Below are 130533 nucleotides of genomic sequence, written 5' to 3'. Positions count from 1 at the left end.
CTAGTCTTTGGACAATTCAATATCGGCCACAAATGAGTTTCCGCACGTGATTTTTTTGTCTTATTAGATTTTTTCTTTTTTGCAGAATAATAATAATTCGTTTGAATATAGAAATTATTTTATCTTATTATTATAATTTTTTTAAATTTTAAAATAATAATAATATTAAAAAATAATATTATAATAATATTCTATTTAAATCATCTAAAATCATCTCATCTCACTATTCAAACGACCAATAAATAATTTAAAAATTAATTTGTCATAACTTAGCATAGAGAAATCTTTCTATATTCCTTTGACGTTTCTTATTTCATTTTTCCTTTTCCACATATGACATTAATTATCTTATAAGAACCTCATTTACAATATAATTGCCCAAGTTAAATACCTTGAAAAAACAGCAAAAAGTGCTATACATGTTTCATATTTTTTTTTTTTTGAATTAGTCCTAACCCCCATCCTCGTTATATAAGTAATTCAAGATTTGTAAATAATTTCAAAGGTGACTGACTTGGATATATGAGAAGGTAACAAAGAAGGAAAATGCTAAATTTACTCATAAAAAACTTACTTATCCGCGTGAATTTTCACATTTTTTTCTTTTCTTATGATTTATTTATTTTTTAATAAAACTTAAACTTGTTGTGAGTACGGTCAGCATTGCCCAACAAAGAACAGAGTGGTGTGTGCATGTATGGTTATTAATATATAGATATATATATATATATATATCACTTTAATATCTAAGCACTCCTAGCCGATTGATTAGTTGGGATTTTATTATCGAATACATGATGTCAATAAAATAAATAAATCTCACTTTAAAGCATACCAAATAAAATCTATAAGCTTATTTCCACCTTCCAAAAGTGGAAGCATAGGTTTCATAGATTCAAATTAATGTTTTCATGCATCTCAAACTTAAAATTAAGAACCCTACACTGTTTGAGCTTTCAATGCCAATTGCCATGTTGATAATTAAAAAGCTAGCTAGACAACTCCAAACTGGCCATGATCTACGTGAAAGAGAGCAAGAATGGTACTGACCATTGTCATGACTTTGTGAGGTCTCTCTCCTCTCCGATATAGTCCTGTAATATTTAACGTGTGTCATTGTGTCAGCATAAGCCAAGCTGCTGCAAAAGCAACGTACCACTGAGATCAAGTGGGCCCCATGTTCAAGAGAATTCTCTTGGGACCTTTTTTTTCTTATATCATCATCGTCCTCCTCGTCTCATCACTGCCCAAAAAAAACAAAAAATTCGATCCCAACAGTACAATGGCTGATCTATTTCAATTTTGCTAGCTAGTTGGCTGTGTACAATATGTAAATTAGAAAAAAAAAAAAAAAAAGAAGCTCATGCATGGTGATGGCATGCATGCACATGACACCATATATCATCAGTCTCAGATCAGTATCCAATTGCATGCCAAGTCATGCCAACCTATAGTACTTCCTATGGACACGCCCCTGCAATATGCATATATCGAAGTCTGAATAAATGATCCAAACAGACCCCCATGCACCTCATCAGCGCGTATGATAGTATATGATCATGTGAAACGACTTTCTCGATTCCAAGCAATTAGTTTTAAGATTAACCCATGTTTAGATTAGAAGGTCACTTCAATTTATTTTAATTTAATTTATTATAAATATTAAAATAATAATATTTTATTCAATTTATCTAAAATTATTTCAATTCATCTCTACATCTCGTCAATGGATCACTTTTTAGTTATATTGACAAGCTAATCTAAATTAATGTGACAGTCAAATTTTTGTAAGTGTTTTAAGCATAAAGTCACGATCTTGTTGGGTCTAGCTAGCGCTCCATATATATAATTAATGTACGTAATAAGTGAGAAGCAGCTACGAAAAGGCGTGTACAGCACACAAGTTTTTGGAGAGTGTGTGGGGGTGGGTATGTAGAGTGGGGTTGATAACTTGATACGATCAGGATGTGCATGCAAAGGGAAATGAAATGAATCTATCAAAGGAGGAGAAGCAGAGAGATGGAGGTTCTTCAATAAAACCATGCAATCTGCCTCTCGGTCCTCTGTCTCTCTGCAAAATGGGTCAGTAGGACTGATCGGTGGCACAGCGAAGATAGAGACAGAAAAAAAAAAAAAGGATGACGTAAGTAATACCTCAGCGCATGCATGCTTGGGGAAGCGTGTGATGAGGATTTCGAATTCAATGTCTCAGAAGAAACCTATTAAGCTCTCTCTCTCTCTCACGCACACACAGTACTAGACCCTTCCCCCACTCTCTCCCAGGCCAATTCTACGTAAACAGACAGCACTCCTCCTCCTCCTCCTCCTCCTCCTCAATACTGTTAATATGTCCACCCCACCGGCCCACACCCTTTGTCTTATGGCGGCACACGCACGGCCAGAAATTTATATATAGACATTATTTTTGAGAGGCCAGAGAAGAGAGAAGCAGCTTGCTGCATCAGCAGCTAGGTAGCAGAGCAGGGGCCGTGGAGAAGGTGTAAGAGTGAAACGGAGATGTCAATCCGTTTCTGAGACTTTCGTACAATCGTCTGATCTGTATGGAAGGACGGAGTCAGAGCCCCATCATTGTCTCAATTATCAGAGAGAGAGAGAGAGAGAGAGGGAGAGAGAGAAATTGCTACAAATTAAGACGTTGACATGCACTGTGCGTCATGCTCACGGATTGATGTAAAACCGGGAAGTATTCTTAAGCAACTTTACAGAGGCATAAAGGCGGGTTAGATCGATCCATGCATGGCGTCGCTTGCCCACGAAGGACACATGCCTTTCCATTTCCAGACATGGACAAAAAGGCAGATCAGCGTAAACATGGAGGAACAAACCACAGAAAATGGCCTTTTAGCTTACCTAGTATCATTCATTGAAGTTCAACTTTGATCGTTTTCTATTGCGCTATATAAAAAGCAAGCGATCTTCAAACTAAACTACATTAATATTATCGAGTACTCTGGTTTTTCTCGTGCTCCCGGAAACCTTTTTCTGGCACACTTTTGTTTTTGACGATGAGGTCTTGGGATCAAGCTGCGCACAGTCAAAAAGAAAGACAATTCTCATATATAATCTTACAAATTAGTCCAGAAAAGGCAGTACGTACATGACCAAGTAGCTAGTAGTAGTAGTAGTACTCCTCCACCGACTCTCATCAATAAAACCGCGATATGTCGTATGCATGCATTCAGAAACCCTACTTGGAAAGACTGTATCATAGGGGAGTCAGAATTAATGCTCTTTCAAATTACATCACGCGATTATTGTGATTCTTTAATTTTCACCGTAAATTTTGACTTTCTAATCTCTGTCATTAATATTCGTTCGTCACTTGTTGTCGAAAAATCAACCATTTTGTCGCGTACAGCTGATTGACCTGCAGCCAGACTTTATTAAATAATATATCTTTTGCATCAATAAATGTTTTAAATTAATAATTTATTGTTAAATGGTAAAATTAATCGAAGGGATTTAATGTATGTACGTACGTACATTAGTTCGTATTCGATCCAAGACGTACAGCTAGCTAGCTAGCTGATTAATGGAAAGGAAAAGGTCATCTCATCATGTATTATTATAATTCTTTTAAATTTTTATATAAAATATAATAATTAATTAATTTTTTTAAAATTTTTAAATAATAATAAAATTTTATTTAATTTTTAATATTTATTTAAAATTATTTTATCTTATCCAACCATTCAAACCGCACAGAAGCATTTAAAAGAGTTCACAACCCACAACCACCCCCAATTAGAGAAGACTCGTACGTACGTACTATGTCCACAGTTCCACACACACTCCGTTGAGAGACCGCTTATGACTACTGTTTCCTATTTTTGAATTGTACTCAATCTCCATTATTGGGCAGTCAGTACAATATATTTATATATATATATATATATATGTCTAACGGGCAATAATAAATATTTTCAGACTCGTATAACATATTAATATATTATCAACAAAAAAAAATATATATCTATCACTTTTATACTATATACCAGATTTTTTCTTTCTTTCTTTCTTAATAAATATGTGATCATATAAGAATGATAAGTAAAAAAATTCAATTAATTTAATAAAAATAAAATAAAAATAAATGTGATTATAATACACTGATACAAATGTCAAATACATAAATTTTATATAAATTTTTTATAAAATTACCAATGCTCACTAAAAAATATATTTTTTAGCGAAATGAGATTTATAATTATAAGTGTGCAAGCGCCGTACAGTCGCTTTGAAAAAAATGAATAAATATAAAATTTATATAAAAAGAAATTAATTTTTTAATAATAAATCTTACTATTTTTTAAAATCATTATATAATATTTATACATTTCACAGTTATACATAATATTACTATATTTTTTATACGCTTTCACGATAATATGCACTTTTTTTACATTACAAATAGAGTTCTTCTGGGCATCAGCCCATAGCCGTAGCACACCCGTGCTGTGGTTTTTTTTTTTTTCATCTAATGGATAATTCTATGCATCAGCCTACATACTTCACACACCATGCATTCAATTTTTTTTTTTTTTTTTTAAATCTCAATACACTAAGTGTGTTAAGTGTGTAATGAATAGTAGGCTGATGCAAATATTTTTCCAACGAGTATTGAGGTATGGGAGTTTGAGTTTCCTTTGGGAGACCTGATTCGATGACTGATGTGCTGCTTTGCTGGAAAGCTGCAGCGGCACCTAAGAGATAATTTCAAATGTTTTTCAAAGAACGAACTGTAAAGGTACGTTGATCCAAATTTCTGAAAGAAGGTTATAATCTCAAAAAATACCATGGAATTACACTCTGTTCGCAATCCAAAATATACTTTTTTTTTTAATATTTTTTTTTTAAGTAATTTCTTTTGAAATATCAATCCCTATCAAATAGTTTGAACAAATACATGAAATAAAACAAAATGATTATAAATTATTTAAATAAAATATTTAAATAAAATATTATTATTAATATTATTATTTTAAAATTTTAAAAAATTAAATTATTTATTATATTTTATGTAAAAAAAATTATAATAATAAGATAAAATATATTAAAAGTGTTTGTATATTCAAACGGAACCTAAATTACATGATTTTGTGAGATTATTTTAGAGCCAAACATTTATCATTTCTAAATACCCAAACTATATTTTGAACATATATGGAACGAGTCAATTGAAAACTGAACGTTAATTTGTGGAACTAAAAGGCATTCTATTCTATTGATAAAAGTGCATTTGTACAAACAAACCAAGAAACATATGGTGAAAGGAGAAGGAGATATACAGCCGGCGCCGGCCCAGCAAAATTGACACATTTACAGGTCCTTGTGAATAGAAGAAAAAGTATCCCATTTGAAAACCTTTTTATCCCCCGGAAATAACCCAATTTCTCACTTTCCTTTTTTTTTTTTTTTTTTACAGTTTATTTTTTGGTACAATTTCTAACAAGGACAATATTAGAGTAAGTTCTACAGTCTTGATTTGTCTTCCACTGGTCAGCAATGTCTTTTGCAAGTTTGACGGCGTCAGAGGCCGTTCCAAGGAGACCCCTTCTCGTGAACCCAACTGTATACAGCCCGTCCTCTCCCTTCCAACCGTTAGGAAAGGGCGTTTTGGGCATCCCATCTTTTGTGAAGAAATCAGAGCCCTGAGTTTCAAAATGAAATTAAATACATCATTATATATGAAGAGAGATCAGAGAGGAACTTGAATAGAATATAGTAGACTTTTGTAGTAGGGTGGTGTAGGACGTGGGTGGAAGGGTGAATAGTGACTTGAATAGTTTTTCCTTGAAGTAACCCCAAAGCTAAAGCCAGTGCAGTATCTATGCACAACCATATTTACATTATTTTCTCAGAACTACAACCAATGAATGGTGAAAATTCTTAAAAAGAACAAGGAATCCTTCCTCTAAACTATGAAGAGGAAGGAAGAAAACCATAGAATAAAAAGATGGCATGCATATAACAAAGGGTACTACTGCTGAAAGGACCCAGCAAGCAGAACCAAGGTTGTGATTTTATTCCTTTTTGCATGGAGAAAAGAAGAGATTTGTAGTCATTTTGCCCTCTGTGCATGAGAGTCCACTGAAAGCGATAGGTGATTCATAACACGATAGAAGTAAAACTAAAAATAAATAAAGCTGAACAGGTCATGGCTTTACCTTGAGCCAAGTAGGCACATTGCTTTTGTAGCCAGTTGCCAAGATTATAGAATCGAACTGCTTTTCTTGTCCATTCATAAACTTGGCTCCATTTCTGGTTATCTCCTTCACACCTTCCATCACCTGAAACCATTCCCCACCCCCAAAAAAAAAAAAAAAATCAGCTAAAAGGTCTATAGAAACCAAATGCATATATATATGCAGAGAAAACTGCAAGTTTATGGGTATTTACCTTTATTTTACCGGATTTAATCTGCGATAGTGCTCCAACATCAAGGACTGGGGTCTTCCCGGTGACATTTTTGAGCTCGATCGGACCTGTTTTCGGCCGATGGATGCCTAATTGGCCTGTGTTTCCAATAGTTAAGTTGGCGACAAGCAGGAGGAGTTTGTCTACAAGCCTCAAAGGAAACCATTTGAGAAGTGCCATCACCATGCCAAATGTAGAGAAGCCAAACATTTCTCGAGGTAGAACATGCACCTGTTTCATCAACATCATTGAACAAAATAAGCAAAAAATCTATATGCTTTTTTTTTTTAATATATTGTATATTAAGTAGCAGAACTCCTATATCAAAACTCAAATTATATCTATGAAATAGGATCTTATAGAAAATAACTCACCGTATTTCTGACAACCATATGAGGAACAGCACCATGCCTGCAAAGGTCCAAGCTAACTTCCATGCCGGAATTGCCACAACCTACGACCAGAACCCTCTGGCTTGCGAAATCGGAGCCGGACTTATACGCACTAGTATGAACAATGGGCCCGTGGAACCGCCCAATACCGACAATTTCCGGTATCACCGGCTCGGCATTCTCGCCGGTGGCGACGATGAACCACCGGGAAATGTACTCCAAGTCCTGGGTCCGAACCTTCCAAAACCCACTACTGGAATCGAACTCTGCGCTCTGGACGGACTGATTGAACCTGGGTTGGATTGAAAAGTGAGCAGCATAGGACTCCAAGTATGAGATAAACTGATCCTTTGTTGGGTACTTGGGAAAATGTTCTGGGAAACCTAGTAATGGGAGGACGCAAAACTGCTTGGGAAGGTGTAGTTTGAGACGGTCATAGGTTTTTTGTTGCCAAAGAGAAGCAATACAGTTGCTTCGCTCGAGAATCACAGAAGGAACTCCGTGTTCGGAGAGGCAAGCAGAGGCTGCTAGACCGGATGGTCCAGCGCCGACGATGATAGGGCCATGAACCCACACACACTTTGCTGGTTTTTCTTCTTTATCTGTGCAAGAACCCATGAAGGAAAATCCCAAGAAAAGTGAAAGAAGAAAGCAAAGAACGGGAAAGAAAATAAGAGAATCCTGTGTTTTTTCCTCCTCTTCTTTCTACTTGCCCTGTTTTCTTGACTGTGACACGCCTGATGAAGCAAACGAGAGGGGAGGCGTGGAGTGAAGCAGAGGAAGGAAGTACTGAGTACTTCGAAGGAAGAGTACTCGAGGAGGAGAAGCAAATCAGGGGTGTGGTCTGGGGACTTCAGTGTTTTAAATGCATCAGATGAAACAGATAGAGAACAGAGTTTTTATGAGAGGTGAGAGGTGGAGAGAGAAAATCTGAGGGGGAGAGTTGTGCTGTAATGGACGTGTGAAGGTTATTAAGAAAGAAAAGAATTTGGTTCTCAAGGCCTTCTCTTCACAGCTTCTCTAATCTCTGCAGGGTGCTCTTGATGCCTGGTGGCTGGGGGGATTCAGGAGGAACGGGCATTGAAAACAATGAAAGGAAAACATTAATACTTATAGGAAAAAAAAAAAAAAAAGCAAAACAATTAAATGAAAACAAAAACTTAAAAGAAAATAATTTACACATAATATTTTTTACAACACTTTATACAACTATATTTTAAATGAAAAATATTTTTATAAAATAAACTATAAGAGTAACATTATTTTACAAAAATATCCTTATTTTATAATAAAAAAATCTTCTTTGCAGCCTACTGTTGGGAGAAGCCCCAGCACACTCAACATGCTGGGTTGAAAAAAAAAAAAAAATTTATGTGAGGTGTGTGGAGAGTGCAATGTACAGTAGGCTGATGAGTAGCATTTCTCTTTTATAATATTATTGTACAATATATTATATAATGTATTGTGTATATCATTACTCAAAACTTAATACATCTGCATCATGTGCTGGAATTAGTCCATTATGAATAAATAAAAAATTGTCATTACTCTTGCCGTTTATATTATTAAAATTTATTATTTATATAAATAATTTTAATAAAATTTGTTATACATTAGTTATTATTCACTTTTATGTCTCACAAGATATTCTTAAAAAAATTGTCATATGAGAGTTGTGAAGATAAATAATGATCGATGAGAAAAATTATTCTATAATATTTCAAAACTACCTAATAACTAGCATTATAATATCAGACTCGTGCAAATTAAGTAAGCTTTCGAGTAAAGCTTCACGAGGACAAATATTCCAATGGCAATTCAATAAATATATGTCGCGAATGGTCTCCTGGTATATATGTCGCGCAAAAATATATATTGACATGATAATTTAAGACCTCTAATATTATTTAAAGACCATTTATGTACAGATAGAAATAAAGTTTGAAAACATTCATTATATATATATATATATATATATATATATAATCATGTAAAACTAATGTGGCAACATTTACGCGAGCTTTTGCAAGTACTTTTGTCTCTCTGTTATCTAAAGTCCTGTTAATTGAATGATGTCGTCATGGTTTTTAAATAGAAAAAAAAAATCCATTCATCATCTATTTTTTTATCATTTTATGATGTGATATTAAATGATAATAAATAGTCTCTAATTATCTAATATTACATTATGAAATGATGGGATCAAGTTGATGAGTAGCATTACTCTTTTAAATATGAATTTTTAAATAGAATAAATATAGATAGAAATCATTATTGAGAGTATCTATTTTGCACACATAATGTGGCATTATATAGACCACATATTTTTCAAGTGAGTGTTGAAAATAATAAACTAGAAGCAGCTACGAAGTGAGTATAAAATATGTACTGCTATAGTAACTTTTTTCTTGCATTACTCTTTTAAAAATGAGTAACGATTTGTATAAGATTGTGCACGACTTTTGAAAAAAAAAAAAGAATCTTATTGTGAAAATGTGTAACAAAAATTTATTTTCTATTAATATGGTTCATTTTTTTTTACAAAATATACGTATATAACTTACCTATTTAAAATTTATATATAGTATTATTCTTTTATTATATGCAGAGTATTTCTACCTAAAAAAAAAAAAAAACACCCTAAAATTATCGTCTGTCCAGTTGTAAACCAAAAGAGTTGTTTGGGGTTTAGAAAGATGGGAAACACAAATCAAGCTTTTATCTCTAAATTAGGTTGGAAAATTCTCAGACACAAAACGACCAAAATGGTTAATTAATAATCCATAAGCACACGGAGGGATCCACTGTTAATTCCCAAATCAAATTCTCAATCCTGCTAGCCCTATGGTAGATTTTATTCATCCTGATCTTGAGACTACTGGAATAGATTTGCATGACAGCATGCAGCAACGTATCTGATCGATGATCTGTCAATAAATAGATATTTTTCTAAGTCCAACAAGCTCCTTTAACCTTCAAAACCCTATAGCGTGAAAGCATGCACTCATGAAAGGTATCTATCTTGCATATATACCATGATCTAGCTATATACAGGAAACAACGAACCCGACAAGGCTAACTGGACCTGATCAATTTAAGTATCTCAGGGCAATTTCAGAGTCAAATGCACGCGTCTATTGACTCACACGACAAGACAAAAATTACATGACCGCCTCATTGAGATTTAACGTTATCTAGATGGCCACATAATTAAAACCAGCTTCTACTGATCTACATGTACATGCATGAAGGGTCGACTCGGCCTACTGATTACTGCTCTGCATTAATATTAGAGTTCTGCAGTCACTTTTGTAGAATTATTGCATATTTCACTAATATAATTGATCAAAATAATTATTTAATATTAGAAAAATGATGTAGTTAATCATATTAATAGAATGCATAAAAAATACATAAAAATGACTGTATATAAAATTTTTATTAATACTCTCTCTCTCTCTCTCTCTCTCCAAGTATTTTGGACAAGTACTCATATTCAAACCAAAGTTTAATTTCGTCTCTTATGAAGAAATGAGCATTGGGGCTACGTGTAAGATTGCATATCACTCGATCGTAATGCGCGCAGAGAGGCCGGCATGAAGCGAAGACGTTTTGAAGCCGATCAGAAACACAAGGAAGCGAATTCAGAGTACGTACGTACCATATAGATTTGTATGCATTTATTCTAACAAAAAAACATGGGGTCGTGACCTTTGATCGATATGGTTGGTAGCTAGACACACGAAAATACATACATATATATATATATATATAATATTGTTTTAATTGTTTTTTAAATCCTCAGCCACCTATAATATCTATGGAAATATATCGGGGATCATGTGTAGTACTTCGATCTCCATAGATCACGGGACATAGAAACGACAAGAAGAACAAAGTTAGGGCGGGTCAACCTATAAATTGATTAATAGAAGATCCAACGACCTCCATTATTGATCTGATATGCGGATCTAAGGGTCCTTAATTAATGCTCCGTGCATGCTTATATATATATATATAGTTAAACCTGATATAAAATATAGAAACAAGATCTAGGGTTAGGATTTCATGCATGGAATATGTTCTTAAAGGATCATTCTCCATTCTTAATTAATTAGCTGGAGATAATTCCAGCTGTTATATATATATGATGCCTCCTAGTGATCTATCGATCATATATATGTTTTTGGTATATATTTTATACATTTCGATTTCGCATTGTTATTATTATTATTATTTAATATATATCGCTTCTAACTAAATCAATGTCCGGTGAAGTTTGTATTTTGTTTAATTAGGAGGCATTTTTTTTAAATTGACTTCAAAGCTGAATTAGAGATATGTATCTACATGTATATATGTCGTTAAACGAAACGCGTATCTATCATCAAAGTCAATATTTTATATAACATAGGCACTTTTCTTCTTAAAAAAAAAAAAAAAAAATAGTTTGTATAGTCGTAGGATGTACAAATCCTGCATACTCTCTTTAAAAATAGTAGATAAATCTAATACTCATATAAAAAATAATGAAATACTAATTATTCTCTATTTTTTTTAAAAATAATCACATGCAATTAATACAAAATAGTGAAAAAGTATTTTCAGCTATTACGTGAATAATAGTAAAAATAAGATAAAAATTAATAATAAAATAATAAATAATAGTGAGATATCTCAAAAATAACTGAAATATTTTCAATACCCAAACCAGGAAGAGCCCTAACTGCGGGAAATATTTCGAAAGGAGTAATACTATATGCAATAGTGAAATAGGCAAGTATTGTGTAGTCGCTTTAAAAAAGAGTGAAGTCTACTATTAAAAAATTAAATTCTTTTCATGTGGATCTTATATTTATTCATTTTTTTTAAAATGATTGTATGATACTTACATAACTGTAAATATAATTTCTCCTCCAAAAAGCCCCGTGTCATGCACTCCTGGAAGGACAAAATTTTGAAGCCGGGCGCGCATGATATTATTGTCTGGCAAATGATAACAATATAATATTCTTGTCTGGCAAATGATAACAATATAATTTGCAAGACAACGTGCGATCGATGCATTTTTTTTTTTTTTTTGTAATTTTCCCTTTATAGTTGAAACATTGCCAACCCAACATCAAATCCTCCGGAATATGTCGTCCCATCTACACATCCCACCAAATCATGTTCGACACTGATATATATAAAATAGAAACAATTCGATCGAAAATGGTATGTAAATTCCAGGACAAATATGGATGTCCAACTTTTGGAAATCCCACCGAACATATACACTTTCACAAGCTGCATAACGCGGCATTGCATGATCTCTCTCTCTCTCTCTCTCTCTCTCTCTATATATATATATATGTGTGTAATTAGATTTGCATGCAGTTAAAATGCCAATTTCCTCCGTACGTAGGACCATTGGGGCCAAGATGGAAAATACCCTTTGGGACCCAATCATCGAGCCCACATCTCATTCCTCTCACTTTCAGCAACAATCACTAGCTAGCTATATATACAAAAACAATAATATATAATAAACAACAACAATTACTAGCTCAATTTTGTTACGAGGTATATATTATTATATATTCATGCTGTCCATCTATACATGATTCTTAACTTGAATTAATTAACCAATTAAAAAGTACTAATTAATCAAGATTATTGATGTCACGGATTTCTATTTTTTTCATGTTCCATTAAAATCAGCCTAATTCATGGTGCGTTGATGGTTTATTGGGTGTGTTTAATTTGTTGATCATTGAACAAAATTTCATAAATTTTTTTTTTTTTTTTTTTGGAAGTGAAAATTTAAGTTTAAGAAGGATTTGATCTTCGAGAGGTAAAGGGCAATTTAAACATCAGAAGCCCAGTACCGTTACTCCTCCCTGCCTGCCACGTGGTACTTCATTGGTACTTTACTTGATGAGATATAAAATGATCTCATCTCATCATTACATATTTTTTAAATTCACATATAAAATATAATAAATAATTTAATTTTTTTAAATCTTAATTTATTTTTTTCAAATTTTTAAATAATAATAATATTAAAATATAATATTTTAAACTCTTAAAAAAATATAAAATTCTCATCAAATTCCAAACCTGCTAATTTGTTTCATTTTTTAGAGAAATTTTGATTGAAGTTTAAGCTTGATTTCGAGGTTGGCTCGTTCTAGGTCCAAGAGGCCTGCTATAAATAAATATATATATATATATATATACACACGAGAAATGCTACACAACTTTTTATCCTCTACACATCATAATTTTTAAAATTTTTAAAATTTTTTAATATTTTTTTAAAATTTTTTTTTGAATTTATTTATTTTTAAACTAATTTAATTTTTTATTCATTATTCATATATTAAATATTTGATAAAAAAATAAAAATTAAAAAAAGTATAGTGTGTGAAAGTTATATGAATAGTATTAGTGGGATGTTGTGTAGCTTTTTTGTATATATATATATATATATATATATATATAAATCTCACACATTATATATATGAAAAAGTGTTTGACTCTGGGGCGTCAGATTCTCCTCAAAAGGTGTATGTAGCCGATCCAACGGCTTCAAGGCTTTCTATGGATTCCTCCATGCATGCGTTCCGACATGCTTTTGATTGGCTTAGTTAATTAATAATTATATGGATTTCGTACGTATATGTTCACTCCCTCTAGGTGATGTCATCACTGGCATGGGGTTTTGACTTCTGTCTTCAATAACAATCACCAATTTTTAGTTAAAGATTCCTATGGAATCTTTAAAATAGGGTGTGGAGTGTCCTAAATTAATATTAATAGACAATAACCTATGATTGATATTTTAAGAAAGAAAAATTAATATTGCCATTTCCCTAACCGTTGGTCGTTAAATCTTCCCACTTGTACTCAAATGTAACTCAATAAGCCTTTTTCACTTTTCAGTTACGTACGTCAGTTTGAGATTATGGTAATTGCACCTTATCTATAAAGATAAATATTTTAATTATAAAGAAACGTCATAAAAATATAAATTAAAGTAATTTAATGTAGTATATTAGATTATAAAATTATTTATATTATAAATTAGATATTTTAACGTATCATATAAATTTATTTTTGTAAAATTTCTGAATAGTTGTAACACTACTTTTCATCCAAAAAATATCCTAGATATTATCACAGCATATATAAATTTGAAGGAAAAAAAAACATTTAGGACTCGTTTATTTTTGCAAATAAGATGAGATGGGATGAGTTGAAATTAAAGTTAAAAAGTTGAATAAAATATTATTAGAATATATTTTTTAATATTATTTTTATTTTGAGATTTGAAAAAGTTGAATTATTTATTTTATTTTGTATTGAAAGTTAGAAAAGTTGTTATAATAAAATGAGATGAAATGAGATATTTTTGAAAACAAACGAGATCTTAGGATTAAAGCCCAAGCAAGAGTTGTCTGTGGCTCAAGATGAGTTCCATGATGCAATAATATTATTATTAAGTAATAATAATAAAAAGCCAAGCGACAAGAAAAATGGAAATCTGTTGGATCCTTATATTGATTATTGTATGTGTTCCAAAACTAGTCTAGCTCGGGATATTCTCAAGGAAAATCATTCGGAGAAGAGAAAGTAGGATATAGGTTGGACTTGAGAAAAGGGTTGTATGTAATAATGTAAGTACTAGTCCTGAAGGTGATCATGTCGGCGTGATTGCCATATGCGACTCTACAACAATCAGACCCCACAATCTGATACAGAAGAATATTTTGGATGTAAATGGGGAGACTGATTGTCAGCTTAGCATATGGGAAACAGGCCAATGCCTTACTTTCTCAAGCGGGACGCACTACTCTTAGAACAACGGTTGTTAGTTTAATGCCTTCCTATATCATATCCTCTATCTTGATTCTAAAAAGTGTTGCTAATAATATTTGATCAAATTTTGATGGGAATTCCCGAAAAAAAAATCTCACAATCTAACACTCAAATCTTAAAATTCCATTTGCAAACCAAAGTCTATAGGTGGATTGGGTGTTAGACTAGTCTTTGATTTTAATCAAGCTTTCATTTCAAAAATTGGATGGCAGGTGATCATCAATATTAATGCCATTCGGAATAGAGTTCTTGCAGGGAAGTACTTGAAAGGAACTTCCTTTTTGAATACCAATAAAAAATCCACTAATTCATGGATATGGAAATGTATTCTTAAGCAAAAAGACTTTCTGAATAAGGGATTATGCATTCAGATCAATAATGGAGTGAACACTCAAGTATGAAATGATACTTGGATTTCTAACAATCCAAACTTTATTCCAATTCAAAAAGACATAAATACTCCAAAAGACCCATTTCTTAGAGTTACATAATTAATGATGGAAGAACCTAGGAGATGGAATACCATCCTTCTTCAAGCACTCTTCAATGAAAGTTCAGTGAATGAGATAGAAAAATCCCTCTTGCTCCGCAAAGCTTCCATACTCTCATTGATAAACCTGTCTGGACTTATCACAATTCTAGTTTGTTTAATGTAAAGTCAGCCTATGCTGCCATTAGTTTATCTCATGACTACAGTAGGATGGATAATAGCATCACTCAAGCTGACATGTGGAAACATATTTGGAAGCTTAAGATTCAGGATAGGCTTAAATTCCTCTGTTGGAAAATTCTTAATAATATCAATCCAACTCTATATATATCGCATAAAGAATTTTGTGAATCTGGAAAGTATAGACTGTCCTGTTTGTAATACTGATGAAGAAACACAATCTCATCTTTTCTTAGATTACAACTTCACTAGAATTTTGTGGCTTCACTCCCCATGGCCATTAAGTATTTCCTCTTGTGCTCAAAATGACACTAGCTTGTGGATTAATTATATTCTTGACCCATCTAGAACTTTAGGAATTCCTATAGAGGAAGAGCATCATTTTCAAATTTTTGCAATTGTGGCTATGGATAGTATGTGGTTCCTTAGAAATAAAGTCCTTCATGAAGATTTCAAACCTGACTTATTTGATTTTATATCTTCCACTAAAAAGATTTTCAAAGATCATTGTAATGCATGAGGCAATTTACATATCAATTCTAGCAAACAATGGGGGATTTTGCCAAAGGATCACTATCTAGTCACCTTTGATGTTGCGGTCAGACAAAATGGAAGCACTACGGCAACTGTATGCTGGACAACATCAGGATCCATTATCTTTGTTATTACAAAGCATCTCAGCAGTCAAAATTCAAATCATGAGGAAGCAGAAGCAATGCTTATGGGAGTGAAAGAAGCCAAAGAAAGTAAGTTTAGGAAAATTGTGATTGCAGGAGATTCTCTCAATACTCTCCAAGCAGTGAAAAATTATAATTATATTCCTGATTGGAAAGTGCAACCAGTAATACATGACATCAAGCTCGTTTTAAAGGGGTTTGAGAAATGGAAACTCATGAAAATATATCGAGATGAAAATCGATGCGTGCACTCAATTGCATAATGGGCTGCCTCCAACAACATGTTTAAAAATATTCCAATTATTGCAATTCTACTTTCTTTATGAAGTTTTCATAGTGGAAAAGATTCACCTTTTATGTTGCTTAATGCAGCAAACTTTCTTTTTATATATACTAGATGCTGTTTCCAAAAATAAAAAGCGGGGGGCGGGGGGGGATATTTATTATTCAAAGCTCATGCTACCCAGCTCGATCTAGTCTCTGCATGCTCGTTCTTAGCCCATGATCGATACAAGCTAGCAGCTTCCCTGGTTAGTGGGGATATGCACCCACACTCCAATTCCACATTAATTTTGTCGTCAAATGACTCCACAATTGTCTAATTTCTACAAGCTAAATCTCATGACTGCTGGCTTTCTTTCATGGTGTTTGGGGGGCCGGCCACTTGTCAGAGAAAGAGAATCTCGATCTCCCTAGATCTTTCCTTCTGTTCATCATCAGTACTATATCATTGTTGCGTGCGACGATCATTATAAATTGCTTTAAGAGCTAGGATGCACGCACTCTGCATAATATATATATATATATATATATATAGCATTATTATCATGATTCCTTTTATGGATGTTTTTGGTGAAGACAAGTAACATGAAGTTACAGGAGAAAACGAAAAAGAAATGAAGACTTAGTACGATCATAAGAAACTCAGATACATGACATGATTGGCATATATATATATATATATAATCGATTTCTATATATACTTTCATCACTGTGCTAGGCTTAATTGCATGCTCATTGCTCAGAGAAAAACCTGCACACACACAGATATATATATATATATATATACGTATTCTAGCAGTCGTCTAAAGCAAAATACCTAGACACAGGTGGCCAACATATATATGATCTATACGATATACCACTAGCTAGTAGCTTCTGCCGACACATGATTCAAACTGCATATATGCAAGAGAAGAGCAATTAATATTGTTCGAGACGTCCTATAAAAGACAGAACAACAAATTCGATCATTGCCAACTTTGAGAATGGTTTAATATTTGTTAAGCTTCGTTTATGTGAAAGTATAGTAATGGAACAAAGCCCTCTATAAACTCGATAATCTCGATATATAATCTTTACCCCCATGCACTGCCTCCTTCATAATCAATATCCTAGCTTGAATCATTCAATCGGGGAGGAGCGGCGCTTCCCGGCCTACCCCTTATCGATCTCCAACCAAGGCATGATCTTTGTAATTTTTCTTTCTTTTTCATTCTGTATTTAATTATACATTTTTCAAGTAGTTTGAGGCAAATAAGATATTTATGCCACATCATCTATTTTAGGCTTCGTTTGGAATCACAACTCATCTCAACTCATCTCAACTCATCTCAACTCATCATTACAACTTTTTCAAATTTCAACACAAAATATAATAAACAATTCAACTTTTTCAAATCCAAAAATAATAATAATAATAATAAATAATATTCTAACAATATTTTATTATCTCAACTCAACTTAACTCAACTCACTTCAACATCCAAACGCAACCTTAATCATCTTATATACGTTTTCTCATCATAATAGTTAGATTAAAAATTAGGATACTTTTCTTAGTTCGTAATATATATATATATATATATATATATATGTATTTTGAATGTTAGGGAACCTCTTCAAGGTAGGATCCTTCGAACCCACACCTGCAAAGTAAATCTCGATCTCGTACACCGCACTTTCGAAAGTTTTATTACGCGAAACTGATTAAAGCGCTGATTTTTCATTAGAAGTTGTAGTCCCAAATGATTATTTTCATATGAGGTGTTGAATCTTGAACCTTGAAAAGATCGATAATATTCCAAGATTAAGACCTCCACCACTCCTACTAGTTGGAGAGTATAACGTGTTAGTTTTACTAGTATTGAGTCTCACGCAATAATGAAATCGAACCGGCTGGTTCGACTTCTCCATTCAATTATTGAAAGTTGAATTCTTGACAACTTTCTCACGACAAGTTGCAACAATGCATATTCTTCTAATCATGTGGGACCTAATTATTCATGTGTTACTCAAATGCAAATAATCCATAACAGTTCATTAATTCATCTTCTTCACAAAAATCTCTTTCTTATTCTTAACCCATAAAAAATGCAAAAATCATAACAATTAGTTAGTTGATTCTATTTCAAAAAATATATATTTTATATTTTTTTAGGTTTTAGCAATTGTAACGAAGTATTTGTACATTCGTGATTTGGAAGTGTGACATGATTATATTCATATATATATATATATAAGAAATGTTATTATGTCGTCTCAGTTATATCTCATTTTGTCTTATTAGTATGGTGGTGTTACGTAGTTTATTAAAAAAAAATTAAAAATATAAACATAAAAAAAAAATAGAGATAATTTAAAGTTTTTGTATTTCTTTTTTTTTGTGTGCTTTTAGACTTAATTTTGTTTTAAATATATTTTTTTAATAAATCACATGATAACAAGTTGTGGTAGCTCATTAATAAAATAAAATGAGCAAGAATAAATATAGATAGAAGTCATTATTAGAATTATATATTTTACATACATGATGTGACATCATATAGATTACATATCTCTTTAAATGAGTATTGAGAATAATCAATTAAAAATAACCATACAATAAATATAAAATATATATTATTATAATGATTTCTTTTTAATATTATTCATATAATAAAGACAGCATAATAGCTCTTTTATAGATATATATATATTATATAATTATATAAATTAATTGAAAACTGAGAGGTTGGTGCAAAGAAAAAGGACAATGGCATGCTGTCTATATAGGTAGATATAATGATATGATGCTTAGGTGGAATTTGTCTAAAGTGGGGCATTCAGGTCCATAATACTAAACTGGACAGACAGATTCATGTAGAAAAAGCCACTAGAGGAGAGAGGAGCGTGGATGGATATAAAGGAAACAGAAGGCCGGCCTAAAAATAAGAGCAATGATAATATCACCTAGTTTGTGCCAATTGTAGAATAGATCAATAGCTGCAATGTCTACTACAATTGGTGCTTCTTTGAAAGAAACATTGATCAGTCGCCACTTGTTCAAAAAGTGTCAAAATGTCCCAATAGAAACAGAAACATTGGGTTCCCCTCTCTCTCTTTCCCTTTTGCTTTTTATGCATTTACTGTTGAATATCATACTTTTTCATATTCCCTTGCATCATTTCCTACCTACCTACCTATTCTTTCTCAACCTCTCGTACCAATTAGGATCTGATCTCCCACGTGAAAACAAAAATCTAGATCTTTTAAGATACTCCCTCCCGCATCTACAAAATTCCTACTTCCCAATTAATTTACGACAAATTGTAAAGGAATTACATAAAAATAATATCACGTATTTTAATGTAATTTGACAGATTATAAAATTAATTTTATTATAAAATAGATATAATAAATTAGATAAAATCACATCAATTTATAAGATTACTTTTATATAATTCGTTTGTACATGTAATAGTATTCATTAAATTTTTAATGATAAGTTTCACTCTTTTTTTTAAAAATAAATACATGATACTTGCACAATCTATATCAGTATCTAACTTTACTTGGAATTAACCATCTTCAAGAGTATCTCTCTCCTTCCTTTTCAACCGTTTACGACATTTTGTTATTATCATCTTCACGCACTACACATAACATTTAATTTTATTTTTATGGACTTTTATTACTAGTGATTTTATTGTTGCCAAAATATTATTATGGGCCGGCCAGCCCAACTTCGAAAATCCACAGCTCAGGAAAATCCTGGACAGCATAGAAAGAAACCCCGCTTCTGTAATGCAGGCTCATCGTTGCATGCCCAATATTGGCCCATTTTCAACACAAAAGCCACGTCGCCACCGGGCTTCCATTTGAAACCTCCAACGTTGTACTCCGCCAACTTTTGACTACTTCAAATCTCTGTTTTTATTGAAAAGTCGATCGAGTCTATGGCTATTGAAAATTCTAAAGACTAGACTGTGATAAATAAAATAAAAAGGGCAAAAGTGACTATGATCTTCAAGAAATATATCTAAATTTTTACAGATCATTACTCATATTGATCATAACGTACAAATTAATATATAGTATATCGTGGGAAACGTTGTAATTAATTTTTATTACAGAGAAAAGCAATAGTTGCTTCTAGTAGTAGTTTTGATGATCACTTTAACCGGCGGGGCAGTCTTCGAATCATACCCAACAGCCTCCCATCTCCTGCGAACTGACGGCCTGGGGAGGTTCTCCGGCATGATGGTCTCCAGGGAATTCTCTCGCCAAGCGGGGCAACTTCGTTTATCGCTCCATCTCGTGACTTGCTGACCGTTCGAGTCTACTGCGAGCTGCAAGGTCGACGTGTTTTCTTTGGCAATATTATTGGCAAAATGGGTTTCGTCAATGATCGTTAAGTTGCTGCTTATTTCCAATCCAATTATCATGGAAGCCATGCCTATAATGCATCGATTTCTCCATGATTCTTCATTCTTCTTCCTGCGTAATACATGCAGATATTAAACAACTAAATTAAAGTTAGTAAAAGTAAAGACCAAAATGCATTGGCGGGTCATTAGGTGTACTACTACTACTCCTAGTTTGAGTTACCTGCATGCAACTTGATGATTTGCTTTTGGAGTGAGAGAAGGTTTTGAAGGAGGGGTTGCTGCTGCAGGAGGGAGATGGAGGCAGCAACTGGTTGCAAAGGCCATGATCTCTCTCTCTCTCTCTCTCTCTTTTCTTCCCCCTTTTGCTTTCAAGGTTTTGGGAGCGCTAGGGAGAGAAGTTTATAAACTAGTAGGCGGTGTTTTGCGCAAGTTAAGGAGGAAAAATTGGGGGGGGGGGGGGGTTGTTTCGTGGTTGGTCAGATCACGGCAGTCGGCAGGAGACGAGAAACACGTGGGGTTTGGAGGTTGGACTCTGGAGTCTGGACCCCTCATGCCTCGTTCAAAGACGCTTCGTTGCTTGCCGTCTTGCTCTAACCTCGCACCCCAACTCCCAAGTTATGGGAAAAGGAAGATGCGAGGGATGTTATTATTTTTTTTGTAACTGATTTTAATGGGTTTTAATTGCAGTTTAAAGAAATTAAGGTCTTGTTTATTTTCACAAATTTTTTTATCTTATTACATCTAATTATTATAATTTTATCAAATTTTTATATAAAATAAAATAAATAATTCAATTTTTTCAAATCTCAAAATATAAATAATATTTAAAAAAATTATTTAATTATTTAATTTTTATCTCTATTCATCTCATCTGTAAAAGTAAACAAAAAAGTGTCAAACTTATTCGTGAGGCATATATATTGCATTTGAGTGCATGACTTAGAGCACTCTCATTGGATTAACTAAAAATTAAATCCAATGAGTATTTAGCTATTAAAGAATAAAATATACTCATATTGGATTAGTTAAATTCTAAATATTTAGAATTTAGTTACAGTGACTTTCAAAATTTTTTTCAAATTTGAAGGTTACTGTACATACATCAAATACATATTTGATTAATTATTTATCTCTCACTTTCTTTTTATCACATATTTTATTACAATTAATATATTAATTTGACTTAGTGATATATTAATTTAATAAGAATATGATTATTAATTAACATATAATAAGTAGAAATAGTAAAATATGATAAAATTAAATAAACTAATAATTAAAAAAAGTAAATATTTTCTGAAATTATTATTTATTCATTATCATATAATGAATAAATGTATAATCTAATGTGAAGATTTAATGTGAATAACCAAAATCAAATTTATCTTATATTATTTTATTATTATATAATGAAAAAATAGCTATTCCAATGTAGAGATTTATGTGAATGGAATAGTTAAAAGTTAAATTTTTCTTATATTCATCAAAATTATCTTTTAATTTTGAATAATCCAATGAAAGTGCTCTTAACGGGCAATATAACACATTAAAATTTTGTATTTTATTATGGGTGATGGAGCCGACCGAATACAACGACCTCTCCTACTAATATTTTTGCAATTTTGCCATGCATAAATTATAACAATCTATATACAGGTAAGGGCCTCAAAAGACAAACCAAGGGATATTGGTTAAGCTAAAAAAAAAAAAAAAATATTGGTTAGGAGTAAATTTATTTATTATTTATTTTCTTATTATTTTATGATGAAGTATTAGATAATTAAAAATCATTTATTATATTTTATTTATAAATTTATTATTTAATATCATATTATAAAATGATAAAAAGATAATAAAAAAATAAATAAAAAATAGATTTATTTATTAATTAATATATCATATCTCGCAATCATGATGTTGATTGCGAGAGAGAAAAAAAGAAAAGAAGAGAAGGTGGAAGTAGTAACCAAAAAGGCACGATTTTAGTTTCCGTGGAAGATATTCCCATTTATATTTTGTCGCATCGCAAATATGTGGAAATTTTCCAAAATGAGAAGCTGACGTTTCCCATATTTGGCCACAAAAAAAGACAGGACGTACTTCGTTAAAACGTCGTCGTTTGTTAGCTTTAATGCCACCGGTTGGAAGTCAAAATGAACAACAAAACATTCAGCAGTTAGCACAACCGGTGTCCCTTGCTCCCTCTCCGTCTCTGCCTGCAGTGAATCGCCCCAGACGTCTTTCAAGTTTCAAGGAGTCTGTAGTGTACCGTACACCTCTGATTCTCTCTTTCCCCCTCTAACTTTACCCACCCTTTTATCCAAGTTCTTGCAAATCCTGATGACCCAAACCACACATTTTCTTTCTTCTATCAGTGAAAGTTTTAGTCATTTCCATCAAATCCCACTGAGTTGGCTCATTGTCGACTCACCCAGTCCTTCGACTTCTTCTATCATATTTTTGTTAGCAGAAAAGAATCTTTCTGGAGTTAAGTTTTTCATCTCATTGAGGCATTCAATTTCAGAGTTCTCCTAGAAACCCTAATTTCGTCGTTTTCACCCCCAAAGTTCAAATCCCATGTGCTCGAACTTTCTTCAAGCTCTTATTTTGTTCCAATTTTTCTAGTCGAGCTAACTAACTAACTAACTAACCCCCATTGGCTAATTGGGTTGTGTGTCAGAGGATGTGATGGTTGTCGTTTGATGACAATGGCGGCAGAAAGTAAAGGGTGTTTCGGCGGAGAGAATGGAAGCGCGAGTGACTGTCAGGGTCGGCCTCCGAACCCTCCCTCCGCGGCGTATCGGCCTTGCTTTAGTAACGAGCGCGTCGCAGTACCGTGCAACAAATCACTCATTCGCCACCCGTCTCTCGTGAGCTTTCTTCTCAAAGCAAGCCTCAGTTTAAATTTTCAAGATTCCTTTTTTCCTTTTTAAATCTTCCGTATTTTATGTTATTTTTATACGATACCATTTTAGTATCAATTAACTTGTCAAAGCTGAGGTCTGGCATTTGAATTGTTGTAGACTGTAGTTGATGTAGACGTTGAATTTTGATTTTATGCTTCTCTATTTTTGGCCTCTAGCTCTAAAAGGGTTCGATAATGCTTTTTTTCCCCTTCTTTTTGGGTTTTAAGTGTAGCACTGTATTCCTTTCAAATTACGGTGATGAATCGATGATTGGAATTTTTTCTTTCAGATGAAGACGAAGACCGCAGACGTCTCTGTTGAACCGGGGCTTGGCGTAGAGAATCCTGAGTCTGAGTTCATTCCAATTGTGCGCTCTGGAGCGTGGGCCGACGTTGGGTTTCGTTCAAACATGGAAGATGTATATGTTTGTGTTGACAACTTTACGAGGGATATCACTGATGGGCCCAGTGCCTTCTATGGGGTAATTCTCTTCTCTTTTTGTTCTTAAGGACTGATCAACGCTTACTGCGTGCCATACTTGTGCGGCTGATATACTTTTCAATTTAACGTGTACTTCCGGGGTGATTGTTTTATGCCTTATTTCTAAAGTTTAGATAATCGAATTATCCATGACAAAAATAATAATAATAATAATAATCGAATTATATCCGTATTTTTTATTTTGCTTTTGGATCATTTGTAGTGATGGAGGTATGTATATAAGTCAGTTTTCATGCACATGCCAATATTTGTAAAATCCATTTATTGAACTGAAAAAGCTATTGCCAGTTTTTCTATCCATTTCATTTTATTTTGGTCTCCATCATCTTTCACGTTTTCCCTTCTCTCTGAGAACTTGTATTCTCCTCTACTCCAAATGGTGGGTCATGGAGAATAGGTGTAATTGATGTGATTGCGCGGTGAACATTGTGGTGCTGGTGTTGGTTTGTGGCACTATTTTTAGGAAAAACTAATTTATTGTTTTCTCTTCGCTCATGATAGCTGGATAGATTTACTGGAGATGCTTGCATATTAGTTCTATTTATGGGTTAGGTTCTGTGGCATTCTTCTTACACAGCTTTCACAAAATTGTTTTAAGATCGGAACAGTCATCTGTCTGTCTTGATTTTGCTTTCTAATATAATAATTGCTATTCAAATACAGTATATTATTTGCTGTTCAGGTGTTTGATGGGCATGGAGGAAAGCATGCTGCTGACTTTGTCTGCTATCATTTGCCAAAGTTCATTGTCGAGGATGAAAACTTTCCAAGGGATATTGAGAAGGTTGTTGCTTCAGCATTTTTGCAAACTGACACTGCCTTTGCAGATGCTTGCTCTTTGGATGCAACCCTTGCATCTGGCACTACTGCTTTAACAGCTCTTGTGGTTGGAAGGTTAGGGGCTTTCTACCCACCAAATGTACATACACATTTCGTCCATTATATATATGTGTTTTGTTTTGTAATTTATTCTTTCAGGTGTTTGCCCTTTTTTTTTATAAGTAATTACTCCGAGATATAAGTTACTCTTACATTTTAGCATAAATTTGATGGTAGTTTCTGATGGCAGGTTGTTTGGCCCTTTTGTTATGAATTGATGTTATCTTTTAATTTATTCGATCATTGGTTGTATAATACACTACATCTTGTACTCCCTGAACTCCACAGTTTGTTTTTAGAGTTATTCTGAGATATAAGTTACTCTTACATTGTAGCATAAATTTGATGGTAGTTTCTGATGGCAGGTTGTTGGTGGTGGCGAATGCTGGAGATTGTCGAGCTGTGCTCTGCCGCCGTGGCAAAGCGATTGAAATGTCAAGGGATCACAAACCAATCTGTAGCAAAGAGAAGAAGCGAATTGAGGCATCTGGAGGTTATGTTTATGATGGTTACCTTAACGGACAACTGAATGTTGCTCGTGCTCTGGGAGATTGGCACGTGGAAGGAATGAAAGGTCAGGATGGTGGTCCACTCAGTGCAGAGCCTGAGCTTATGTCTACAAAACTGACGAAGGAGGATGAATTCCTCATCATAGGCTGTGATGGGATATGGGATGTATTTATGAGCCAAAATGCTGTTGATTTTGCTCGGCGCAGGCTTCAAGAGCACAATGACCCGGCCTTGTGTAGTAAGGATATGGTGGATGAGGCTTTGAAGAGGAAAAGTGGGGATAATTTAGCCGTTGTCGTGGTCTGCTTTCAAAGCCAGCCTCCCCCTAACTTGGTTGCCCCACGCCCCAGAGTGCACAGGAGCTTTTCTGCTGAAGGTTTGAGAGAGGTGCAAAGCTTCTTAGATAGCTTGGCAAATTAATGGTGACGAACGCCCTTTTCATTTGTTTTTAAATCTTTTCAATTTAAAAATTTTGTTGTAGTTTTAGATTGATTGAGAGAGAATTTTGAGTTCAAACTGTAACATATGCGGCAACAAGTCAATTAACATGATTTGTTGTTTTCATCGAAGTTGATTTATCTTCCATGTTTTCTTGCCTCTCTCTCTCTCGCTCTCTGCTATTTGCGCTATAAAACAAGAGACCAATCACATGTCCATGACGTTTTCGATCGACTTTCATAGCTTTCGCAGCTCAACATGAGTGTCTACAACATGCTTATATCATAAAGAAAAAACAGATGCAACATTGACGACAGTACTTGTCTAGGTCGTGTGGTTGCCACGGACGAACGACACTGGATTAGTACTAGATCCATTCACAAATACATTGCAGGCTCGGGCATGTCCTTTTCCTACCTCATACCATAAATATATTTTGTTTCATTATATCATAAAATGGTATTACTATTTCATCAAGAACCACCCATATAGAAAGAAATTGGTGGCACCAAATTCAAAACTATTATCAAGCATGAGTTCTATTCACTCCCATCAGAATTGTAGGAGAGAATTGCAAAAGCAGTTCATCTTCACACAGTTTAATCACCTCATCCTCAGGAAGCGTAACCATAGCCACCCTGCCCAATGGACCCTCACCCGGCGGAGCCGGAAAAATCAAAACCTGCCCTATTCCAAACACTGACTCAACATAATAAGAAACCTGAATTGGTCGGAGCTTTTCAATAAATTCGCTGGAATGTATGTCCACAACCTCCAAGTTAGAACAAATCAGATCACAGCTATTCATCAATGGAGATATTGGGCTTTCGTTTTGTTCAAGCCACTCGATTAAATCCATGATCCCCTCACTGTCCATTTTTGCCACCACTTCTCCTATAGCTCTAGCAGCTTGTGACAGCTTGTGTTCTTCCAAACCATCCGAATGGACCTTATTATAGATCATGCAATTCCCAAAAAAAGCTTTGTGTAAGCCCAGAACTTTCCTTGCATCCAAGCAAATGGACATGTTTAGTAGCCCATTTCTCAAACTTTTCACCTTGCTGATACAGACCCAGAAAAGCCCAGCTAGGGCCTCAAAGGGGGATGGGCTGGGCTTGTTTGGTGTAGCAGTGGAGGATTGGGTCATGTCCATGCAGGCTTGGACCATATGGTCGGAAAATGATAGGGTTATAGTTGTGTGTTTTGCAACTGTGGATGGATTGGAATTGTGAAGGGAGAAGTTGTAGTGATCAATTAAGGCAGTGTAAGGCTTGTGGTTGGGTATTGTGTTACCAGGTCTTCGGGGAGGCAGTGGGTCGAAGAAAGGAGGAGCAAGCATTTTTCGTGGCAAAGTTGTGTCAGCCCAAGCCTTGATGAACATGGTAGCACAGGTGGGATCCGCCAGGAGATGAATGCAGCTCAGGCCGATCGCTAGTCCACCTTCTTCAAATTCTGTAACCTGAAGTTGAAAAATAATATTTAATTATAAGATTACAATTATCAAAGAAAAATAAAAACACCAATATTATTCTTTATGTTAACTGATGTAGCAAGTTTTCATATTAATGGTATGTTTGGCGTGCCAATAAATAAGTTTTAATGCAAATCTTGAAAATATATCAATCTTGTGACTTGTCTTTGAGCTTAAGAAGTATCCAACCTATGATATTAAAGGATGAGAACATATAGGTACCTACCTGAACATAAAATGTAGACCAAAAGTATGGCTTGTAGTACATGTCTTCCCAATGCACAAGCATCAGCTCCCTGCCCCTATCAACACTTCCAAGCCAATCCTCCACGTTCCCTTTGGCCCTTGCTTCCACCATCCTCACTCCGGCATCGTTACACTTGATCATCCAATGCCCTTTGTCATTTTGGATTAACCTTCCGGTCATGATTGGAAAATGCGTAAGCACTTCCGATAACGACTCTCTGAGCCTTTTGGTGATCTCTCCGGCCTCTTCCTGACCCCTAGGCCCTTTGTAGTAGCACACTACTCTAAGGTGGTTTTTCTCCATATGGCGATCCAAGACTGATAAGGGATGGTGTTTTCCCGGTTGGACTGGTTTGGTGCTGACAACTGTTCGTTTGCAGACATACATGATCTCATTCTCGGCCATTTGTTATTTTTTAGGATATTTGAGATAATTGTAAGTCTGACTGTGTTACGTTTTTGGTTTCTTTGCGAGTGAGTTTATATAATACTAAGAAAAGTGAGGGTGAAGGGTCTATTTGCATGAGTGCCAGAAAAACAACCTTTTTGTTGCTTTTGAGGAAAGTGAGGCTGTCATGAACCCTGAAGCTGTTAGGTTTTTTCCGCTCACGTTTCCGAATCCTCAAGAGGGTTTCTGATTTAAGTAGAACACCTAACTAAAGACGCAATCCAAAGAGGCAAAGATGTACAATCAGGTAAATTAGTGTATCGTTGCTGCGTTTTTCAGTCCACTAGCACAAAGACATACAATAATACAAGGTCGTCGCACAAAATTCAGACAATCTGTTTTCATGCCTATAAAGATTGAAACCCTCTTCGCGCGAAATACACAAGAAACAGCCATAGATAAGATTGCACTGCTTAACTGCTTAACTGAGGTCATCATGTTCTGACGAGAACGGCATTTTACACTGTTTTTGCAGGCCATGATGCTTGAGCTGACATAATAATTCCCACAATCACCCCAAACAACCCAAGTGCACTACCAAAGATTTCAATCACAAGAATCTTCACAAAAAGAGAGGAGTTTTGAGCATCAGACAATGCGCAACTGCTCCCAATGATTCCCACACAAACCCTGTTTACAAAGAAGAATCAGACTTAAGTAATGGGGAAGGTGGAATATATGTTAATCATGGGAAATCCAATGGAAGATGCAATGGAAAAAGACGTTAACCCGCAGACGAGGTTTGCAAAGCCCACAATAATCCCAGATGCGAAGATTGCATATCCTGCTCTAAGAGACTCGGGTGCATAAATCTGTGATGATGGAACGCTCTCTAATTTTGTTTGTAGAATAATTGCCACGATAACCCCATAAATAGCAACAGCTTCACAAAAGATAACACTGAAAAAAAAAAGAATTGTAGCCATCAATACATAAAAAGTAGCTGATCCATTGTTTTCCATCTTATATTGAGAGATTCTAGAAACCTCCTATAAGTTGAAAGAAAAGGGTTGGAAATTTTTGTACTCCAGCTACTTTGTTGTAATTTCAGATTTGAAGTTGAACCAATGTTCTCTCTTTGCTTTTTTTCTTATTTACAATGATTGCTACAAGGCTTTACTAAAACTAGACACATAAATAAAGATCATCTTCAAGGATATGAGGCACTGTAACTCTTAGGCTTAAAGATTTATCATGCATGCTAAACCCGGAGAAAAGAGTTACAGCCACCCATGGATAAGAAAGCGATAGTATAGTTCTCATGTCTTCTATGTCATCATTGATCCTTCATCCTGTTTCCCATAGGTTTTCAATTTCTCAGTTAATTATATTATTAAGATGAGCAGATTGGGAAAGTGTACCAGACAAAAACACCTGTTTAAGGCAACAACACTGATGCCCTTGAGTTCAATAAAGGCATCAATCGGGACAAATGTGGTTTGGGATAATTTATTTGCTACACCTCAGCTCTTAGCACTTAAGTGAAAGCCCAAAGAAATAGAGTACTTAACATGTGAAAGGGTTGTGCAAAATAAAGAGGTGTTAAATTCCTCATACGTGAGTAAACTGGAATTATCATACAAAAACCATCCAACTTAATAACAAGCAAGTGTAAGTACTCTTACGAACTTTAGATCAAATTTCAGCAAAAACCAAAAGCTGAAACGAACATTTAGTAGATACTTTTTTTTTATGAATATAGTTTTATGAATATGGTAGATACCTAACACTTGGATGAGACCACTTTGTAAATAATCGTGAGCTTGAATTAACAAAACTATAAATGCCGAAATGTCTACTATAAGTATTTGGCATTCAGTTATAGGTACATTCATCGACGTAATTCTAAATCAACCGCACATTCGCAAGGTAAATTCGGAAAATAAAAAAGAAACCTAATCATTCCCAAAAATTAAGCAGAACAAAATTAAAAGAGAAATATATGCGGCCATTATACCTAATTAGATTCTTGGAAGTAATACGAGGAGCTTTGACTGCAGCACCGATCAAGCTGCTTCCGGTAATATAAATACCCCTGCAAAATCCACGTCCCCACAAATAGAGGATTTTACAAATCAGAAAATTAAAAAGAAGAAGAGAGTCCGAAAGCTAGAAAGAGTAGGAGTACCAGGCGGCGCCCAGGACAGAGACGCCAATGGCGACTGCGATGCCGATAGCGGAGAAAGTGTAGGGAGAGATCTTAACCAGGGCGTGAGCCCAAGTGGACGCATCTCTCGTCATTGCTGCTGAGCCAGACATGGTTATTCCTCTACTCGGTCTGATCTGATCTGGTGGAGGTTGCGTTTCGATTTCTTGGTTTTTGGTTTTTTTCCTAATTGCTCCGTCGCGCTGTAGAAAAAGAAGTTATGGCGGAGGACGAGCGTGGATGTCGCACGTACTTATGTTCTCGCACGCGCGAGATTTTTATTTTCACCCTGTCGTCCTTCCGTTTCTTTTCAGCTTTGGTTTTCACGTGGGAAAATGGTAAGGTTACACTTTTTATTAGTTTGTTACTCTACTTAAAATGAATGATAGTCAAGTAAAATTAAAAATATTTTTTAATAAAGTGTTATAATTATATTGATTGATTTAAAATAAATTATAAAGTAGTTATAAGTGTTCTTTCAAGTATTTACAAAAAAAGAGTAAACGTGAATTTTCTCTCGAGTAAGATTATGTATAAATTTTAAATAGACAAACAAGTTATTTATAAAAAGAATGGATCTCACTAATAAATAATAGTTTTGTTTATACTTTTTAAAGTGGGATTTACATTTTTACAAGGACTTGCATATGACTTATCTATTTGAAATTTGTACAAATTATTTCTTTTTTCTAATTAAATGTCAAGAAGTGCTATACACCATTTTATTAGAAATAATAATAATACTAAATATAGTATTATGATGTGCAAGTATGCGTAATTTTTTTTTAACAAAAGTAGAAAGAATAATAATTTTTTCAAGTAAATATCTGATTTATTCACTTTTTTAAAAAGAAATATACATGACTTCAATATTCAAAAATTGTAAATATTATTTCTGTTATCGATTTCGGTTTCGATGGTTTTTATTATTCTACTCTTCTTTGTTTTTTTTTTGTTTTTAAAGAATCGAGATTTTATTGAAGAATCCAAAAGGCTTAGCCCTAATGTAGACAAGATAAACACCATTGTTTGATGGCATACTTCTTAGGTTGCGTTTGAATGTTGAAGTGAGTTGAGTTGAGATAATAAAATATTGTTAGAATATTATTTATTATTATTATTATTATTTTAAGATTTGAAAAAGTTGAATTGTTTATTATATTTTGTGTTGGAATTTGAAAAAGTTGTAATGATGAATTGAGATGAGTTGAGAGGAATTGTGATTCCAAACGAAGCCATTAAACCTTCATTCTTTTAGGTGTGTTCAAACCCCTATTTTTGGGTACTGTCTAAAAATATTCGGTACAAGTTTGTTTTACTGCTTCTGCATTCACAACTTCCAACGTCAAGTAATTCATGAGACATGAAATGGTTGGTATTAGTGAATGAAGATTGGTCATCCCTAATGTTCACTCTTTTGTTCCTTTACTTGTCATAATATAGCAATATCTGTGTTGGTTCAATTGCATGCTGGCTTGAGAAGGTGTATTTATCTTTCTTTATCTCATGACATTGGGTGTCTTAACACCGTATTGAGGGTTAGGCATCGGTGAGCATGAGACACCAAAGAATTGTTAAAAGCTCGCTCGTATGGGATATAAAAGGGTAATAAATGTGCCATCTTATTGTAAAATAAATGCCAACAATGAGCAAACCGGAACCAGAACTATTGTAAAATAAAACTGATTTGCTCCATGAGCAAACCACGGTTACAGTCTTCTAATTCAGCTAGAAAACTTCTAGCAATTATGGTTTACCAAAAGGCTAAATTACTTCTAAATCTGTATTTGTTTTATTGGGCAAGGCAAAGCAAAAGAGTGACGATTGCATCAGGACTTTAGTGCATCACCTTACCTGAAGAAGCCCTAATCAAAATACTCCCATCCCAGCAGCCGAAAACACGATTTAGAGCATTGACATTGGCTTCATAAAAAATTTAGGCAAATGCAAAATATGATGAATTTCATCAAAACACAGTTGCATTGAATTAGCTAAAAAGATGAATGAAAAGTTTTAAGTTACAGTAAATAGATGGATTCCTTCAAATATGAAGGGTTACTGTTTACCAAGCAAATGTATTTTTTATTCACAGTTTATTCTCCATCAGACTTTTTTTCATTTCCCTCTCAATTTATTTCCTCCCCACATGTTTTCTCTCTTCCCTTTCTCTCTCTTCCTCTTGTTTTCGCAATGCAGAGTCAGGCTTCACGAATTTTCCTCCCCGTGTGTTTTCTCTCTCCCTTTCCCTCTTTCTCTCGCTTTCGCAATACACCTTCTTCTCCGCTAGGTTCTTCTTGCTCGACAGGTTCACCTCCTTTACTATTTTAATGAATCCAATGGTTGATCCTGAGATTATGAATAGAAATATTTTAGATTTATGAAAAACATGTACTTTTTATCAAATTTTGAAAATGACTTTGATGAAACTAATGTTAATGCTCTAGAAATTTTAGGGAAGAGAGAGAGAAAGAGAGAGAGAAGTTCAGACTTAAGACATACATCGGAACTAATAATTAATTACATACTTTTTATTTACAAAGATTAATGTTGAAGTGACATCGCTTTACATTTTTCCATATGTACAGATTCTGAGGTTTAGTCGAACAATGTTATGTTTCAACAACAGGGCAGAAGTAATGTCAAGTCGAACAATGTTATGTTTCAACAACAGGGCAGAAGTAATTAACTGAAGTCCCCCATGGCTGCATTCGATATTCAGTAAGCCAATCCACCTGTAAAAGCATCTCCATCGTGAAGTAGACTTTCCGTCAGCCAATAACCATCCCAAGAACCACCAACCCTCTGCCTCCATAGTTCGATAAATTACGAGGTAAGATTATTATGTCAACAAAAATTGATATTTCATAGCATATATTATTAAGTAAAAATATTTGATCAAACCCGTCATTATAATAATGCAAAACATTTATACAACTAATGGAATGCCTTTGATGGTTGTTATATTTTCAGATAAATGTATAGATAAGGTCACTGAGTACAATAGAACTCCTCCACAAGTCCACATAAATTATGATTATAACGTTCAACAAACACCAGCTGACCACCCCTAGATTCAATCATAACCATCCAAGTGGAAAAAAACAAATTAATGATAGAAGTGCCAAGTTGAAACCATGTATTATGCCACAAAGAAACAGATGATTATCATAAACAAAAGGCGCCATGAACAAACCTGAACCATGGTAAGCTGAAATATTTCTTCTTCCTCCGGGCGACTTCCTTGTATCCAAACTCTCTGCTTGAATCGGTTCTATTTTTCAGCTCATACACACATAGCAGCTGATTAGCAAAGTGAAAAACAATCGAGAACACCATGAAGAATCAACAAATTTAGGTTTGGATGAAAGGTGCATGACTTACAACAGAAAGTGCTCAGCCTAATTTACAAACTACATGACAAGTAATTTATATACAACATGTTTTATTCCTTCACCACACGAAAGAGGAGCCATTTATATTTTTCTCTTTACCATGGAAATGATAAGCCATTTATACCTCCTCCACAAACAAACTGCTAAGAATCTTTCGATCCTTATGACCAAGTAAAACGCGATAGGTTGAATGGTGAAAAATCCGCCTAAACCGTTCAAACTGCACTAACAATGAAGCAGCAAACCAAGAAGAGATATCAACACACGTTAGCATTGTTGGTAAATTTCTCAAATTTTATAATCAATTACCTGTCCCAAATCGAAAAAGGGCCCAAAATAGGTGGACCTTTCAAAAGGATCGAATCCAGCAAACTGTCATGGAAAAACGATTATCACACGATTTCACATAATCCACGTTATTTAAATTGCTGAACTGTTCCCAAGTGATGCTAACCAGCCAAAAGAACAAAGATTGCCAGAATCAGTAACTTACCCTGTACATAACCTCGATGCCATAATCTTGACGGGGCTGGTCGTTGTATTTGAGTGCATCAAGCTGGTACTGGACAGCTTCTTCTGCACCAAACTATAGCAAGAGTTACCACAGATTGAAAAGCTTGAGAGAAACAACAGTAACATAGAAGAAGGAAACAGAAACAACAGGAGAATTACATTTAATCTTGGGCCAAAAGGTCTCTTCTTACGAGATTCAAGCCTGCAAAGCAAAAGGTAACAATTACTTACTACAAATGACATAGTCAACCAAAACAAGTTAATGGGATTGTAGAATTGTTGTGAATAAGACTACAAAGATAACCTAATCAGTCCAACTTGAGAAACAACTAAAAACCCAAAACTTCAACAAGCAACCATGCACTTATTTATGTGGAAAGAATTGAATAATTAACGACATGCGTACCAATCGGCAGAGAGAAAATCGGGAACGTCGGCAGAAGCTCTGAAGCGAGAGGTTGCAAGGAGTTTGGGATCATCTTTGAAGGGTCTGGTTTTGGAGAAGAAAGAGAGGGAACGGGGGGGAGACGAGAAAGATGAACAGAGCGACATCGTTTTGATTTCTCTCTATCTCTACACCCTCCCCGTGTGTAAAGTTGCGATGAATGGAGAATAGTAGCAAATGGAGATGATGATGGCGCTTGCTAGCTGTCTACGATGGTTAGATCTGGGCCGTTGCTATGTATCGAAGAGGACAATCCTAAGTTTAATTTTTTGACGAACATATTTTATAAATACACGTGTCATAACCAGAAGTGACGTTTCCGTGAATGGAAAATGGAAAAACTCGAAACTTAAATATAAGTTCGAGACGAATTTCAGAGGATCACTCAAATTCCTTGTGTGCCAAGATCACAGAGAAACCAGGACTAACTGCACCAAGTTCACTTGAGACGAGTCACGGCGCATTTGTACAGTACAATCGGAGCATGCATAAATGCTGAAGCTCTCCGGCGTCTCCGCTCTGCACGTCGCTCTCTCTCTCTCTCTCTCTCTGCAATTGACTTCTTAGGCACGAACAGGAAGAACTCTGATCAGATACTACATCTAAGCCTTTTAAGGTAAGGTCTATTCATCTGGGTCTCAGCCCATTCTCCACTGGGTCACTTCTTGCATTGCAATTGCACGAAGAATCTCTCCTGCATTGGCTTTAATTTTATTTTTCTTGCACTTCACAGAAAAGAAACATTTATAGATCGCATCTAGAAAATGTGAGGTGCGGAGTTTTGTAAGAATATTCAAAACTTTTTTCTTTTTGATGATTGTTTTTTATTTTGGTTTTTTGTTTTGTTTTTTGGGCTGGGATGTTAGGTACTTTTGTGCAGCATCATGCTTCTCTCATTGCGATTCATCAATGCCTTACCGAGATACCCTCTTATTCTATTCTGAAAAAATCCAATTCCAAATACATATAATTTTTTTACCCGAATTGTGAGTAAATTTAATCCAACCCACGAACCTAAAAGTTATTTTACTAATTACCGGGGTCATGCATTCTGATTTCCTGTGCAATGCGCTTTCTATGAGCTCAAATTCATAGTCTTTTTGCTCCAAAGGAAAAGGGGTTCATGCTCTTTTCATCCATTATTCTATTTGGATCTCCGGAAAAGTCCTTGGTTTTGTCAGACTCTGACCTATTCCTTTTCCATTAAGTCTATATTCAAAAATTCCTACCGAAAATGTCAGAATTCAATCCAAATGCAAACGAGCCATTGATTCGACCGTCAACATATTCGCGAAAGCTTCCAGATTTCAAACAATCCGTGAAGCTGAAATATGTGAAACTTGGCTACCACTACCTCATAACCCATGGAATGTACCTTTTTCTATCGCCTCTCCCCATTGTAGTCGCAGCACAGCTCTCTACTTGTTCACTCGAAAGTCTTTATGAGCTTTGGGACCATCTCCAATACAAGCTCATATCCGTGATTCTATGCTCAACACTCCTGGTCTTCTTACTGACCCTTTATTTCCTTACTCGTCCCCGCCCCGTTTACCTCGTTGACTTCTCATGCTATAAGCCTGAGGATGCTCGGAAATGCACGAGGCAGATATTTATGGATCGGTCCTGTTCGACGGGGACGTTCACCGAGGAAAACCTGGAGTTCCAAAGGAAAATTCTGGAAAGGTCGGGTCTTGGGGAGTCAACATATCTTCCTGAATCAGTTCTGAGGGTTCCTCCAAATCTGTCAATGGCAGAGGCGAGGAAAGAAGCTGAGGCAGTGATGTTTGGTGCTCTTGATCAGCTTTTTGACAAGACATGTTTGAAACCAAAAGATGTTGGGATTTTAATTGTGAATTGTAGCTTGTTTAACCCAACACCATCACTATCTGCAATGGTTATTAACCATTACAAACTTCGAGGGAATATTGTTAGTTATAATCTGGGCGGGATGGGTTGCAGTGCTGGTTTGATATCCATTGATCTTGCTAAAGATCTTCTTCAAGTTCATCCCAATTCACTTGCCTTGGTGATTAGCATGGAGAACATCACTTTGAATTGGTATTTTGGGAATGATAGATCGATGCTTGTTTCAAATTGTTTGTTTAGAATGGGAGGAGCTGCAATTTTGCTTTCAAACAAGAGGTCTGACTGGCGCGGATCCAAGTATCGATTGGTTCATACCGTTCGAACCCACAAAGGTGCCGATAATAAGTGCTTCTCTTGTGTTACTCAACAAGAGGATTCCATTGGAAAGATTGGAGTTTCTTTGTCTAAGGATCTAATGGCAGTTGCTGGGGAAGCTTTGAAGACTAACATAACTACTTTGGGTCCTCTTGTGTTGCCAATGTCTGAACAACTGCTCTTCTTTGCCACATTGTTTGGGAGAAAACTTTTCAAGATGAAGTTGAAGCCTTATATTCCAGACTTTAAACTGGCTTTTGAGCATTTCTGCATTCACGCTGGAGGAAGGGCTGTGCTGGATGAATTGGAGAAGAATTTGCAGCTTTCAGATTGGCATATGGAACCTTCAAGAATGACACTCCACCGTTTTGGCAACACCTCCAGCAGCTCTCTGTGGTATGAATTGGCTTATACAGAAGCCAAGGGGAGGGTGAAGAAGGGAGACAGAATATGGCAGATCGCATTTGGGTCTGGGTTCAAATGTAACAGTGCAGTTTGGAATGCTCTACGCACTGTAAATCCAGGAAAGGAGGAGAACCCATGGATAGACGAGATCCACCAGTTTCCAGTGAATGTTCCTAAGGTCTCAGCCATTTGACATGGAGTGGTTGTTAGCCTTTGTGGCAGCATCTCGACGATAGCATCTTTGCTAATAGAGTGCTAAAACCTCTCTGTCTCTCTCTCTCTATTTGGGTGAAAAGGTGGCAAGGAATGGTGTAGTTTCCTTTCTAAAGCTCTATAGGGTGGCAACTGTTACTGTTTGGTAGGAAATGGAGAATGCTAGTGTCTGATTTGCTGTGATTCAAGATCGAGGTCCATTTAGGTCAAGTCAGAAATTGGAGTTCTGATTTCTGACTCTACTTATCAGGTGTTTGTTTTGAGATAGAACCAGGCTAGGAGCAAGATTGTTTCACATTAAGGTTTCGTTTGTTTTCACAACTTCTCTCAATTAATCTCATCTCATTTAATCATTATAATTTTTTCGAATTCTTAAAAAAAAAAAAAAAAAATTAAATTTTTTAAATCTCAAAATAAAAATAATATTAAAAAAATATTTTTTAATAATATTTTATTTAACTTTTATCTTTAATTTTAATCCATCTCCTCGAATGTGAAATGGCATTAGGATCAATTATTCTTGAAAGGAATGTAGCTCTAATTATTCTTCTTTAGTCTGTCTGGATATCATTTTTTGTCAGTGATATTGAGCATGACTATTGGGAAACGAGAAATCATTCTTATGATCCTCACTTGTCCGTACATGAAGAAATTTCTCAAATATGAGACATTAATGACTTTTAGCCCGTTCTTGCCGTGATAGAATGTACATCATTTAGGTTTTGGACTCTAATTTTTCAAGGAACTGAAGATACTGCCGAGCCGAGACGAGACGAGACGTGTAGAAGCAAATAACTGCAAACAAGGATGCATTTCCTTCACGTATTCTTCTTCTAAAAAGTTCTCAGCGCTACCCTTTAGGCGATCCGGAAGAGAATTCCTCGAACAAAATAAGCTTTGAGCATATGCTCTCACCAGTTCCACCATCTGCTTAAGCAAAGAGAGGAAAATATATAAAAGAAAATCTTTACAAGTTCGTAGGGGAACAGTGTCCGATCATTGAACAGTGACTGATCCCAGTCTCCACTTAAAGAAAAAATTGTCCACAATTTTGACGACTGACTAGAATTCAGGTCCAATTAATAGGAGAACTATGAAAAATAAATAAATAAAAACCTCTGTTATATACACCTACACAAGGAAATGGAGGAATCGATGTTAGATATAACCTAACCTATATATATATATATATATATATTTATATATTAATTCATACTGCAGTACCAAAACGCAAGCATGAAAGATGTCCTTTGATCACCTGCAGAAGTGGCTGAAAACTGCAAACCCTACAAAAGGACCGATATCCACTGACAAGATGTCACAAAATGTACACACTAATATCATTCTAACCAAGTTAGTTGACGATATATGACCACGCTATGCTTTCAATCCTTCGAGGATTTGTTGATGAGTGATTTGTGAATGTGAGGAATAACACCACCACCGGCTATTGTTTCCTTTGATGATGAGAGTATCAAGTTCTTCATCCCCACGAATTGCAAGTTGCAGATGCCTCGGTGTTATGCGCTTAACCTTCAGATCTTTGCTTGCATTACCTGCCAGCTCCAAAACTTCTGCAGTCAGGTATTCCAAGATTGCAGCAGAGTATACGGCAGCTGTTGCACCAACCCTTCCATGGGCTGTGACCCTTGACTTAAGGAGGCGGTGGATTCGACCAATAGGGAACTACAAGTTCAGATGTACAAGGTTAAGCCTATACTGAACTACAAGCACATTTTTCTTTTCGGTGACTACAAAGGATGGAGGTGGATAGATAATCGTTCACTAACCAATGGAAAAAGGTTTTGAGCATTCTACCATGTACACAACACTAGACAGATAGGGACAATCTTTCACACTGCTGCAGTTCCTTAAGATTGTGCTTTTGAAGAACCCCATTTACCTACTCCTAGTCTAGCCATAATCCCCTGCTACCTCCAAATTCTTGTAATGTTTATATGCTGACATCTAAAATTCACTGCCAATTAGAAGGAATGATGTTTCGAGTCGAAGATGGAGATTGGATAACTAGGAAGGTTCACGATTCAGTAGAATCATTTTGATGCGGACAATTATGAAAGATCAAGTGCATATTCACTAACCATATGAGCAACTATGAACTAAAAAAAATCATGAACACCTCGACAGCCAAATGAATATTATTGTGAGTGGAGAAATCCCCAGGGGCCAGGCCCGGGATGAGGCCTAGGCCCACGTACACGATCTGAAGTGGTTCGGGTCGGCCCAAAAGGAGGGACACAAGAGAGAGTGTCCTTACAAGAGGATGACCTTGACACAGCAAGGTCACCTGACACCATAACTGGCGAACCGTCAGAGACATCCCCGTCTCTAACATAGCTTTCCAGAAGGCATTGGAGGACGAACAAGTTTGTCTAGGACTATGCTGCATTTAATGAAACAAGAAGTGCCATAGCCATGCTGCATTCAATGTGTCCCAAGGGTTGGCATGTTACGGCATGCCCCCTTGGGTGTCAGCGATAGCCCTAATCAGACCTCGGGTATGCGGGGAAGCAAGGACACCCAAACCCCATATGGAGCTGCACACCGGTCATTATCGCCTCGGAACTCACCCTGACCAGGTATAAATACCCCTCCCTCTGAAGGGATTATTTACTTACACTCTCGAATACTTCTCCACTCATTATCTCCATCTCTCACTTTCTTTCTTCATCTCCTACTTTGGACTAACTTGACCATGACCCCGAACTCCCCCATTCTTCAACTTTACAGGAAAGAGACCGAGCCCCTACAGCATGGAGTTGCCCAGGCCGCGAAACACAACATCAACAATTATTTTAAAATTATCTTCCAAAACATGAAGATAAATTTGAACCAGAAACCAATAGCCAGATTAAAACCCATTAAATAACAATAAAAATAGAAAATGATAATAGAAAATGAACTGCAAGACAGAGCATGTATATTAAGGTTAAAAAAACTCCAATCTTGGGAACAGAAACATAACCATGAGAGTGAAAACGCAGTAACCCAAAACCAATTGGAAACAAGAACTAAACACAAAGATTAGAGAGACGGAGACATAGAGAAAGAGTTGGGACCTGAAGACCGGCTCGGGAGGAGTGAGTGGTGGGCTTCTTCTTATCCTTGTTTTGGGCAGGGGTTTTGCCCATTATTAATCCCTTCGCTCCTTTCCCTAACATTTTGTCCATGATAAATGCTTTGGGTCTCGAATTTATGTCCTGAATATTTTTCTTTTTTTGTTTTTTTTAGTGATTAAAGAAGTATTTTTTTATAATATTATAAATTTTTTATTTTCTTAAAAAATATTTATAATGATTAAAAAAATACATGAAATGAAATAAAAAATAAAAACCTTTTACCTTTTCGGTAGATTTTCGGGCTACATCTTAGCACTACTTTTATAGAAAAATCTTGGATGTTGATAGCGTCAAGAGGAAATGGGAAAAAATTAAAATACAAAAATGGTAAGGAGTCAGGACTCGGGACAACCGATATTTTAATTGAGCACAATTACATAATTTTTTTTTTGGTTAACAATTGTTTTCACTTTAGTGTATTTTAATGAAGAATTTTATATTAGTGTAGCATAATTTGATTTAAAAAATAAATTTTAAAATTTGAATCTTATCAATTAAATCTTATCATTTAAATCATGTGAATTGTATGCTTTACACACAGTTTTAAGAGTAGAATAAATCTATTTAAATTAAAATATATATATTAATTTAATTATTTCCAAACTGACTCCCATAAAATTATAATTAGGAAATTTTGTTCCTATATTTGAAAAGTTATTGGATTGTGTAAAAATTAAATATTTAAATTGATTATATAAATTAATTCTTGTTAGGTTAGTATTATGATTACAGACTTATAAATAGAATAATTATTTATTATATTTATTTATATGATATATTTTAAGTAAGTTTATTTATTTATTAATTAAAATGTAAAGTGCGATGATAATAACAAATTTTGGTTTGGTCCATTTACTGTTGGGGTTTGGGCTTGGTAGTTGTTCCAAGTTAAGCGGCCTACTCATCAAGATTAAAATTATTTCCAATGTCTCAATCAGGCCCGAAGTTTAAATTGGTCTGAGCTTTAAACACTTACCTTTTCCCAGCCCATAACAAATGTAGGCCCAACAACTTTGGAAAGGTCGACTCTTGCCCAATAAAATCTACTTTTTTTTCTTTTAAATGTTCAGTCTTATATAAGTTTCGCATATTTCTTTTTAAAAAAAAGTTATTAAATCTATAATCCATGTAAAAAAATTTAATAATCTTAGAAAGTTTGCACATCGTAATATTATATCTAGTATTACTCTTTCTTTTTAGGTGAATAATCATTGATAAAAAAAAAAAATACATTTATGGTTAGCTCCATCAATTTTATTGTTATGGTCCCACGTTGGTTAATAGTCAAAATGGTAACAAATGGTATCAGAGCCGGTTGTGGGCTCCCATGCTACCTCACCTAACGGGCTGAGCTTGCACCATATTGCGCCCTATCTTGGTGAAATCCCCTCTCATAGTGCTCGACCAACATGGGAGTCCGCAAGACCAACGTGAGCGCTTTGGTCTTGAGGGGTAGGGATATGTTTTAATCCCATGCACATTGGTTATGAGTCAAATGATAGGTGTGCATATAAGTTTAGGGGCACCTCCATCTAGTAAACCGGTTTTCTAGACACAACCAACCAACCTATTTGTCAACTTTCTGATTTGTAACATAACATTTATCTTCCTGATTTGTAACGTATTGTTAGGTCAACCAACCTATTTGTCAACTTTCTTCTAACAAAACAACCGCGCGACGACCATTAGAGCAGTTTTGAGTTCATACAAATCAAAATTTATTTTTATTTGAATATATAATCAGATTGGTACCACGTACGATTCGACCGTTAAAAGATCTTTGGACCTAAGATTCTTGTGAGAGTTTTTCAAAAGTTTTGATAGGACTTTTACGGCCAGAACCTTTCGAGAATTTTGATTGGAATTTTTAAAGACGAATTTTATGAGATAGTTGTGTATTATTTTAAGAATATATTTGGATTGAAACAAATTTTTACAGATTCTTATTTATTTAGTGAGGTTTGAGGAAGTGATGGAGTGGAGTCCATTGAGAATATATATATTCGAGAATAAAGCGCAAGCTTTTGCCTGATATTTTTTAAATTTTATGAAAGTTGTTCTATATATTTTGTTACGAAAACATCTTTTTATGATTGAGAATATAATTTTGATGAAAGGATGTTTAGGTTAAGATAAGTGAGAAAATTATAAAACTCATTATCTCGAAACATGAAATAAGAAATTTGGGATGCCAGATCAATGGGATCCTCCCGTGCTATCCGTAGCAAAAATTTGGCTCGATCGATCATGAAATCAGTCTTGTGTTTTTTTGGATCGATGTTATAGCCAACAATCAAATTAAGCATTTTGAAAAATCCCATATAATTGGCCTGTCGGATTACCTTGCTCCCATCATATGGAGGAGTCAATGGGTCTCGCACTAGATTGAGGAACTGATGTCGAATGCATTTCGAAGGTACAAAGGTCGATGCCATGCACATTATAAGAAATTCAGTACTACAATAGAGGCATGCCAAAATCCATTCCAAAATATTCCATCAAACGAATGGGAGAAAGTTTCTGATATGTTTGAAGATCTTGCTTATCAAGTAATATCGCTGCTGTCTTTTTTTAATAATATATAACAGATGTATTAAACATATAGACTAATATTTTTTCTTTTAGCAACGGAGTACTGTGAACAAAGGAAATAGATCAAATTTAAAGATAAACCATCATGCGGGTTCTCGATATTTTCATCGTTTGTCTAACAAAATGGTAAGTTATTTTAGTGTCCGTTAAATAATAACATATAATACACATTTTCTGATTTAAGTTCAAATATAGATTTTCCTTTTGCAGAAAGAAGAAAGTCCCGCTGACTATGATTTGACCCAATTGTATGCTAAAACACATAAAAATCGTGATGGTGTTAGGGCTAGTTCCGAAGCAGAGGCAATTATGTAAGTTTAAGTTTTTTTAATTTCATTGTCACATAATATTTTTGTTACTTATACTAACTTTAATGTTTTGGTTTTTGTAGGACAAGATCATATCTCTTAAGGAAACTGCTGCGGATCCATCTGATGTATCATCTGTCAACGATGCTCATATCATTTCTCAAGTTTTTGAATCACCTTCTGGATATTTGAGGGGTTTAGGACGTTGCGTAAAATCATCATCATCATCATCCTCCTATTCTCGAGCCAAATCAAATGACGACAAGACTAAGGAATTGGAGGAAGTAGTACTTGAGATAGAACGATTGAGGTGCAAGAAAAAAGAGTTGCTGACCTGATTAGATCAAGCAGTAGATTTGGATGGGAGATTAGAAGAGAGGATGTAGTTGAATAACCAAAAAAATGTTTGAACAATTCTAGTCAATGATGTCCCAAAACTCTATGCCACCACCATAGTTTTCAAATTTATCTTTTCTTTAATTGCATTTATATTATGAAATTTGCACTACTTTGAACAATTGATATTTGAATTACAATGTGTAATATTAGTATGCTATTTTTAATTAAATTGTGATATGTATGATTAATACAGTTCAAACGGTTAATAACCAATTCGAACGGTAAGTTACCATTAACACATTCGAACCAAAACAGACTCATTCGAACAAAAACTAACACATTCCAACGACAAACGAGATATACGGACGTTCGAGCAATAAATTATTTGTTCGAACAACATTTATGTGCAAAACCCCGTTCGAACGGATATAATTTTCGAAAATAAAATTTATGTTCGAACAAATATAAGTTTTGTTCGAACACAAGTCGGTTGAAAAATGTATTAGTTCGAACGCATAAAATATGTTCGAACACCCAATTTGTTCGAATAGAATCAAATATGGACATTAGTTCGAATGAATATTTCATATTGTTCGAATGGACGTCTCCGTTCGGACGGATAAATATTCCATTCGAACAATATATTGAGATGAAATCGGGTCGTCTAAAAAAAATTTATCTGTTCGAACGGTTTCGACTGAATCTGCCCAATTTCATCTCCAAAAATTTTTTGAGACGGTCTTTTTGAGACAAATTTGAGATGAAATTTTTTCGTCTCCAAATCTAATTTAGGACGAAAATTGTGTTTTTTGAGATAAAATTTTTTGTCTCAAAAAACACAATCTATTGTAGTGAATGCAATTACACGTAAAAGAGAAAGAAACATGATCATATTCTCGCTAACTATTATTCGTTATTTTTGTTTTTTTGAAATTATTTGGGTCCTTGGGATTCTATGGTGGACAAAAAAAACTCTTATTTGTTCATTTAGACACAGTTTGATTGATAAACATTTTCAACTCATATTACTTAATTTTATTTTATCATTATAATTTTTTCAAATTTTGATATAAAATATAATAAACAATTTAATTTTTTTAAATCTTAAAATAATAATAATATTAAAAAATAATATTATATTCAACTCATCTAAAATTATATCATCTCATCTTATCTCACTATCTAAATAGAATCTTAATGTACAAAGACTTTGTCAAACAAATAAAAAGGAGAATGACAAAAATATTCGAGTAAATGGATTACAGATCATGATAAGATGCCGATTGAAGATCATGGATATCAATTCGTGCACAAACAAACAAAGACGGAAAGTTGAATCGAGTCCCGCCAACACAAAATTCCATTAATTATCACATGCACCTCAAGGTGGTGCACAACTAATTATGACGGAATTGTTTGCAAGATCGAAGATTTTTTCAAGTAAAAAAACTTCAATCATACACCTTAAGGTGCGCAACTAATTATGGCGAGATTGTGTCGTCCATTCTGCATTCACGTTGAGATCAAACAAAGCTTTATTTGAATTTTAAAATTTAAAACATGTGATCGAGAAAATTTTTAGAAATTCTGATCATCAGAGAGATCAAATGCATCCATATATATATATATATGCAGAATAATTTTCTAGAAGCCGGCCGCCGCCTGATTATTATATTATTCAACAACGAACGTCCGTATATTTTTCTAACCAGGGAGAAGAAAAGTCTAGGGCTAATAAACCAAACATTGACTTCCAGTACTCAAATTAATTCTATATTTTTTTTAATCAATTAGCTTCATATATTATTTATATATATATATATTAAATAATAAGAAGATACAAGAGTCGAAAGGGTGTTATGAGAGACTCTAACAATCATCTCTAAAGTAATATTTAATACAACACGAGAAAAAAAAAAGAAATTAATAATAAAGCGAGATATGAAACCAATCACTTACGGATCATTTTTTTTTTTTTGCTGTGACTGCTAAACTATATATCTGAGGACAGTCAGGTTCTGCAGTAATTTGATGAATCAATTCATAGAGTATCATGTCCCCGGCCATTCAAACCCTGCATATGCAAAGAAATTAGTCTTTAATTCAGACGTTTATATTATACCAATTAGAAGCTGAAAAATCAAAGTTAAAACCTACCCCCGGCCGGCCACTTTCTTCATTCGAAGTTAAAAAATTAAGTATCCGATCGACGTTCATTAATTACACGCATTACAAGAAAAATGGACTTTTGTGACCATTTAATTGCAACGAAAAGGTTATTTGTGATCAAAACAGACTCATTTTGGCTGTAAATAGTCATTTTGCTGGAATTAAATAACCACAAATAAGCAGTTTTCTTGTAGTGACGTTTGTCATGACATGATGATTTTAGCATAAGAAGATCATTACGTACAGCATACTACTTTGCATGCGTGTTTTTGAGCTATTAATTCTACTTGCAGACATGAAAAAGATGATCAATATCACTCACTGTTGGAATTCGATGTTAATGGAGGTAGCCGAAAGGTTGGCGATTGTACGAAATGCAGTGGTGGAAAGAACTATGGTAACGGCATCCCTGGTTGGCCTAGAAACCGAAGTGAGCGCACGATCCACAATCCTTATCTGAATGGTCTCGCCTGGAACGCAGGTTCTTGGAACAGCCGCGCTAATGCACCGCACCAGATATTGTCTCCCGCAAGCAGCGCCATTATCCCATATCCCCTCGCCGGCCGACGCGAACAGGTTTGTCGACGGGAACTGTCCCTCGTCGTTTCCAAAACAAGCTGTGGCTGTGTACGAGCGTGCGAATATCATAACTTGTGTTAGTTTTTTTAAAAACGGTAACTATATATCATCATGTATATATATATGGATCGATTTATAAGTTATGTTGGGATCAGGGACATGCATGCTTTAATTCGTTGTGTTTTTCCAAACCAATCGTGCTGATCTAACTTACGTGTGTATGGAGGCCGGTAGCGGGCAGCTGTGCCAACATCAGCTTGGAAGACGGGAAAGAGCTGTAGTAGGAGCAGTAGAAATAGGCACCCCGAGAAGATTAGGTAAGGAGGCTGAGACATGGTGATCCTGCAAATGAACAAGCTACGTACGTACTGATCAAGCTGGTAAGACAGGAATTTAGGTAAAAATATTGTATTCTCAAGACCGTGCTACATGTGATGACCAATAGCTAGCTAGCATTAGGATGCCTATATAACAGAAATTTGAACTTTTTAACAGAAATTCCTCTCCGAAAATTAAGGTTAATTTTTGGGATTTGAACGATTGCTCCCTAAATATGGAGAGCTATTGCTTATTTTAGAAAATTTGAACAGTGACTCTCTAATTATGGGGATCAGTTTATATATAGTACTGTTCTTTCCTAAATTATATTTTACTAATATTTTATTCTAACTAATAAAATAAAATATTCTTCCAACCATTTACACTTTCTCTCATGCTCATATTTGTTACAGTTGAAATCTAAAAGAAATGTCACCATTGATCATTTATATGATCGACCATTTATGAAAATATTATTTTTTTTAAATATTATTCCCACGAAAGCGCGCAGTGATTTGAAAAATATTATAAGTAGTTAAAAAAACTCATTATTACAGATGACAAATCGAAAACATGGGTACAATAAATAATTAAATAATTACTAAAATGTGAAAAAAAATAAGTTAAAAAGTTTTCTTCCGTTCTATCCCCTAAAGACAAAAAAAAAAAAAAAAAAGAGTAGTTAAAGATGTACAAATAAATGAGTAGAAAAATATAATAAAGAGAGAATAGAAAAAAATTATTTTAATAGAATAGATAAATAATAGGGATTAATTGAGATGTATGAAGTTTTGGAAATATGAGTAAAATTTAGAGAAAGATGATTTTTAGCTAAAATTTGAAAAAATATTTATTCATCTAGATGTGAATGCTCTAATGTTCTAAATTCAATTTCGATAATCATTCTGGTTTAAGTATTGAAATGGAATATTTTGGTACTGGTGCGTTAATTTCCTGTGTACCATTTCGAGATTAATTATATTATATATATATTTATGTGTATATGTAAACTAATAACTAATAGGATAAAGACATGAATATGTAAGTGTGTATCACGTATGTGTGTATATATGGAAGAATTGATCATTTATAAAATGAATATACGTTGAAAAAATAATGAACTTGAGTTGAGACACAAAAAATGAGGAAATTTTTTAAAAAGATAGATAAAGTATTAATAATAATGATATTTAAAAAAATAGAGAATTATGAGGAGACAATTTAAAGTTACAAAAAATTAACATTATATAAGTAGCTTTTATATTCTAAAATTAATTAAATATGATTTAAATTTAAAATTTACAAAACTGCCATCCAAGAAAATTACAAAACTGCCATAAAAAAAAAATCTGAAACGGAATAGGGCTTGAAATGCCAATTCTGTTGGAATGGCCAAAATTTGATCGGAATGGTTGAAACGGACGGAATTTGGAGCAAAACGGAACAAGAAGGTATAGTACTGTATTGGATATTACACTGAAAAAGAATACTCTTAATCATTTTTGTTATATTCCAAACAAAAATAAATTCCATAAAAATAAATTCACAAATCAACATGACTTTATATATAATACGTTAGGTTGTAAAATTATTTTTATTGTAAAATAAATTTAACATATATATGTTAAGACGTTTCCAATACCAACATGAGCAGCTCCCACTAAAACAGTTGTAGCAGCTCCGATACAAAGTCATACTGATTTATGAATTTGTTTTTCATATAGAACCTTTTGTGGTTGTCTTATTTCTCTTATCTTATTATCATATCGAAAAAAAAAAAAAAATTAGGCTACGAGGCGATTCAATTAATAATTAGTGGTTTAGTTGGATAGTAGGTAGAAGGGATCGATGTCATAGAACTGCTAATTGACAAATAAACTTTTTATATAATTTTGTTTTCATATAATAATAACATAAAAGAAGAGTGAGTGAGATAATTTTACAAAGTCTTTTACTTACTAACAAAGTAACAATTACAATGACCGAGACTTCAATTGAATAACTCGAGTAAATGTATTTTTTATTTTTATTCTTTTTATTTAATCATTTTTATACATTTTAAACATTTTAAAAAAAAAGAAAATTATGAATATTTAATTTTTTAATTATTAAATAAAATAAAAATAAAAATAAAAAAATTCAATCAAACACTTTTATCGATGTCAAAATCTCTTTAATAAAAGGCCAAAGTATGGTCGGCCCAAGACGTGGAAAAGCTGGGCCATTAATTTGTCGGTTCAATAGGTACAAAAAAGAACATGTATTACAGTATAGACATTTGAAATAGAAAATAATAATTAGGGAACAAAAAAAGAATACGTTTACAGATGGAGATCCTTTTACTTTACTTTTTGAGTATTGTTATTTATAAGTTCACACACTATACACTATAACTTTTTTTTTTTTATTCTTCTTGAATTCTTCTAATTATCATATATATACCACACATTTGATAAGATAAAAAACTTTAAAAAATATAAAAAAAATGATGTATGGTGTATAAGGCTTAAGAATATAATTTTTCTTACTTTTTAGCCCAATGTTATTATCAGGAAGCGAGTTGGCAGCCGACTTTCCCCCGCGCTTCCGTTGTCCTAGCTCGCCGGCCACACAAAGGATATATATTGTTTCAAAAAATTTAGGTAGTAACATTTACGTATTATTTTGTATATTTTATTGATGTAATTGACTGCATCATTATTTTTTATATAAAATAATAATTTTGACCAATCACATAAATAGTATGCACAACGAGTACATAAGTAAAAATGACTGTATGTATGATAACTTATTAAATATATATATATACATATATATATATATATAATTGTCATTTTTCTGCCTTCGATCCTACTGGGAAAAGTAAAATAAAAAATCATTGGCTTAAATTGCTATTTTCTGCCATCTACGTTCTGATCTCCGGCTGCTTTCTCCATTGATACAGATATATAAAGTACTCTGTGAACTCATAACATATACAAAAGAAGTGCATGATGCATATATATATAATAATTAAGATAAATCCGGTTAAGAAAAATAAATTAATAGATATAAGACACATTAAATTACAAAATTTCAAGCCATCATCTACTTGAAAAGAGTTTGTATTTTGCATAATATAAATTAATCATCAATATTCCGATTCCACTTGATCATCAGGCATCATCTTATCATATAAATAATAAAGAGTTTCACCACATGACAAATACATACCTGACACACAGCTGGGAGGGAGGCCTGCCAAATGCCAAAATAGAGTAATAATCTTTACATGGAAAGTGATCATCATGAACAACATAATATATATATGCATCATGTTTGGCATGCATGGATGATAAGTAACATCTTATATGGATGCGTAGACACTTAAGGTAATGTAATACGTACACTCCAATACATATTAATTGTGGGTTGCTGAGTTGTCATATATACGAGTTTTATTATTCATTATTTTTATACACTACACACCATATTTTTTAATTTTTTTTTTAATTATTTTTAAACGAATTGAATTCTTTTACTTATTATCCGTATACCACATATTTGGTAAGAGAAAAAAATAATAAAAAAAAAATGTGGTGTATTGTGGAGATGAAGAATAGAATTTTTCTATATACATACATATAATCAAGTCATACGTACTTTCCTTCAAAGGAAAAGTTATTGAAAAATCAATGGAGAAAGAGAAGGTTCTATGTTGTTGCTTAAAAGGCAATTAGGGTGGTGGATCATGCATTGTCAGTTTCTCAGTTTATGCTTCCTTACAAGAAAGATATTACTTGAATGCTCAGAGTCAGAGACATCATCCTGAAATATGGTTGCTGCTTGGAATTATAATCCTTAGTAATTAAGGATCAGATCAATCAAGTTTAGATAAGAAGCTTTGAAGCAAGATGGGTCAGGCCCAGCCCATAAATAATTTGCATAGTTTACTTTATTTTGGGCCTGGTACAAAAAAGGGCTATTATTTGCACCAACCTAGGCCTATCAAAAGCCCAATGTGTAAATGTAACTGCTTCTAAACTACATGCTAATTTTTGTATCATTTGAAAAATCCAAAAAAAAAAAAAATATTAAGAAAGAAAATGCTTTTATCTGTCGTTTTTATTTTATCGGAATGATACCCTTCAGAGTCTCAAGACTGTGAGGCTTATGCTTTGTTTGTCTCCTCTGTAACTCCTCGCTTAAATTCTCCTCTTGCAAATTGCAGTACGGTTTATTCTTTGCCGTTTTCGATAAAAAAACATACGTCGTGGCCCTTTTCCTGTGTCTCATCTTTCCAGTTTTTCGAATTGACACTCGTCCTTTTTTTGCTTATCCATCTATTTATATCATTTTCTTTTTAGTTCCGAGTCTGCAAGTGAAGTCTCAAGTTGTGTTTTTTTCTTGAAATTGATCGTTTTTAGAGGGCTGCATCTCTGTTTTTCTAGATGGGTGCTGCTTCTACTGGGTACCCATTTGGAGTTACTATCCATTCCAATGGAAAAATCGGTGCTTTTCCTCACAGAATGGATTGCTCAAGCTCTAGTTTCCCTCTCAATGCGGAGGTTTCAAGAATTAACTTGTACCCTAGTTCCGATTATGCCATTAATTTCAAGGTATGCTGAAAATCCCTCCCAGTTTTCATATTCATGTGCCTACTCCCCTGTTTCATATTCAAATTCGTGTAATGTGTTAAATGTCGTGAGACTGGTTTTATCGTGGTGGTAACTGTTGCGTGTAGTTCTTCGTTTTGGTACGTTAAAATTCTATTGTTATCTGAATGCATCATATGTCTTTACATTGCTCGAGTTTATAACAAGTTTATAACTTTATCTGTGAGTAAAACTAAAGGCAACCCTTTGAAAATTCATTAATCCCACAAATCCCAACTTATAACAAGTTGAACCTAAGACCTCATGTTTGAAGGGGAGATACCGCATGACTTCAAAGGCCCATGTTGGCATACTCTAATAATTTGATCGGCAAGGCAATCTCATTAATAATGCAAAGAGGCGCAACCTGTATACACAGGAAGCATACAAGAGAAGGCACTCTACAAAGTAGAAGAGCAGAAAAAGTTCGTAAATTCTAGAAAATTAACAAATTGAGAGGTGCTGCAGGCAGCCAACCGATTATGAATAGATTCAAGTATGACGACTAACTCTAATACCGTCCAGCGTAGTCTAATATTAGGCGATGTCCTTAGTGCTTTTGCATAACATTATGAAACTGCGTTCTTGTTATTCAAATTGATGCTCATAGGCTTGGGGAAAATGAGAATTCTAGGTAAAATATCGAAACAAATTTATTTTCGTATTTTATTTTATCCCACTTTGCTCGTCGGTCATCCCCTCTTTATCGAGTTTTGCAACCAATGGAGCTTCCTTGTAAACCTGTGACATCTGATTTTTCTTGATGCAGGGACTTGTTAGTCATTCTTTACCTGATACTGATGGTTTCTTCTGGGAGAAAGTCCCAACACCTCTACTTGATGTAATTGAAAGCCCAATCCACTTGAAAAATTTGTCTCCTAAGGTAGTTTAAAAGCGTTGGCACTTTTTGCTTTTTATGTATCATGCGTGTAAGTTCACACTATGCTCACTAAAGAGTGGTATCTGCAGGAACTGAAAGAATTAGCGGATGAAATTCGTTTCGAGTTGTCTTCTGTGATGTCAAAAACACATAAACCCTTTAAATCCAGTTTGTCAGTGGTAGAGCTGACAATTGCAATACACCACGTTTTCCATGCTCCAGTCGATAAGATATTGTGGGATGAGGGGGATCAGGTAAAGATCATAATCCATACCTTTCGTTTGGAGGCCCATATTGCATCTCGCAGATTAAGTTCTTCTAAATTTCTTAGAATAATTTCCCGAGTGGATTTCTGTCTCATGGGGTTATTGTTTTATAGGAAAATGTGGAGAGGAAAAAAAGGAAAGCAATAGATCTTGAGGGTTCACACCTTCTCGTTTATAAATGAAAACCTGTTCTATAATTATACCATTTATTTATTTTTTTTGTTGGCAGACATACGTACATAAAGTTCTAACAGGAAGGCGGACCCTCATGCATACAGTGCGAGAAAAGAATGGCCTTTCTGGTTTTACATCTCGGTTTGAGAGTGATTATGATCCTTTTGGTGCAGGCCATGGTTGCAACAGCATTTCTGCTGGGCTTGGTAGTATTCATTCTCCATATAGCCAGATAGTTTAATTACCCACTTTGAATCTTTCTTTCTTTCTTTCTTTTTCCAGCTTTCACTTGCCTTCATACAGTTATCTGCATCTAGAAATCAGATGCGTTTTTTTAATGTGGATTAATATGTATGCTCGGTGGTTAGTTCATTAATGCAACTTTTAAAGCTTTCTTTGCCATACATATACATGCACACACAGTGTGTGTGTAGCTTGATTAGCTCCACTTTAATTTAGAAACTTCCAATTTCAATCCTATTGTCTTCATTTCAAGGTATGGCGATTGCAAGGGATATTAAAGGAAAGCGGGAGCGTATAGTTGCTGTCATTAGCAATGGGACAACTATGGCAGGTCAGATCTATGAGGCAATGAGTAATGTGGGCTATCTGGACTCAAATATGGTGGTTATTTTAAATGACAGTCGTCACTGTTTACACCCAAAGACTGAAGAGGGCCCCAAGACATCCATTAATGCTCTATCTAGTACTCTAAGCAAGCTACAGTCAAGTAAATCCTTTCGGAAGTTGAGACAAGTTGCTAAGGTTTTTCTCTGGTTATCCTTACAACTAAATAAATCTGTGGAGAGAATGTCTAGTTCAACATATTTCTAAAGAGGATAAGGAGATTTTAGATCATTGAATATTCATATTTTGTGAAGTTAGATTGAATTATGTTTCCAAAATGAATTATGCATCTTTTTGGTCTCTCAGACCTACGAGACATACAATGAGTGGTACCTCTCCCCTCTTTTGCCAACAAGAGAACATAAAAAGATGGAAAATCCTGCTGAAAATGAGAATTGATCCTAGGTCTGTAGGTACAATCTGAAAAGGCCTTTTTAGCCAAGCTAACTTACACCTGTGTATGGTATCGTGAATGGTCTCTATAGCATGAAGGCGATCTTGCATGCTTGTAACAGTCTTATATATCACCTTCTGGTACTGGCATCTTATGATGGGGCAGTCCTTTGGCATAGTTTTTTCTTTGGTAGCAGATGTTTGGTCTTCGGTTAATGGACCTTTTCATGGGTACTTTAGGCAACGTCAGTATAGTAGAATAATTTGAGTAGTTGTAAAATTATATGGGATGCATTTGAGGTCTTCTGGTCAGATATGCTTAATGAAAAACTTGGTTTCATTTTGGGGCTTTTTGGGAATTTTCAAGTTTTGTTGCAATAGTTAGCATGCATTAGTAAATGCATGGAATTATAATAAATGTTTTGAGCTGAAATCATCCATATTTTTAACCTATTCACCATAAAGTAACATATGTTTCTGGTCAGGGTGTTACTAAAAGAATTGGTAGTGGTATGCACGAATTGGCAGCCAAAGTAGACGAGTATGCACGTGGTATGATGGGTCCACTGGGATCAACTCTTTTTGAAGAGCTTGGATTGTATTACATTGGTCCTGTTGATGGGCATAATATTGAAGATCTGATTTGTGTTCTTCAAGAAGTAGCATCTCTGGATTCAATGGGTCCTGTGTTGGTTCATGTAGTAACAGAGGAAACTGAGGGACCAGAACATAATCGAAAGAGTGAAATATCAGGCAAGCACCTTCAAGGCAGGTTCAATTTAATCTTCCTTTTTTCCTGCAGTAACTCACGAGATTCAACATCTTAAGTTAGGTTCAATATTTTGATTGTTTTCCCTCACACACTTGCAGATTCAAGCAATTTTTGTCCATTACCGTCTAGGATCCACTCATTGACATATAGTGATTGCTTTGTGGAGGCTTTAGCTGTGGAGGCAGAGAAGGATAAAGATATTGTGATAGTTCATGCTGGAATGCAAATGGAGCCTACTCTTCAACTATTACAGGAAAAATTTCCAGACAGGTTTTTTGACATGGGAATTGCTGAGCAACATGCAGTCACATTTTCTGCCGGTATGTCCTGTGGTGGATTGAAGCCATTTTGCATAATTCCTTCCACCTTTCTACAGAGGGCTTATGATCAGGTTCTCTCTGTCTACCTCTCTCAACACTTCATCATACAAATCCACTCATTTCATGCAGTATTTCCTCTTGGAAAAAGATTTTCAGTGATCACTGGGTGTTTGGCTTGAAATGGAAAATCTATGAATTCTATATTTTTAATTGTTTTTCCTCATGTGTCATATAGGTGGTCCATGATGTAGATCGGCAGAGACTTCCAGTGCGATTCATCATTACCAGTGCAGGGCTTGTAGGGTCTGATGGCCCGTTGCAGTGTGGGGCATTTGATATTATATTCATGTCATGCTTGCCAAACATGATAGTCATGGCACCATCCAATGAGGACGAGCTTGCGCACATGGTGGCCACTGCAGCCCAGATTAATGATAGACCTATTTGCTTCCGGTATCCTAGGGGTGCCATCGTACGGGCAGACTACTCTATATGCAGTGGAGTTCCCATTGAGGTAGTCCCTTGTCACCCCACAGATTTTGCTGATATTTACTAGCCCAAACTTTTCAACTATAATTGCTCACCAAAAGTTTCCAACTCGTATTTATGGTATTTTAAAAGTTAAAAGTTGATCGCATGTTCAACATCCTACTATTCTTCTTTCTTTCTTAATGGCGTTGAAAACCCGACTTCTTTATGCCTCTTCTTGACCACATTATACTCTGAAGCAGATTGGAAAAGGGAAAGTTCTTGCAGAGGGTAAAGATGTTGCTTTGCTCGGCTATGGGGCAATGGTTCAGAATTGTCTGAAGGCTCGGTCCCTTCTCTCAAAGCTTGGCCTTGATGTAACAGTGGCTGATGCAAGGTTCTGTAAGCCCCTAGACATCAAGCTTCTCAGACAGCTGTGTGAAAACCATGAATATCTGATCACCGTTGAGGAAGGCTCTATTGGGGGATTTGGATCCCATGTTGCCCAGTTCCTCACACTTGATGGAAAACTTGATGGAAGAATTAAGGTAACGATTTTGGCCACAAAGATGATGATTAGTTCATTTTCCTGTTAAGAGAGACAGAACTTGGGAATTGTGTTGTGTTTCTTAAATTTGGTTTTGATAGAGCAAAGATAGAAAGGGGGCCAACTAAACAAAACCGGATGTGTATACTAAGAACAAAGTAAAATACTTTCATCAAAGGAAAATACAATGATCTATGCACATGCAACTATAGAATTTCTTGTTTTGATTACTTCCCCAAGTCTAATTATTATTTTTTGTTTAAATTTTCTTATTCAACTTTTCAAGTGGCGTCCAATCGTTCTACCAGACAACTACATAGAGCATGCATCAGCTGATGAACAGCTTGCTCTTGCTGGGTTGACTGGACATCATATAGCTGCAACAGCATTAAGTTTGCTTGGCCGCAACCGTGAAGCCCTCCTCTTGATGTGCTAGAAAGTCGTACTTCTCTTATTGTTTTTAGAGTACTATGATAATTTCAAGAACACCTAGGGGAAGGAAAGGAAAAAAAATGCATTGGACATTTGGACCTCGATGCAACAGTGTCTCTACTGACTTGTAGCTATTGATTCTAGTAATCCGATCTCTTTCTACATTTTTGTACCTAACAGTGGGAAGAAAGGAAAAGATGCATTGGAACTCAACGCAGTATTGTCGTTACAGTGTTTTGGTTATTGGTTCTAGAAATCTGTATATTTCTTCTGACTTTTCTGTATCACAGTCAAGCATCAAACAAATTGTAATTGTATAGTACTAATGTCATTATAGACACTGGTTTGATACGGAGCTGCAAGTGACAGCCTGCAACTCCAACCCATTTATATGAAACCTCTTAGCTTGCAGCCTTTCTTTTTTTTTTGGTTACCGTGCAATTACTTTAAAAAATATGAATAAATACGAGACTTACATAAAAATAAAATTAATTTTTTAATAATAGACTTAACTCTTTTTCAAAACGACTGCATAGTACTTACACACTCTACGACTATATATAGCATTACTCATGTTTGTAAATAGGCCTTAAATTTGGTCCCGTGCGTTATTGCTTAATAACGCAAAAGTTTGTAGCTTTCACAACAACAACTTGGCATGAAAGGAAAAGAGAAACATTTATCGAGCATGTATTGTCATAATAATATAAACACAGAAGCCATAAAGAAAAAGATTCTCATCGGATATCATTAGTTCATTAGATTCCAATTTGAGTTCCAATTATAGCACTGTAAGAGTAAACTCTTTCGAACATGAGCAGTATCTCAACCGTAACTATCACTGCCAAAACTGCCTGACCTCTACATGCCTGAAACCGCATGTGTTCCGGACATCTACAAGCATGAAATTGGATTTCTCCCAGCAAACATGCAGCGTATCATGTTCCATGTCCATAAACCTGTAAAGAAAAAAACAAAGTCCACAATAAGCCGAAGGGCACATTCTCTTTCCCCACACATCCACAGATAAAATTATACATTTGAGGGAAAAAGTTACAGTGCAAAGCTAATGCCTCTTAAGCCTCTCTCGATTGTTAATATCATCTGGTTTTAAGGGGCATGTCCCTAAATCTATCAAAGTTATTCACCTTATGCTTGCCATGCATGCCACTTACCAGAGTTCGAGCCAATCTTCATTTTTTTTGTGTGGGCAACTGCCACATTGAAGTTTACCAAAACAACACGATACACCTTCTATCGTATTAACTTCACATTTTATGTACTCTTTTTTTTTATAAGTCAACTTCACATTTTATGTACTTAAAAGTGCTTGTAATCCAAATTGAATAAAGTGAAAATTAAAGTCCATGCAAAGTTAGTTTAGGGCATACTAATCGCTAATTTTACAACTGGGTGAGCATGACAAGCAGGAGATCTTGTAATTTAAATTGAATCTAGTGAAACATGGATCCCAGAAAAGATCGTCAAATATAAGACTCACTAGTATTACACAGTAGATTTATCCAGCCCCAATAATTATTTAACAATTTGCAATATGCAGCATCATACCAGCCAATTGATCAATCCTCCTCCATGGGCACCTCTGGAATATCAAACCTATCTTCTTCAATAGTTTTATTGATCACAGAAACAGATGAGGGTATGCGAAGTCAAGGAAACAAGAATTTCTCAATGAATCTAATGAAAACACAAATTTAAACCAACAAAAGCAGCTCCATATTTGATGAATGCCTTGATGCATCATCATAGTACTATACAGTAGTATTTCACTCCAAAACTTATTCAATTTTATGTTGCAATGCATAGTAACTAATATCAGATTAGTAAATAGGAACTAATATGTATCAAAAGTATTTTGAAAACCTTGTATTGTATGATAGCCTGCAAGTTAAGTGGCCCTTCTCTCTCTGGTCAATGATTAACGGTGCTTGAATTATACTGAAACCACATAATTGCTTACATGTACAGCAAGCCTGTACACTATGAAACTATTAATCACTGTAGCAATTTACTTATTTTTCTTTTCAAAAAAAGAAAAGGAAATAGATAGATTCAGACTTCAAGAAAATAATCTTGAAAGAGAGAAAAAGGATATAAATTAACATAAGATCATCCTCCTTTTCACCACGGTTGCGGCTATTATTTAGCTCCCGGCGGATTTCAGGAGTAACCTACATTGAAGAGGGCATTGGGCATAGACATAACAACAAATTAAATTGGGAGGATTTGCAGAAGCAGTTACATCGGGGACAATGTCCTTAGTAGTCAGTGACTACTAAAAAGAATGCCCTTACTAGTTTGTGCTTTTGCTTTTCAAGTAGATTTCTGAGGCTATCTTTATCCTCCTTCCGCAGGTCATTTTTATACCTGCAAAGGAATTTGACATGGCAGTATTATAGAGAAGAAACATAGTTGAAATCAATTTCATACCATGACTTGTCTTAGAAAAGCATACAATAGCTTGGAATGAAATAGACATATTTAGAAAAAGTCAGAGATATAAAAAAACCTTTTACAAACTGGTCAACAAGCCACTTGAATCCTACTTGCATTTTTCTCCTTTTCTATTTAAAGAGTAGGCATGTTTGATGTATGGCAGTTATAAACTTAATAAACAGGAAAAATGCATTATGTCATCTAATTAGCCAAACGGGGAAGGACTTCCCGTGTTATTTAAATCATAGAAGTCTGTGTATAAAGCCCAAATCACTTATAAAAAAATGAAGTCCAAATCAACAAGACTTGGCTATCTATGGTGCCCCTCACAAACAAAACAAGACCCGTAACAATTTTAATCGTCTAATCAAGACAACTTGCAACACATAATCTGTATGTTATACGTGTGTGGCCCTTTCTTGAGAAGAAAGCCATGATTAGACAAGAGACATTGAATACTATACTGTACAGTATGAAGGATGAAGAGGAGGAGGGTGTAGGGGGAAGGAAAAGAAAGGTGAGAGGGATCACTTCGCTTCCACATTGTTCAGCTAATAGGGAAAGAAGAGAGAGCAAGTAGAGTGTGAAGCTAAAGACTATCATCATTCTCACTTCAACGGTAAAAAAAGAAGTCGGCAAAAAGTGATTTTACAATTTTATGTTATACGTGTGTGGCCCTTTCTTGAGAAGAAAGCCATGATTAGACAAGAGACATTGAATACTATACTGTACAGTATGAAGGATGAAGAGGAGGAGGGTGTAGGGGGAAGGAAAAGAAAGGTGAGAGGGATCACTTCGCTTCCACATTGTTCAGCTAATAGGGAAAGAAGAGAGAGCAAGTAGAGTGTGAAGCTAAAGACTATCATCATTCTCACTTCAACGGTAAAAAAAGAAGTCGGCAAAAAGTGATTTTACAATTTTATTTTTTCTTAACAATCTGTACCCCTTCTCTCCCCTTCCCCAAGCCACCCACTTTTGGGCAGACCATTTTGGATGGCCTGGGCACATTGTTCCTCCACATCCCTCCCCTTTTTCCCACCTACTAAACTGATTGATTTTACCTATTCATTCTTTTTTCCCTTCTACTCCTCTCCTCTCTCCCTCCAAACATAATGCAAGTAAACCAAATAACGTTCTATAGATTTTTTTTTTATAAGTAATATGTCTTTATTGATAAACACAAAGAAATAGAAATTATTATCCAGGGACAAAGTTTTTCTTGATGCCAATAAGGTAAGACAAGATATTCTTTAGGAAAGGCAACTAACCTTTGTACAAATGCAAGCAGTGACTGGTGCCATATTACAGGCATTATCCTGGCATCTTCGAGGAATCTCATAAAATGAGCAACAGTAGCATCAAGGACACGATGAGGCAAAGCATATTTCTTCTCCAAAAGAAGCTTTATGAAATAGCTGCAATGGTTACAAAGGAAATTTTGTCAAATAGTTTCATAAGCATTTGCCATAAAAAAAGAGTTGAAAATAAAATATCAACAAGCTAATTCATAAATAAACCTATTGTCAGTTTATACACCAAACTAAATTGAAGGATTGAAAGAGTTCAACACAAAAACTAATCAACCTCACCAAGGGGAAAACCTTCAGGCCCACCCATGGAGAGTAAACCCTAGATACATGACCCTACACGCAAAAGCCATGAAAGAGTTCTACTAAAAAAATAGTTTTCGCATATAAGGGTAGTATCTCCTCTCTTCATCCAATAAATCACATATTATAGTAACCCTGTTCTATCACACAATCTATCTCCTTGTGCAATTTCTAACTAACAACATACCAAAATGAGCAAGTTTGTCCATTTGACCAAATAGTGACAAGATATTAGTGTGAACAAATTACCATCTAGCTTATGGCCAAATCACAAAACACCAAAGTACTTAGAGTATAGAAAATCCATTCAATAAACTACTCGTGCACACAAGGACACATAGAATGAGCCATTGAGATTCAAATACGTTAGACTTCCTTTTAAACTACATGATACATCATTGACTACCTTGTTGTACCACCATATTCCATCTCTGCAAGCTTCAATAAGGCAACACTGCAAAAACATTCAGAAACAGCGTTATACATCTCCCTGGGGGGTTAGAGGTCAAACTACTCATCGAAGTTTTTTTTGACAAGTAAATTAATTCAACTAAAGGTAAAACCACTCATCGAAGTTTCAACCTACTCAAACACGCACACAACATACCCACCATTTATAAGAACTTCACATATACAATGTATTAGTATCAACAACAACAAATACAAGAACGAAACCAGCAAGAAAAAACCACAACTTCGGATAAAAAAGCTCAAGGTGCAAACAAGAAATATTTACAAATCAAAAGAAACGACAAGTTTAAACTTTTATCAAATAAAAAAAAGCTAGGCATATATTGTTAACAACGTATTTCCTGAACAAGGCTGACAACAGCCAAGCAATACAAAATGCTTGACATAGACTCACAGCCTTGATACTTAAATATATGAAACCAGGCCAGAAATACCTTGAATGAAGTGGAGGAATGGAGACCTTCTGTAGAATGCTCCCAATAATGACAGCTTCCCTGAGATTACATGTCCTTGACTGAACATCAAGAAACAAAAGTAATTCTTAATCCAAAGGCAATCTATGTTTCAGACCAGAAATATTGATTAAATCTTAGATTTCTTTTAACAGGAAGCACAGATGTCAGCAAATTCGACAAAACTTTTCTATGATATGTTGAAGATTGTATACCTCACATAGAGGGAATAGTATCCCTTTGAAGAATGCGGCAGGTTTGTAGAGTGACTTCTTCAAAGCTTGATACAGTGCAAAATGAAGCCGCTTATTCTTCAAGATATCTTCTCTCACTCGTGGGAGCAAGACTAGTCTGTAGAAGCGTTCTGCCTTCTTCGCACCCAAGTTGGAAGCAAATATTCTAGTTGCTTGATACAGGCCATTTGGTGACCAGTTCTCAGGCTCTGTCAAATATAGGACATCCTCCCATAGTTGCATAGAAGGGATGTGCTTGAATGCTTTGGGTATTTTTCCTGCTGTATAACTACTAAGAAGCTTGCCAACTCTGCATAGTATTTATTTACTTTTACTATATTTTCCATTTAGAATAATCTTTCTCTACAGCAAATCTTCATAATTAAATATCATTACTGTATATATATGTATTCCCACAAATTTCAGACAAGATATAGAAACAGCACTTTAAAGAAAAGCAAAAACAATTTATGATTCAAATAATCAAGAAAAATGGATATAAGTTTAAATCAAGAGAGTAACCAACATGAATGAGCATTGCACTTATCTTGCATGAGATGTTATGTTGTTAAATGTTATATGAAAAAAAATGCATGACTTACATACCCCTTGTACAAATCTATGATGGAATTATCCAATTTGGGCAAAGGTCGCAGTTCTGCAATCAAACAAATCAAATGAATAAAAAACGAAAAAGCATAACCATAAATGGCATTATTTCTAAGATACACATACCCATAAAAAATATTTCTAAGAAACACTTAAATCAGTTACAAATAAAAAACATAAAAAAAAAAAAAGAATAATAAAGATAGATATCAACCTGAAGCAGCATTTGCATCTTTCTGTTTAATTTTTTCAACAATGAGGTCAGCAAGCGTACGCTGGGGACCTGCATCCTTTCTTAAGAATGCCTCCAGTATTCTCTCATCCTCTTCATTAATCTCCTCCTGAAACTTGAAAAACTAGTAAGCCAAGTCCATACCAGGAAAAAGGCTGGTTGGTTTTATTAGTATCAGATTGACTCGTTGAATGCTCCTACGGAAGCTTCCAGGCAGCTAAATAAAAGTAGGTCTTTAGAGCTGCACCATACTGGCATCACTGACGCCCTATCAATAATTCATATTTTCCTAAATGATCGCGCAATAACATTTTCATGCGAAACGCAAAGCCACTCAAAAAAAAAAAGGAAGAAAAATATTATGCTTTTTAATCTTGAAGTGCTATAGTTCTCAACAATTGATAACAATGGTAGACTAAACAGTGGTCACAGACGCAGTTTGGCAGCCTTAGCATTTGCTGGGGCCTCAACTCCCAGTTTTCATTTTTTGTCATTGCATAGATTCTCGATAACAATAGGTAAAAAAATTAGAAAATGCGGTATAATCACAATGTAGGGAGGAAAATAAAAGCTTGAATCTCACTACCTAGACTGTTTTCCGATTCAGATTAGATAAAAACTTAAAATTCGAAATCCAACATTTCATGCAGATTCTCAATAACCAAGCAGTGTAAGCCAAACAACTTTTTAAAAAAATGACACTCACATCATAAGAGTCAAATAGGCTCCGAGTTTCAGAGAATCCACCAAAGTCGTCGATTTCATCCTCTTCTGCTTCTTCGGCCTCAGCGAATGTTTCAGTGAAAACCAATGAGTTGTTATTTCCGTTAGCGTCTCGAGGTTCCGCCTCGTCCTGGATTTCTCTCTGTTGTGCCAAGGCTTCTTTCAGGATCTTGGAGCTCATGCCCGACGATATCAGCTCCTCATCCGTCTGGTGCTGTTTGGGCAATTTCGATCGCTTCTTTGAGGCCACTGAGGCATTTTCGTCAGCAATAAAAGGCTGCGGGTTCTGATGCCGGTTCCTCTTCTTCGGCATTGAATCCGACACTAAGCAACACACTGATTTCTTTTGCGGAGCCGACGAATGATTAATCTAAAACCCTGTTCCAAAAAACAGGTCTTGAAAACAAAAACAGTAGTACAAAGCGGTCTCTCCTCCTCACGTCGGCCGTTTTCTGGGTACACGACCAGACTGGCGAAGCAAAACTTCTCAAGTCAATATGATTAGTTTCTGATGGTTTAGTCTGTATCAGAGAGCAGAGAGCGCGACATAGACCGAGAGAAGTTCGAACCGGCGGTGGGGGACCGGTGATTGTGCCGTGGTGGTGTTGCGTTTAAGGTGAAAAAAAAAGGAGAAAGAGAGAGGCGGCGAAGGAGAGCGGAAAGACACCCGGGGTTTTGATCTGTAGGGTTTTAAAGCCACAAGAGAAACCATATTTATACAATTACCCCATAAAACAATCGTTATTCATTCATTTTATACAACTTTTATTTTGGCTTATTACACGTATTTCCTGTATGGTTTTACTTTCTTTTCTTTTCTTCATGTTTTGTTGAAGGCATTGCTAACAAGTCAAAGCTTTTGTGCTGTCCTAAAAAAATATAGAATTTATTATTAAAAAGATGTTTTTTACATAAATTTTAAATTTATTTTTTTAAAACAAAAAAATATCGAGACTTTCACATAGAGAATTGCAAATATCATTACCCTTTTTGCCTTTGAGGATGGTTCGTGTAAGGGGATTTTTTTCCTCTCTGTCTTCGCGGCTTGAGAATGGCAACTAATGATATAAGAACCAAAAGTTCAGCCCAAAACAAGTAGAGTCTCCAACTCTGCCCATAGGTAGACTCTTATTGACACAACCTACAAGCCTGTTAGGGACCTCGGTCAAGTTCCTAAACACTATGATCTCCACGCCTAGGATCTCCTTGATATGACCGAATACCCGTTCCTCTCTTGCTTGGTTCTCGAACAAGGGTCACAAAGTTGACAACTTTGGTAAGGTGAAGTTATGTGTTTAGGCTTGAATTGGTGTATAGAATGGTGGAAAAGTTGGTCAAGTGTTTGGGCTATAATGGAAGTAAGTGCGCACGACACTAGTGGGAAACTAGGGTTGGCGCCACTTGGACTTTAGGTTTAGGGTTTGGAATTAGGGTTAGGATGTTGGGCGGCTAGGGTTGGACGGCCACAAAGGGTTTGGCTTGATTGGTTGATTGAGAGATTTTAGGAAGGGTTCTTAAAATATTGGAACTCAATATGGAAAGGATATGGCCGATTAGGGGGAAGGATATGGTCAACTAGGGTTCTTAAATTATAGGAACACCAATATGGAAAGAACAGCAGGCAGCTAGGTCAATCCCAATATGGCCAGTGCTTGCCGAAATTGAGTTGGATGATGGCAATAATCTTGTGGTCGGCTAGGGCAAAAGATGGTGAGACAAATAATTTATGGAAAATGACAAACACTAGGGTTAGTCGAAAATATGGTTTGCATGGATTGGAAGAGCAAAAATATGATGAACACCAATAACACAATGAAGAACACTCAAGAACAAAAGCATAAAATACTTAAAGAACTTGAATGAACAAATTAATAACAATAACAATTCAACTATTGATTCACAAATTGCACAATAATTGAATAAACCTCATATATTGATAAAACACAACTTAGATTCACGAATTGCACAAAGTTGCAAGAACAAGATAAATGAATTACATATATTCAATGAATTGTAAGGTATAATTATCTCTTTAGGGATTCACGAATTTCACTCAAAAAGTCAAAGTGCAAAGGCACCATTTGTGATCTTTCAAACAATAATCCTCCCTCTAGGGTATTTGTCAAAATATTCTCAAGTAATGGAAAGATGTCCTATTTATAAGCACAACAAGTTGAAACCCTCAATAGGTCCCTTGAAAATAATTAAATAAATAAAAGGAATAAACATAGTAGCATGGACCAAGCTGGCCGTGGCATGCATGAGCCTATGGTGGGCTAGGTTGGTGCATGGTCGTCTTCGGGCTAATACATGGGTAAGTGGTGCGGCATGACTTACCGATGGTGAGCCATGTGTGCGCGCTCATGGCCCAAACTGGTGGCTTGGGCGTTGAGGCTGCAAGGCATAGGCTAGAGCCATGCGCTAGATGGCATGCCACTAGCCTGCTCTGCAAGGCACGAGCTGAAGCCTTGCACTAGATGGCATGCCACTAACCTTGTTGGCGTGCGGCAGGGGCTGTGCATGTGCATGCGCACTCGCACTGGGTGGGCTGGCTGTGCTGCGCTGCAATGCTGCGCGGCTCATGGTTGCGCGCGTGGCGCATGCCTGCGCACATTGGTAGGCTCTCACTAACCTCGCTGGCCAGCATGCTGGGCGTCCCGTGTGTGCCATCGCGCGGGCCAAGGCATGCATGCATGCTGGGCGCCCCATGCGTGTCACCCCACTAGCCAAGGTGCATGTCTCCACCATGACTAGGCATGTGAGGCATTTCTAGAGGCAACTCGATGTGGAGGTTTAACAAAACCTCTCAAATAGCTTCAAGCTCTTAAGAGTTTGTTCGTGTAGTGGGTATAATATACAGAGAACCTTTAATCATCTGACAGGAGAGGTATCAACGGACCACTATGAACACTAGTGGGATAAGAGAGATTATGAGGGCATACATGATCTGTCATCTAGACTTATGGTATAAATAGCAAATCTTAGGTACGAGAAAACTCTATGATTCCTAGACTCTCTCACTTATTTACAAACTTCCAATAGCTAACTTTGGCATCGGCGACTCCCCGACCCCAAGATATCTCTCTCCTAGTTGCCTTATTTCCTATATTTTGCAGGCCAAAATTTCTAAAGCTTGAGTTACCAGAACCTGATCCAAAAGCATGTGAAACATGACGTTAACAGTTTAGATACAAGAAGTATCTTATCTCATGTTATCTAATCATTACAATTTTTTTAAATTTTCACATAAAATATAATAAACATAATTTTTTGAAATTATAAAATAATAATAATATTAAAAAATAATATTCTAATAATATTTTATTTAACTTTCATCTCATTTCAATTTACTATCAAAACCTCACTTAATCAATTATCTTTTAAGTAAATCTATACCCTCGATTTATTGTCTCTGTATTGAATATGTGCGTGTGATCCTTTTTCTCTCTTTTTTTTTTTTTTTAACTCGTTTTAGAAATTGCCACGAGCCAAATTCTGAGGAACAAAATCCAAGCATTCACTGGATCAGAAGTAAACAGAGCTCAATGAGTTGGTAATGGGCTGGGCCTGTCTTGGCCGTGGACTGGACAACCCAGCCTAGCCTATTCTCTATTTTTTTTTTTTTTTTTTTAATTTCGGCTCAGAATATCTTGCTTCTGGAGCGGACGAGTCTTCCAGAAAATTCCGATCGCACATTCCGAACGAGAACTAGATTCAGAGAGAGGAGACGGAAACATGTCTTCGTTTCTGCGGTCATTTCTGGACCCAAAGAAGAACTGGCTCGCAGCTCAGCACATGAAAACCATCTCCAATCGCCTCCGCAGATACGGTCCACCTCTTTTCCGAAACCCTAATTTTCCAGTCCATTCCTCAATACGTATATGATTGAATTTTGTGTGATTTGAAATGATATATAGGACTTCGGTACGACGATCTGTACGATCCGTACTACGATCTGGATGTGAAGGAGGCCCTGAATCGGCTGCCCAGGGAGATAGTGGACGCCCGCAATCAGCGACTCAAGCGCGCCATGGACCTCTCCATGAAGCACAAGTACCTCCCCGAGGGCCTTCAGGTTTTCTTTCGCCATTATTTTTTCTCTCCGTTATCTTTTTGTTTAATCTTTTGATTAGTTTTTTTTTATCGGAACCGGACGTTAGTCCCGACTAATCCGTGCAAAACAGGCCAGGAGAAATCTTTTAATTAGTATTTCCGATAAAAAATAAGAATTTTTATTAGTATTTTTTTCTGTTTGGTGACCGAGGAACACGCGAGAAAATAAAATTGAACCTGTCGTATTCCTTAGCTCTTGCTCTGCTCCCCAATTTATTTTACGGCGCTCAAAACAATCTTCCTAACATAAGAATTGGTTTATTCCAGGAAAAATATAATTAATTTCTCTTGTTGGGACCGAGATGGTCAAATGCTTAATACAAGGCATTCTAATCTTATTGCTGATTATTATTTGTTACTCACTACATGCAATCATAATCATCTACCTAGTATTACTTTGGTGTGTTTCTGTTCCATGGAAACCTCTTTTTGTCGACTTCAATATATTCTTTCTAGGATTTGTGAGCTGACTCACTAGATATGCTAGTGTTGTTTGCTGCATTTTGGTTTTAATTTTTATTGGCCAATAAAGCTCTTGATACATAAGTTCAAGCTATAAGTTTTAACGTCCACCTTGGATTGGGTATTAAATTAGGTCACACAAGTATTTATTGTATCCCCATACTTTTTTCTCTCACTTTTGAAAGGCAAAAAGGGATAAGTATCACGAGTCTTCTCCTGAAAATTTTCTGATGTGAATCTATTTGCAACATGTTAAGTATGAAGTAAATTCCCCTATGGCCCTTTCTGAGTTATTGTTTAAAACTCTTTTGCAGGCAGTGCAAACACCATTCAGGAGCTACCTTCAAGAAATGCTAGCCCTTGTAAGTGGTTTGAGATAACTCGCACGCATGCACACGAAACATTCTGTGCTTATCAACGTCACCCTCCTTTGGTGGGATGACAGCATCCTTTTGTCTCTTTGATAAGTAACATCCGTAACATCCATATTACGTGATTTATATTCTTAGTTATAAAAAAACATCCTCATAACGTGATTCTTTCTGCATTGTAACAAGTGGAGTTGGGGATAGGTTTAAACCTTAGCAAGCTAGAAAATAAGAAGAATAACTTTTTCCAAAAATGTTAGAACCAGGGAGTCAAGAATTCTGATGTTTATTATTGCCTCTTTTGTTCATTGGTTATGACTTATTTCCAAGTGTTAATTTAAGAGAGAAACATGGTTGACTATCTATTCTGATGAGCTTAGCTATTTTGACATCGTGTAGCTCTTATATTTAGTTTTTTATTGGCTTCTTCGCAACTTTCAACCTGTAAGTTTGTCCACTCTTCAATTTTCCCATATCATAAACCTCAATGGAACCACTCTTTTTAGCTTTGGCATTGTTCCTTGACACATCTATTCAAAGCACCTAGTATTTTCTTATGATTTATGTTAGTCCAGGTCTAGATAATGTGTTCTTTGTTTCAAGGTATTGGATTAAATATGTACTGGATGGGCATAACTTCTTTTGACAATGTGGTTCTTACCAATAGATAGGTGTCAAATTTTCCTGTAAAATTCATTGTCAACTTAAATATCTTGCACTTGCAGTGTACCACTATAGGCAATGCTGGATACCTAGACAAAAAAATAATGTGTTCAGGGGGGGTTCACCTATGATGAAAGGAGGATGTGTTAGAACATAAAATGGTAGTTTATGCGAAGAAATATGTGCCAGTATGCTTGTGATCAAGTATTATATCCTAAAATGGCTATCTTCAAACTTCAATTGACGTTATTCAAATATGAGGTCATGGTCCATGCTTACAAGCTTGTATTCAAAAAGCCCAGAAAAAAAAATAGTGCTCAAAGATGCTGATATAGAGGAGACTGTACCAGCACCATGATACTGCACTCGTTGTTGCAGTGCGATTTCATCAAAGCATCAAACACACTGGAAAACCAACTTGATTGAAAACACACATTGTGGAAAATGTGGAATATCGAATGTCTGTTGGATATCTTGAAATATGTTTAGTGCAGGCCTTGTAGGGGCCTTATATCCTCATTATATGCTATATTTGTATGTGTTGCTTGTAAGATTGAGTGAACATATAATAAAAGAACATTACTTCTTAATAAGAGTTTCTTACTCTCTGAGACTATGAACAAAACAATGGAATGGTTTGGGTAGATGGTAGTATACTCAATCAGAAAGTTTCCAGTCAAAGTGTTTAATCACTATGTCAAACAATTCTAAAACGCAATAATAGGTTCCAAATGTGTGATCAAATGGTTTGCCTATGTTTTGTAGGTTAAAAGGGAGAATGCAGAACGTGAGGCCCTGGGAGCTTTGCCTCTCTACCAGCGTACCCTTCCTTAAGCATCCAAGTCTCTCACATCACTATGCTGGGGTGGAAGTCTGAATGATATTATGTTGGTACCTGTGGTAAATTTTTTTCATAGTAGAGAAGGGGAGATGCATTATATCTCTTTTAGAATTTGATTTCCAAAGTCTTGGTATTTGGATGGTATCGCATGTTGGTTCTCATGTACTGGCGAACCTCTTTATTTCAAATAATCCAGTAAAACGCTACTTTTAACTTATTTTGTAATGTTTTGAATACTTTAATTAAAACTTGCTTGAAATGTAAACTGGGTGCCTTCAATGAATTAAAGGATGCCGATCCTGAAAATAAGGATTCGAATTTAGGTGTTTATTGTCGCCAGTTATGTTTATTATATGTTTGAAAAAAAAAATGGTTGATTTTTTTCCCTTTGATTTTTCACCCTGTTCATTGGTAATTTGGTTTGTCTTGAAGAGTTTTAATTAGCTGTGATCTTGTTCTTCTATGCTCGTTCTATCAATAATTGTGGTCTGGGTTGTTTTCCTCGTTTTTATTTTTTATTTTTTAATTATTTATTAATATTTACTCCATATGGATTATGAAGATAGAAAATAAAGCCCGACTTCTTGATGGGTAGGTGCGATGTCCCAATTGTGTCAGATTTTTCCCCGAGACATTTTATTTCTTGTAAGAGATTGATAGTCCTATAATTATGTCTTGTTGTTTTACTCAAGGATCGATGATTACAGAGATATATTTAAAATAAGCAATTCTAAGGCCAAGATATCTATGAGCAGCTTATGTTAATTTCTTCCTCTTGGTCCAATCTGCAAAATATCGATAACGTTGAATCTCTTTTTCTCTTCTTCACGCTCTGATTTCTAATCTCTCTCGCTCGCTCGGGCGAAGTTCGGTAGTTGAGCTCGAGCCATTGGACCATTTTATTCTCTCTCTTTATTAATGGTAAATGAATCGGTGAAAATCTGAGTGTGTGTGTGAAGTAGACAACTCGTTAATATAGTTTGGAGCTTGAGGTTGCTGTCAGACACGGCCTGATTTCTGGAAAAAAATTGTCAGCTCGAACAATGCTTGCCAGTAATACATAGCAGTTTTGTGAATTATAGCATGCATGCATCTTTCACAGTAAGGTGCAATTATTCGAAGTTCTTATCCACCAAACAAATTAATGTCCACAATCTACGAATTCGATCTCCCTCAATCATGCAATGCTATATATGTTTCTCATCAATACATGTGATGTGTGCATCTGCCAATGCTTTTAAATGCTGGAGACATGGTTGTTTCATTTCCAATCTCTATTTAGAATAGTAAAGAGTGGACGAGAGTGCTCCATGAACGATTGGGTACTTTTGGTAGTGACCTAAGGACTAGTGCCAACGAATTGACTAGATTGACAATCAGTATAGAAATAATGTTAGATACAAATTTCAAATAGATAAATTTCACGCCATCTCTTTGTAAAAAAGTAGGCCACACTAGAAAGAATATGTTTTTTTTTACAAATGAATTGCACAAGATTTATTTATTTGAGACCTGTACAAATAATTTCCCTCGTGATAATGACCTCCGTTAAGAAAAAATTAAAGGGGAAATAATAATAAAGATAACCCATTAAATAGATGAGAAAAGAAAATGGTGTCAATGGAAAAAGAGCTAATTTTTCAAAGTTTATACTCAGATTCTTCCGAGTATCGTGACGGTACTTGACACGGTACGTTTGGGTAGTGAGAAATGTTGAGAAGTGTTGAGAATATTTGTGAATAGTAGTAAAAAGGTAATGAAAAAATAATAATAAAATATTAAATAGAAGTAAAAAGTAGGTAAAAAGTAATGAATAGTATAAAAGTAAGTAAAAAGTAATAATAAAGTAAAGAATAGTAGTGAGGTACTCTCACTTGCCAAAAGCCTAAATATACATCTCTTCTTCTTCTTGCTCTTTTTATTTCAAGGTAGATCTTATCATACTACTGTAGAGTACTAGTACTTGATCAGGATTAGGATGCATATGCCTCATGAAATTTTATCTACCCTTGGACATTCCATGTGATACCCAGTCCCACATTTTAATGAAGGAGTACTATTGTAGCAATTATAAGCCATCCTCCTTTTTGTCTCTTGGGGTATTTTATTACTAGAAAGTAAAGACCCCCATCTCTTTGTCTTGGCCGGGAGAAATCTGATTGCATGGTACCCAAAAATCCAAAAAAAAAAAAAAGAAAAAAAAGTGGAGAGAGAGAGAGAGAGAGATTAGTATGAAGTTCTGATGAATTTCCAGAGTTGATTGACCATATCTGCTGCTACGTACATGATGCAAGACAAGCCAAAAAGAACTAGGGAACTTGAGGACAATGCAGGCAGCAATATCCCCTTGCTTGGAGGATTCACTACAACTCGAACTGGTAGATGATCAGATAGTAAAATTTTTATATTAATGAAGCCAATTTTCCACCTTAATTACAATAAGAAAACACTGAAAAACGCTTGAATTTTGGAACTTAGTTCAGCTTGATCTCCAAGTATCTTTCACATCATGCTTAATTTAATCCCAGCTAGCTAGCTAAATCATGATGATCAGTTTGCTTTCGATTGGCATTAATTAATTATATAACGAGCATTTGTGACGGATTATTTGTGATTAAAACATATACATTTTAGCATAAAATAATTATTTTTATAAAAAATAATTAATCACAAATAAATAATTTTTCTAGTAGTAATTAAGAGTCTTTATGGATTATTGATTTTCACAAATTCACAGGTGTATAAATATTATATATATATATATATATATATATATATTAAGGTATCTGTCACCTGTTGTATGGTCCATGCATAACTCACGAACCATAAAATTGACAGCATGCGCTTGATTCGCCATGCTTGCACGTCGTCTGCAGCTAGCCGATAACCTGGTACTGACATGGATCATCATATTTAATGGAATTCAAAGAAAAATTATACCATTTTGGTTGAAACTCAAAACTAATATGGGTAATATATCTTTCTTTATTTTCTATTCTGGGTCAATTTTCGAAAATAATAGCTCTAACGTGGCAATATTGTCAGTTGTTAGGATGTCCTTTTTTGGATGATTGAGAGAATTGGATTGCATCAATGCTAGTTGAAAGCAACCATCTCAATCTGCAGTCTGATTGAAGATTTATTTCACACGTGGAGTTGCTTTATGGAATTAAATGAGGATATAGACAGTATATCGATCGATTTATTGTCAGTGATGATCTTTGTCCTTGTATCCATGGAGTCCCCGTGAAGAGCTTCAGTTCTCTATGAATATTATGGCAGTCCTCATGAATTGATTTGGCAACCAACACGAGTGGGATAAAATATAAGAAGAATTAGGAGCATGAAATAATTGATCAAGCCTTTCATTTCTTTTTGTCTTTGTCAAGTACTAATTGTATGCATGAATGGGAAGAATGGAGACCATGAGATGCATCAATCAAATACACTTGTGCAATTTATAATCAAGAGAAATCATATTAGTAATGTATAAATTTGGGACACTCTCTTTGACAAAAGTGGATAATCTGAGATTTATATAAAAAAAAAAAATTATTTTTTAGAAGAAAATATATTTGTCACTGTGAATTGTGCAACCGCCGTATAATTACTTTGAAAAAATAAAATAAAATATGAGATCCACATGAAAAAAATTAATTTTTTAATAGTGGACTCCAGTCTTTTTTAAAGCGATTATGCGACATTTACGCACTTTACGATTGTATGTAAAATTACTCTATTTTTTAATGGTGCACCTCAAACCAATCATTGTTGAGATCCATTAATTTTTTGTAAAAAATTAAACATATCTCTACTTATTTCCTATAATCAAATACATATCTCAACGTATTTCATAAAGTTAAACATACATCAATAAAACTCATAAAATACTATTATTTACAAATTATTTAAAATCATCTCAGCACCCAAACTCAACTTTCACTGTATCTTGCGTTACAATCATTAAACTACAATAATTAAACTCATCTTCAAATGCAGGTTTAACGTTGCATCACTGAACTTCTAACGAAAGGGATTGATCATGGATTGACTAGTGAGTACTAATGCATGTTGTTACGTCGAGACAACTCCATTCAATTAATGCGAGCAAATGGTTTGTCCGGCCGCCGTATTACATTGGCCCATTTAACTTTTAAGCACATGATCAGTCTGCTCGTATCTTTCCATCCATCAAACCCATAAAAGAGAAACTCGTAGGCTCGTAGCCTCAACCCAATTATCACTCGACGACGCCGTTTCTCAATGTTAATTATATTTCACAATTAAATAACTTTTTTTTTAACTTGTATTATTTCGTTCTTGATATTAATATATATATTTTTTAATTTGTAACTTCTTATAAATATTATAAGAAGACATTTTGTCATAATTATTATGTACCATCAAATTACAGATATTGGAGTGCTTTCATTTTATTATAAAATATCATAATATTAAAATTATTTGTATAAATATCAATTTTTGATATATAAGATCTTTTGATATGACGAGGTTTTTACGCGTTTGTAATCAAAGACTTTCTAATTATAATATAAGTATGATGCACGAAACAAATTCATCATATATGTCTGTGTAGTAACTTTGAAAATCGCATTTCAGAAAGAAAAATACTACAATCACAAAAAGATTTAACGAAATTAAATTTATAAATTGACACGATTTTATATAATACGTTAGATATACTTTACAACAAAAAATAATTTTATAATTTAACATACTACATCGATCAAGCTGTTTTAATTTATCAATTTATTTTTATAGAATCTCTTTATAACTAAAGTATTTATATTAAAAAAAAATCTACTTATCATTTCATGATGTGATATTAGATGATAGATTTACAAATGATATATAATAAATAATTTCTAATTATCTAATATTATATCATGTGATAATAATGAAAAGATTATATAAATTAAAATAATGAATAGAATTATTCATAGTTACCACTCCATTTAATTAGGTCCCTCGCGGAAGCTCGGGTGTCCACGTGAATAAGGACGAAGAAGAGATAACAAGGCTTTAAAAGGCCGACATGCATCTGATCTTATGGTTGAAAGCCCAGAGCCAGACGTATTGGACATTAGATTTTCAGTATCGCCCCATTGTCCCACCTTCACTTTCTGGGCCCTATGGGTCCACCATCCTCAATCTTTGGCCCACGTTTTCCGTGTATGTTTCTTGGAGGTTGCATTAGTTCGTATGTTTATTGGAGAGAAATGATTTGTATAAATTTTAAATAGATAAATTTTATATAAATTTTTTATAAAAGTAGACTCTATTTTAAAAAAATGAAAAAAAAAACTATTATTTATTTGTAAGATTCATTATTTTTTAAAAGACTTGTATGAAATTTATCTATTTAAAATTTGTATCTAACATTACTCTTTATTTGCCGGCTTAACCCCTCAGCCCTACGTCCCTTTAACCATATTCGAACCAATGTTGTCTTATATATCTCCTAAGTTCTACAATTCCAATATGAGTGAATCGTATACTTCTTCAAAACGTGACATCTGGCTTTTTTCACATGATCTAAACTGACAGTACAGAAAGATGGATATACCTTGGAAATTGTATGGATAAATGATTAAATGGTATTAAAAATATTTTTGAGGTGGTCTTAATTAAATTTGCACGACAATTATTTAATGATCAAGATGCCCTTTAAAAACCTCAGACCAAAAGTAATGTCGTGCTTTTGTCTTCGAGTTTGGTTTCCATCGCGTTAAAATATTAAAAAATAATATTTACAGTCGTGAATATATAAATATCATATAATCATTTTAAAAAAAATAAATATAAAATTTATATGAAAAAAATTAATTTTTTATGAGTAGATCTCACTTTTTTTTAAATTGACTGCACGTTATTTATACATTTTACGACTGTACGTAGTATTTACTGTATTTTATTTTATGAAATAAATAGATAAGATTGTTTTAAATAAAAATAATAAAAAAATTTATTTTTTTGTTAATTTTTCAATCTTATCCATTCACTGAATTATTTTTTAATAATAAAATTTACTATTTTTTCTTAAAAAAATACCCAAAGAGCTGCATATCTTGACAACATACCTAACATTGCTCTCGCTGAAACATACACCATGGGTCCGATCTCGATCTAAATAAAAGGGCAAATTCGTCATTCTATACGGGGCTTGAGTAATGGCAATCTTGAGATTATTTTACAAACCGAGAGTTATTTGGTAACATGTCATGCATATAAGGAGTAGCCATGCTCTCACCCATTTCTGCTCAATGCTTTCTACCCCCATCGATCTCATCAATCCCAGTCTCTAAAATTTGCAGAGAGCTTTCACCATGGGAAGGATCGCCTTTCTGTCGGTGCTACTGCTATGGTGTGCAACTGGCAGCATCGCATTTTCCTTCACCGATGGTGAGTCTTTTATGCACATATATATCAAATACGTATAAATTTTCATTTTTTCAAAAGTGTTAATCCTTGAAAAGAAGCTGGATTTGATGAAATTTGAGATTTGGGACTAGTTTTTTATTCCTTCTGCTCCGAAGTAGTGGGTCTCATGCATATATACTGTGATCAGATCGATATTGTTTGTGTTAGTTTCATCCTTTACGTAGTTCATTTCTAAGCTGCGATCAAGGATCTGCTGGCGGGGTGATTGAAACCTGAAAGTTTGAAGTGAGCGGGGAAAGAGTTTCAGGCATTATTCGGAGTGCCTAATATTCGGAGGAATTAATGTGTATCTGATGTTTGTCAGGGTTTAGTTGATAGTGTCAGAGCTTTTGTCTCTCCAATAATAACATGCTTCTGCATTATTTTCTGTTGCGCATTGATTTGAGTTGACAGCATATGTTTTTTGTTCTGAATCTTCTGACATCCAAGACGAGGCTTTTTGTCAGTTGCCCCACTTGCTTTGTCAGTAATGAGTTTGGATGGTTGCGATTGCCCCATGTGCGATCACTTTTTCAGGCTGGCCAGAAAATACTGCACATGACGCTATATTGGTTTGTGTGCATATTTACAAAATTCGTTTTATTAATTTCTTTATTAATTTTAAATTTTATATATATTATTAACTGACATGTTAAAAATTAAATTTTTTATAAATTTTTTTTAAATACATTTAACATTTATCATATTGATATCCAACAAATTTATAACTAGCTTCCTACAGTTAAATAAAATAAAATAAAATAAAAGTAAAACAACTCAATTTTGTCGTGATTCTTAAAATTTAAGACTAGTTGAGATAAGATGATTTGAGATTAAAATTAAAAAGTTAAATAAAATATTATTAGAATGTATTTATTAATATTTTTTTTTAATTTAAAAAAATTAAATTATTTATTTTTATATTAGATAAGATAATTCCTGAAAATAAATAAAATGTCACTGCAAGCTATGTAAGCAAAATATATTCTGTCAAATGTTGCATTAACGTTAATTTGTATGTTCCAAGCTGACCGGAATAAGTTGATGCTGGTGTTAATAAACTTGAAGGCTATTTTTAGTTAGAAACGTTTTAGTTAGTAAGACATCTTTGTAAAAAAAATTATAAATTAATATATTTAAAGATATAATATCATAAAAATTATGTTAATCGGTAAATTTAGATTTCATTTAGTTACGTAGTATGAGATATTTTATTGAAAATTGAATAAGATATTATTATAATATTATTTTTATTTTAAAAATAAAAAAAAATTAAATTATTTATTATATTTTATATAAAAATTTAAAAAAATTATAATGATTATATTAAATTATATTTCTTATAAGTTAATCACTATTCATTCTCACACTTCACAAGTTTTTTATTTTTCCCTTTAATAGGTGAAGAGTTTGGGATAAATAATAGCTCAAAATAAGGATTATTCTATTTGTAATGGTTTATTTTATAGACTACGCTTAATTGTACCTTTTCACTTCAAACTTGTAAATGCAGGATTATTACCAAATGGCAACTTCGAGTTCGGCCCGAGGCCCGCCAACTTGAAGGGTACTGTAGTGGTGGGGCGCTACGCCATACCGAAGTGGGAGATTTCAGGGTTTGTGGAGTACATTAAATCGGGACAAAAGCAAGGGGATATGCTGCTGGTGGTGCCGGAGGGAGCCTTTGCTGTTAGGCTTGGGAACGAGGCGTCAATCAAGCAAAGCATGAAAGTGGTTAAGGGTTTATACTATTCACTTACGTTCAGTGCAGCCCGCACCTGCGCTCAGGAGGAGCGGTTGAACGTGTCCGTAGCGCCGGACTGGGGCGTGCTGCCGATGCAAACTCTGTATAGCAGTAATGGGTGGGACTCGTATGCGTGGGCATTCCAAGCCGAGCGTGACGTCGCGGAGATTCTCATTCATAATCCAGGAAGGGAAGAGGATCCGGCATGTGGCCCTCTTATTGATTCCATTGCCATTAGAGCTTTATATCCTCCAAGACTCACCAACAGTAAGTCATGCTTAATTTTTAACATTGACATGATCAATGATTTGCGCAGACACACACCCACATTGTCAAGCCACGATCGAGTACATTCAATGTCCTGAAATTTAGCCTATATTTCTCTTAATTGTGAGTGCTTTTGTAAGAAAATTTAAAAAAAGAAATCAATCACATGACATGAGTCAATTTTCCATGGGATTTGGCTTATTTTACGTGCTTCTATTTTGGGCAGGATGGCCATGCGCTTAGGTACCCTAGTATAGCAGCGATAGGACCACTTTTTTTTTTTTTTTGTTTTAGTAGCAGCGGGGTCCCGAATTTGGATCTCCAATAGTGTTTTTTTTTTTTTTAATCATCATAAATATTTTAAAACGTTCGGCGTATCAGTACTATTGTCGTAGATAGCAGCAAGAAACAGTGAGTTAATGAGAGCCTGCAAATCAACCAAACATTTACCTCCCGAGCTTTGCTACACAACCTTCACCGTACTTCACATTTCATATTTTTTTAAATTTTTAATATTTTTTTTGAGTTTATTCTTTTTAAATTATTTCAAATTTTCTATTTATTATTCATATAATAAATATTTGATAAAAGAAAATAATAATAATAATTTAAAATAATGTGAAGTGTAGAGTGTTAGAAAGTTGTAAAGATTTTTTGTTTACACCCCTGTTCTCTGCAGGGATAGACACTCGATCATGATATACACCATAGTACTGAACCTCTAGCATGTCTACTGGATGCCATTTATTTCCCTCTCATATGGGTTTTCTGATCCGAAGCATGCTAATTAAAGTCTGATTACCTTACTTGTTTTAACATTAATCATGTAACTGTGCAGAAAACATATTGAAGAATCCGGATTTCGAAGAGGGACCATATATTTTCCCCAACACGTCTTGGGGTGTCCTAATCCCACCAAACATCGAGGACGACCATTCTCCACTGCCAGGTTGGATGGTGGAGTCTCTCAAAGCAGTCAAGTACATAGACTCGGACCATTTCTCAGTGCCACAAGGCAAACGAGCAGTAGAGCTTGTGGCCGGAAAAGAAAGTGCTATTGCCCAAGTAGTCAGGACGATACCTGGAAAAACATACATCCTCTCTTTTGCGGTGGGAGATGCCAGCAATTCCTGTGAAGGGTCTATGATCGTTGAGGCATTTGCAGGCAAGGACACTGTGAAAGTGCCTTATGAATCTAAGGGCAAAGGCGGATATAAGCGTGCTGTGCTCAAGTTTGTGGCTGTGTCTCCACGAACACGTATAATGTTCCTCAGCACGTTTTACACCATGAGAAGCGATGACTTTTCTTCACTTTGTGGCCCTATTGTCGATGATTTGAAGCTTCTCAGTGTGCGTAACCCACGGCGCCGGATGTGAGGCAGCTTGCATGCATGCATATGGATGGGTATATTTGTATCTTAATTTGGTCAAACTACTGAGTAATTTTGTTTGTAATCAAGGAAGCATTAATGGGTTTTAGTATGGGTTTAGAGTACAATTCGAAATTGAAAAATTATATATATATATATATATACTGAATTATGTAACGATCGATATATTAATATAATGTATTAGTTTGATTATATTGACAGCCATGCATGTACTTTAGCAAAATAAATGGAAAAAATGGATATTTATTACATATGAATTACTCGAGTACATACAAAAAAAAAAGATCGGGGCTCCCTCCTGGATGTTACTAATCTAGCTAGGCCTCGTAACAAAATTTTTTTTAATATTTTTTAAGAAATTTTTGTTATATTCTCTCTGTATATAACATACCATTTACATTATTTAAATGATAAAATTTAATTATTAAAATTAAAATTTTAAAATTTATTTTTTAAATTAAATTATACCATATAAATATTTTATTAAATGTGATTTACCTTTCGACTGCACAGGAGAGGATTTTTTAAGCAACTCGTCAAAATCAGTCTTCTTTTAACTTTGAAAGCCTATGTTAACCGAATGGACCGGGACCTTGATCACCAAGCCCAGGACCAAATATTGGATCGGTCGGCCCCACGCGAGCATGATATATTTATCGCTCAAAAGACTCAAATCGGACGGCCCAGAGAACTTCGTCAGCCTGTGGAGCTACCGGGGAGGTACTAGCCAGCTCCTCTTGTACATATAAAATGAATGAAAATGATTGTACCACAGAGAGGGCCACTACTCACAGCGGAAAGAGGGAAAAAAATGGTATAGCTCTGCTTTCGTAATTTCTCGAAAAATATCCCTTTTCTTTTCTTTTATTTGATTTTCGTCTTCGTTTCATGTTGCAGTTGTTTGCCATTTTGATTCTGAGTTTTTTGGGGGTATTTGATCGTTTGCTTTTGCGTTTCAGGCTTTGCCAAACCAGCAGACCGTCGATTATCCGAGCTTCAAGCTTGTAATTGTTGGCGATGGTGGAACCGGTAAATTTCCTTTAGTGGATTCTTTCCTTCAAGATCTGACTGGTTGCCGGGGAAATTTAGGATTGTGAGATAGAAAAAAAAATATTTACTTTGACTAAGCTGTGTATGTTTTGCTAATATAGTCTCTTTTATCTAGGGTTTTGTTCCCTTTCTTTACCATTTTCATTATATAATTCTCAATTGAAAACATTCCAAAGAACAGATCTTTATGGTAGAACAAAAATTAAAAAGCAACCTTGCCGATTTTTGATCGTATATAATAACTCATAGTTCTTTAGGTTTAAATTTTATTCTGTCATTTCCATCTCGTGCAGTTGGGTTTGTATGTGATAATTCAGTTACCTTTGATTTCGTTGTTGTTTTGGAAGTCATATTGGATTGTTGACGATTTTGCTTATTTAATTTCGAGTGTTTGAACAATGCAGGAAAAACAACGTTTGTGAAAAGACATCTTACTGGGGAGTTTGAGAAGAAATACGAACGTAAGTCTGATTTCATCTTTTGGGCTCTTTCCTTGGTGGTAATGAAGGATTAAAACCTTGCTTTGACTACAAAGTCAAAGCCTTGCTTTCTCCAAGATGCAAAGCATCGCTTTCTCCAAGATGCAAAGCATCGCTTTCATCGAAAAAACTGCTTGAACTTCTTTGTTTTTGTGGGACTGATCTTTCAACTCGTGCACAGCAACCATTGGTGTGGAAGTCCATCCATTGGACTTTTTCACCAACTGCGGGAAAATCCGTTTCTACTGCTGGGACACGGCTGGGCAAGAGAAGTTTGGCGGTCTTAGATATGGTTACTAGTGAGTATCCTTCGTAATAAATTTTGGGCAATATTATTTTTTCTTAAAAGTGTGGTGGGCATGCTCGGTGTACCATTGTCCTCTTTAAGCCACCCTTTTTAATTTTTGTATTTCAATGTTTGTAACTTCTGTTTCATTTATAATAGTTTGGAACTTACTTTTCACAAAGCATGTTTGTTTTGCAGCATTCATGGACAGTGTGCAATTATCATGTTTGATGTTACTGCCCGCCTGACATACAAGAACGTTCCAACATGGCACCGTGATCTTTGCAGGTCTGTTCTGAAACCATGACTGGCACTTGTTAGGTTTGAATGTCTTGTTAAGGCATCATCGGGATTCAGCACCACTTCATATGGTACCCTTTTTCAGAGTGTGTGAAAACATCCCAATTGTACTTTGCGGAAACAAGGTTGATGTGAAGAACAGGCAGGTGAAGGCAAAGCAGGTTACATTTCACAGAAAGAAGAATTTGCAGTATTACGAGATATCAGCCAAGAGCAATTATAACTTTGAGAAGCCTTTCTTATACCTTGCTAGGAAACTTGCAGGGTAAAGACCTATTTCTTGATAAGTGATAGAGAAAATACTCCCCTTTACTTGCAATCCTGCTGATAATTCTGCAGAACGTGTTTTAAGGATTATGATGAAATATGCTTCTTGTTTAGGGATCCTAATCTGCATTTTGTTGAATCTCCTGCCTTGGCTCCCCCAGAAGTGCAAATTGACTTGGCTGCACAGCAAAGGTAAACACTCTTTGACTTGGCAAATTTCATGTAGGCCAATGACCTTGTTTAGTTATGAATTACTCATCAAGTATGATAACGTAGTTCTTCCTTTCTGCTCATCTTGCATCGGTTTGGATCTTAACCCTTGTATTTACTTTTTGTTGGTGATTTCCCCACAGGCACGAGGATGAGCTTGCTGCTGCCGCTAGTCAGCCCCTTCCTGATGACGATGATGATGCATTCGAGTAATGTTTTTGGCAGAGTTTCTTACCAATATATGCGAGTACTTGAGCCATATATTCTCTCTCTAAATTGCTGGCATTTGTATGTTGACATACATATATTTTTGGCTGTTGCATCATTTTGAGGATGTGGGGCTATACCCATTTTTCTTTTTCTTTTGTTGTTTTGTTTGTTCCTTTCCTGCCTTTGGGGCACGACCTCTTATAAGTTATGTCTCCATACCCAATTCAATACTTTTCAGTTTAACAATGCTTCAGACTGTGATTGTGGCAAGTTGGAACGGCGTGGCTGGGGTTTGTAAAACCGCATCTGCGTGCAAGACCTTGTCCTCGAAATTCCAGTTGCATAGAACATGAAGCTGGGTAGCGAAAATGATATACATATTCTATGAGATTTTAATAAATTGGTTAAACATACTTATGTAAGAGATAACAACCCATTTCAAGTACAATAATGCTGTTGATCAGCTCGTAGATGCGTAAAAAAAAATAATCAATTAGCACGTGAAGTTAGAACATCAATACTCATTTCCATTTAGTAACCGCCATTTGTTTGCTCTCCAGTATCACTCAGATTAGCATCAAATGTGTGCCTAGGCGGTCCATCCTCAGCTAAAAATACTCATCATAAGCATTGCCACACCCAGAGGAACGATCGTGGTGGCCATCAAAATCAACCAACTGTTCCTCAAACAATCAATTCAGGATAAGTCTGACCTCGATCATCAACGATCTTAAAAGCCTAAGAAACATTGCAAATTCAATTTCCCAGCCACCACTAAATCTCAAGACAGTAAATCTATGATAATACAGGAAGAGCAGCATTTAAGTACGATAGAGTCCCAGCAACCCTTCCGCTCATTGACAGGCTTTATCAAGGATGGGTTGCCCAGAGATCTGCACATAAATACAAGTCACTGTGCCCTTCAATCACTAGAGAGTAGCTTCACAACTATCATATATTAAATACAAGCCAAAACTGGGAAAATCCAGACCTCATTATGTTGTCAATTTTGAAGAAATAATGGAGAATTAGTTAAATTAACAGAAACTTATCCATAGGGATAAAAGACAAACTTTTAGCCAATATAAAAGAAAACTGTAATAATGCACACATTATCTGAACTGAACTAGAAGTTTGATCAGAAGATTTACCATATCAAGATTGTTCTCCCAAAAGTTTCAAAAGTTGGCACCATATGGGTCCCACGGTTCCTAGCAGATCAGAAATCAACCATGCCACTGAAGGCTTGTCAGCCATGCTTTCCCTCCCTCAAAACCATACTCCTCAGCAAATGCCCTTCCCTGGGTTTGGGCAACACAGCAAAGATGGAGCTGGAAGCCAACCTATACCTTCTTGGGACTTGCCTTACCCAACATCTAAGGTAGGTGGTGCCTATTTACTTGGAGAATGTTTTTTTTTTTTAGGTTATTTACTTGTACAATACTCTGAACACGAAAGCTCGCATTCCCCCCCCCCCCAAAGCAATGGAGTAAAGCCGAGGACTCATTGCATAAAAGGAGGAAAATCACTTTGATATCTTGTCTCAGACAAATAAGTGGCTCACTGGAGATGGAAATAAAATATTATATTTGATCTCAAAGTCCTAATATAGAACTTCTTCCAATCCTGGAATTGGGGATTACCAGCAGGAATGACATATTGCTATACACAGACACACACGGACACATACATATACATTATGGATGAAGTGCTTGCACAATTGTTTAAGCCCAGAGAAAGGCAGCAAAACCCAGCATCATCTTTAGACCTTTGGAAGCAAGGCATGCAAGCCTCCAACTTTGGCCCTGGAAAAAGTAGGGGTTTCATCAATAGAATTCTTGAAACAGAACTCCCAGCACTAAAGGGTGAAGGCATCAAGCAATACCATATTAAATACAACAAAATGTTTATTCAAAGGAGCACAAAATAGCTTTCTTTTCACTCCCATTGCTTGATTTCAATAATCAAGAGCTGCAGATAGAGAGGTCAACAAGAAACTTCTCAAAAGATATGTCAGCCAAACCTTTCTAATGATTAAAAAATCAACATCTTTGCTGGAAAATAATTAAATATCACAAATCCATCCACTTAGAAAAATATATCAAAAATTCACCCCAAAATTCAATGTGTGTGTGTGTAAATGAAGAATAAAACATAAAATAAAGAGCACAACAATGAGCCTGGACATATTCATTTTTGTATAAAAGTATTTAGTACATGATTTCCAAATTACAAATTGAATCAACCAGAAGCTACACAATATAACCACTCCTCCAGCTTCTTACAATGACGAGAAGGAAATTGTCAAGTGTAGAATATCCTATTCTAAAGGAAAAAAATCCCTTGATTGTTAGTTAACTAAGATGAATGCTAGTTTGAGCTGATTTTAAATTCCTTATCTCCATCAAATGTTCATCATTGGAAATGTTGAGTGAAATGCGGAGATTTGTCAATAGAGCTTCGTGTTCCCAACTTAAGGGCCCAGAAGCATATATTGCCTCTAGAGTGCTGCGATAAGCATGCAACTCTAATCTATGGATTCTTGCAGGTACATCCTCTTTCATAGAAAGGGGACATTTCCGTTCCTCATCTCCACATTTATAAAAGGAATCTGCATCACTACCAATAGGATCTGCATCTTGAGTAGGATCTGATAAATTATGACCAGACAACTCATTTGTTCTGTTGCTAACAACACTACAACTACCAACAGAAGATGCAAGACTACTACAATCATTAGGTTCTGAACTTCTTTCATGGAAACAAAAAATAGAACCAATCTGATTTCCCCTCTCCAATTCAAACCATCCAGTTGTTCCATTATTACAGGAAGCATGCATGTATGTTTCACCCAGATTTACTCGTGGGCAAGCAACAGCATCTACCTTTTTCAGCAAGAGGGATTCACCCTCTTTCTGGATTCCTCTCGTTTTTCTGGCATATGGTTCAATATTAGAGGAGCAATAAGGGAGAGATCTCTTCAATATCCTAGATGAGACAGTATAAGGCTCTTGAAAGCATGTATTGTCTTGAGCAGCTAAACAATTATATCCTGCCTGCATCTTTCTTCTTGAAATGAATTGTGGAACTCCAGAAGTAATCTGATGACAATACGAGCTAGATGGTTTGTTGGATTTCACCAAATCACAACTGTCCAAACCCTGTGAAAAAAGCCAATGTAAAATCAGTCAAAACAAGGGTAAGGATAGGCGGTGCACTTCTCGATTAAAAGTGCAAACTCCTCATTGAATATTACACAGAAATTCACCATCTGAATATGAACACTGAAGTAAGTGAGAAAATTTTTTAGTCAAGATAAAACATACCAGGACCCAGTAAAAGGCAAGAACCTTTAAATGTTCTCACTAAAGTTAGAAACAAAACATAATAACATATCAAAGAAAGACAAAATAGACGCCCACCTTTCTGATCACAATCCATTCATTATTTTGCCAAGACTGACGCACCCGAACGTTGGATTTGTGAACTCTGAACTCCTCACAAGACCCCAGTAGCCTAGCCAAATAATAATCTCTGCCGAAAGGCTTCACAACCATGGCTATTTTCCAAGAACCAACATCAAAAACTTCCACAATATCTCCAACTGCACAACTCTCCACACTTCCCACAGAAGGAGGGCAGGGTCTAATGGCCTTCCTTGGCACTCTCTCCACAAGTGCTTCACTTCTCATGCCACAAGAACCTTCGAATACGACACTATAAGTGTGCCCATTGCCTGAAATAATCTTAGCACAAGCCCATTCAGCAGGAGTCGCCTCTTTCTTTCTTAGTACCTCCACTTTACTCCCCTTCATGAATCTCATGATTGTTATTCTGATGGAGAATTCAAGATTACAGAACCTGTATCACCCAAGATTTCATATGTTACGAACGGTTTATGTGATTCCGAACACCAAACATATAAGTCATACAGTTTTCATTAAAAAACATAAAAAAAGCATGCCGATATTTATTGGAACAACCACAAACATGTGCGTTGTGTGTAATCTTCTCTTTTTTGTTTTGGAGAGAAACAACAATCCAAGAAACCCAAATCAGTTGGGAATAAAATAAACTAAGAAAATACAAACATAACGGTGCTAGTTCATGCACAAATTAATCAAAAAACAATCAGTTTCCATATATATATATTTAAAAATAAAAGTACAAAAACAACTAACAAGTACTCAATCCAAGGCCAAGATAGCATTATTAAATTCAATAAATAGAGCAAAATTAAATCAAAACATATAACCGCAAAATTTTTCAAAAAAAAAAAATAATTAATATTTTCATTCTAAAGCATGCAGAGGACATCAAACTTTAGAGAAAAATTCCAAAAAAGAATCTTTGAATTGATACCAAAAAAATGCAGATAGCACAACAATAAAGAAGTATTATGAGCAAAAATTGAAACCCTGGAACTAAAAATTAAGGAGAGAATTCACTGACCTTCCCCGATGATCGTACGACAATGAATCACTGTAGAATCCAGACTTTTTCTCTTTATCGTTGTGTGCTTCTCTTTCTGATAGATTTGTGTGTTTTGCGATTATGAGTTGAAAGGGGGAAAAATAGCTAGGGTTTGTTAGAACAAAAATAAATTGGTATAAATAAACATTTTTTTATACTTCTTTTCCAAGTTTTTTTTTTTTTTGTTTATACTTCTTTTCCAAGTTTAACTCCTACTCTCAAATCTCAGTCTCAACGATAAAAAAGGAGGGGTGCGTAGTGCGCACAGACTCGTGTAAAGCGTTATCCTATTCATCTGGACCCTTTGAAATTTTGAATGAATCACAACACGTATCTCTCGAATTTTAAAATTTAATCTATATAGATTAAATATTTTATATTAATATTTTTTTCTTGGTAGTATACTAGATGATAGAATATCCAATAGAATTGTTAAGGAAAATACTTTCTACAAAAATATTATATAAAAATAAATTATAAACTAATGTAATTTGACGTGATACCTCATATTGTAAAATTATTTTTATTATAAAATAGATCTAACGGATCCCATTAAGTCACGTCAGTTTATGAGTTTATTTTTGTATAATCTCTTTATATTTGTAACAGTTTTCAATTACTAAAAACACTCATTGATTTGGTTAAAATTAAACTTTAACTAAATTTAGCTAACAAGACACTTAAAACACCCCATATTGAATTAGGCATGTCTAAATTTAGACATTAACTACAGTGACTCACCAAATATGTGAGTGTACCGTAACTTAGCCAAATACTATAATATTTATTTTTCACTCCTCTCACCAAGTATGTAGGTGTTTTTTGTAATTAAGAAATTTGATTCGATTTATTATTATTAATTATAAAATGTGATAAAAATAAATTAATTAGTTAATATTAATTAGAATATTAATTATTGATTTAATTATAATATATTTAATATTTAATAAATGTGATAAATATTAATACTAATTTAATTAGAATATAATTATTATTAATATTTAATTGGTAGAATTACAAAATATAATAAAATTAAATTAAATAAAAAGTTATTAAATTAATCATATTTATTACTATATAGAAAGTAAATAGATAATCTAATATAGAGATTATATTTGAATTGCATAGATAAATGCATATCCAATGTGATAGTAGCTAAAATTTAAATTTGTATTTGACCAAATCAACGAGAATCTTCTAAAGAGACCCAGTATGGAAGAATGATTATGAATTGAGAAGTGTTCGTACTAAAATTGACACTCAAGAATAGTATTCTCTCGTGAACAATTAAAAAGATTATACAGATGAGAATGAGATATCCATTCTAACATATGAATATATATTAATTTATAAATTTATTTTTATAAGATTTATTTGTGATTAAGCGTCGGCCGTCACTATCTCCCACTATCATGCGCCACATGTGTCGAAAGAGAAATCTATGAGCTTTCGATGTCCAACATTAATCGGTCTAATTTCGTTTATCATCCCCATATAACCACTTTCCTCGATTAGATTTGACGTACTCCAATATTTAAAGCCAATGCATTGTGTATAACTCCACTTTCATGCTATTATAAGTCAAACATATGGGAACAAAACCCCTATCAACAAAGTTCTTCAAAAATAAACTGTTTGCAACATCCTGCATATTCCCTTCTTTGCAGTGGCCAAGTATCGTGTTGTTGTATGAAACTACACTGCACACCACACCATTTCTGATCATCTGTTCCATACGCTTTTAGCCTCATTAACCTTACCTTCTTCATAGAACCGTGGCAAAATATTATTATATGTGAACACATTGGCAATACCGCATTTGATTGCCTCATCAAACAACTGGGATGCATTTTCAAGAGAGCGAGATTTTAAGAATCCATGGATCAAGGAATTCACGTTAAAGACACTTGGCTGGTTCCCCTTGTCTTTCATTTGGGTATAAAGCTTGTTGGCCTTTTCCATGTTCCCATTGTTATAGCACCATTCAATCAAGACTGAGTACGTAACCTTGTTTGGTGAGAGCTCAAACTCACCAATCTTATTGAACAAATCCAAAGCACTATTCAGATCACCTTGCACGCAATACCCTTTCATCAAACTTGTTGCCACAACCAAATTCATTGGCTTCCCACAACTCAACATCTCATCCTTAAGCCTCACTGCCTCCACAAACTGTTTGAATAGCAATACTGTATGCTACTGCATCAAGTCCTACACCTGTAGCCTTTGCATCTCTAAAATACTCTGCCGCTGGCCTTCTCGAGCACTAGTAATGACTTATTTATCTTTATATTCATCTTTATATTTATATAATATGTTTTTAAATTCATCTATATTGACTTATGCATATCTAAATTTTTACATAGTTATGAATAGTATTTCTTCAAGTTTGAAGAAGCACTATTCACTTTCCAAACATTATTTTTAATTTTGTTCTCTCTCCTACCCATTAAAATCAACTTTATGGAATTTGTATTAAGATGATTTTGATATATGAAATTTGTATTAAGTTGATGATACAAAGTGTTTTTTAGTACATATTAATATTTATTGATAAAATTTATCATTTTGATATATGAAATTGGTAATATTTAAATATATGGAATTTGTATTTTTGAGCACATGGTGCTAATTGTAAAATATATAATAATAATATTAAGAAAAAAATTTAAAAATAATAATATTTTTTTATTATTTGGTTCAAAGATACATAATCTAATGTAAGAGTTTTTCTTGATATGTAAAATAAATTTTGAAAATATATGATTTTGAACATGCATATAGAGAAACTAATGGTAGTACTCCAGCCTCCCATTCCTCTTCCTCCAAACACGCATGCATCATCACATGCACTGTATAACAATCGTTGCTAATTCCTTTCAATGCCATCTTATTATGCATCTCTCGCACTTCATTGAACAAGTTTCTTCTTACCAATGCTGTTAAAAGAATATTCATATAGGGTACCCAAGGAGTTACATCTATAAAATAAATAATAAAATCTACATTTTTCCATCAGTTTAAACTTTTGAGACAAGTGGTGATTTCACATGATATCAGAGCAGAAGTTCTGAGTTCAAACCCTGACTCTACACTCTATCTCATTTAATTAAATATTTCACTTGTTGAGCCACCCATTGAGTGAGAGTCTAGTCCACACGTGAGGGAGAGTGTTAAGATAATAATAAATAATAAAATATACCTCTTCCAATCAGCTTAAGCTTTTGAGACAAGTGATAATTTCACAACATCACTCTCTATCATTCTTTCAAAATAAAGGCATAGCATCTTTTATTCCATTGGCTCTAACATAACTATTCAACAAATAATTAAAAACCCTTGGATCTAACCCAAACGCGAACCTTTTAGCTCATTTTGCCAAGTGATCAACTAAAACACCCAGGGTGTCCCAAAATCGCCTAAGATGCACTGATTAAACAAATTTTGAGCGGTTTTATGAGTTGGCGGAACCCCCATAAAATGTGCAACAAAACATAGAAGGAATTCATGCTTTTAACAAAACCTAGCTTTTTTCTCGACCCCTCTGAAGTACTTCAAAGCTGATCTTGGCTCGCTCGTGTGGCTCAAAAGGATGTGTATAACGTGGGTTTGAGTCAACCGAGTTTTGAGAAATTTATACGGCAGCGTCTGCATGTTTGGGTTCTAGGGAAAATGCGCTAATGGAAACTTCTAGTTTTGTGGTGGGTTTCGCAAGAAAGTTAGTAGGCGTTTGGATTAGGATTCATGAAAGATGGAGGCTCTGATGGGTGCATTATTAGGAAATTGTGGTTGCGAGCATAGAAATTGAGGGTTTGAGAAGGAGTGGGTAAGGCATGGAGAATAAGTGATTGAAGATCTCGTCGTTTGAGTGGGATCGCACAAAGAGAAGGTTACGAGCCAAAATCCCAAGATGTTGAACTTGAAAGCACACTTCAGATGTCTTCAGAGCATTCTCGTTGGAATGGCTAAATTAAAGTATATTTTTGATGAATATAAGATAAATTTAACTTTTAACTATTCTATTTTTATAAATCTCCACATTGAAATAGCCATTTTTTCATTATATGACAATAAAATAATATAAGATGAATTTAATTTTGACTATTCATATCAAATTTTCAAATTGAATTATCCATTTATTCATTATATAGTAATGAGTAATTAATAAATTTGAAAATTTAAAAATTTTTTTAATTATAAATTTATTTTATTTTATCATATTTTACTATTTATAATATTATATATTAATTTGTAATTGTATTCTAATTATATTTTTTCAATTGTCATTTAAAATAGAGAGATAAATAATTAATATTAAAATGAGAGAGAAATAAATAATATAAAAAAGATTTGATGAATGAATAGTGTGTTCCAAATTTAGAAATTAGTTTGGATATTACTGTAGCTAAATATAGCTAATTCAATGTGAGCAATTTATTGACCTAATAGCTAAATTCTCATTGGATTTAACTTTTAGCTAATCCAATGAGAATGCTCTCACTACCATTTAGACAAGGCTGGAGCTTGTCTGGTCTGATCTAGTCTTGGTCTAGTCTAGGCTTGGGACGGGAATATTAATGGAAAGGACACTGCTAACTTGCTAGTAGCCTAGTATGCCGGCTAGGTTTGCTGGCTGTTATAAATTATATTTTTTAATTTTTTTAAAAATTTTATTTTTTAAAAAATAAAAAAAATATATTAATATATTAATAGTTACTTACTTAATGATTAATTCTAATATATTAATTTTGAGAAAAAATTAAAATTAAAAAAAAAGTTAAATATATAAATCGTCAAAATAAAGGAACAAATTCATGGATCATATTATTATTTTCCTAATGTATAACTCTCAAAGAGAGCTACTTACGCGTGAATGTAATTTATAAAAATAAGATCATTTTATAAAAATATTTTCAATTTAAAATATAATAATATAAAAAATTGTTAAAAAAGGTTGTAAGATATGTTATGGGATAATGTTATATACAATCTTGAAAAGTGGAGAGTACTATTAAAATATATATATATATATTTTTTCATATAGGTCCAAATTTATTCACTTATTTTAAAAAGAATACACATAAATTACACTCCAAAATTACAAATATCATTCTTAGAAAAATTTTATTGCAGTCCCTATTTAGGAACTGTATATATAGATCATTTATTAAATGAGAAAAGATATCATTTTAAGAGATATATTTTTATAATTTTTAAAAATTTTAAAGATAAAATTGTCTAAACTTACATTACAGTCCCTAAATGAGGATTGTATGTGATATGCATCACACCTCAGCACAACATTAAAATAAAACAATAATAAAAATAGAAAAACCTCTCAAGGGTGATAAGAAAGACAAATTCATAAACATTACTCTATTTTAAACGTAATAAACAATTTAGAAATAACATTTACAATCAATATGCAATCTGGAGATATATTTTTTTTTAAAAAGTGATTAAATTTAAAATCTACGTGAAAATTTTATTTTTTTGAATAATAGTCTTTATTTTTTTTTTCAAATAGAATACACAAAAACTGTACACTATATAGCATTAGCCAAATGGTTAATCCAGGAAGGAAAGTGACAAAATTGAAAATCCAAGAAATTTAAAATCCATCTCAGATTAACATCCAACCTTTTGCATTACATGATATGATACTGATTGTTCTCAACCATCTGATTAATTGCAACCTAATCTTCACCATCAAAATAAAAACTTTTGAAATGTTTGTCTGCTACTGCATATATTGAGTCTTGAGTCTTGACACCAGATTCAAGCTGGTGCGTATACAAAAGAAATTATCCGATACAGATTTTATGAAGTTTTGAGTTCAAATATATTGACATCAGACCAATCAACTATGTCAGAACAATGTTGGGAAAGAAAAAACAAAGCTTCAGTGCTGGGAAAGAGATGTTCTTGTTGTTTGCGTCGAGGTCAATTCACGGACAAAATACCCAAGAGTATTGAGTAAAAAATTATCAATCCTGGGGAGTGAGATCTTGTTCCTTCCAATAATGATTTAGACATGTTATGGGCAGTTTTCTTCACTGCTTTCTGTGTGAGGAAGCACCATGGCCTTACCTTCAAAATCACCGAACTAAGACCTGCATGGAATTTCAGAAGTTCGTATTTTGTAAGGATGAATAAACAGGCTTACAGAATAAAGACCTATAAACATTCCGAGATAAGCTATACTCAAATGAAAATTTTGCATTTGTCATAAATTCACACCAATCCACAGTCATTTGAATTTTGAACCAAAACCCAGCTTACAAGCCCAGTAAATAAAAGGGAGGGGAGAATAAATGAAATATAAGAAACCAGATATCAGTACAAAATGAAATAACAGCTTAAAAACAAAACAAAAAAGTTTATTCCCATGATTAATGAGATGTTTAAGCCTCAACCAATTCTATCTCCAGGATATAATGAATATTAAAAACCCTCATTTAGGGTTCTTTTCTTGTGTGTAAATCTACAGCCTTTAATTCAAGGCACTTTGTATTCCTTCTATTTTGGCATTCATTTACGATCAAGAAGAACTTTTCTCTCAGCGGTTTGCAATTCAAGTGAGCCTAGGCACCTATTCAATAACATTGGTCATAATCCATTATCCACTCAAGCATTTCAATATGTTTTTTTTTTAATAAGTAAAAAATTATATATATCAAAAGGAGAAACCAAGTACACTGAATGTATACAAGAAAACATCTTGCCCACAATGACCCAAAAAGCCCGTGGAAAAACAACCCAAAATACACCAGACCCAGAAGAATTTTCTCTCAGTGGTTTGCAATTCAAGCGAGCCTAGACTAATAAAAAACATTGGTCATAATCCATTATCCACTCAAGCATTTCAATATGTTTTTTTTTTTATAAGTAAAAAATTATATATATCAAAAGGAGAAACCAAGTACACTGAGGGGAGGTTTGGGGGGTGAGATGAGAATTTTGTGTTTTGTTTTGAAGTTTAAAATATTATGTTTTAATATTATTATTGTTTTGGGATTTGAAAAAGGTGTATTGAGATTTAAAAAAGTTGAATTATTTATTATATTTTGTATGAGGATTTGAAAAAGGTGTAATGATGAGATGAGATGAGAATTTTATGCTTTGTCTTGTGCCCCAAACCTGCCCTGAATGTATACAAGAAAACATATTGCCCAAAATGGCCCAAAAAGCCCCTAATGACCCAAAAAGCCTGTGGAAAAACAATCCAAAATACACCAGACCAGACCCCAACCCCTTATTTCCCGTAGAACTAAAACTCTACCCGAACACCCAACCCCTTGATTCTCGTCTTCACAATGTCTTCCTTTTAGACTTCCCTCTAGTTAAGTTACCACTCTTAGCATCCTAGTTGATTGTCCAAGAAAGACGTTGTAACTCGCTGCTTTTCTTGAAACTTGATTTGGTTTCAAGCACGTGGCTTGCCTCAATCGCAGTGATTAGTTCTTTAAATTGATCTTCACATCCTTCATGTGAGATTCCCACAAACTGTTGAATCTCGTTAACTTTATAATCCAATCCGCTATTGGAGGAAGAGAGACCAGGGGAGCAACATTATCCCCAGACACAGTATCCAACTGCACTCCCAATTCTACACAAGGCACCAACGCCAAACCTATAGGTTCTCCAGCAACTCCATTGGTTCTCTCCACTGGAGATTCTGGGGTGACAGTAAGTCCCTTCACCTATGGGGTGATTGCGGATCCTACATCTCCTTCAAACCTCACAGTACACCATTTTCCTTCAATTCTGACAAGGGAGCCATAGATTCTTCGGGGACCAAGGATGTAATACCGACAATCGGTCTATCCTGTGTTACATGAGGCAAATGATATTCCACTAATGTCTCTACGTCGATACCCGATGTAGACCCCGCTTCAAATAACCCAGATTTTCTTTTGACCCGCCATACTCTCCTGGATCTAGTTATAGGGACAGGGCTTAATCCAATCTTCCGTTTTCCTTTTTCTAAGTTTAAAGGATTTAGGCCTATCTTGTTACTTACAACCCTGTTGCCTCCAACTGAAAGCCGGTCTATTTTCGTAGACAAGCATTTTTATATGTAAATCAACATACACAACACCACCCACCCTACTTTCTACAAACAACGTCAAATTCAATTTAATAACAATTTCCAAACAGATAAGAACTTACTCCAAAATTATAGCAGTTCCTGGCTCTAGACACACACAACTACAATTACATGTGATTCAAATCTCCCCACCAAAAGCAAACACTGAAAAGGAGAAAACGTTTTTTTTTTTTTTAATTTTATTTTTATAAGTAAACAATAGTATTAATAAAGGATAGACACAAAAGGGACAAATAGAGCAGCGCCGCATATTGAAAAACCTCGAGGGGTCCACCGTCTGCCGCTGCCCAGCCGTCCTCCACTGCCTACCACTTCCATCTCCAACCATCTACCTTGCCATTTGCATTCCCTACTTTTTATTTAATTTTAATTTAAAGTTTATAATGTATTTTTTAGATCTTTGGCTTAGAAATTTGAGCATTTTATTTGCTGTTTATTTTACTTGATGATAGTTATTTTTCTTGCTTCTTTAAGTTTCCATTAAATAGGCATTATAATTGTCATGGATTGATTTTGAGAATTTATGATTTAAATACAAAGATGAATCCTAGAATTTTGATTTTAGGGCTTTTCAATTTTCAGCTCGTATTGCATTAATTATTTTCTAATCTAGCTTAGTTATTAGTTTAGTTTTGTTAATCTGTTAGTTCCATTAGACATTAGATTGATTAAGGTTTAATTAGGGCATAATTAATTTCAGTTTTGCTAATTAATTTTCTGTCAATTGAAATTGCTTAGCTTAGTTGGTTTCTTGATTGCTTAATTTCACGTTGTTAGATTTAAATGTTAATTTTAAGCCTTGCAATTAGTTTGACAATTTTCGTTGGTTAAAAGGTGACAATTTCGTTGACCAGTGAACCAAAAGCAAACATTGAAAAGGAGAAATCTCCCGTCTTCTTCAGATGTATATGGCCAAAATTGTGATAAAAGCAACCAAGACAGTTCCATTTGTACTCTTCTCAGGTTTTTCCAGTTGAAGATAAATCGTCCTTTGTTTATGATGCGTAAAAAGCTAGAGCTAAAGATTTAAAGAACCCAACTGCATATTGTATCCCGATCATCAACAGAAAGAGAAAAAATTGAAAGAGAACTTCAGAATTCGCATCAAAAGAGTTGATATTAATTACACACTTGATTAACATATTGAGATTGCTTCACTTATAAAAAAAAAAACATATTGAGATTGCTTCAGTGTATGGAATATACTAACATATTCACACCTAAGATACACATAATAGAAGCTTCAGTGTATATTCTTCCTGTAAAGCTTTTTTTTAAAAAGAAGCAAATAGTACCTCAAATTTCAGTTTGTTCACCAATAATCCCGGCAAGAGCACAACCCATCTTTGAAATGGTGGAACCTCTTAGCATCTCGTATAATGAGTTCTCTGCCAACAAGCTTTGAGATGATCTTCAGTGCAGTATGGCAATCACCACAAACACGAAGATTCTTGATTATCCTAATAGGTGATCGAGCTGGACTACTCAGGAGACCATCGGCAATAGCAAGTCTCTCGCTGTGAGCAAGAAGGGCTTCCTCCTTGGCTTCCTGGTCTATATCATGCAACACAAATCTAGTCTCTGGTATATAACCAGCCTCTTTCATTTGTTCCTTCAAAGCCCTAAGTTCTGCATAGATCCTATCCGTGCCAGGATGAGATCTATCCCCTGCTCGATATTCATGGACCCGACTCCTAACTTCTAAAAGATTTTGACTAGATAGTTTCTTCTTCTCTTTCTGTTTTGCAATGTCTGAAGGTTTCACAGGTAGAAGGCCAGCCTTCGATTGCTCATTCAAGCATGAGGGTTCTAACTGCCCAACAATCTCAGCACAAAGATCACCAAGCTCCCTGTGTCCATGAACTCTGCAGAGATTCATTAGAGTTTCCCATACATCAACACTTGGCTCCAATGGCATCTTTCCAATGAACTCAAAAGCTTCATCCAGAAACCCTGTACTTCCTAGCATGTCTACTACACTCACATAATGATTCATGGATGGGACAATGCCATAATCCTTGCTCATTGATTCAAAGTGCAGCATTCCTTCATCAATATCTCCTAGAACACTACAAGCAGTAAAAACTCCAATAAACATTTGACCATCAGGTTTCAGTCCTGTTTTCTTAAACTTAGTAAATAGATCAATGGCATCCTCCCCATAATCATTCTTAGCAAGCCATGTTATCATAACATCCCACGATGTCAAATTGTGCTTGGGCATTGTGTTAAACACTTGCCAAGCGTCATCTATGGAACCACATTTCCAATACATCTCTATGATTCTGTTGTAGGTGCTCACTCTGAGAGGAGACTGTATTCTTACAATGTGTTCATGAACATATTTTGCTTCCTGTAGAGATCGAGCCTCACCACATGCCTGCATCAACTGCAAATATCGGGGCAAATCAACAGGAAGACACTGCTTTTCTAAAAAACCTAAGACTTCTACAGCTTCCTTCACTTTCCCCTCTTTGCAAAAACTATCTAGCTCCTCAAGTGTACCGACATATGGGTGATTGTCAGATGTTTCAGCCAATTCACCCCCATGTGTTGGATGACTGGATGATTGAGAACTAGTCGTCATAATCTGAGAAGCATTTGAGTTTGGCGGATTTTGTCCTCCATGGAGGCTCTGATTATAGTGTCCAGCACTAGGGCTCTGCTGACACCAACTTTGGCCTTGCGGCTGCATTCCAGCATTCACCATGTTATGATCATACGAGGCTTGCTGAGCTTGCCCAAAATTTTGCATGTAGTTCTCGTTTAGGCTTCCCTGAGATTCTGAAAGGCCTTGGGAATTAAATCCATGTGGATTCTGCCTCGTTGCTCTAGCTCCCTCCAGGTAAGATCCATATGAATGCTGTAGATTTCTATTTATCCCGTTGAACCCGCTCATACTATGCTGTACCGGTGAACTATGGGTGTAAGACCCATTATGGTTCTGCAAGAACTTTCCGTCATTATTCCCATAATGCCCACTAAAATTCCCATTTTGCTGATATTGGTTATTCTGCGATTCATTTATAGTGCTTTCCTTGTAAACTTCGCCGTTGTTCTGGTGAAAGCCACTTGAATTCGGCTCAAACCCTCTCGAATTACTTGCAGAAATTCCGTTTGGGTCCAGCTGTGGCCATCCACTACTCTGACCATAATTTCCACTAAAGTTTCCATTTTGTCCAACTGGGTGGTTTTGATATGTACTTCTATAGCTTTCCCTATAAAGCCCACTAGAATTTTGCTGCAAATCGCCATAGTTTTGCCCATAAGGCCCACTAAAACTTTCGTTTTGCGCAACTGGGTTCACCACAAAATCGTTTGTTGTGCTTTCTCCACAATTCCCGTTGGGGTTTGAGCTCCGTGAAGCCCCCACGGAACTTCCCCCGATAAATCTGGTTGATTTCTGGTGAAAATCCATGGGATTTTGGTCCTCACCGTAAAACCCACCAGAGTTTTGCTGATATTCTGAAGAGTTGTCTACGTGATATCCATTACCGTTTTGAAAATCTGTTCTTTCAGCGGCACTGCCGATGCTGAGATTTCTCAGCAATGTAAGCTTTTTTAATGAATCTAATGAGTTGCTGGAAGAACATACCTTGGATAGTACTGCGAGGAAGTTGTTTGTGAGACTCGTCGCTCCCTTGGTGGACATTTATGCCACCAATCCCTCTACTGTTTCGACACTTAAAAGTTGAGAGAAAGAGAGAGAAAGTTACAGAAGGACAGAATTCCACAGAGGGAAGGAGATGCCGGACTTATGGAGGCGCTGCTAGAACGATAAACCCTATTGAGCTACAGACGGACTGAGGTCCTCCTCGTCGACGTATGAAAAAAAGGAATAGGCTTTTCTTTGTCAACTATGTAATACGGACTAGCTTTTCACGCGTTCGATGAAATAGAAATAAATTTCTAATTTTTAAGTTTTTCAATTTTTATATTGGAAGATGATAGTTTGATTTTTAAATATTTCCATCAAATATGTCTTATAAGTTATATATTATAATATTAGGTCTGAACAATGTGCAAACCTATGTCTAGTTCGATGAAATAATTATTTTTAAAAAATAGTATATATTTTATAAAAAAATTGATTTTAATTAATAATTTAAGGTATATAAACAAAAAAATGTAAAATTTAACAAATATTTAGGGTAATGATAATTAAGTAGCGTATAATAATTACATGCTTACATAGATTAGAAGATAAAAATATTAGTTCAAAATATAATATAATCCAATACATATTCATAACATCGATACTTTTAATAAAGTTATCTGCGGTAAGTTTAATATAAGCCCAACAAAAATATTAGTTCAAAATATAGTATAGTCAAACACATATTTATAACATTGATAGTTTTAGCAACAAATTCAACAAAAATATCAGTTCAAAATATAAGTCATTTGATGTTTTTACTATGATCCATCAATTTGTGTCATCTTGTACAGCATCAATAGAGACAATATTGAAATTCTTGTGCTGCTGTTGGTTGAGTCGATTGAGATATACTAAAAGTTCAATTATTCACTCTTTCTATGAAGCTTGTGCTACAAGATTTTTTATATATGGTAAATGTTCATGCAAAAAAAATTTTTAATAGTCTTGCATGATTAATAAAAAATTAAAAAACTTATATGCTAGAAATTGATATCTTATAAATTAACACAAATCTTTCAATGCAATGTTTTTATTTAAATTACTATGCATATTATAAATAAAAATAAAACTAACATAACATACAAGTATATAAAAATCAATTTAAATTATTTTTATTATAATTTACTTTTAATAGTTTTTTTTTTAATATAAACCTCAATGTACTTATAGATAATGTAGTAAATATGTCAAAAATTATAAGATATATATTTTTTACTCATTATAATAAAGGCAATAGAAAATAAGCTCAACTGTCGAACAACCAAATGTTTCTACTATAACTTCACCAAACATAACAAAAAATAGTATTCTTGTACCATTATCGAGTTCAACATATACTCGATAACTATAAATTTGATGAAAATATCATTTTAAGTTATAATTAATAAAAGCTATACATTAAATCTATCACATAAATTATCAAACAAAAAATTTGCAAGATACATACCATGGTTGAGAAATGTTTTGGTGTTTGCAATGGTAAAAAAGAAGCTATCATTGTAATCATACACAGTTCCTTTATTACAGCCAATACATAATATGTAAAAAAAATATCTGGCGCAAGTCAACCACAATTATCTTCGCCTTTATTCAAAATTTTACTTTATACATTACATTAAAAATAATTTTTTAGATGAATTGATTGCATAAATATTTGAATTTATTACGAATAATAGGATTTTACCGCTATGGATTGCAAACTTTTGATCAACTCACCAACATCACAATTATTGATTATTTCCCGAATACCAACAAAAGACAGAGATGCAGACGGGGTATTTCAAGCATTTTACAATAATACTCTCAAGTAATGAATCATTAATTACCGCCCTTAAAATTCATAAAAACAAATGCAACATAAGAAAAAAATATAGAGATTTCAATATTCAAGTGGCATGAAACAAATAATAACTTATTCGTGACGATTACCACTCTTGCAATGAACTAGTCTCAAGAATAATAGGATTGATTATAAATTTACATTTCGATCGTGATGAAAGAGACAATAATTCATTGAAAATAGAGATTATGATTAATGCAAGTATATGCAATATAAAAGAAAATATAAGATTGTTTATTATTAAAAATATCATTATAAGAACCAACTTTTATCCTTGTTCCAAGTATAACTGACTTTGTCCTAATTATTTCCAAATTTTTTTTGCATTCATCTTGCACAAATCGAACCCACATAGTTAAACATATGTGGTTTAAGTTAAAAGATTTGAATAAAAAAATAATTAACAGAATATGCAAGAAATAAAGACTGGAACATAATTCTAAAAGAGTGAACTAACAAAAAAATATTTTTATATTTGATCAATGATATATATGACATATTTTCTGAATAGTTATTGGTCCATGTGCTGAATATATTATATCTCTACATGACTTGATATGGATTGCAACACTAAAACAACTGACAGATAATATTTAAATTTTTAATATATAGATAATTAAAGATCCTAAAATAAAGAGTGAATTACTTATTTCTGCAATTGAGTCTTTGTAAGCGTTTAATTTATTGAACGGAATGAGTTGGTACTTGGGTGGCTCCAATTGTTCTTCATCCCTTGAAACTTCCTCAATTATCGTTTTAGAATTTAAGATCCATTGATATCCATGTATTTCAATTCTATACTTTAGATCCAATGGTCTCACATATGCAGTACTAATATAATATGACCAGAAAATATGCAAAGTATCATCTCGTGAATCAATATATTTATCAAATATTGTAGCTTGCACTCGATTTCCCTGTATAGTATAAAATGTAACAAATAATTTATAAAAAAAAAAATTGTAATGAATGATTGAGTATAATAATTTTGTTTGATTTTAAATTATTTTTGGGTTTTAAAAAAATTATTATTTTTAAATGTGTTATAGGAATAGAACTAAATGAACGGAACAACATCAACATTTATATAATATGAAAAAATTTAAAAAATAAAACATCAAAAGACCTAACAAATCAGTAGTTAAAAAGAAAAAAACTTAATAGATAGGATGTAAAAATAATAGAATCCTTTACCAATTTTTAGTACACACAAAAAAAAAAAAAAGACAATAGATAGAAATAAATAATATACCTCTGGATCAATCAATGTTAGGTTTTGGTACTTCACTGGTGAGCATTGGCTTGTTTGTCGCGATCATTTTGATTTTCCAATTCCTTATACTTTGATGGATATTTTATCGATGTATAAACCGTCCGCATCTTTAAAATTGTTCACATACAAAGATATTAAATGTGTAAGCATAGTAAACCCAATACTAAATTAAAAAAAAATTTGAAAAAAAAATTAAAGAACACAATACTAAACATATAGAAAAGATAATTATATTAAATGTACAATTTTGTTTAAGTAGTTAAACTTAAATTATACAATTGAATCATTACCCATATAACATTAATCTGAACATGCTAATCTTAATAATTTTATATACACAATATTTTTTGTGTAGTTCTTTTATGATCGTTCAATCGACACTGGCCGAATTAAAACACTTACTATAGATGCAATCTTAGCTCTTAATAAAACCACATATAATTGACCATGTGAGAAAACAGGTTGAGGTGAATATATCCCAACAAAATCTACTGTTTGCCCTTGTAATTTATTTATAGTTATTGTGAAGCTTAATCTGACAGGAAATTGGATTCGTTTGAATGAGAAGCCATTATTTTCATCAAAATTTGGCAAGAATAAGATCGTTGGAATAAATACTATTTTTCCGCTATGGTGCCCACCTACAACTTCTGCATTAATGACATTTCGATAAAAAACTCGACAAATTAGACATGTTTCGTTGCATAGTCATTCTGAATGATTAATGTTTCTAAGCAGCATAATGTAACGATTTATCTCTATTTACAATTAATGGGGAGGAAATTCATTTGGAATTAGAGAATTTAAAAAAATATTTCATAACTGATTATTCAGATGCTTTTATTACTTCATCAAACTTATAATATCACCTAAGCTCACCAGGAAACCTATGAATTAGTAATATATTTATTTCTCAACATAACTATTATTTGGTGTTACCCAATTCATCATAACTAAAATATTTATTGAATATTCATGAATATAATAGAAAACAGCATCTATTAAATGATCTAAATAAGTACAGTCATCTTCATAAGAAACAAATATACCATCAAGATTTTTTATAGTTTCATCAACTGTGATTAGTGGCATTATATTACTTAATTCTAACACATATTCTGAAAAATCTGGATTCAATATTACTTGTATATTTTCAGTCAAACGAAACTTAATCAATGTAGCCCACAAATAGGAATAAACCAAACTAACGTCAACATGTTCTTATCTTGTTCCTCTACGAACCACAGGTAAAACTAGGTGAAAATCTCTATAAAAAATGATAACTTTTATACCGAATGTTAACTCTGAATCATTAATATTTTGTAGCATTTTATCTAATGTTTCGATATGTTGTTTTCTAGACATGGGGGCCTCATCCCATATAATTAATCTTACTACACGTAGTAGTTTTGTAATGGTACTTTGTTTACTGACATAACACATGCTATATTCATCAGTATCTAGTGGAATCTTAAAGCGTGAGTGTGCTATTCGACCTTCAGGAATGATAGATGCAACAATACCATATGAAATAGTTGCAAGTGTCACTAATTTTTTTGATCTTACTGCGCCGATAAGTGTCTTGTACAAAAATGTCTTATTTGTCTCACCAGGGCCATCAACAAATAATGTAGTAGTTCTGTTTGAAAAAATATTTCTCAAGACTAAATTATAGACATGCCGTTGTTCACTATTAAGGTCTTCTAATGCAGAAATATCTTCTTCTGAAATTTCAACAGCTAATTCATCATCGATTTTTCTAGATTCAAATTGGTCTTCATCGAAACAAATGTCATCATCAAGAAGTTTGAACAAATTAATATATTTTTAATGTATTTCATATTTATTCAAGTGTAAAAGAGATTGAGTGCAAAACTTACATTATTACATTCAACATAGAATCTTCACGACAAATTGTTGCAATAGATGACAAGACAACAATAAAATTGATATAACATTTTCTCTAATTTATAATTTGTAGCAATAATATTCACGACACGAAATAATTAGATATTTCATTCTTCTATTTAATGCTACAGAAGTTTAAAATGAATGAAATATTACAAAATTTGACCTCTGCAAACGAAGTACAAAATGAAAATATTAAGATTATAATATAACCTTGCTGTTGTCTTGTAAGTAATTCTTTTGTTGACATTGATCGGTAATGATCTATTGATCGGGTTGTTTCATTACATATTAATGTGATTTTTGACCCTTTTAATGCCTTAATGACAACCAGTATCCCTAAAAGGAAATAACAATGGATACTGAAGTGAATCATAACAGCTAAAATAATACTGAACGATATGACTTCCACAAGAACGACTAAAGAGACAAATGTCTCGTCCTCCCAACTTAGTTGCATATTTATTTTCAATCTATATTGCTGTAACTTGTGAAGATGTATGGACATTGAATACACGTTGATCTATGCCAGCATCTGATCTTATATGGATTAGTTGATTTTTTAAATTTGGCAAATCACCAAGAGACCGAAAAAACAGAGAATATGAATTGATGCTAAGAATATCGATGAGTTAAATTATAATTGATGGATTCATTCTATCTGAATCATAAATGCGATTTTCTAATTCATGCCCTGTATCATAAAAATACAATTGGAGATAAGAAGGATAAAGATTTTAAATGAACTAAATCATTAATATAGTGATAGATCTGTCATTGAATTCGAAAAATATAAATTATTCTATTCCGTCTGCAAATATCTCTATCGAATTTATCTCCAAAATATATAAATGTGAACTTGTTATTATAAGTCCAAACATAGATCTTAAAATATGCAGCTTCATCTATATTGGAGGTAAAAAAATATAAAGCTGATCATGGATATTATTTATGGCCAAAGAAATTGTCTCATCAGCACAACAAAATCCGTTTGTTTCATGATAGAATCATTTTACTTTACAATGTTTGGAACAATGCACATATGACAAAGAATATGTTTTAGATGTCACGACTTACAATAATTGTCTAAGTCAAGTAGAGCGGTGATGCCCCTTACCTATTGAGTTAAAAAATGAACACAAGAGAATAAGCGTAAACCCATCAAATTATTTGAATGATCTGACTAATGATACTACTGGAAGAGTGGCAAGAGTTGACAATGAAATCAGAAGAATGAATAATATAATTATAATTGTTTCTTACTCCTACAAGGTAGTGGTATACTTGTTTCAAAATTTGACTTTTCCCAAAGAACACATGAAACTTATTTGAATAGAATTTTTTCAAATTTTAATGAAAAAATAATATAAGACTGCTTGAATATGAAAGATGAAAAAATAATTTCAGGAAAATATGTTGAATCAAAAGCTAATTAGAGATGATTATTTCATCTATGTACATGTTTCCTGATTTACGTATAAGGAAATCTATAAAATCACTCGAATAATCAGAACGATTCGTCACATTGTTTAATGATGAAGTTGCCTTTGAATCAATCACACTGACATTAACACCAAGAACAACACATACTTCATGAGACGAAGCCAATTTATCGATGTCAATATCAGCGCGAAAAATTTATTGTCTCTTTAACACTTATTTTAGAATAGTGAAGTCTTGAATGATATTTATATGTTTGACATTATCATTTAAAAGTTCATCAATGGACGTAATCATTTGATCACCACCAAATGAAGTTGAATCTTTTAACTGGATGAAATTGCGTCTAGATGCTTTTTTTAGCATATATTTCTCTTTTTTCTACGGAGTTCTTCATTTTTCTCTTCTGATAAATCTTTATACGAGATTTTTTTTTTCTAGTTGTTTTCCATGATTTTTAAAAAATAGTTTCAAAGCTTAACTTTTACAAAATTAATATTACTATTTCAAAACAAATGTTGTATAACTCATTAACATAATCTTACCACTTCTAATTATGTTAATGAAGAAAATAATTCTTCTAAATGTTGAATATTGTTCCACACAACCAAGACTAAATGAATAATTAACAACTGCTTAATGCGAAATCCACACCTCCATAGTGCATTTTAAATGCTATAAACAATTTCGTTGATTCATATATTGAAAAATACATTTTAAATTAATAAAGAAACGAAGATAACAAAATAAGACTTGAAATTAAAAAATACCGTGAAAATGGAACCTATAAAAATCATAAGATTGAAATCACATATCAAAATTCTTAAAATAAAATATTTCTCAAAATTAATTTGCTATTAGCAAGTATACACTAAAAATTACAAGCAGGGACTAGCAAAAAAAGATATATAATATATATAAAGGCACTTATAGGTCTTGAAATGATTAGTGGAGAGTCATTTATATATTTAGATCTCTTGATAAGAGGATAATTTTTGTCTAGACAGAAAATACATTGTAAGTTTTGATTGCATTGTATACTCACACATATAAATTGTTGTAATTCATTATTTTTTTTCTTCCTTTGTGGTTTTATAAAAAATTTGATTTCAATTTTCAATCAATAATTTAATGCATAGAGAAAAAATTGTACGTTGTGACAATATTGTTATGCACTATTAACCTTAAAGTTTTTAACTTTTCAATAATAAGCAACGGAAGAAACCCAAAATCTTTCTAAAATACTTAGGAAAAAAATTTAGGATTTGGCATATTTATTATATTTTTGAGCAAGAACAAAACTTATTATAACAACAATTCATAAAACACCAAGAACATTCCTCCATTGCATATAAAAAGTGATAAAAAAAAATTTTGAATAAAGCATCCTAAGTGTTTTTGGCTTTATTCTTACAATATAAATTTTGGTTTTTTTAATAATATAGTAAATTTACAAATTCAAAAAAACCATGTTCTTTCATGACAAAAAATTTACAAAAAATTATAGATAGTATAATTCAAATGACCAATTTGCTGGTTGTAAATACCATATGTGCTCTAATCTGTATATTCATAAACATTTTTTTTTCTCACGACTAAATTTATTATTTTAATTTAGTCATTTTTTATTTTTTGGATAGTTTTTCTATATTCAGTTTCATCTTTATTTGGAGATCCGATCTCTTCTAAATTATTTTGTGTGTGTGTATATATATATATAACAGAAGTTTCCTACCAATCAAGTAATCACAATCAGAACATTGAATTAGTCAAAATTTCAAAGATATGCTAGTAACTAACTAATTTTATGATTTAATATATTTATCAAATCATTCTTTGAAAAAAGTGATACTTATATTATTGCAGCAAAAATAAGGTAAGGCGAAAATATAAAATGTTTCTTATGTACTCAAATGGGAGGAGATCAATGACAAAAAAAAAAATATTAATAATAATAATAAAGAAAAAAAATTATAAGCGTGGTTCGAATTTTTTTTATACTTATTTATAATAAGTATAGGTTGTTCAAATATGTTTTTTGCAAACATTTTGAAATGATGCAAAAAAATTTAAACCACTTTTAAAACTGTTCTCTATTATTTTATTCAAACATTTTTCATTGATCCCAACCCCAATGGATACACAAGAAATTTTATTACACTTATCCTATTTTGCAACAGTCACATAATTATATATATATATATATTTTTATAAAGAATGAAATAGAAATTCTAAATCATATAACCTTCAATTTTTAATAACATTTTATATTATTATTAGCTCTTTAATCCCAATTTATTATTATTATTATTATTATGGATTCCATTATTTTATTTTACTAAAATACTTAGGAAAAAATGATTTAGAATTTGTCATATTTATTATATTTTTTAGCAATAACAAAACTTATCATATTCTCTTACAAAGAACATTCCTCCTTTACAAAGAAAATGAGATAAAAATAATTTTGAATAAAATATGTTAAATTATATTCTATTTTCTTGGAAAGAAAGAATGTCCCAAGTGTTTTTGGTTTTAGCATTACAATATAAATTTTTTTAATAATGTAAAAAATTAACAAATTAAAAAAAACCATTCATTGGAAAAAGTCATAATTACACTACTGCAGTAAAATAAGAAAAATTGAAAGGCTAAAATGCTTATTATGTACTCAAAGAGAAATGGATTAATGACAAATATAATAATAAATAAAGAATAAACATTATAAGCATGGTTCAAATCTTTTTATACTTATTTAGAATAAGTACAAAAAGAATGTTCAAATATGTTTTTTGCAAATATTTTGGAACGATGAAAAAAAAATTAAACCACTCTTAAAACTTGTTTATAGTATTTTATTCAAAACTTTCTTATTAATCCCAAAGCAATGGGGATACATAATTTTTTTTTACATTTCTCTTGTTTTTTCACAATAATATATTATATACTTTTAATTTTCTAATAATATTTTCTATTATTATTGCCTTTTTAATTTCAATTTTATTATTATTATTATTATTATTATTATTATTATTATTATTATTATTATTATTACTTTCATTATTTTATTTTACTATTGCTGAGCCTTTTGTGCTGGTGGGTTATGTGTAGTATTTGTGTGAATTTTATTATTGTTGGGCCAAGGGTGTGTGTGTGAAAGGCCCAAATCGTGTGCCAAAGGGGAACCCAACCCTTATCCCTAAACGCTGCCGTTTTGAATTAAGGGTAAAAACCCTATCTTGTTTTTCTTCTCTCCCCCCCCCTCTGGCGTCGTACACGCCTTTCTCATTTCACCCCATTCTTCAACTCTCTCCCATTTCACTCTCATCTTTAACTCTCTCTGATCCATTCCTGCTCCATTCCCTCTCCTTGACGACTCTAGGTAGCCTCTAGCGACGTCGTGCGTCGCCTCCAGCCACCAACTTAGCCACCCATAGCAGCAGCACCCCCCCAAACCATCGAAGCGGTGAGACCCAGTCACAACGCCTCTCTCTCCTTTTGTTTCTCTCACCTTGATCATAACCTAGGCGATTTCCAAGACCCCCACCAGGCGGCTGCCTCATGCTGGTAACCTAATTTCTCAGTATTTTATTTAGTTCAACTCGCTTCATATTTTCCTCTTTTGTATATATATTTTTTAGATCTACAGTTTTTACCCTTTACCTATGAGGAAAAAAACGTCATTTGTTGTTCTTCGCATACATTTTTATTGAACACATTTTTGCTAAAAAATGTTACTATAAAACGTCTTTTGTTCTAGTTCTATAGAAATTTATACCGAGTTTGTTGATTACCCACTCCAAAATATTTTAGATCTCCTACTATTGAGTACATATTGACAATTTTTTTATTTTAAGGAAACCTATTCTTTTGTTCAGTTTCTGAGGGATTTTTTTAGAAGTGGGTTGCATATATTGAGTTTTGTTTTCATTTATAAACATGATTTCATCTAGATCTTTATATATAGTGTACAGTTAGTTTGATTTTGCAAATGCCTTTTGTATTTCATGCATTCCCATGATTTTTCTAAAACAGATTTGAGAAATGTTGGTGCCGAAATAGCACATATCGACCATTTTTTTTATTTTAAAGAAACCTATTTTTTAGTTCGGTTTCTGAGGAATGTTTTTAGAAGTGAGTTTCATATGTTGAGTTTTATTTTGATTTATAAACATGATTTTGTCTAAATCTTTGTATGTATTACACAATTGGTTTGATTTTGGAAATGTCTTATGTATTTCATATATTCCCTCGAATTTTTTAGAACATATATGAGAAATGCTGATGCATAAATATATACTGTTTGGTTTGATTTTCTAAATTTCCTATACGTGTTTCATTTTTATATATTTAATTTTTGTGTTTCATTTTTATATATTTAATTTTAGTTTCGTTTAAATCCATTCTTTACTTCTTCTAGATATCCCATTGGCTGTTTGGTTTGTTTTTATTTCTTATATCTAATTTATATGATTCGGTTTTTGAGTTTTTTTTAGGTGCATCTGTGTAATAACTCGATTTTAAGATTAGGCCATAAGATAAGTTTTATATATTTCTCTTATAAGTATAAGTATAAATATTTTATTATTATTAATTTTACATTCTACTATAGTTTTGGTTGGAATTTAAATGTTTTTTTTATTCTATCTCCACCCGTTAACCTCATCTCCTGATTTTATAGTTCTAACCTTATACTAATCCTTATTTCTTAATTCTTATCTCTTATAAATCCAAATTTTAATGGAAACCAACTTTGAAATCCTATCATTAAGATCTCGTTTGTATTCGTAACCCATCTCAATCCATTTCAACTCATTTTATTTTATTATTATAATTATTTTTTAAATTTTTATATAAAATATAATAAATAATTTAACTTTTTTAATCTTCATAATAATTTTCTCAAATTTCTATATAAAATATAATAAATAATTTAATTTTTATTTTATTATTCGTAAATCACTTCAATCTATTTAAACTCATCTCCGAATCCAAACAGGTACTAACTCCTCCATTTTCCCCAGGTGCGTGTGTGCGTTTCTCCCTGATTTTCTTTCCTTCATTTCTGTTTTCGGCATTTGAGATTGATTTTGGGAAATACATGTCGCACGGTTGCTAACTCTCTCATCTTCCCATCTTCATAATCGACATCAACGATCCGAATCTACATCTCGGCAGCCAGGTGAGTGGTTTCTTGCCCTAGAGTCCCTCCCCGTCTTTCATATTTCAACCCAAAATGCCCAATCATTTCAACCCCCGGCTCGAATGGGTACGATTGTGGAGAATATGAACTCAAAATTCACACATAATGAGTGGTTTCGCTCCCTTGATGGATTCTCCAACAGGGTCTTTTGCTCCAGCACCATTAAAGGTGCAGAGAAGCCTTCTTCTCGCGCTTCCACTGCTGAGTCTTGGGTACCCAGGTGACTCTCATATCTGACTTCTCTTGTAGTTTTGTGATTGTTCATTTCTTGTTTTGGTTTTTAAAGAATGTGAGTCTTGAATTCAATTGGGTTAGTATATAGTCGCTGAGTTTCTTGGAAATTGTTTGAAGAGGAGTAATTGGGTTATTGTTTATAATCTCGTTTTGGAGACAAATGGATTCGAGATTTTTATTCTGTCTTTTGGGTCTTGCTATTTCTTTTTTCTTTTTAGTTATGTGATTGTTGTGGAAGAGCTCGTGGATGATTGCTCTTGCATGAAGGAGAGAACGCAAAAGATAAAATCTTTCTAAAGGTAGAAACTTTTTTTGATAAGGGATACCCGTTTCATTACAAACCGCTCAAAGGGGCATTCCACGACGTGTACAAAAACGTCGACCACCAAGAAATAGAAAGAGAGACAAAATAATCATGAAGAGTAAGCCCATTAAAGTCCTAGATGCTGTAGAGATGAGGAATATGTTGAAAAAGAAAGTCTCGAGCTCCTGTAGAGACAAAAATTCTATAGTTCCTTTCCAATACACCATATGAGACATGTAGGAACCAATTTTCACACTGTTGAGATTTGTGGACCATTGCCTAATCCTCTCCATGAGATTTGTGGAACCAATTATCAAGGTAGAATCTATCTAAAGGGAATATAATCAATATTTATCTGTTGTCTTTGTGATATTAACTTCTGTAAGGCAATTTTCAATATAGCTTTACTTATTTATAAAAAAAGGGAAGGGAATTACTTTATTGTTTGTCTGTGTAGGTGTTATAAGTAGCCATTGCATCAGTTTTTTTGGGGTTTTGTTCAAAAGTGCACTTTGCAACATAAATTTTTGGGTTTTGTTCAATGCGCTCTTGTGTTTTTCACTTGGAATAATAATGCTTATTTGACACAGTTTAGCTTAATTTTGCACTGGTCAATAAAATCTGCAAGAAAGAATAATTACTTCTTCTCTGCTCCCTGTCCAAATTCAAATGTTTAACCTTCTTTCCTTTTTCCCCCTTCTTTTTTTCTACTGGAGAAACAAGCTGAATTCAATAGTTAACGTCACTGTTTCCTACACATTTTTTTTAATGCAATCAAGGGATTTGCATTAGTATCTAATAACTGGCATTGATTGAGGGTTGAAGAGTATTCAGTCTTATAACTGGCATTCAAAGTTTGGTAACACAAGTTAAAAAGGTGTAGCAAGTACTCAGGTGCATGACTAGCAAAGTTAAAAGAGTCTAAAATATTGGGTGGTCTTGGAATGATGAAAAAATATAATAGAATACAAAGTTAATGAATTCCCCCCAACAGTAACTGGTACACCCTCGACTGAAACTAGGCTAGGAAATGGACAAAAGTTGAAGGGATTGTAAAAAAATCCATAATTGAAGAAAGATGATAACTTCACATACCATTGAGATTTAGAATCAGTTGCATACAAGAGCAAGGGCAACTAGTAAATTAAGTTTTTCATCTTGCAAGGATGGGAACACCACAGGCAGCAGGAGCATGCTCCTCCTTGTTGTAGACAAGGCTCCCCCTTACAAAAGTTGCCAGTGTTCTTCCAGATAGTTTTGATCCCATGTAGGCAGGGATACCCTATATGGATGAAGTTCACAGCAGTAAGTACTGTATTAGAAGATAATCTGAGTATGCATAATAGAAGTGATAGTAGACAAATAACAAAGACATACAGGATGCTTAAGGTATACAGTATAGCCATCATTGTGGTCAAACTCCACTTCTGGTTCCCATATGGCAATATCTGCATGGTTTCCCACAGCAATTGCACCCTAGATGGTAGAATCAAAATTCACACATAATATGATTGGGCAAGAAATTGTTAGGAAATAATACAAAATTGTCTAATCTGCATGTTCTGGACTGATTCCAGCAAGCCACTGTTTTGAGCTTGTTAATAATGTCACTTCAAGAAACGTTAAGATAGTATATAAAGGTCAAATTTGATGACTTCTCCAAGGTCGCTCTTTTTTATCATTTATGTCAAAGATGCTAAAAAATTATGTAGATTTTGACCCAACAAGTGCATGAAAATATAATATTTGCTGCACTCCAGGACCCATCCACATCTTTATCCAAGTCTCATATTGTATGACATTAATATTTCCATGTAGCTCTTAATTTAGAAAAAAAAAATAATAGAACAAAAAAAATTGAAAAAAAATATTATTAAATTTATATTATTTTATTATTATTTTGACTAATAGATGAATAATCCAATGAGGGAATAAGTTTTGAGTGGAATAACCAAATGCAAAATCATGTCATATTATGCAAATTCTACATTTGTATTTGCATAATCCAATGCTAATGCTCTTATCAAGCGTCTAGATTCAGGTCTTTTTTGAGTTTTTGACAAAATATTTATATAAAATAAAAATAAATTAAGTTAATGATTTAATCTAAGATGTTCAAATAAGTATATACTTAACTAATTAAGTATTTTAATTAAGTATATGCTTAACTAATAATGTTAATAGCATATGTATTGTTTTTCTATAAGGAATATATTGTATGTGTATTCTCTGTATTCTCAATGATTAATAGTTAATACCCTATCTTAACATTCTTAACGTTTAATATTTTATATAATCTAGACCTAAATAATTAGATTAAAATAAAATAGACAGAAATAATTAGGTTAAAATAAAATTGTTAGTAGTATATGTTTTTTTTTTTTTTTTTTTTTATAAGTAATGGATTGTATGTGTATTTTCAATGATTAATAGTTAATACCCTATCTTAACATTTTAACCTTTAATATTTTATATAATCTAGACATAAATAATTAGGTTGAAATTAAATAGACATAAATAATTAGGTTAAAATAAAATAGACATAAATAATTAGGTTAAAATAAAATTACATAATTACTTATAATTAGTTAGAAGAAAATTATATAATTAATTTTCTCAATTTATATAACTACTTTAAAAAAATTATAAAATATCAGATAAAATTTATTTAAAAACTTAAATAATAAATTCGGTCGGTTTGGTCCAAAGTGAAAAAACTCCACCTCGAGACCGGACCGAAAATTAAAATTTTCTACTTTCTTGGACCGAGACCGACATATTCCTTAATCGGTCTAGTCAGGACCAAAATTCTAACACCCCTAAGTCTAATGTATTTTATTTGAAAAAAAGTTGGCAAATCTGTGACCTACGTTAGAAAACTTACTTCTTTAATGGTAGGTCTCATTATTCTGCAAATAGAGTACACGAGACTCATACACCTAAAATTGTATCTAGTATTACTCTTTTTATATATTAAAAAAATCATAATTTTTAACTAAATCCTTTTAAATAAATGTTAGAAGAAGGAAAAAAAAACAAATACATTATGAAGCAAATATAGAAAAACAAGGTAAATTGTCAAAGACCTAACTATTGATCCAAAAGTCCTAAAATTGTTGAATACTAATTTGGTTAAATCTTTAATTCTTAGGATCATAACATAAACCAAAAAAAAAAGTTTAAAAATACTAAGAGTAAGAAGTAAAAATAAAAATTCAAAAGAATATTTCCCTTCTCGTGGGAGTCCTTGGCAGAGCCTCAAGTTATGAAATCGTGATGGAGTGATATTTTGGCGAAAATGTGGAATGAAGATGGAGTTGGTGAGCCATGGTGGTGGGAAAATAAAGAAAATGATAGGTTGATGCATTTAGAGCTATGTCCAAGCTCCAACAAATTATGTTGATAACAAATATTTTTGAGAAATGATATTTGTTGTCTTGGAGTGCGTAAGCGATGCGTAATTCTTTTGAAAAAAGTGAATAAATACGATATTCACATAAAAAAAAATTGTTTTACCAGTGAACTTCATTTTTTTAAAACGATTGCGCAGCGCTTGCACACTCCACGACTGTATATAGCATTACTCAATACTTTTTATAATCTTTATTATTAAGGCTAGCAATGAATGTGTATACTCATTCTTTTACAAAATAGGGATCACTATCTCTACTAGGGGTCGAGACTATATTATCTAAAAGAGTTCTACTATATACAATCACTTTTGCGTACTCCTTGCGCACTCTACTGATGTGATTGACCAAAACATTTATTTTATATTAAAAAAATGACGCAACCAATCACATCAGCAGGGTGCACAAAATGTATGCAAAAATGATTGTACGTAGAATTTTTGTATCTACAATCTATAGGCAAACCCCATATTGATAAAGATCAAATAAAATAAACTTAAACTAAGACTAGGACTCAACTAGGACAGCAGGGACTCTAATCTTTATTAAGATATTTATGGAGATTTACTATTAATATCTAACAGCCCCTCTCTGTACGTTGTTGTTTTTGGCAGAGGAAATTGAACTAGATGGTGTTGTTTTTTCTGTTTTTTCTTTGACACTGGGCATCTTAAACGATGAGTTTTGACAATTTGTAAAATGCATTAAGATTTAACTGTTCAAATTAATGAGAAATATGGGAAAAAAATAGAGAAGATTCCCACAATTCTAGAAAAAAATAGAGATAATTTGATTTATAAAATATAGTTTTATTTAAAAATTAAATAAAAGAAAGTTAAAAAAGGGAAAAAATCCAGCCCAGGGATGTAGTCGTCACTTGCAGCCACCTTTGTCCATCTCCATAAAAAATGCGAGGGATAGTCCGGTAACTTCTGACTTCTGAGGTCCAGCAGAAGTAGCAACGCTCCTTGTGTGTGTATATATAAACACATACACACGTACACACAGAGAAGCCTAGGTTTTTCTATCACTGAGCTCAGTATCGCTAATCTCGTCGTACATTTCTGTGCTTCTGTGTCTCTCAGGTGCTCTTGGTTTATCTTTACTTTTCTTCTTTGACATCTAAATTTTCATTCATTTTCTTTTCTGTTTTCATTCATGAATTTGATCTGCACCTTCAATCTTTTACCCAAATCCTTTCTTTACAAGTGTTATGTTATGTAATTCGCACTTGTACAATAGTTAATCACTGAGTTAATATTAAATAAATATAATTTCGGTTCGCTTTGATGCTAGAGTTCTCATTTTCTCCTACTTCATTTGTTTACTCTAGGGTTTGTGAAAAATTCAGCTAGGGCTTAAGGTCTGCACTCGATTAATCCTGTATTGTAAATATGTTTCAAGTTGGTGTGGTTAATTAGAGAAAGTAGAAGTGCACTACTTCCCCTTAGCGATTTGGCGGGTCATGTATTCAATGGAAGTGTTATTGGCTCATTGTGTTTTTGAATCACAAGTTTGTTAATTAATCGCTGGTAATATTTGTGAAGCTTAGGTTTGGATCTATGCCAGTCTTAAATATAAAAGGATGCTACTTTAAAAAAAAATTATAAAAGGATGCTGACTAGTTTTTTTTCACGTTATTTTTCTATTAATTTATTTTCCTCAAGTGGATTAGCTTGATATGTACAATTTGATTGTTGATTCTTTTAATATTAATTGGATACTACTTATAAAAAAAAAGTATTAATTGGATACTGAGTTTTGGTTTATGGGTTTTGGGTTTCTCATGCTGCAGGAAGCTATGAAAATCCCATGTTTATTACCAAACAGATGAGTTGTAGTTGTAACTTTTATATAATCAATTTTTCTTTTGGGAATTGTCTACTCATTGCTTGTTGGATACATGCACTTGTTAACTGTTTTGATTGGCTAATTGCGAATTTTGTTTTACTGGTACTCAAACCAGGTTTTCTCTTCATGCAAGTATGTGGTCAGTTTAAGAAATAGAGTTTGGTGAATGTGGATGCAGCACTATCATTGCTATGTATCCTTGACATATCCTTTTTTTTTTTATAAGTCCTTGACATATCCTTATACATGGCATGTATGTGTCGCATGGATACTGCGTGTTCTTTCATACTTGTGTCCGTGTTGAGTTGAGTTTTGGGATACTTGGAAAGCTTATTTTCTCATGTTCGGTCTCATTAATAATCAGTTCAAGAGGTCCTATTAGTTTTTTTGTTTTCTGTCACTTATATGGTTGGTAGTTAGTAACAACAGATGCATGCATTTCCACAGACAAATGGTTATGCTGGCTTGAGTTTCAATAGTGAAAAATGAAGAAAGTGGCGAAGAAGAACCCATTAGTTTTTATGGATGTGTCTGTTGATGGAGATCCTGCTGAAAGAATGGTTTTTGAGGTATTGTTATGCCTGAACCTGTACACTAGCTATCAGTTGCTTATAAATTTGTGCTCTACGGAATTTGTTGTTTGCTTCTATAGCTGTTGTGGTGTTATTAATGAAAAATCAAGTAATTTATTACTAGTCATCTTTGGTCTTACAGCTTTTCCCCAATGTTGCTCCCAAGACTGCTGAAAATTTTTGTGCACTTTGTACAGGTAATGCAACATTGATATTATGGAATTTCGTTATTTTATCAGCCCTCTAATGGGCACCTCATCTTATTTCTTACATATTCATATTTAATGTAGCACCATAATTGTTTATTTGCCACTATGTTTGGTTGCATTCCTTGTTTTCGTGAAAACTGTTGCTCACACATACATATAGAGCTTCCTATGTTTCATCTTATATTGCACTTTTTGCTTTTGCCCCTGCATTGATTTTTTTTTTTTTTGCGGGAGAGGGGGGGGGCATTTCAGAAATCAAATTTTAGTTGAAGTCTAACAGCAGGGGGTCGTGATCTATGGGTAGTTGTCTTCCTTCTTTCTTTGAAATCAAATTTTAGTTGAAGTCTAACAGCAGGGGGTCGTGATCTATGGGTAGTTGTCTTCCTTCTTTCTTTACACTTTTAGGAGAAAAGGGGATTGGTCCTAAAAGTGGAAGACCACTACACTACAAGGGATCCTTTTTCCATCACATAATCAGGGGTTCCTTTGCGCAGGTATGTTATTTATGTTTTACATTCTGATATTTCTTCGGTAGACTAATTGTGATTTGGCTTCTGTGCTATGTTTCTGGCTGAACACGACTTAGAAGTGGTTTTTCTTTTAGTCAGTTACCCTTGTTTATGCTATAGGATACAGGGCTGATGGTCACGACTGCTTTTCTTGTGATATAGTTTTAAGGTTGTACTTACTAAGTTGTCCATCCTCAAAATTTTACTAAGCTTACCCATGCCCGACCCACTTTTGTACAGAGTCTTTTTGCTTTCTGGTTTATTAATAGCCGGTGTTCTTTTGCAGGGTGGCGATTTTGTTAAACGAGATGGTATGTTTAATTTTTGACACCACAGAGATGGTCAAACACCACTCAACCACCACAGAAAACGCGGAATGCATCCACAGAGAAGGTCGACTGCCACAGAGGAAGCCGATGGACACCCTGCTACCCAGCCACGACGAGAAAAACACCCAAAGAAAAGGATGCGCAACTCAGAGGTGTACGCTGCACCCAGAACAGTACATCGACAGCCACAAAACAAGAAACCCACGAAGTTGGTGACCACAGAAAGTGCCGACACACCAAGAGCAAGAAGAAAAAAAATTTCTTCCTGTCACACACGAGTGATTAAAACCACATAGATGAATAGCAGAGTAGGGGCTCTGGTACCATGTCAAATTGGTTTGAATACCCTTTACCGAGGGTTTGCTTTCATTATATAGAAGAGAATATACAAGATTGTTGCCAGATTCTATGCGTCTAATATGCTATACAAGGTAAGTATTTACATCAATATCTAATCTAGCTAGAAAGGAAATTATCATAAAAAATACAATAAATCATATCCCAAATCATATCTCTTTAACACTTCATACTCTTAACTTTTCAAGAGGGAAACACTTTTGGACATCCCATGAAAGGGGGACTCTTGATTTTGGGTAGATTTTGGGGGAGGGGGGAGGGGGGTGTATGAGTGATTAAACTTTCTATTAAAATAAAATTTTATTGAATCAAAAGGATAGGCGTAGCCAGTATATAAGCGGAAACACCTACACAAGGCACTAGAAGCTAGATTTATAAATAAGAAATAAGTTGAGTACATAGGCGTGAGCATTAAACTTTGAGTTTATTTGTTAGATAGCTGTTGACTATAGTAGTGTTTTCCGGTATACTCATTCTATTTCCAGGCTTATCTGATCTAGTATGGTGAGAGATTCCCTTTTGTATCTTTTTGTTATTCCATATGCAGACAGGAAAAAAGCAAATAAATTGAAAATAGGAAAAGATGTACCTTCTGATGCAAATAATCATGAAACACGACGGAAGGGAAAGCACAAGAAGTCATCTAGAGATAGGAGGAAAAGGAGAAGAAGATACTCTTCATCCGAGTCAGAGAGTTCCTCAGATACTGAGCTGGAATCATCTGAATCTGGTAGCGACTCTGACTTGGATTTATCATCCTCATCTTACACTAGTTCTTCAAGTGATGACAGGCGCAAGAAGAGGAAGAGATCTTCTAAGAGAGATAAATATAGACAGGGAAAAAGAAGTGATAAACACCAAGAAAAAAGGTGAAAGAAGCGTGATAAGAGATCCAAGTGCAGAGCAAGAAGGTTTTGTGAATAATCTCTATAATTTAGAAATATCTGTATCGTTTGTACTTGATTCCATTCGAGTTGTTAAATGTGTGTTGCTTTTCCCAGTTTTTGAATATGGTGTTTGTTTGCTAATTTGAATAGGTGAACCGAAAATGAAATTCTTAGACCTTGTTGCCAGTGTGCTCTAGCTCAATTGTTTGTACCCTATTCTGTAAGAGAGATTTCCAGGTGGAGGTGGTGTTAGAAAAGCACCAAAATGCATGTTTTTGGTTTTATACTTTGTCCTACGTTAGGAGAGACACATTCGACAAAGATGATTTCATTCATGCATTTCATGTAGGCAGCAAAGGTGCATCTCTATATTTTCCCATATTATGACATTATTTATTAATTTTTTTTTTTTTGATAAGTAATAAGTTATTTTATTGATATGAAAGAGGCATAGCCCAGGTACACTAGAAGTATACATGTGAATACACCAGTTTAGGAACTCGAAACAGTTACAAGGAAATCATGAAAACTAAGACCATTCAAATCAAGAGCAATGGCCCACACAAACAAAGTCTTCCAGAAAAAGCTCCTAAACTCTTCCAAAGAGCGTTCATGATCCTCAAAAAGTCTATCATTACGTTCATTCCAAATACACCAGAAAATACATATAGGAACCATCTTCCACATTGCTGCAATTTGTGATGTTCCTGAGATCCCATTCCAGCTTGCTAACAAGTCAACCACCCTACCTGGCATCCCCCATGCTAAACCCATTCTACTGAAAAAATTAGTCCAGATATCTCGAGCAAACTCACAATGAAGAAGTAAATGGTCCACCGTTTCTCCACTTTTTCTGCACAAACAGCACCAGTCCATAATAATGAGGCCACGTCTTCTAAGATTATCAAAGGTCAGAATCTTCCCTAGAGCCGCCGTCCACACAAAAAATGCAGCCTTTGTCGGTGCTTTAGTCCTCCAGATATTCTTCCAAGGGAAAATATGCCTTTGGTGCATATTAATGGATTCATAAAAAGAGCTTACCGAAAATTTCCCTTTCCTAGAGGGGCACCATACCATCGTATCTTCCAAAGTGGCAGCAGTGGTAATGTTGTACAGCATGCTCAGAAATCCCACCAGCTCATTCACTTCCCAATCATGTGCATCCCGAGTGAGGTTGATAATCCACTCCTGTGTGCCTTGGTTAATAACCCGCAAGTCAGCCACCATAGCTTCTTTTTCCCGTGCAATTCTGAAAATCATAGGATAAGCATCCTTCAAGGCCGTGTCTCCCAACCACACATCTTGCCAAAAGCTGATCCTACTACCATCCCCCAAACGCAATCGAGTATTACTAGCAAAAGAGCACCATCCTTTTCGAATAAACTTCCATAGCCCCACTCCATATGTCCCCCTACCCTCTTTAGAACACCAACCCCCTCTTTCACTTCCATACTTCATATCCACAACCATTTCCCTAATAGTGCCTTATTGAACGCCCTCAAATTCTGGACCCCCAATCCACCGTCTCTCAAAGGAGAACATACCTTTTCCTACCCTACAAGATGGAACTTACGCTCATCTCCTAACCCACTCCACAAAAAATCCCGTTGAAGTTTCTCTATTCTAGAAGCAATACTTGCGGGGAGGGGAAATAAAGATAAGTAATATGTGGGAAGATTGGATAAGGTACTCTTCATAAGTGTGATTCGCCCCCCTTTAGAGAGATACAACCTTTTCCACCCGGCCAACCTACGCTCAAATTTTTCCAGCACCCCCTCCCAAATTGTCTTTGCTTTGAAAGAAGCCCCCAACGGTAGACCGAGGTACTTCAATGGCAACGAAGCAACCCCACATCCCAAAATATTCGCCAACCCTCTAATATTGCTGACATTTCCAACCGCAACCATCTCCGTCTTGGCAAGATTAACCTTCAACCCGGATACCGCTTCAAAACATAGTAAGATGGCCTTCAAAGATTGTATATGCCCTTCATTTGCCTCACAAAAAAGCAAAGTGTCATCTGCAAACAATAGATGAGAAATAATAGTGGAACCATGGGTATCTCCCACTGAGAAACCTGAAAAAAATCCTCCTTCTACTGCCGCCGACACCATATGACTTAGAGCCTCCATAACTAGGACAAATAAACGAGGTGATAGTGGGTCACCTTGTCGCAGACCCCTCGAGCTATGAAAAAAACCCACGGGATCACCGTTTATCAGAACCGAGAAGCGAACCGATGACACACAGTATCTCATCCACTTCCTCCATTTTTTCCCAAACCCACATCTCCTCAGCATGTACATCAAAAAATTCCAATTTACATGATCATAAGCCTTCTCCATATCGAGTTTGCATAAAATACCTAGATCTCCCGACTTGAACCTGCTATCCAAACATTCATTAGCTATAAGAACCGAGTCCAAAATTTGTCTCCCCCTCACAAAAGCATTTTGAGACTTAGAGATAATCTTCTCCATGACCGTGCTCATCCTGTTAGCAAGAACTTTGGCAAGTATCTTATACACACTGCCCACAAGACTAATCGGTCTAAAATCTTGTACCTCTCTTGCACCGGCCTTTTTAGGGACTAGTGCAATAAAAGTAGCATTAAAGCTTTTCTCAAATCTGCCATGACTGAAAAATTCCTGAAAAACCAACATTACATCCTCTCGCACCACCTCCCAACAAACCTGGAAAAAAGCCATTGTGAATCCATCCGGGCCTGGAGCTTTATCTTTGTTCATATTCCTGATTACTTGTTTTACCTCTTCCTCTTCAAATGGTCTCTCCACCCAATCCATACTATATTGGTCAATTACCTCAAAAGCTAGACCATCTACCGTGGGCCTCCATGCATGAGGTTCCGATAACAAATGTTCAAAATGCCCTACCACATGCTCTTTTATCTCACCCTGATCTGAAGATACATCTCCATCTATGCTCAAAGACTCAATGGAGTTAAACCTCCTATGTGCATTGGCCATGCGATGAAAGAACTTTGTGTTTTTATCCCCCTCCCGAAGCCACAAGGCCCTTGACTTTTGTCTCCATGAAATTTCTTCCATTAAAGTCAATCTTTCCAATTCAGCAACTACCTGACCTTTTCTGATGTTTTCTTCCCCTACACCCTCCAAACCTTGTAACTCCTGAAACAAACTCTTCTTTTATAAAGTTACATCACCAACTACCTGTTCATTCCAAATCTTCAAGTCCTTTTTCAAAGCTTTCAACTTTCCAGCCAATACATAACTCGGATTGCCCTCAAAGAGGTATGAATTCCACCATTGCCTGACCAACTCCACAAATCCATCCATCTTTAACCACATATTCTCAAACTTGAACGGCCTTCTACCCCCTTGAGTACCTCCACAAGCTAACAATATAGGGAAGTGATCAAAGCATATCCTTGAAAGCCTAGTCTGACTTACATCTGAGTATTGTGTCTCCCATGAGGGAGAGATGAAAAATCTATCAAGTCTTGACCAGGCTTGATTATTAGACCAAGTGTAATCGCCTCCCATTAACGGTAAATCCGTAAGGCCTACCTCAAAAATGAAATCTGAAAAATCCACCATAGCTTGGTTTTGTTGACCCGCCCCTGAACTTTCGCTGGAAAATCTTGTCACATTAAAATCCCCGCCTATACACGACGGTACCTCCCACCAAGAACATAGGCCAGCAAGCTCATCCCAAAGCAACCTCCTCTCACTGTCCAAATTAGGACTATATACCCCAATAAACGCCCATAAAAAATTATCTTCTGTGTTTTTAAAAGAACACCCAACCGAATATTCTCCCACAAACTCATCACTATTTTCCACCACCCGCTTATCCCACATAATCAAAATTCCACCCGAAGCCCCTTTCGAAGGCAAATATGACCAGCCTACGTATTGACAGCTCCATAAGCTCCGTATAAGAGCATTAGCATTGGACTCATCAAATGAGTCCAATCTTCAAAATTTGATGATTTTGGTTTTAAAATCCTGGCATTTGATTCATCATATACTCAAATGTCAAGCTTTTAGTTACAGTACATTCATCTTCATCTTCAAATTTGAAGACTCACTATTCACACTCTATAACCATTATTTTATTTATTTAAATTATTGTTTCCCAATTTTGAGCCACAATATATTTAAGTTAGGAGATAATAATTTAAATATTAAATTAAATTATTAATTAACATATAGTTAGTGTAATTGTCAAATATGAAAAAAATAAATTAAAAATATTATTATTAACGAAATAATATTATATTATTATTTTGATGAATCTAATGGTTAATCCAATGTGGGGTTATGGATAGAGAGGTTTTGGATTTATGAAAAATATGTACTTTTCATCAAATTTTGAAGATAAAAATGATGAATCCAATGCTAATGCTCTAATACTTCTATTGATAATCTTCAACTTTGTTTCTTGTAAACAGATAATTTCCACTTTCCATTGCCTTAATAGAGCTCTTATTCGCAAACGTTTATTAACCTCATTTAGCCCCCTAACATTCCAACACAAAATTCTAGGCTTCATTTAACAACTGTTCCAGCCCTCCCCTTGTTTCTTGCACGACTTGCACTCCCCTTCTTTCCATCATAATTAATAGACCACGTCAGCCTCTTTAACTCCCTATCTCTTTTTAACCCTGTACCATGTTGTCCTGCCTCAATGGCTATAATCAGTGCCTTAAATTGTTCTTCATATCCTTTACACGAAATTCCCATGCAACTTTGAAGTTCCTCTACCTTTTTCAATACCCAATCATCTGAAGCAGTAGGAAGAATCATTCTTATTGGAGTCGGATCCACTCCTGCAGACTCCTCCCCCACTTTAGAGCATTTACTTGGCTCAATCATCATCAACTGACTTTCCCCTTCCATCTCTGTTCGCTGAAGTTCCCTATCCACCGAGATGTTCTGTGGCAACCCGGATGAACACAACTGATCTAGAGGTATCCCCTGACTCCCCGAGGGGTTCTATGGTGTCCCTGATGAAAACAAACACCCATCCTCATAAAAGCTCACTTCCAGACCTTCCCCTTCCACGATTTCTTCCACCTCCACCTCCGTCGGTTGTAGTGCCACCGCCAGACCACCCGCTACGTCGCCATGAGCCGTCGCTCCCTCTGTTCCATCCCCTGTCCAACACTCGGTCTTGATATTCGTGTTTCGGGCCCCTCCAGCGAACCCGAAACCTCGGAGTCTATGGGTAAGAATATCGGGATATGCTTCTCTGCCGCCGACAAAACTTCCATCGAGGCCTCTGCTTCCTCCGTCGACGTCGACTGGGGTTGCGCCGGCGTCGGAGTCACTGGCCCACCCCCGATGGGCCTGCTGACCCACTCCCCACTGGGCCTGCTAGATGACCTACTTTCTTCCTCCAGAAAGAGTGTGTCTGCGGCTTGGGCTCGGTTCCTGACCCAACTCCAGCACTTGCACCATTGCCCTGGGCCTTCCCTATGGGCCCAACCTCCTGATCCATTCCCTTCAATCTTTCTTTCCCTATTACCCGCCCCACTTCTTCTTTACCCAAACCTCCTGCCCCACTTCTTTCCCTATTACCCGCCCCAACCTCCTGCCCCACTTCTTCTTTACCCAAAACGATGTGTATAAGTCCTTTTACTTTAACACTCATCTCCTCCAGCGAAGCCTGCATATCCCGTAATTCCTTCAAAACGTTTATCTCAATTTGCCCAGACCACCTGCCACTTCCATTTTGTCTCTGATTTTCTCCCAAAATAGTAAGATCACCTGACCGTAGTAGGCCTGCCATATCTGGCTTTTGCACGTCTCGAGTTGACTGTAGAGCCTCCTTGTACGACATAGAAGACTTGAGAGCTTCTGCCTGTGTAGATGGAAGAACTCTCCTCTTCCCACCTACGTTTCCAACCTCCCTCAATGCCTCCGCCAGTTTTCTCCACCCCCAGCCATTTCTGTCTCCAGGTATTATAATGAAGCTCCTACTACCACCTCCACTATAGACCACCAGAGCCAAGTAACTGCCGCGGGAATTTGAGCCTTTTTGCGCGACGAAAGCTCTATTACCTTCTCTAAAAACAGAGTAATATCCCTTACTGCCATGTTTATGACAGCCCTCCAAGGTTCTTGACGCCCAATGAGCAGTGTCCAAACCCAACCTCAGGTTTTGCATTCCTTTCCACCCCCTCTCAGTGATAAGCACTCCACTCCCCATCTGCCCTCACCTCAAAATACTTGGACTCAATTGCTACACTTCTCACAGTAGGCATTTTCCTTCCGAAACCACTCCACCCAGCCACCCTCAAGCACCCACCACCACCTTAAGTTCAACTGAGCTACATGTTAATCACCACAAGTAACTGCCACTAATGAAGACCCAATACCAGAAGCAAGAACACAAAAAACCAAGAGAAGCAAAAGTGTACGGAGAGAGAAATTTTAGGAGAGAGAAAAAAGAAAAAGAACCTCTTTTTATTTATTACTTATTGTATCCTTCATCTTTTATGCTACATGTTGCAAAATTCTTGATGGGTAGGCAACATGCCAACATGTAATAGACTTCAGTGGCATATACATTGTTTCTATGTAATATCTCTTTTACTCTTTGTGCATCTAGCTTTCATGCATGGTTTTCTTAAATCAACTTATGTGACTTCATTCATGTTGGATATCTTCTGGTTGACAAGCCAATTTTCTCGTGGAGCTGTGTTCTTTATACTGATCTATCAGGGTGTACTGTTTGTTTCTTTATTTGATCTTTTTTTGTTTGGAGGAAAAAGGGGGATTTCAATTTGTGGTTGGGGGGATGTTCATATAATTTTATTTGTGCTTATGCTTATTGTAGTTGTAATAAGCCTCTTGGTTATTACTTATGTGGGCGAGGGATGAGAGAGATGCATTGTGGAGTTGGTCATAAATATGAGCAATCTTTTGGTTGTCATGTGTATAACCAACTTGTTTCCCTTCATAAACCAACTGAGTAAGCATGCTTTTAAGTACTTTTTTTGAAAAAAGAATTTTATTAGTGATCATTAAAAAGAAAGGCATAATTGAAGTGTGGTGATATGCAACAGAATAGACTTAGTGAGAGAGGGAAAATAGAGCAAGAAAATCTTGGAGAGCAAGCCGTTTTTTAAGTAGGCATTACATTTTCGCATAACCTCTTTTGATGAACAGTGCTGAATTCTGGCTTCCTTCTCTGTAGAACATTGGATGGTACTACTAATAGTGAGAGCAGGAGTGAAAGTAGCTCTGATAGTGATGAGCTTGATGTTCCTGGAAAAGATCAGAAGCAGAACAATCATTCTAAGAAGACTGGTATTGCTTGATGCCATTGTATCTATCTGTAGTTTCTCATATATCTGCATTGTCGTAGGTCCATTCAAGTGATTCATCTCTAGTTAATTTGTAGATTGTTCCTCATGTTGATATTTTAGATTTCATGTATAGTTAAGGAAGTAAAACTGAGACCGTTGTTTCTTTTGTGCTTGAGTTTCTTTCATTATTTTTTGTTTCATTTTCTTGGGGAAAGGTGTGGTGGGGTACGATGGTGGTTACAATAGTCAAAACAAATGGAGCTATATACACTCATTTTGTTTGAAGGATGAGAACCGTAGCATCTACATCGACGTTATTAGTCTGATCCTTTGGAGGAACTACTTGTAATAACGAACTTGAAAATTTTGAAACTATTTTCTTTTATTGGATGCGTGGAAATCCTTCTTGAGATAGTTTCTACCTTTACCCCAACACCTACATTTTATCCTTTGTAGTAAGTGTGGATTTATAATTGGACCACAGTCCATGCACAGTAGTGAATTTGTTCTCTTTCTATTCTCTTTTTGCAGGATGCATGGATATCCTTCTGGAGAAAACTGCCACCACCTCAGTAAAAAAATATGCATTACTTTTTTAACTTTATATTCTCGGCTTAATGTCTGTAGAATCCACTGGTGTTTGGTTTGGGAATCATTCATTAGGTTGGATATCTTATCTCATCATTTGAATTGAAGGGTACTTAATGTCACTGCAAAAAATTGAGGGAATGAGAATGCCTATTCTACAAGGGATATGTCTTTGTTTCTCTCTTTTCAAGTTGGGTATCCTTTTTCTCACCTTTGAACATGTGTTGCTGCTTTCTGTAATATGATACAGCTGTAGAACAGCCTGTGGTGGTTGTAATGGAAGAACCTATTCCTGTCCGTCATAAAAAGTGGGAGGAAGTGCACAAATCCCCCAATGAGAATGGAGAGCACAGAAGCAATGGCATAGAAGCAGATGCTAAATCCGATAGGAGCGGAGATAGAAAACCTGACGTAGTAGATGTTTACCCAGAAAAATCTAGGTCTACTTCCCATTCTTGTCACTCCTAAGTTATTCTTTGTGCTTATTCATTGTTTTCGATCTGGCATTTTATTCAAAGTTGATGAGCAGGAGCCGAAGCACAAGTCCTAAGAGGCATAGAAGTATGAGTATTAGTCCCAGGAGTCTGGTCAGAAGCCCAAGTGTTAGTCCAAAATGGAGTCTGAGCAGAAGTCTTTGTAATCTTAGTAGAAGCCCCTCTCTTGGACGAGCAAGGAGCATCAGCAGAAGTCCTGTTAGAAGTGATAGCAGTAGGAGTCCAGTCAGAAGTGTCAGCAGAAGTCCAGCAAGTGGCAGGAAAGGGAGAAATATCAGTAGGAGCCCATTGGGAGCTTGGCCTCGAAGAAATGTTTCTGAGAGTCCTGTTAGGTCCCCACCGGGAAGAGGCGAAAGCAGGAGTCCACGGAGAACCTTATCAAGAAAATCAATTAGCAGAAGCCCTATAAAAGTTTCTAGAAGAAGCTTAAGCAGAAGCCCAATCAGATCTCCAAGAAGCATGAGCAGAAGCTCAGGTAGGGTCCCTTCAAGGAGGATCAGCTGAAGTCCATTTAGGCCGCCAATCCGGAATAATCGTCACAGTTATTCCAGGAGCCCTAGCCCTGCACACGGGAACAAGTCACCCCCTGACCGAGGAAGGAGTTTGTCAAGAAGTGTTTCCCCAGATGGGTCTCCCAAGCGTATCAGAAGGGGGCGTGGTTTTAGTCAGCAGTACTCTTATGCACGGCGATACAGAACTCCGTCTGCATCTCCTGTGAGGTCTTATCGTTATGGTGGTAGAAGTGATCGCAACAGGTGAGTGGCAACGAGTTCTTAATTCCTTGACTGTCAGAAGTATGATTTCATGTTGTTTTCTGTACAAGTAAGTATGAATGATTAAAAGTGCATGCCTGCTTGCCTAGATATTCAAGTTACAGAACGTATTCCCCTAGACATTACTGAAGCCCACCAAGAGTGAGAAGTCCTCCAAGGTCTGTGGTCCGACCCTTTTATAATTTCTTCTTGTGTTTCACACAAATACTGACTACTTTTGAAATGACTTGTATTCCTCTTCGAATAGGTTTTTTCCCTTTTTTCCAATATCGAGGCAGATTTTTTTTATGTTGAGGTTATTTTGTTTGTGATTTAGTTCTGATAAAAAAAGAAAATTGTTCGTGATTTAGTTGGATTCCTTGGAGATGTTGCCAAATGAAGTCAAGCTTGGCCAACTCTCTCCCCTTTTTCTGTTTGTCTCATTTCTTATGCTGAGCATTTGGCCACTACCATGTTTTTATGTGCATTCTCGATATCTTTTACAGTGTGGCTTTACATGAACTGTTTGCAGATACAGAAGCAGAAGAAGTAGGACACGATCTGTATCACGAAGCCCACCCTACCGTAATCGGCGCTACAGCCGTAGCCGTAGCCCCATATGCAGCCGTTCACCTGTTGAGACCTATAGATCTCGTGTGTCTCCAAGGGCTGAGAGGAGATCACTTTCTAGGAGCAGAAGCCCATTGGAATCAAAGTCCTCATTGGACTCTCAATCTCCTAAGTGGGCAAGCAAAGACAGGTCAAGGTCATCGTCCGGAAGCCTGGATGGTAAGAAGGGCCTGGTCTCTTATGGAGATGGTTCTCCTGACTCAGCCCAAAGGTGAAATCATGGCATTGATAGATTGTTCTGGAGGAACTCGCGTTGTCTTTTATGTATTGGAGGCTTGCCTTTTTTAGCTGGACCTTGAACTTATGTTTTTCAGTGTCGCAAGAGATTGCAGTTGCTAGTTAAATATTTAGCCGTGATGTTTTCCATTTAGAAATTTATCATTGCTGGAATATTTTTGAGGATGTGTTTTGTTAAATTGAGAATAATATGTAGAACTTGGGTTTTTGAGGCTATGGAGACACTTGAAAAATGATGTGTTATTGAATTCGGAGATATAGGTTAGAGATTGTTGCTTAAATCTTAATGTCAACTGAGATGAATGTCTATCTATAGGCCTCTCTTTTGTTTGTCCTTTTGTTATTCCTGTGCTACAGGTTCAGCTTCTCTGTTGTTTAAATTGAAAGCTCCTTCTGCTGCCATTGACCCTGAAATCATCGACATGCTGCCCTGGTATGCTTTACGAAGCCATTTTTGCCCACAATACAATGTCAGCAACCCAGTTTCGTGGAAGCTAGGCAAAAAGCGTGCCATCACCAAGGTTGAGTTTGATCGCACAAATGATGGTGGCATCTCTTCCCCTCACTCCCCCACCCCCCACCACTCTCCAGATCTTCCTCATCATTGGAACTCTCTCATAGTCCATCCTTCAACCCTGATGTAAAGCGGTCCCTGGATGGCACAAGCAGATTTGGCTCCCTCATTTGTTTGCAGTTTGACAATGCTTGATAAGAACAAGGCTTGATTTTGGGTAGCCGGTAAATGCAGTTGCTGGTCAAGGCCGCTGCCTGGCTGCCCGTCACCTCCGAAGAGTTCACTTTTTTTTCCCCAAGTTCTCTAGCTGATCTTGTCAAGTTTCATGGGAATTGCATTGTGGCTGTTCGATCATTAAAAACTCACCACTTCACATCAGTTCATTTGATTATCTTCATTCAATTCACTCCCTTCCATGCTGCACATTTTTTATAATTTGGCCCCAGGATAACACCTGTCGCAATAGTGTTCAGTCTAGTTCATAATAATGCATTGAGGAGTGCCTGGTTGAAGAAGTCATGCTCAATTGAATACTTTGTGTTAAGGGTGTGCGTTCGGACTGGATTTTTTTTTCTGTCTGGTTAAAATTTTGGAAAATCGGATGAACCTGTGCAATTACTGCCCGGATTAAACTTGGGCGGATAGAAAATTTCTTCTACTCGCCCGGATGCGGTTACGGATGCTGGATATCTGTATTCTGTATTCGGTTTTAAAATCTTTCGTTTTGGTATTAACTATTATGTTTTCCAATAAAGAACAGATGTATCAAATTCAATTGTACAAAATGATTCTGCATCCAGTTTTAAAATCTTTCGTTCTACTATTAACTATTACGTTTTTCAATGAAGAGCAGACGAATTCAATTCAATTGTACAAAATGATGCAGGTCCCAACTCCCAAGTCTTCATTTCTTTCTCACAACACACACTCTCTCTCTCTCTCCATAAACCCTAACTCATATTATGAGTTGTCATCGTCCATTTTCATCATAGAAAAAATTGCCGGTATGGCTCTCTCTCTCTCTAATCTTGAATCTGGGTTTGGTTTGATTTTATTTTTGTTTTTGTTTTCCTAATCTTTAGTCTATTTTCGATTTTTTCTTGCTATTAATCTCTCTAGATGTTGTGTTTGTGTTCATTAATTTTTTTTTCCTTTCTTTTTGGTTTGGATCTGGGTTTGGTTTGGTTTATTTATTTATTTTTGTAATCTCGCCTATTTTTTTTTCTTGCTATTC

General features: G+C 34.6%; 15 protein-coding genes and 2 pseudogenes across 24 annotated transcripts; 7 read left to right on the top strand and 10 right to left on the bottom strand.

Annotated features, from left to right (window-relative positions):
• Positions 1–5216: 5216 nt before the first annotated feature.
• On the bottom strand, positions 5217–7892 carry LOC109001757 (probable indole-3-pyruvate monooxygenase YUCCA4). Its single transcript, XM_018979152.2, has 4 exons — positions 6813–7892; positions 6421–6669; positions 6189–6311; positions 5217–5672 (listed from the first exon to the last, which is right to left on the bottom strand). The coding sequence occupies exons 1-4, from the start codon at positions 7446–7448 to the stop codon at positions 5448–5450; spliced, it is 1233 nt and encodes a 410-aa protein (XP_018834697.1). The 5' UTR covers positions 7449–7892; the 3' UTR covers positions 5217–5447.
• Positions 7893–20326: 12434 nt separating this feature from the next.
• Positions 20327–21064, bottom strand: LOC108982373. Its single transcript, XM_018953724.2, has 2 exons — positions 20910–21064; positions 20327–20798 (listed from the first exon to the last, which is right to left on the bottom strand). Exons 1-2 carry the CDS (start codon positions 21011–21013, stop codon positions 20429–20431), a joined length of 474 nt encoding a protein of 157 aa, XP_018809269.1. The 5' UTR covers positions 21014–21064; the 3' UTR covers positions 20327–20428.
• Positions 21065–22852: 1788 nt separating this feature from the next.
• Positions 22853–26049, top strand: LOC108982376 (probable protein phosphatase 2C 22). The gene is made up of 4 exons (XM_018953727.2): positions 22853–23559; positions 23885–24076; positions 24779–24990; positions 25341–26049. The coding sequence occupies exons 1-4, from the start codon at positions 23392–23394 to the stop codon at positions 25903–25905; spliced, it is 1137 nt and encodes a 378-aa protein (XP_018809272.1). The 5' UTR covers positions 22853–23391; the 3' UTR covers positions 25906–26049.
• Positions 26028–28099, bottom strand: LOC108982375 (protein ECERIFERUM 26). The gene is made up of 2 exons (XM_018953726.2): positions 27621–28099; positions 26028–27382 (listed from the first exon to the last, which is right to left on the bottom strand). Exons 1-2 carry the CDS (start codon positions 28044–28046, stop codon positions 26450–26452), a joined length of 1359 nt encoding a protein of 452 aa, XP_018809271.1. The 5' UTR covers positions 28047–28099; the 3' UTR covers positions 26028–26449.
• Positions 28100–28312: 213 nt separating this feature from the next.
• LOC108982379 (V-type proton ATPase subunit c''2) lies at positions 28313–30490 on the bottom strand. The gene is made up of 4 exons (XM_018953738.2): positions 30217–30490; positions 30046–30123; positions 28818–28988; positions 28313–28718 (listed from the first exon to the last, which is right to left on the bottom strand). The coding sequence occupies exons 1-4, from the start codon at positions 30345–30347 to the stop codon at positions 28547–28549; spliced, it is 552 nt and encodes a 183-aa protein (XP_018809283.1). The 5' UTR covers positions 30348–30490; the 3' UTR covers positions 28313–28546.
• A 1701-nt stretch (positions 30491–32191) lies between these two features.
• LOC108982377 lies at positions 32192–34811 on the bottom strand. 7 transcript variants are annotated; one of them, XM_018953733.2, is made up of 7 exons: positions 34546–34811; positions 34299–34341; positions 34120–34212; positions 33936–33998; positions 33751–33846; positions 33428–33505; positions 32192–32580 (listed from the first exon to the last, which is right to left on the bottom strand). In XM_018953733.2, the coding sequence occupies exons 1-7, from the start codon at positions 34689–34691 to the stop codon at positions 32554–32556; spliced, it is 546 nt and encodes a 181-aa protein (XP_018809278.1). In that variant the 5' UTR covers positions 34692–34811; the 3' UTR covers positions 32192–32553. The 7 variants fall into 7 exon arrangements, with proteins under 7 accessions (XP_018809278.1, XP_018809277.1, XP_018809281.1 ...); XM_018953732.2 differs by having other exon boundaries at positions 33726–33846; positions 34120–34202; positions 34546–34783; XM_018953736.2 differs by having other exon boundaries at positions 34120–34202; positions 34546–34783.
• A 131-nt stretch (positions 34812–34942) lies between these two features.
• On the top strand, positions 34943–37714 carry LOC108982374 (3-ketoacyl-CoA synthase 11-like). Its single transcript, XM_018953725.2, has 2 exons — positions 34943–35200; positions 35451–37714. Exon 2 carries the CDS (start codon positions 35819–35821, stop codon positions 37361–37363), a length of 1545 nt encoding a protein of 514 aa, XP_018809270.1. The 5' UTR covers positions 34943–35200; positions 35451–35818; the 3' UTR covers positions 37364–37714.
• Positions 37715–38409: 695 nt separating this feature from the next.
• On the bottom strand, positions 38410–40565 carry LOC108982372 (annotated as a pseudogene).
• A 4943-nt stretch (positions 40566–45508) lies between these two features.
• Positions 45509–50112, bottom strand: LOC109014114 (EG45-like domain containing protein 2). Its single transcript, XM_018996443.2, has 4 exons — positions 50042–50112; positions 46725–46852; positions 46254–46554; positions 45509–45836 (listed from the first exon to the last, which is right to left on the bottom strand). The coding sequence occupies exons 2-4, from the start codon at positions 46843–46845 to the stop codon at positions 45830–45832; spliced, it is 429 nt and encodes a 142-aa protein (XP_018851988.1). The 5' UTR covers positions 46846–46852; positions 50042–50112; the 3' UTR covers positions 45509–45829.
• Positions 50113–50943: 831 nt separating this feature from the next.
• Positions 50944–56361, top strand: LOC109014113 (probable 1-deoxy-D-xylulose-5-phosphate synthase, chloroplastic). Of its 2 annotated transcripts, none has more exons than XM_018996441.2 (10): positions 50944–51426; positions 52232–52345; positions 52432–52596; positions 52838–52988; positions 53279–53547; positions 54288–54570; positions 54673–54965; positions 55130–55408; positions 55626–55910; positions 56196–56361. In XM_018996441.2, exons 1-10 carry the CDS (start codon positions 51259–51261, stop codon positions 56343–56345), a joined length of 2157 nt encoding a protein of 718 aa, XP_018851986.2. In that variant the 5' UTR covers positions 50944–51258; the 3' UTR covers positions 56346–56361. The 2 variants fall into 2 exon arrangements, with proteins under 2 accessions (XP_018851986.2, XP_018851987.2); XM_018996442.2 differs by having other exon boundaries at positions 50963–51426; positions 54288–54555.
• A 639-nt stretch (positions 56362–57000) lies between these two features.
• Positions 57001–63820, bottom strand: LOC109014112 (bystin). The gene is made up of 11 exons (XM_018996440.2): positions 63112–63820; positions 62388–62514; positions 62171–62222; positions 61547–61874; positions 61314–61393; positions 60815–60862; positions 60067–60213; positions 58657–58729; positions 58458–58533; positions 57911–58001; positions 57001–57300 (listed from the first exon to the last, which is right to left on the bottom strand). Exons 1-10 carry the CDS (start codon positions 63439–63441, stop codon positions 57922–57924), a joined length of 1341 nt encoding a protein of 446 aa, XP_018851985.1. The 5' UTR covers positions 63442–63820; the 3' UTR covers positions 57001–57300; positions 57911–57921.
• A 2950-nt stretch (positions 63821–66770) lies between these two features.
• Positions 66771–69897, top strand: LOC109014111 (cytochrome b-c1 complex subunit 7-2, mitochondrial). The gene is made up of 4 exons (XM_018996439.2): positions 66771–66957; positions 67046–67203; positions 68018–68065; positions 69500–69897. The coding sequence occupies exons 1-4, from the start codon at positions 66864–66866 to the stop codon at positions 69566–69568; spliced, it is 369 nt and encodes a 122-aa protein (XP_018851984.1). The 5' UTR covers positions 66771–66863; the 3' UTR covers positions 69569–69897.
• Positions 69898–75851: 5954 nt separating this feature from the next.
• LOC109014110 lies at positions 75852–79532 on the top strand. The gene is made up of 3 exons (XM_018996438.2): positions 75852–75998; positions 77530–78027; positions 78866–79532. Exons 1-3 carry the CDS (start codon positions 75923–75925, stop codon positions 79402–79404), a joined length of 1113 nt encoding a protein of 370 aa, XP_018851983.1. The 5' UTR covers positions 75852–75922; the 3' UTR covers positions 79405–79532.
• Positions 79533–80126: 594 nt separating this feature from the next.
• Positions 80127–82473, top strand: LOC109014109 (GTP-binding nuclear protein Ran-3-like). Its single transcript, XM_018996437.2, has 8 exons — positions 80127–80232; positions 80378–80447; positions 80873–80929; positions 81129–81246; positions 81432–81521; positions 81619–81798; positions 81915–81992; positions 82154–82473. Exons 1-8 carry the CDS (start codon positions 80173–80175, stop codon positions 82221–82223), a joined length of 723 nt encoding a protein of 240 aa, XP_018851982.2. The 5' UTR covers positions 80127–80172; the 3' UTR covers positions 82224–82473.
• Positions 82474–82616: 143 nt separating this feature from the next.
• LOC109014108 lies at positions 82617–86902 on the bottom strand. Of its 3 annotated transcripts, none has more exons than XR_004802250.1 (5): positions 86673–86897; positions 85643–86081; positions 85106–85381; positions 83372–84025; positions 82617–83113 (listed from the first exon to the last, which is right to left on the bottom strand). XR_004802250.1 is itself a non-coding variant. In XM_018996435.2 (3 exons), the coding sequence occupies exons 2-3, from the start codon at positions 86042–86044 to the stop codon at positions 84575–84577; spliced, it is 1209 nt and encodes a 402-aa protein (XP_018851980.2). In that variant the 5' UTR covers positions 86045–86081; positions 86673–86902; the 3' UTR covers positions 84398–84574. The 3 variants fall into 3 exon arrangements, 1 of the variants encoding a protein (XP_018851980.2); XR_004802251.1 differs by lacking the exon at positions 82617–83113 and adding an exon at positions 84106–84191 and having other exon boundaries at positions 83785–84025; XM_018996435.2 differs by lacking the exons at positions 82617–83113; positions 83372–84025 and having other exon boundaries at positions 84398–85381; positions 86673–86902.
• A 5507-nt stretch (positions 86903–92409) lies between these two features.
• Positions 92410–98650, bottom strand: LOC109014107 (pentatricopeptide repeat-containing protein At4g32450, mitochondrial). The gene is made up of 2 exons (XM_018996434.2): positions 96099–98650; positions 92410–92806 (listed from the first exon to the last, which is right to left on the bottom strand). The coding sequence occupies exon 1, from the start codon at positions 98453–98455 to the stop codon at positions 96116–96118; it is 2340 nt and encodes a 779-aa protein (XP_018851979.2). The 5' UTR covers positions 98456–98650; the 3' UTR covers positions 92410–92806; positions 96099–96115.
• Positions 98651–108195: 9545 nt separating this feature from the next.
• Positions 108196–128763, top strand: LOC109014106 (annotated as a pseudogene).
• Positions 128764–130533: the final 1770 nt, after the last annotated feature.

The sequence above is a fragment of the Juglans regia genome, chromosome 8 (genome assembly GCF_001411555.2).
Source record: "Juglans regia cultivar Chandler chromosome 8, Walnut 2.0, whole genome shotgun sequence".
NCBI classification, from domain to species: Eukaryota; Viridiplantae; Streptophyta; class Magnoliopsida; order Fagales; family Juglandaceae; genus Juglans; species Juglans regia.
Note: the sequence above shows the minus strand (reverse complement) of the source record. Positions and strands in the feature narration are given on the sequence as shown.

Coding starts and splice junctions, on each gene's coding strand:
- LOC109001757 (XM_018979152.2), bottom strand. CDS start 7,448: ATGGGTTCTTGCACAGATAAAGAAGAAAAACCAGCAAAGTGTGTGTGG. Junction 6,670..6,812: donor ATATGGTTGTCAGAAATACG/GTGAGTTATTTT, acceptor TTGATGAAACAG/GTGCATGTTCTACCTCGAGA. Junction 6,312..6,420: donor TTAAATCCGGTAAAATAAAG/GTAAATACCCAT, acceptor GAATGGTTTCAG/GTGATGGAAGGTGTGAAGGA.
- LOC108982373 (XM_018953724.2), bottom strand. CDS start 21,013: ATGGCCTTTGCAACCAGTTGCTGCCTCCATCTCCCTCCTGCAGCAGCA. Junction 20,799..20,909: donor AATCATCAAGTTGCATGCAG/GTAACTCAAACT, acceptor TGTATTACGCAG/GAAGAAGAATGAAGAATCAT.
- LOC108982376 (XM_018953727.2), top strand. CDS start 23,392: ATGACAATGGCGGCAGAAAGTAAAGGGTGTTTCGGCGGAGAGAATGGA. Junction 23,560..23,884: donor TCATTCGCCACCCGTCTCTC/GTGAGCTTTCTT, acceptor TTTTTCTTTCAG/ATGAAGACGAAGACCGCAGA. Junction 24,077..24,778: donor GGCCCAGTGCCTTCTATGGG/GTAATTCTCTTC, acceptor TTTGCTGTTCAG/GTGTTTGATGGGCATGGAGG.
- LOC108982375 (XM_018953726.2), bottom strand. CDS start 28,046: ATGGCCGAGAATGAGATCATGTATGTCTGCAAACGAACAGTTGTCAGC. Junction 27,383..27,620: donor GGTCTACATTTTATGTTCAG/GTAGGTACCTAT, acceptor TTTCAACTTCAG/GTTACAGAATTTGAAGAAGG.
- LOC108982379 (XM_018953738.2), bottom strand. CDS start 30,347: ATGTCTGGCTCAGCAGCAATGACGAGAGATGCGTCCACTTGGGCTCAC. Junction 30,124..30,216: donor TCTGTCCTGGGCGCCGCCTG/GTACTCCTACTC, acceptor TGGATTTTGCAG/GGGTATTTATATTACCGGAA. Junction 28,989..30,045: donor ACTTCCAAGAATCTAATTAG/GTATAATGGCCG, acceptor TTTTTTTTTCAG/TGTTATCTTTTGTGAAGCTG.
- LOC108982377 (XM_018953729.2), bottom strand. CDS start 34,691: ATGTCGCTCTGTTCATCTTTCTCGTCTCCCCCCCGTTCCCTCTCTTTC. Junction 34,342..34,545: donor GATTTTCTCTCTGCCGATTG/GTACGCATGTCG, acceptor TTTGCTTTGCAG/GCTTGAATCTCGTAAGAAGA. Junction 33,847..33,935: donor CCTTTTTCGATTTGGGACAG/GTAATTGATTAT, acceptor TTGTTAGTGCAG/TTTGAACGGTTTAGGCGGAT.
- LOC108982374 (XM_018953725.2), top strand. CDS start 35,819: ATGTCAGAATTCAATCCAAATGCAAACGAGCCATTGATTCGACCGTCA.
- LOC109014114 (XM_018996443.2), bottom strand. CDS start 46,845: ATGTCTCAGCCTCCTTACCTAATCTTCTCGGGGTGCCTATTTCTACTG. Junction 46,555..46,724: donor CTACCGGCCTCCATACACAC/GTAAGTTAGATC, acceptor GCTCGTACACAG/CCACAGCTTGTTTTGGAAAC.
- LOC109014113 (XM_018996441.2), top strand. CDS start 51,259: ATGGGTGCTGCTTCTACTGGGTACCCATTTGGAGTTACTATCCATTCC. Junction 52,597..52,837: donor TGTGGGATGAGGGGGATCAG/GTAAAGATCATA, acceptor TTTTGTTGGCAG/ACATACGTACATAAAGTTCT. Junction 52,989..53,278: donor CAGCATTTCTGCTGGGCTTG/GTAGTATTCATT, acceptor CTTCATTTCAAG/GTATGGCGATTGCAAGGGAT.
- LOC109014112 (XM_018996440.2), bottom strand. CDS start 63,441: ATGCCGAAGAAGAGGAACCGGCATCAGAACCCGCAGCCTTTTATTGCT. Junction 62,515..63,111: donor GCCTATTTGACTCTTATGAT/GTGAGTGTCATT, acceptor TTCAAGTTTCAG/GAGGAGATTAATGAAGAGGA. Junction 58,730..60,066: donor CTGCTTGCATTTGTACAAAG/GTTAGTTGCCTT, acceptor ATTCCTTTGCAG/GTATAAAAATGACCTGCGGA.
- LOC109014111 (XM_018996439.2), top strand. CDS start 66,864: ATGTCTTCGTTTCTGCGGTCATTTCTGGACCCAAAGAAGAACTGGCTC. Junction 66,958..67,045: donor CAATCGCCTCCGCAGATACG/GTCCACCTCTTT, acceptor AATGATATATAG/GACTTCGGTACGACGATCTG. Junction 67,204..68,017: donor ACCTCCCCGAGGGCCTTCAG/GTTTTCTTTCGC, acceptor ACTCTTTTGCAG/GCAGTGCAAACACCATTCAG.
- LOC109014110 (XM_018996438.2), top strand. CDS start 75,923: ATGGGAAGGATCGCCTTTCTGTCGGTGCTACTGCTATGGTGTGCAACT. Junction 75,999..77,529: donor CGCATTTTCCTTCACCGATG/GTGAGTCTTTTA, acceptor TTGTAAATGCAG/GATTATTACCAAATGGCAAC. Junction 78,028..78,865: donor TCCTCCAAGACTCACCAACA/GTAAGTCATGCT, acceptor GTAACTGTGCAG/AAAACATATTGAAGAATCCG.
- LOC109014109 (XM_018996437.2), top strand. CDS start 80,173: ATGAAAATGATTGTACCACAGAGAGGGCCACTACTCACAGCGGAAAGA. Junction 80,448..80,872: donor TGTTGGCGATGGTGGAACCG/GTAAATTTCCTT, acceptor TGAACAATGCAG/GAAAAACAACGTTTGTGAAA. Junction 81,247..81,431: donor GGTCTTAGATATGGTTACTA/GTGAGTATCCTT, acceptor TTTGTTTTGCAG/CATTCATGGACAGTGTGCAA.
- LOC109014108 (XM_018996435.2), bottom strand. CDS start 86,044: ATGAGATTCATGAAGGGGAGTAAAGTGGAGGTACTAAGAAAGAAAGAG. Junction 85,382..85,642: donor AATGGATTGTGATCAGAAAG/GTGGGCGTCTAT, acceptor CTTTTTTCACAG/GGTTTGGACAGTTGTGATTT.
- LOC109014107 (XM_018996434.2), bottom strand. CDS start 98,455: ATGTCCACCAAGGGAGCGACGAGTCTCACAAACAACTTCCTCGCAGTA.